At 37.1% G+C, this 122,195-nt stretch overlaps 2 protein-coding genes and 2 long non-coding RNA genes across 12 annotated transcripts; 2 read left to right on the forward strand and 2 right to left on the reverse strand.

Annotated features, from left to right (window-relative positions):
- Nucleotides 1-300: 300 nt before the first annotated feature.
- On the reverse strand, nt 301-88,238 carry LOC134531134 (probable ATP-dependent RNA helicase DDX52). 7 transcript variants are annotated; one of them, XM_063366730.1, is made up of 14 exons: nt 76,429-76,633; nt 75,277-75,367; nt 70,527-70,655; nt 57,697-57,882; nt 53,188-53,339; nt 48,896-48,999; nt 47,185-47,257; nt 41,507-41,710; nt 40,719-40,809; nt 40,523-40,645; nt 38,330-38,480; nt 29,667-29,742; nt 9,612-9,776; nt 301-462 (listed from the first exon to the last, which is right to left on the reverse strand). In XM_063366730.1, the coding sequence occupies exons 1-14, from the start codon at nt 76,473-76,475 to the stop codon at nt 390-392; spliced, it is 1,665 nt and encodes a 554-aa protein (XP_063222800.1). In that variant the 5' UTR covers nt 76,476-76,633; the 3' UTR covers nt 301-389. The 7 variants fall into 7 exon arrangements, with proteins under 7 accessions (XP_063222800.1, XP_063222802.1, XP_063222807.1 ...); XM_063366731.1 differs by lacking the exon at nt 301-462 and adding an exon at nt 28,721-28,835 and having other exon boundaries at nt 9,669-9,776; nt 76,429-76,634; XM_063366732.1 differs by lacking the exons at nt 75,277-75,367; nt 76,429-76,633 and adding an exon at nt 88,106-88,238.
- LOC134531138 (uncharacterized) lies at nt 7,569-9,465 on the forward strand. Its single transcript, XR_010074948.1, has 2 exons — nt 7,569-7,708; nt 8,001-9,465. It is a non-coding gene; the product is annotated as an uncharacterized LOC134531138 (long non-coding RNA).
- LOC134531136 (uncharacterized) lies at nt 41,746-46,481 on the reverse strand. The gene is made up of 3 exons (XR_010074946.1): nt 45,540-46,481; nt 45,329-45,420; nt 41,746-44,178 (listed from the first exon to the last, which is right to left on the reverse strand). It is a non-coding gene; the product is annotated as an uncharacterized LOC134531136 (long non-coding RNA).
- Nucleotides 79,517-108,855, forward strand: LOC134531135 (chloride channel CLIC-like protein 1). Of its 3 annotated transcripts, none has more exons than XM_063366739.1 (6): nt 79,517-79,789; nt 83,069-83,513; nt 88,191-88,337; nt 94,111-94,378; nt 105,080-105,243; nt 108,270-108,855. In XM_063366739.1, exons 1-6 carry the CDS (start codon nt 79,638-79,640, stop codon nt 108,558-108,560), a joined length of 1,467 nt encoding a protein of 488 aa, XP_063222809.1. In that variant the 5' UTR covers nt 79,517-79,637; the 3' UTR covers nt 108,561-108,855. The 3 variants fall into 3 exon arrangements, with proteins under 3 accessions (XP_063222809.1, XP_063222808.1, XP_063222810.1); XM_063366738.1 differs by lacking the exon at nt 79,517-79,789 and adding an exon at nt 80,271-80,502; XM_063366740.1 differs by lacking the exon at nt 79,517-79,789 and adding an exon at nt 81,295-81,865.
- The last annotated feature ends 13,340 nt before the right edge of the window (nt 108,856-122,195 follow it).

The raw sequence follows: 122,195 nt of genomic DNA on the forward strand, positions 1-122,195 counted from the left end.
AAAAAATCAGAAGCAAATCAAATAATTTATTCTTTTTTACATTAATCTTCTCAGTGCTTCATTAGATATGTAATAACAATAAGCTGTAGCAATATACCGTTCAAAATTGTAAATAATTTTGTGTTAACTTTTATGTAGGCCAACCATGTTTTTACTTAAGAGAATGCTCTTATGCAGGTTTGTAGTACATAGTACTATAAGAATGCACATATATTTTTTTTGTTTTGACATTAGGTATAAATTATGTATAAGCAATGTGGGGAAATATGGTTTTTACAAACCTCGTTATTACAAAGTAGGTAAATTTCTATCCCCTCAGGTGTGTATTAATGAGGTATCACATTACTTACAAAACTGAAATCATACAAACATTATTACAAATTAGTGCTCTATTTCTTCAATTTCTCTGGAGGCATAACTGTTGCAGTTTTAATTTTCCTCTTTCTGGCTTCCAATCGTTTCCTACAACACAAAAAAAAAATCATTAGCATGGTTGTTACAAACTTGGAATTCTGATTTTTTATTTCTTTTTAAATAAATGTGTCTATTTATCAAAAAACTCTGACACTAAACTGATTGAGCTCTGCTTGAAGTTCACATTTAATATTTATATTGCAACCTTCATCATTAGTTTAATAAACCTCTGATCTCTCTGCAAAATCCACTGAATGTGTATTGTACATATTCACTACAAGTTGCTTGTTATATGATGCATGCTCGAAGTATTAACTTTTCTTGACACTCACATGTGCACACACACACAAAACTACTGGGTGATGGCTGGCATGCATGTTATGAGTGAAACTACACTGACTGGTTTTAGTTCTAGTCAGCTCACTTACGGCAGTACTACTGCTACTGCCGCCATCCGTATTTACAGCCAGTAACTTCATAGCTAAAATAGATATAATAACAGGCACGTGATGTGGCACCACGGAATGCCTACCTTCCGCTTGTGAAACTGTTTTACACATCACACATTGACTGACCTACGTGAATAACTTAACTAGCAACACCAGAGTGCGTGAGTTTTAACTGCCTTAACGATGTTACAGCTACAGTTTCTACATATTCACTTCTTTACCTCTTTTTTCTACCATACCATGTTATTTAATCATGAAATAGCTTTATTAATAAAAGTTTAATTCAAATTACACATTTAAATCTTAAAAAGAAACAAAAAAAATTCATTTAGTCATTATAATTTGTGGCTTTGGGCTATAAAATTGTTTTAATGATTTTTGGGACAAACTCATATTGGTGAAGTTGCAGAAATAAATAACATATAGATTAAGGGAGCTGTGTATCTAAAAGGTTTGGGAACTCCTGGAGTGTATAAACTGTCGCCTTCTCTCAGTGTGTATGTGTGTATCTGTCACTCTCTGCGTGTGTGTCTCTCCACTTGCACACAGAAACCAAAACAAAATTTCTTAGAAAAACGCACAAAATTTCCTCCATACAGTGAAACTTGCTTGAAAAGTTCCCGCATAATAATTTTCCCGCCTATTATGTAGTTAACAAAATGATTCCCTTCCTCACTTATATACATCCCTAAGTTAATTCTTCCTGTTTAAAATGTTAGCGTATATAGATGCTTTCAGCATATAATGTTCAGCATTTGAGGGAAAAAAAGTTTGTCTTTAACTTTTACACTATATAAATCATTAAACTTATAAAAATTTACATATTTCCAAATAATAACAAAGAATTTTTATAACGACACACAACCGTCAAAACCTTTGCCACATGCCGCATGCTGTTAAAGTTGTATTTTTCAACCAATTATCTGCTTGCATTCATATAGACTTTGTGATGATGTTACCTCTGTACACCACATCGTTCATTTGAGGCATATCGTCTGACAAATACACAGCAAACCACCAGCCACTTGTTGACTTCTTGGTATGTCACATGACATAACCAACAGAGTAATTTGTAGAATCAAACACAGTTTTATTGTTTGTTGAGCAATGTAGTAAAAACTTTTATATGCTGGATATAAGAACATTTTAATTTATGTGTCCTTTTATGATTTACGTTTATTGCCACTAGTGATAGGTCAATTCCTGTTTTTTTCCCAGTTCTCGGTTCGGTACCGGTTCTTAAAAACCGGTTCTCGGTTCTAACTTAAAAAAATAAAATAAACATTATTCACACATTATTTATGAGGTGTTTCAAGTAATAAACTATGTATTGTTTTGGCTACAAATACAAGCACTAAAAAGCCTGTGTGCAGACTTACATCTTCAACAATTTACTTTTATAACACTAAAAATAATAACTTATTTGTATTGTTCTGTCCTCAATGTTTTTATTGTATGCTTGCAAAGAAATGCATTGGCATAATGTTTCAGTCTTTAAAAAGGCTATCAAAGCAAATAAAAGGTTTAGTATAGTTTTCAAGCTACAGCAAACACCCCAACCTATTACAAATGTAATATTTATTAGTGAAAAATAATTCTAAATAATATAAAGAACACTTAATAAAACTAAAATTTACTAGTATATTAATCTATAAATTACCTCAAGAAATCTACGTACACCCTCCTTTAAAACATAGGAATAAAAAGAAAATATTTCAATAATGGAAATAAATAAAATGATTGTGAACTTTCAAAGAATTAAATTAATAAATGGTCCATCAAACTTATTGTCTACATCAAATTCAGTTTGTTTGCAGTAAATTACTGCCACACTTCTGATGCTATTTGTTATACAATTTGCACTATTTTGTCAGAATAATTATACTTTACAAGTGTCAACAAGCATTTTGTTTGACCAGTCAACAGTAAAATACATCTAAACATCCATACACCACTTTGCTAAAATATAAACAACTTTAAAAACATTATTTTTTATCATGATGTGTCCGCGGGATCTTCGTCAATGCTATTAACACTAAAAACAAAGACGTGCCACTTTCGAAGCAATCCCGTTTGCCTAAAAGAGAAAGCTATTAGCCATTCTGCTAGATGGCTCCACAGCACTGCACAAAAAGAATAAAATTTTAGAATGCCGAAAATTGTTACGGAAATATTTAAAATCAATCATCAATTATATTAAACAAATATACCATAGAATTTGCACTTTTAATTGTTCTTTATACACCAGTCACCAATACTTACGTGTCAATGACTCAATGAACTGCCTATTTTAAAAACCAGTGAAACAATAATGGCGTCTTTCTGTTCTCATATCTGTGCTGAGGCACGTTATACAGTTGCACACATCGATGAACTACAGTACATCTATAGCACCTTCAACTGTTATGTTTTGATTGAAAAATGTACTTTGTTTACAGATGGACGAGAATATTAAATATTTTCACGTGTAATTTATTTTTAAGTTATAGATGAATATTATTCCACAGAAGTCCAAAAAAATAATTCATATGTGAATTGGACATGAAATGAGCTATTTCATGCTGCAGTTAAGTTGTAGTGAAGGACTATTTTTGTAAAGGGTTTTGCTATACTGCTGGTACCGGTACCGGCACCGACATTTTAGCTGCGGTTCTCGGTGCCGGTTAAAATGCTGAGAACCGTAGGAACCGAGAACTGAGAACCGAGAACCGAGAACCGATTCCGACCCATCCCTAATTTCCACATGTTTCTTCTATCTCTCTTTTATTTTACTAAGAAAAAGGTATAACTGTATTTAGGTTTGTGATCCATGTGGTACTTGTCACGGGTGAATTCAAAGTTATCCAGGGATTGAAAAACAGTGCATAATGACATCTAGAAGTAATGGTGGATCCATTAAACGGAAGGCGTTTTCTTTGAGGAAAAACTGAATATAATATCAGAAGTTTATGTGACTCTTTGGGTACCAAATTTGAAGTAAATATGGGGAAAAAGAAATCTTTAATGTAGACATCTAACTCGAACGGAATAATGACTACTAGTGTTTCGTCAAAACAATGAAAGTTAGTAAATACAAAGAAGATGAAAATTTACTCTTGGCATGGTTTAAGGAGCAGAGGGCACTTGGAATCCTCACAAATGGCTCAATTTTAAGATAGAAAGCTGAACAAATAGGTGTTGAATTTTAGGCTTCGAATGGCTTGCTCAACAGATTTAAGAACAGAGTGGAAATTGTCAATAGAACTCAATTATAAAGAACTTGGAACCAAAATACAGTAATGTATTCAACAACGATGAATGTGGTCTGTTTTTCAACATGCTTCCGGGCAAAACTATGTTTTAAAAGGTGAAACATGTTCTGGAAATAAACAAAGAAGGAAAAGGTGACAGTGTTATTAAGTGCCAACATGGATGGCACTGAAAAGTTATCATTACTGGTAATTGGGAAAATGAAAAAACCCATGACATTTTTACAACATAAAGACATCAACGTGCAAGTATAATTGCAAATAATTAGGCCTGTGCAAATACTGGAGTTTTTGAATGTGAATAAAAATAATAATCTGATCGCATTCAAATTAAAAATAACGAATATTCACTTGCTTACGAATACTTGACATATCATACCTAGAGCCACGATTATATGGTAATGCGCAATAAAACGAAATAACACTGAAAACCGCTTGAAAACACGAAATAAAACGAAATTGTGCGATATCCGCGATATGTCACGAAAGTTCGTCTATCCTGATTATTTACGTTTTTTTTTTCCCATTCTGTAAGGACAATTCACATCTTCAGCACAATCAAATATTTCTTACAGTAACTAGTAGCCATATATATTATATGCGACGGTGATTCATTATAGATTTTAAAATGAAGTCTTGGAATTAACGTAATATTTTCTTTAAACTGTAATCTTGTGTACCATAATAATTTAAGATGTTGATAACTATGATACAATGGCCACCGTTCACTTTCTGTAAATACCAAAATAACAAACGTCCAAAATATGTTTTTCTACGAATACGTTTTTAATCATTAAAATATTACACACTAAACCGCATTGCTTTTACTGTTTATTTAAAATAAAGTACGTAGGCTACGAAAATAAAATTAACCCTGCTTAACGTAACGATTGTAAATAATAAAGAGTACATGTTTATGTCGGTATTAATTTTCACGTACGTATGTTGGTATTCGGTATGCGTTTGTATTCACATCTATTCTCCATTGTTTTGATCTTTCCAGCACGGCAAGTTTTTGCGTATTGAGAGGTTAAATTCTTCCTATGTGAGTAAAATTTTTTTTGATAATGCCTAAAACGAAGGTTTCTGCCAGTAACCGATCGAAAGAATTTTCCAGCGAAGGATTTTATATCAGTGATAAAATTTTAATGTGCAAATTCTGTAACTGCAGGCTAAGACTACGAGAGACGCGATACGCTTGTGAAACATGTCGCGAGTGAGAAACATAAGCGTTTGAGGCAAAACTCATCTGTTAAACGACATCCTTGTCTAAGAGTCTTTAATGCCATTAATTTGCTGTTCAACCCAAGAAATGTGAGTAGGGTTAGCATAGAAGATGCAAACCTACAGATGTCTCTGCATAACTTGCCTTCTGTTTCCCATCTTCCCATTGATACATTCATACATGGCTATGTTGCTTTCAAAAAAATTATTGAGGATGAACTTTCATTGCCAGAAACAAGCCAAATTGATGTTGCAAAGGTACTTTGCTCCCCTAAAGGGGACTACAGTGAATTTGCTCAAGCCAGTTTAAGGGCAATCTGGTTCCCAACATCAAATGTTGATGCAGAACGTTCATTTTCCAGGTACTCACTGGTAGTTAGTGACAGAAGACAACGTCTCACTCCAGAAAATGCGGAAAATTTAACTATGATAGCATTTCAATAAAACCGTCTTAATAGTAACTTTGGAAGTGCTTAATTGTGTAATTTTGTAGTGTATGTGATTGTAATTAAGTCGTGAAATTTTTAGTAGTTATTTAAAAGTTTGAATTTATGAATTTGCAAATGAACTTAACTATCTATGAATTTGCAAATGAACTTAATTGTAATTAGATCATGAGGTTTTAGTGTTTATTAATATTTGTTTTAATAAATTTGCATGTCGTACAGAAAAGCAAGAAAATTTTGCCGTGGGTATTTTGAGCAAAAAAATAAAACCATATAACACCGAAATCTTTATTTCTTTACACCGAAATTTGTCTTAAAATAACACCACAAAATCTTGACTCTAATCATACCTCGTGAGTTGACATAAACCAACGTTCACTGGTAAGATTAAGTAATTTGTGATATATGTATATATGCATGCACACACCTACACACACGCACGCTCGCACACACCCACACACATGCACACTCGCACACACCCACATGCACACTTTTTTTTAATGTTTAATGGGAATAAGCAATGTTTTAAACATGCAACAAGTATTCGTAATTTTTTTTCCAGTACTGTCTCGCTAAACCGTAACAGAAAAAATCACGTAAACAATTCAAACCACGGCATATCCGTCATTTCAAACTTGAAAACAAAATATTATTTGTATTCTTTTCATCACTTGCACCAGAAGCGGGAACAAAATAAATAAATGTCAAAAACCATGGACTACTCCACCCTCCATTGATATGGGTATTGAAAGAAGTTAACATCATAGTTTCAACAGCGTATAAATCAAGTCACAATTGATCTAACACCATGTGATACAGTAGCAGTTTACTTGCTGTATTTATCTATGATGAAACAGATGTTAATAAGTAAATAATGGGTTAAGATTCCAGATTAAATTAGTAAAAATTATGTTTATAATATTGCAATATTACAATAATAAAATTTACCCGGCTGCTGTTAGCAACTAAAACTAGTGAATAACTATGTTATGACTCATTCCATCACTAATTTGGGAATAGAGAAATTTAAAAAAAAGTTTTTTTTTTTTTTGTAAAATAGTTTGCAATGGATTTCACGGTATTTTGTGGTTCTCCAAACTTTTCTGGATCAACTGGAAAATAAGGTGAATACAAATTAATTCTCATTTTTGTTATTCAAATTCAATATTTGTATTCGTGAATAATTTGATAATTGTATTTGATAATAACTAAAAAGGTTTACAAATAACAAGTCTGCGTTGAAGACTGAGAGAGCATTAATGCTAAGATGGGGAGTGGAAATCGAAAGATTGTGCTTTTCACCTAAGAAATGTTTCAGACTGAATTTTCCCCATCAAATTCAACATCCAAGCTACAACCAATGGATTAGGGCATCATAAAAATTCTAAAACAACATTTCCATAAGTGCCGTGTGTTACGACTAATAACAAGGAGGAAAAGTGTCAAAACTAGTGATTACAAGATCATGCATTTCCTAGCTGCTTCATAGGAAATGCTCAAATAAACCCCATTGGCAATACAGTAGAACCTCGATGATACGTTCCCGTTTCATACATTTTCCCGTGTCATACACCGATTAATTTCGGTCCCGCCGAAAGTACTATATTTACAATGGTTTACTTTCCCGGAACATACACTTATAAAACCATTAATTTCCCGTTTCATACGTTTTTACGAAGCGGAAAAATCCTAAAATTCACAAATTTTTTTTATATTCCTCCTTATAAACTCCGTTTTAATGCTTTTATTTTGAAAAACGATCATTGTTTACTTTTGCAAACGTAAGAAAATAACTTTATCTCACCATAGATATGGATAGTATCAGGAAGACTGTGCACTTCGCTAGTAGCATCTATGGCCAGCACCAAGCGAGACTAGTGGCGCAAACAAGAAATGATCATGAAAATGGTGCACGTGCTTTACCAAGGTACAGATCTCATATTTTGTGCAGTCATTTATCTTTGAACTGAATATCCCCGTTTGTTATTGTTTTTTTACGATTGGATTGTTTTGTGTATAATATAATTATGAATTCATATCTTTCAGTAATGTAATGCAATTATTTACACATATGTATTTATGTTTAATCTGGCATTGTGCTGGTATGCTAGATTGGAAAAAAATTTCATTATTACCATTCCCTTTTCATACACTTTCCCGCATCATACACCATTTTTGTGCCCTCCGTTGAAAAGTGTATGACAGGGGTTCTACTGTAGTTACAGAAAAGCAGGCTTTGGTGATCAGCAAGATGATGGTATTTCCGCTGAAAAATCTTTTGAGGACAGTGGATCTGATGCAGGAGCTTCTACATGCAGTAAAATCTGGAAGACTCTTCGAGAGCAACTGAAAATTTCATGACTTTATAAGATTATGTCTTAGTTGATGATGCGGTCCTGCCATGTTAGCCACAAACTGGAGAAGATTCATGTGCACAGTACAAGGCCTGTTTAGCAGAAGATGAGATTGATGATGAAGGTGACTCCCCTTTCATGGCAAAATACCCTGTTTTATCGCATAATCGTCGCACCTATAATTTAGGGTGTAAAAATTTAGATACTAAACCTCTCGCGTAAAAGTCGCATGATGTTTTTGGTCCCGCTATTAGAATCCGAGCGCTTTGTGTAGGTATCTTTTCCATATAAAACAATGTGTTTCAAAGTCAAAATAGAAATCTAATATTTATTTGGACATTACCACTTATTTAATTAACAAAAATACGAAGTTGTCTGATGTGTAAATTTTCTTTTAAAGACGTTTATAAAAGTTATAACCTGTATCTGTTTGTCTGCGTCGCTGCAGTGCACCACTTATAAAAATGTAGCCAGCGCTAGTTGACATCATTCACGTTTTGTTATATCTCTTCCCATATAGAGCGTGCGCACATAGTCGAATATCGATACTGATATCTCGTCGATTGCATGCAACGCACACTCCCTGTCGAGAGCTGAGTTGACATTTGTTGGCCCACACTCTTTCGTAGTGTGTACTACGACGATAGTTATGCGTTAGTTCAGGCTAGCATTCACATTTTGTTTTTCTATTTAAAGTTGAAGAAAGGTTTTCGTTGCATGACTTATTAAGTTAAATTGTTCTGCGTGCTTTTATATACTCCACTTTTTAAATAAACTTACTTTCCATGAATGGGTTTTGTTTTTGTGAATAACTTTACCTAACAAAAAAAAATTTTTTTTCCGTATAAACGCCACACCACTACTTTTCAAACATGATTTTAGTATAAAATGTGCAACAATTATGCGATAAAGCACGGGAAGACCTGAGAACTTGAAAATTTTGTGATGCATCAGATTGAAATAATCTTAAAACCAACTACTCTTACCCAATATTTTACAAAGCAATAAGAGTTTTTTTTTGCTATGATTGTTTAGTTTTGAATACTGATTTCATTTGTGCTTATTTAATTAAATTCAGTTTAAATAATTAGGTTTCCTGATATACATGTATAGATTTTCCAACATGCTGAACGTAATGAGAGAAATAAGTGTAATTTTGAGTTAATTCAGTGTGTCAGAGTGAAATTTGTTTTTATGTTCTAACTGATTTTGAACTATTTCCCTCAAAAATGTTTTTCCTGATAATTTTTTTGCATTTAGTCCCTTGAAAAACATCTTAACAAAGTTTTACAATATTAAATTTTAAAAAATTTTGCACTTAACCTATAAATATGGTTTATATAATTTTACACATTTATTAAGATTTCCCTGTTAATAAGTTTAAATTTCTGAGCACCTTGAGAAAATTCTTAACAGGGTTTTACTGTATCAGAAATGGAGGCAGGGTCAGCAAGTACATTGAACCATAGAACTCACTTCATGCGGCGAGTCTTTTCAAGTTCATACACCGGTGTCGTGGAGATGCTGTTCCGCTCAGGCGCGGTCTTTTCCAGCCTCCTCCGGACTCGCTTGCTGGCCTTCTTCATGTTCAGCAAGTAGTCTGGGACATCCCCCCCTGAATCCTTCACGATGCGGGCAATGCTGTAAAAGGGACCCTCACACTTGTTAACAGTGTAAAACAAAGATTGCTTTAATGAATTAAATGTAAGCATTTAAATTTCTTCTAATAAAAAAAATTTATTTCAACTATACCATAGTCCCGCTAATACAGACCCCCCTCGTCAGGGCATCCGCTAAATCTGGACAGGATTAAAAAAAAAATACATATTTACTAATTTTTAACGTTCTTAGTTCCTAAGTAAAACCTTACGTCTATGTGTACATTAGTATTAAAACTAAAAGTTTTATTTATAAAGAAAAAAATATTTTTATAATTTTACCCCAATCTAAAACTTGTATTACAAGCATTTTAAGTAAAATTTAATCATTTAATCCGCACTTTTGATGATGCGGGCAGGGTTCAGTCCCTACTAGTCCGGATTAGCGGGACTCTACTGAACTAGTTACGATCAGAATCTAGTTATTTAACTAGGTATACTTTTAACTCAATAGTGTGTGGCACATTCATAGTAGTTGTTACGTGAAACTTTTGCAATATTGTAGCCATATGCTATTCTAAACTCTCCAAGGGCTTATTTACCTGGAGCTACTTTGCACTCGAGGCCATGAGCTTAGGAGCACCATGAGCGACACTAGCTCGCATACCAAGTGCTGCATCACCTCTACACGGCTCTAGACTTTCATTGTGCTGTATTAAACAATAGGACTTGAGGTTTTATTGTAAGGGAGAATGGAAGGGCAGTCAACAGGTAAGCCAAAGTGTTGTCTGCTCAGGTATTCCATGATGAAATACAAAACAACCTTGTCTGATTTTGTTCTGCGCGTGATGGTCCTCATCAACTTCCCTTGGATTACCTGAGGGAGGGAGAGCATCACCTGTCGCTGGATACAAACTTACAAGAATAGTGTTAAATACTAAAATAAAATAAAAATTTTCTGAGCATTTTGGTTTGATGAGATAATTTGTAAGTGTTTTTCTGTATGTGCAACGCAAGGAACAGTCTTCTTTTTAGCCAGGCACGAACATGATTTGTCATAAGTGGCTGCCCCAAGCCCTGGGAATTAAAATATGCAAAATTGTAAAGTGAACTTTTAGTCAGAATCATTGAATTTTACTCATGTGCACTGCCTTTTGTCAAGTGCTGTTCACGAGTCAACGAGAATCTACGCTTCGAGAAACTGCTGTGAGATGTCCATTGGCAGTAAACATTGCCGGCAGCAGGTGTCAGAATCATCACGTCACCTACAAACTGAAAGTTGAAAATTTATTGTGCTGCAAATAGCAAAAATTAAAGTTGGTATCCTTCAGGTTAGATAATTTGCTGTATCAAAACTTGTAACTGACTGTGAAAGTATTTGGTGTATTTTATTTTGTGGACTACAGGAATGTAAACATGGCAGACATTAAGGTTGCTAAAATTCTAGTGAACTATGCTCAGAGTGGGGGGGGGGGGGGGGGGGGGGGAAGTTGAGTGACATACAAATTCTTCAAATTTTGAAGAAAATATTGGACGAATACAGACAGGAGTTAGGAATTAAATGGATAAAATAATACAGAGACAAGCTCGGCACCTTTTGTCATGCGCTCGTATCCTGTTCCAGCCCCATAAGCAGAGGCCACACAGAAAGCTGCACCAGGTGGCCAGACAGGATAGTCTAGTTCGCGATGTAGGAGAGATGCTGTTGGATTTGAGAGATGATTCAAATGATAATAATATTCTGCTGGCTCTCAAAGTATGTGAACGTAAAAAGAAATGGGTTCATGAATTAAATATAAAATATTTTTTGAAGAATTTCATATTATGAAGCAGTTTCTAGTGAGGATGAAAACAAATTTATCAATTTTTCAGGATAAATTCTACTAAGTTTGATAGCATCCCCTTATAATCAAATCCCAGGCACTGGCCTGCATATCTTGCCTTCTATATTCTTCAATAGATATTTCATAAAAATGGATATTTTCATAATCTTTCCATTAACTTTTCCCTCGACTTTACTATTTAAAGCACAATATTGAGAGAAATTAAACTTCATAAAAAGCAAATGCAGAAGTACAGCACAATTCCGTGCAAAAACATAATTTCTTTTATCTGCACATGCGCAAAGCCAGCGATGTTTTAGAAAAATAACTGAGAACCAAACAACTGGTGATGTTGCCAACATAGCGAATATAGAAAACACAGCTTTGTGTGGCCAGTAACACCCGAGATGCAGATGGCTATAATTTATTTGCCTAGTGAACATAGCGAGATTAGCGTCGTGTGTGACCGTAGCTTTAGATTACTTAAGGCGTAACGTTTCGAGCAGAGTCCATACCGCACTAGGAGTTTCCCAGACGCCCCATCCCCCCTTTATTGTTGCTGTTCTAAGAACATGGTGCTGTGCCAAGGCTGAGCTCTCCTTCCCTTGCCCTCCTGAAGATGTCCCAAAAGCCATGTTGCACCCATAGCACCGCCTCAGTGTACCATCTGTAGGATACGGAAGGAACTAAACTATACCTCCCCTTCTTGTAATCTTCAAATCTGCCTATTGGGAGCGCTACCTTTCAGACATGGCTGGCTTTGGCTACCTTCCCCTCTTTAGGCAGCTCTCGCGAAAAACAATGGCCCCTGCCAGTGGAGATTTCTGGATCCTTCCGCCACGCCTTCGGGCCAGGTTTAACTACACACTGCCCCTCCTGCTTTCAACATTTAGTCTCCAGTTGACCATAGCTCAACATTATCGGCTGTCTTCCATGTGATTTTGATAAATTGCAGTGACAGTGCGTAATTGGCATGTAGTCAGTTAGTGCGGAGATATCCCCCACTACTTTTCTTCTGAAACTATATAATTTAGTGAAGTGAATAAATTTTTCCTGGAGCCTCTTTACCCTATTTTGAATTACCATCTCATTAAACATGCTCGCGCGCCTTTTAACAACCACATCACTTGTAAGTGGAAATCAATAACTATTAGTATACCTTAAGTCCTCACTTAGTGGTTGACCTCACGGTTGGTTCTTTGGATTTATTATACTTTTAATGTGGCTATTATCTGTGTTGCAGTAGGTGTACGTACCCGAGTATTTAAGTCTCCGAAATTCCCACTTTGGTCTTCCCTGCATAGTCTTAGCAAGCCAATCGCCCATGCCTAGGCATTTCTCCACCTCTTAAGGACATTGCTGACCAGGAGCGAGCCAACCCTTTTATTCCTCAGCTTCACTGCTGGCCAGCTGGCATCGCAAATCTGCAGCTAAGACATCTACTCATTTATGTATTTATTAATAATTTATTAATAGTTCCAAAGCAAAATCTTTAAAGCTTATCATGCAAGTTAAAATACTAAACACTTCTTGTACCAGCCGAACATTTATTTACAGTACCGGTCAAAAGTTTAAGCCCACTGTGTAAAATAATAAAATAGCATCGATAGAACCTAACATTTTGCCGAGAAATATACGTATTCAAATTTTTTGCAATATTCTTATACATATAAGTAAAGAATACCTACAGCTGCGACGATAGGCTATGTTTAGTTTAGGTGTTATTAATTTTTAAAGATTTTCTTGTAACTACAAAATTACCACATTTTGTGACATACAAAAATTTTTGTGTCCTATACTGTTAAAGTTACATCTACGTGGAATTTTTTGTTGGCATAGAAAAGTGTGCTTGTCAGTTTGATTGAATAAAAAAAAATCCGAAAAAAATGTCCAAATAAAAGCCAGGCACATTTATTGAAAAAAAAAAAATATTTAAAAAAAGAGCACTCTTTTACATGATATTTAAAAATTCATAACTTAACTATCGAGTAAGCTACAGAAGCCTGCTTTCTTCCTGCGCGTAGTTTATCTTCTGCTCAACAGATAGCAATATAGTTCACATTTTGTGCATGTGCGGTGTTCAGAGAAATTTTCACCAGTTTGCAGCCTTGTCGCAATACGGAAATTACTTGACCAGTGTTTGTAAACAATGGGTAAGCAAAGTGTGTCAGACAGTGTTAAATGGAAAATAATCGGTATGAGCAAGTGCGACAAAACCCATAGACAGATTGCGAGGCTGTTAAATGTAAGTAAGACATGTGTGACGAACACTATTCGCAAATATCATGCGATCGTTGCCGTGAAAGACTTGCAGTGCAGCGGACGACCGCGAGTCACGTCGCCACGCCAAGACCGTACAATCGGCATGATTGCTAAAGCAAATCGCCGTGCCAGTGTTCCACAAGGTCTGCACTAGTATTACCCACTGCAAAAGCCATTGCTAACTGTAAAAACACGACGTGCTAGAATTTTGTGGTGTCGTGACAAGAAAAACTGGGGTATGGAGCACTGGGGTAAGGTTTTGTTTAGCGACGAGACTCGTTTCCAGCTTTTTCCGTCGCGCAAGGTCCGTGTTCGCCGCACACCCTTCAGAACAGTACCTCCCCGAGTGTTTGGCCCCTGTTGTGCAATGCGGAGGTGGTGCCGTCATGGTATGGGGATGCATGTCAGCTGCCGGGACTGGAATTCTACGTTTCCTTGAAGGGACTATGGATTCAAAAGAGTACATGTGCACACTCAGTGAGAACATGCTGCCCTCTGGACGCAGGCTCCACCAGGGTTATTTGCGTTTCAACAGGACAACGCACCTTGCCACAAGTCTCGTGCAACCATCGCCTGGCTCCAGGAAAATAAAATTGCTGTTCTGCCATGGCCTGCTCGAAGCCCAGACCTCAGCCCAATAGAGAATATGTGGAATATAATTGGACAGCGTCTTGCATCCTATCAACCGACATCGGTAGCAAAACTGCGCCAGAAAATCTCATTAGTGTTGAATGAGATCAGCCAGATGTGCCTGAAATTGGTCAGTAGCATGCAATCATGTGTTCGTGAATGCATACAACACAATGGTGGTTCTATAGACTACTAGGCACTTACAATAATGTTTTCCATACATTGTATAATTTCTGTATTGCACTGTATTCACATTTCGTGGATGTAAATTAAAGTTTTTCTAACTTAATGGGGTGGTCTTAAACTTTTGACCGGTACTGTATGTTACTTAACTTTTTTAAATTGAAGTTTCATAAATTTTTATATCAATAAAAGAAAACAACTATTGGCTAAATTATAATCAAAACACATTAATTATGGATTTAAAGTGGTCTACAAAAATAATGTATGCAGAACCCTGTTATAATGTTTTCAAGGGGGCAAAACAAAAGAAAAAAACACTATCCGCAGGAAATATCAATTTAACACTTGTTAGTGTTTCAACATTATACCAATGGACTCATCACCCTATAAAAATAAATATAATGTTAAAAAAAAAAACAAAAAAAAAAAAACACTGATGAGTACATTTAATACTCTAATTAGTCTAATTTGCTTAACTAAGCCAACAATTTTTCTTCAAATTTATCGTGCTTCCAGCTTCTATTTTAGTTGTCTCTAAAGACACGCTGCCACTTTAATGTAAAATTGTCTCACGATTAGTGACGATGATGTTTAGTGTGGAAATGTCCAATTCCTTTGCCACTTGAACAGGTGTTTTTTTGGGATTCCTATTAAACTCTATCAACAATAGACAACACCCCCCCCCCCTTTTTTTTTTTTGCCATAGTATCAAACTGAAAACACAACAGAATAGCAAGGAAAGAAAAGATTTTTTTCTCTCCCCAAGACAATGGTGCCAGCAGACGTGTAACTGCAAACGTTAAGTACCTTCGATGTATCAAATACACAGCATTAGCCAGCACTAACATGCAGCGCTAGTGTTCTGACACAGTTACATTTTGTTTCTGCATTACAATCCTATTTGAACAATCTACATATACGGTATAGCAATGATTGTAAACAAAAACTTATGTAAAATGTAAAGTAAATGGTTTCACATGTTTAACTTCACAGATGGGATTAAGTGTTAAAATAGTTAGGAAACTAATATTTTTTTTTGGAATTATTGTATTGAAGAAACCAAAAATTATAAGCAGAAATGCACCATTCATGAAATGCTATAAACAGGAAACAAACACATTGTTCTTATGGGAGAAATGTTGGGACTTATTAAGTCTTACAGGCTTGGTGGTTATTGTTTACAAGGAACCCTGTACTACAAATTAATACAATTCACTAAAGACCGCATAGACCCGAGATAAGTAGAATAATGCATTTAATCCATCATTTATTTATCTAAATTAAATGTACTCATACCTTTGTCCTACGTGGGATCTCCTGCAGTATGCAGTATCTTCAGAAGGATGAAAAACTGTAATTCATTGCAAGAATTTACAGAAGGCATGACATGACGTCATTAGCATGGAGTGTGCAGGTATAAATTCAGGCCTCTTGCCAACAGCTGACAGAGGGGGAAGGGAAACTAGGTGGCTGGCTGCGGTTGTTCCAAGATTGTGCAGCTACACCCCAGCAAAAGCAGATGAGAAACACGTGTGAAGAGGGGTGATGGAAAAATGTTCCAAATGTAAACATGGTATATAATGACACCCCCATGGTGATATTGACAGTGTGGGTGACAACCAAACAACCCTCTCTTGACTTCGAGGCAGTGGCCAAGAACAGAATGTAAACAATGTATGAATAATTTTTGATAAGTGTGCGCGAATGCTGATAGTTGTTTACATGTTTTTACAATTTGTGTTAACTAAGATATTTGAAAGTTTTATGTGTATATATTGCAAATAATGTTTGTGAACTTTAATAATGTCAGATCTTATATTGATATATAACCAGATGTAATCATAAATAATTTATCGATAAACACAGGAAAAAAAAACCTTTATTGAAATGTTTAGAAAATAAGTTGAAAATTTTACCATGAATCATTCTACAATACAGAATTCCCCAAACAAACAAATTTCACAATTATCGCTAGTTTTTGACGTGACAACGTCTAATAAATCAATGAACGCCGGCTGCACGCACGAAAAAGTGTCCCACTACGGATGTTCCTGTTTGCTCATTGTACGCATGCGTGGCATCTCTCTTCATGCTCATTGTACGCATGCATGGCATCTCTCTTCCACTCGATTGGAACGACCATCGATTTGACTTTTCAATCATATTTTCGTCGTTTGAATTATTAATATTATGTAATTTAACGATCGTACACCGATTTTCAGCACAATCGGTATGGTTATTTAAAAGTAATGTATGAATATTCAAATACGTTTTGAACCAACAATGGTGTTTTACAGTTACACATAATAATTCAAATTACAACCGGGATCTTTTGCACAATGTTTTAAAAAATATTGTAACACCTCATAAATAAGTTTGGTGTATTTGGGATGCGTATTTGTTATAAAATCGAGTTATTAAAACAAAATAATATTATTCCCCTACCGTGAACTAAATTTTTATAAAGATATATATATCATCTGAAACTATAAATTATCAAATATGGCCTCGTGGCTGAGCGGTCAGCAGCACTATTTTCTAATCGTAAGGTTGTCGGTTCGAATCCCGGCAGGTGCAAAATTTTTTTTTGAACTTGTTAAAATAAATACGGCGCACGTAACATTTCAAAAGTAATAAATATATTTGAATAATGAATGTAAATAAAAGTAAATTTATTAATTAAATTGTACATTTCATTTCACTCCTTTGTATCCGTACAAAATAGTGATAATTCCATAAAAATGATTGAATTTTATTCATAAAAGTATGCAGAGGTAGATTTTATCATACAAAAGATAGAAAAATTTAAAAAAATTCTTCCTCAAAGAATATAATATTTTTAATGCCTAAATGATTTGGTTGCAAAAACCTATTACGGCTCAGTCTCAGGCCGAATATGATATTTCCTTTTCCTCTGGATCAATCATTTCAATGTTTTGTTATGACGTTGTCACGTTAAACTATCGTCCGTAAACTGACTTAACAGACAACCAATTTTTAATCGGTTTCAGAGAATACTTGATTTGGATGAGAAAATAGCAAATATGGAATAAATAATTATTGTTCCAGTTTTGGTATTTTCCCAATAGAGTTCGTGCTCACAAAAAAAAATTCAGAAAATGATATTGATAAGGCTACTATTTGTCCTGAATAAAACACAAATATGTATTTTTAATGTTGCTAACCAAACCAACAATTAACACCAACTGACAGTGTTTTAAATTTAGCTAAGCTAAACTCGTAACAATCTAAGCCTCTATATTCCCCAGCCTTTCAGAGCCATTTTAAAACATAATATTTTTCAGTAATGCATTAATGTGTTTTATCGCATAATCATCGCACAATTTATACTAAAATCAAGTTTTAAAAGTAGGGGTGTGACTAGTATGGAAAAAAAAAAGTTAGGTAAAGTTATTCATAAAAACAAAAACCCATTCATGGAAAGTACATTTATTTAAAAAGTAGGGTATACAAAAGCACGCCAAACAATTAAAAATAATAAGTCAAGCAACAAAAACCTTTCTTAAAATTTTAAATAGAAAAACAAAATCTGTGACCCGAATGCGAGCCTGAACTAACTTATAACTATCGTCGTAGTACACACTTACCACGAAAGAGTGCAAGCCATCAAATGTAGTTAACTCGGTACTCAACAGAGAGTGCGCATTGCATGCAATCGGCGAGATATCAATATCCAACTACGTGTGCACGCTCTATACGGGAAGCAACATAACCTAACATGAATGATGCCAACTAGCGATGGCTACATTTTTATAAGCGGTACACCGAGGCAACGCAGACAAACAGATAAAGATTATAACGTTTAAAAACCTCTTTAGAAGAAAATTTACACATCAGACCACTTCGTATTTCCGTTAATTAAATAAGTAAGGAAGGGGTAATGTCCGAATAAATATTAGATTTCTACTTTAAAATACATTGTTTTATACAAAAAAAAATACCTACACAAAAAGCTCGGAATCTAATAACGGGACTAAAACATCATGTGACGTTTACGCAAGAGGTTTTTATCCAAATTTTGACACCCTAAAATATTGGTGTGACGATTATGCACGTGCAACGATTATGCGATAAAACAGGTATATTAGCTGCTTATAGTTCAAGGCCATACTGACCAAGTTTTGTATTTATATTATATCATTTGGAATATTCTTGTAATTAATTTTCATATTGGATTATTTTATTTAAAAAAAGTTTTAGCTACATTCTTTCTATTTTTCTCAAGATTCGCTAGGCTACTATTTATTTAAGTGTGATTTTCAATATCTTATTTCCCTTAAATGTTATGTTTAGAACTATATTCTTACCTATGTGTTTCATAGTGTGTTGGTGATGTTTTTAGAACTTAGGATAGTTGTTTCTGAGGGGCAAAAAAAAAAAAAAAAATGCACGACATAGAGGCGCCAAAAAGATAGACAACACTTCACTGCATCCTGTGTTAGAGTGAGACACAGACATTTGCCAGGACTGTGAGAGAGCTCTCTGAGTAGGAAATTACAGAATAGTAGTTTTAAGAACAATCTTTGTAGCCAATAGGAAGGCAGTGCTTCAGGGGAAGTCCCCATTTTGTACTGTTTTGTGTGTTCTGCATTGTGATGTGTCTCGTTAGCTGTTGTTCAAGAACTGTGCCGAAAGGACGTGTGGGGGGTGGTGGCTCACAGATAAAAGTGAGTTAATGAAAGCAGATGATTTTCCAGGTCGGGGCAGTGTCACAAATGTATTTCAACCATCGTTCTCATCATTTACTGGACTTTTAGCTCGAATTTAGGCTACAGACATACAGCATAGGACCGGGTGGTCTGCTGGCCCACAGGGATTTATTTCCAGTGCATCTTCGTACATAGACGATGGAGTCACTAGGGACATTATTTCGTGAAAGCACATGACTGTGAGTAGCGATCTTTTGGACAGATCGTGACACATGTAAATTTGGGACGTGAGAAAAATACATTGCAAAATTTATTTGAAACTCTCTTATTTCAATTCAACTAGTAACAGTCTTCACATATCATAATAATCAACATAACTTAACACCCAACTCCCTGAAATTTCATGAGATATTCTTCTAGTGTTTATGTTTGTGCAAGGAAAAATCGTCATCTTAGCCAGGCACGATTCTGACTTGTTACAAACTAACCAATAGTTCCTGCAGGTTAACAGTACGGCCTATTTTATATGCAGCTAACATAAACTAACCATACATTCAAATGTTAAAAATATAACAATTGGTTTTTCATATAAGGATTTTTTTAAAATAGTTGAGTGTTAAATGTTATTAAATAAAAATGAGGGTAAAGCGGTAGTTTTATTTTAAATGTGGAACACTATTACATAATTTATTAATAGGGGCGGTGAGTTCAGAATAAAAAACATTAATTAAAAGAAATTTTTTGCTTGTGAAAAGCAACTACATATTAACATTCGATTCAACTTCGCACAAATAGTTACTATTCGCTTCATATTTCAATTGGCAATGAAAATTTGACCATTCCCACAACACTAATAATAAAAAATAAATATCTATAGGGTGCAATCAATTATGAAAACATGTGCTTCAACTTGCTTTTATTTCAGACCTGAACAGTTAGAAGTAATAGAATAGAACACACCCCATGATTCATTCTCCAAATTCTTTTCTATGGTTATTCATAACCCTGACACGAAATATTCTGTTTACACTCATTTCCCCCATATTTATAGAAAAAAATATATTTAAACATAAATTACTTCTACCACAATGCATTAAGGGCGCTGGAAGGCTAATGCAGTCGCCCGAATTCCGCTAGGTAGCAGAGGCTGCTCTATCCGCGGTGGCGGCTGGAAGCGCGCCTTATCTCAGTTACAATCTGCGGTTGCCCTCTCTCTCGCACCCGGGCCGTGCCGAGCCGCGCTGGGCGACAGGGAGGGATCAGCTTACCAGTGTTGTCAGCTCCACTGACTTCATACCCGAGAGCTTTTATCAGCGAGTCCTGCCCTTGAAGGAACATATGGCTCTTGCCGATGAGTAGGGCCTACTCGGCTTTCTGAAGCGAGTGGTTGCCACCGTATCTTAGCATATGACCTACCCGAGTTAAATTTAGACAAATTTGTATGATAAAATATTCTATTATGTACATTCCTAAACTTATATACGTGCATATAACCTATAATGTATTTTGTGTTCCGTTGTTTTGTATACATTAGCTATATGTGAAATTGGAAATCTAAAAACTACAACGCCGAGAATTACGATTTATGTAATTATTATCTTTTAAATAAACACATATCCAACATAGCGTGTAATAAAAATCATATTCTAAAGGAATGGTGTCGCTTACGTATCACTATTGTGCCATGGGTCGTGGGTTCTATCCCAACACTTTTTGTCTTATTTTATCAAAACTGAGTTACCACAGTGATTGCATATGTAATTTTTGTAGTCTAATTTGCACATTATTACATCGTTTCTTATAAGATGTTACTAAATTATTGATGTTTTACTACATTTAAATAAGTTATTTAAAAGGAAATCAAAAAACGTGATTTTCAAGTTATATCTGAAACAGTTCTATTTAAAATTCTAAGTGATCTAAACTTCATACGTAACAGTTTACTTAGTACATAAGAAATGGCGCATGGCTTGAGCGTTGAATCTTGATAACTTAAGTAAGAAATGCGTACTCATTTTTAATGATAAAACAGCCCTAGCATTAAAACTCTCTGTAGACGGAAACACACAGTTTAAACTTTTAAAAACCGACAAAAAAAAAAAGGAATATACTTTATTACAAACCAAAAACTTTCATCAAGAAATATTCTGCTTACTAACAAATTGATTGGGATCCCAGTTTTTCTGTGTTTTTTTAATGAAGACATTTTTAGTGATTAACTACCTACCGTGTTTATTGCCCTACAAATCATTGTAGTTGTATTACAGATACATATTGTTTCGATATCGCCAAACATATCTAAATGCAAACTTGATTTATTTATAGTAGACCATAATATATTATTTTATATACATACATCAATTACCACTTTGGGATTGTGTCATTATTGAGTATTACAGTCTATGGAAGTCTCCAAACAGCGTTTTATATTTTTATATACTGTATACATATTTGCGTATAAAAACGTTACGGCGCGATATTTAGCGAGATGCTTTTGTTCAGGAATCATTAACATTATTTTAATTAAACATTTATAACTGGCAATCACCAACAGCAAGGCCCTTCCTCAATTAAATATTAATGTAACAATAAATTTGTAAAACTGTTTGTCCACTGCCTCAAAGAAAGCAACTGGAGGGAATTATTTTTATTTAAATATTAAATTCAAACAGCTAATATATTAACACGCACAACGTGATTGACCAAATATGGTCAATTGTTTGATTTATTTTTTGGCAAACCTTTTTGTACGAAAGCAAACAGGCAATGTAATAAGACATAATATCTCATTAATTAACTATTCAGCCAAATACTATTAGAATATTTTTACTGTAATTTTTGTTTTGATACTATAAACATATTTACAACACAAAAAGTAGAAACACATTAACAGTCATCTGAATATAAATTTAAACACAAGTTCTATTAGGCCAGTAAAATTAGACTAAAAAAAGACAGTGCTGACGAATAATTAGAGGAAACCTGGAAACTGTTTTAATGTATTCAGCATACCCCTAGTATGATCACATAAGGTTTTCCCCAATTTCCGAGTGAAGCTTCATCCGCCATTTTGAAAAAAACTGAATATTTTTGTTTGTTTTTGAGGTTTTTCTCAAATTTCTCCAAAACGAAGCGACCAATCAAAAAGTATTTAAAGAAGTTAAATTTAGATAGTTGAATTTCGCTTCAAATGAATACAATATATACGAAAAGGGGTATTGCGTTTTCTTTAGAAGACAATTTGAAAATTACTCATTTATTTAGATTTGTGGGAAATTCCAAATCTATCGGTTTTGCACGTTCAACATCTCTGAAGTGGCTCATCATTAAACAAAAAAAAATGGGGTACATCATTTATATGAAATTTATTTCAATATTTAGCAAAACCTAATTATTTTAATAATTTTTTACATTAACAGGTATATGCGATTTTACATGTTGAGGTGTGAATTATTTTGTTTTTTTCTCACTTATAGATAGTTCAGTAGAATGCTTGCATTTATTCATGGTAAATATGAAGTATATGAAACATTTTATTTTACTAGATATTCATTAAGTTATGAGTATGGAAACATGTACAAGTAATAGGTATTACAGACAGTACCTACTCTGGCAAAGTGGATCTCTTCAATGCCTGCCAAATTGAAACATTCTGTGGAGAGTCATTTGCGACAACTGAGCAGCATGTTGATGCCAGGGCATCACGTATATTAAGAGACGACATTGATGTACAGAAATTGTTGGACTGGTTTACCTCTCATGATCCATTCCCAGTTAAGGAAGTAAGTACTGGACTGACAGGAGAAGAGAAGATTAACTGCCACCTAGCTTATGAAGCCGGAAATTCCAGCATTTCGAGGATGATTGGCAGTAATTTTGGTATTGTCAAGTTTCAGCGAAAACAAAGAGTGATGCCTCTACGATGTGTTAATTCTGCTGTGAAAATTCACAAGGAAGAAGTTACAGTCAACCCTGATACGATTTTCCGCAGAATTTCATTACATAAAAAATCAAATGAACAACTGAAACAATACTTTCAATTTGAGCTGGCTCCGTATCCGTTGTCCTTATTTGACGAAGTTGGTGTGCGTAAAACACGCAAATCAGCATTCTACGAACTGTTTACTCCTGAAAAGGATTCAATGGATATGAGTAACTCTGCTTATGTCATAGATGGAGGCTACGTCTTACACCGTGTGTTGTGGCAGGCCCGAGAACCCTTTTCGTCAATATTAAATAAATATGTCGAGTATGTTAAACATTACTTTGAACAAGGTGCAACCATTGTTTTCGATGGATATCCAGATGAAACAAGTGCGAACGGTATAAAATCTGCGGAACGACTTCGAAGAGGCAATAAGCTGACAGCAGCAAATGTTATGTTTGATGAGACAATGTCGGTGACAATGCCACAATAATTATTTATATCAAATGAACATAACAAGAACCGTCTTATCTCCATGTTGAATGAGAAATTTAAAGCTGAGCAGTTTGTTGTAAAGTAGGCGAAGGAGGATGCTGACACTAATTGTGACCAGTGCAATTGTCATCGCCCAGCATGCTGATTGTGTGGTTATTGTGGGGGAAGACACTGACCTGTTGGTGATTTTGACTGCATTAGCTCCAGACTCCCCCAACATATATTTATTGAAGCCAGGAAAGGGTCAATATAGCAATGAACTTTACAGTCCACGCAATTTCAATTCATCCGAACCTGCTAAGGATAATATCCTATTCCTTCATGCATTCAGTGGTTGCGACACTACATCAGCTTTTTTCAGAAAAGGAAAACTGAATTTCTGTAAGGTGCTGGAGAAAGAGAGTCAGTTGCAAGAAGCTGTAAGGATGTTTAACAAAGCCGAAACTACTGCAGATGAGGTTGATGTGGCAGGACAGAAATTAATTGCGGCAATCTACTCTGGACGTAGTGATATGCCACTAGATGAAATACGCTACGAGATGTTTCAGAAATCGCTACAAAGAAATGAATTTAACCTCGCTTCTTTGCCTCCAACTCCAGCAGCTGCTCGCCAGCATTCCTTGAGAACATATTTGCAAGTGCAAATGTGGAGCAACAACCACACCGATCCACTGCTATGGGGCTGGAAGACATCCAAACATGGTCTAGTCCATGTTACAACAAATAGAGTTGCAGCACCCGAAGAGCTCCTCAAAACTGTGTCTTGCAGGTGTGCCAAAGGCTGTCATCGAGTCTGCTCTTGCTGATAAAGTAATTTGAAATGTACAACGATCTGCAAGAATTGCAAAGCTCAATCGTGTGCCAATTCCCCAGTAGACGACATTGTTCAACCAAACTTCGTCTGCAACGAAGAGCATATAGTCCTCCAAGAAGACAAGTGTTTATCAGACTATGAGAATGAGATCTTAGAGCAGCCACCTGAATTACCTTGTTCTAAAATAAAGAAAACATAAGTGTGTGTATTATGTACTTAAAAAGTGATTTATTAGCTCACATGTTATGTACTGTTTTGTTTGTAAAAATTGTTTGTTATAACTGTACAATATAAATGATAATGAAATGTCTCTTGATTATCATAGATGCACTGCTGAATGATTTGATTTAAGATGAGAAGGGAGATTGGTAAATTTACTTACTCTGTAGATTTACCAATCTTTAAATCATTATCATATGTGTTTATTGTATTCTCTGTGTTATGAATATTTTATTTTGAATCGTTATTATTATTAGAGAAACTGTTTAATTCTCCACGAATGCACAGTGCTAATTGATATTAACAAGTTTCTGATAATGTTGTCATGCGACTGATAAAGCCATAGTACATTATATTGAATATATTTGATATAACCAGTTTCTAGATTTTTGTTTTATTATAATGTTATATTTGATAATCACTATTTTGTATTTATTTATAAAGTTACTGGTAAAACATTTAAATGCTGTTTTTAATCACTGTATTGCTATATTTTCGGTAGTAGGTATGTTAAGAGTATCCAATAAATCCATCATATATGATAATTCTTAAGTGCTAAAACTTTCAATGGATTGTATGTATAGTGTGTAAACGAATAAGTATGTATATTATTCCTTCAATTTCAGTAACAATAGAACTTTTTCGATTGTCAAAATTATTTCGGATTAGGAAACATTTATTTAATTTTTTACCTTTGTCGGCACCCAGCCTTCCATTGATTTTGATTACCTTATTTTCAATATATTTATTAAGTCACAAAACCATTTCTTATTCTCAATACAACAGATGAAGTAAAAGAAAAGTTTATATCACTTAAGTGGTTTAGCATGTGTGATCATTTTTAAAGTGTTTTTAATCCTATGTTGTATAAAGTTTGCGTTTCCTACCAAATCAAATTAGATGGTAAATGTTATGTTTGACCAAATAAATATCTGCTTATCAAAAAAAAATTAATCGAAGAAAGATTTCTCACAACATAACAGTTTTACAATGGTGGCTCAAATTATTAATTTATATATACAAATGTATGTGTACTAAATAAAACTCGTTGTTCGTAAAAAGCATAATAAAATGTTCTTCAACTTTTATTTCATTACTTTTTCGGTTAGGATGGGCTATTTCGGATATATTGCTAGTAATTAAACTAAAACATTAAATATTTAGAAAATATTTTTTAAAATGTGGTTTTCAAAAAGTGTTAATTAAGTTAAAAAATAACCCATTTCAATGTATTTTGTACTCTTTCGAATCGTAATTTAATAAGCTACATTTATCTTCGGAACAATATTTTTGATTGGAAAATTCGTTTTCGGATATTGAGAAAAATCAGGAAAAAAAATGAAAGAATCTACAGTTTTTTAAAAATGGCGGCCAACGCTCCACTCGTAAATCGGGGAAAACTTAGGATACTCTTACTACGAATGAACTTCGTCGATTAAATATATTCCAGCTTTCCTCTAATTATTCGTCACCAAAACCTTTATTTTACTGGCCTATATTGTCTACCAACAAAACACCAAATTACAAAAGCATTAACCCACAGAACGAATAGGTGGATGATAAGTCAATTTAATACAATGTACACAAAACTCTGAAGTTAATATTCTATACAATTTACATAAAACAACCCGAATATCAAGTCAAATAATTAGAAGGGAAAATGTTTACAAAGAAGTGACTATTCAAGGTATCAGAATTAATCCCGGTAACATTTATATACATTTTATATTGGCTACTAATAAAACTAATAATAAAAAAACATATTAACTCACAAAAAATTGCAAATACCTAACAGATAAAACAAATGCCGATAGTAAAAATATTTTTAAAATGTTATCACGTTATTTAGCATTTACAATGTAGCTATAGTGATTATTTAAGCTTCATAATAATTTTTGATGACATACATATCTTGTATTGCCTACCAATAAAACTTGTTATTGCAAAAAACATGACAACATACAGAATTACACGGCAGATGCTTAGAAAAACATTTCACTACACTATTCATAAAATAAATGTAATCATTTGTTTGGCGTAAATATATCAATTATAGCATATACAAAATAGATTATATTATTTAAATGGATACATTCGTTACTAACAAACGTGTGTTTGTGTGTGTGTGTGTATATATATATATAATGCGTGTGAGTGTGTGTATTTACTGCTGCCACAATTTTTTATAATACACATACATAAAACAAAACATGGAAAAACGCATCAATATTTTTTATCTTACATTAAACAATGGATGGCTGGCACCTAAAATAAACTTGTGTTCTTAACAGTCATACAAAATTAAAAACGAGTGGGAAATATACACACATATATGACAACTTAAGACATAACAGAGAAGATTATTTAAATAAAAATATCAATATACAACGTTTTTAAAACGGACTAAAAATTATAAAATAATTTATCCTAGTCTCATACAGATTTATAACCCCATACAGATTCCTAACTCCACACATTGTCCTGTAATATTGTATTTATGAAATTTTAAAATCTATGAAAATATTTGTAAGTCATGCCTGTCCACATAAAAATGAAAACAAATTAACATTAATTTAATTAGTTAAAACAACTTAACACGTACTTCTAATGTAAAAATGCTTCTGGGCTCATGAATAAACCTAGTCATTTTTAATATGACCCACTACCATGGGCGCACTTAGCGAGGGGCAGAAATTGCCCCCCCCCCCCCCCTAATATTTTAAAAATTGTGCCCCCGGACCCTCCTGTGCGCAGTATTCCATATTCTCCCACTCCCCAGATTAGGTTCGTCCCCCTAATTAATTTTTCCTAACGACGCTGGTGCCCACTACTATGGAGGCACAGTTTTTGTTGGTCTATATCATAGGCGGATTTATGGGGTGTACCCTAGAATGGTAAAATATGCACTGGATAATACGAATTATGTAGTAATACACAGGTATTATTACTAGATTAGATACAGACTACCCGTGCACCCCCCTCCCGGCCCCTAAGGTCATTCCGATTGGGCCCCCCCAAAGGTCATTCCGATGCCCGCCCCCCCCCCCCCCCCCCCCAAAAAAAAAAGAAGGAATTCCTGGTTCCGCCCCTGGTCTATAGTAAGGAACCATACCGGCGTTTGCCTGGAGTTATTTCAGAAAATATTGTGGAACGGGCCTTAAAAGAAACACCGTAGCACCATGTGCCTAGTAAAAGGCAATAGGATTTACACATCAAGGTAGTCTAATTGATTTCAAACTTCAACAGTGTGGACAAACTGGAAATTAGTGCTATGTAATTATTACATTAAGTCTATGGTATCTATTAAGTACATTCTAATTATCACACTAGCCAGGACCGAATATTACAAAAAGAGGAGGGGGGGGGGGGGGGGGGGGGGGCAAAATATTTGACTAGAGTAAGTTTGCATTGAAAGTCAATAGGTAAGAAAACTATGTTTATCCTTATTCCGTAATCGTTACAATTTCCTTATATTGCTGTCAGTATAAAATATGGTAATTACAACCAACTATTTTAAATGAAGCATAGGCCTATATTTTTTTAATTCACCCTAAGATAAAATTTAGAGAAAGTAACTGACAAACCATTTTACATTATTTTGTGTAATAACTTACCGCTCATCGGCACATTCTTGGTACATTTCACATTCACCGGAATTAGATGCTGTAGAAACAGTTAATTGCACGCATTCGGAAGTAGATGCGGTAGGTGCGCACAATTTTGATTCGGAACCTTCACATTGTTGTGAAATATAATATTTTAATTTTCGCTCTGCGTGAAATTTCTTTTTAATCCTCGCTTTCTTGTTGTTTTTTGTTTTCTTATAAGGCCACCCATCTACAAATTTTTGTGGGGCCATTTGGAAACAAAATAAATTAAAATCTACTCAAACGCGGAAAAAAAACCACTAGTTTGTGTTGTACACTGAGCGCCGCACGAGTGGAGCTACGGGTTGAGCTCGTATACCTGCTGCCCTGCTGGCAGCGCGGCAACAGCGCGCGCCACGAGGCCAGGCCGTGCCGAGCTGCGCTGGCTCCAGACGCGATAACACCAGACACCGCGGCGCCTCCAGTGCTGCGGGCTGCATCCGATATATTCTCAGAATGCCAGGTGCAAAAAATACATGCACTGCTTGCATGTTACAAATCTGCTGCAATTTTATTACAATCCAGCATTGTGAAACATGAATAATAAAATGAAATACAAACGCATTTCGCGCATGTTCTCATTTTCTTATAAGTATTACCATGACGTTTATATAGTCTAATGAAAAATGACTTATTTACATGCCTGCACACTTTTTTCGTAACAATTTATGAGTAATTTCATTTAATCCCTTCAATAGATTACTTAACATACTTCAGTTATACCAAATTTCATTGACATATCTTATCTTGTTTTCAAGATTTGTATAATGCAAAATTGAAAAAAACCAAACTTTGATAGCAATTTATTTTAAAACTATTTGTCTAAATAATATCAAATTTGGTACAATCGATGCTCTTCGCAGGATGAATAAATGTTACAAAGAAAAACAGAAAAATTATTTTGCGAGCAGCCCCCTTAAATACAGGTGACTTAGGGCAGATAGTAAATCAACATAAGAATTTTAATAATTTAATTAATTTTAAATAATGGGTAATCAAATATACTTACAAGATTTCACTTTTTTTTATGTTTAAGTTTATCAGAGTGTTGTTTTTGTACATGATTCCAGAATAACATATGTTTCTGTGTGCGGTTTTCAAGAATAAACTACTCGGCCTCTATTTGAGTATAAAAATAGTGGTTATTTTAGCTGTACTCACATGCACATATTCATTGTAAACCATTCTTGAATTTTTAGCTGCTGTCATTGGCAATATTTAATCAGTATGGAATGTCCTGCACTCGGTGACAGAAGCAAACAAACCTGCGGAGGTTGGTCGAGTCATCCTCGGTGAAGAAAGTGATGGCCCTGCCCGGCTGGCCGGCCCTTCCCGTGCGGCCTGAAGCGAGCACACAACACACAAGTCACTGGTCACCGTCAACTACTAGTGGAAACGGACAGTAAAAAGGAATGATACATAAATGTGAGTTCATATACAAATAGAATAATAAAACTCTGTTAAGAAGTTTCTAATGATACTAGGATATTTAAATTTATTTACAGGAAAAACATTTTAAAGGGTAAAATTGTATGTATTGATAGGGCAAGTTCCAAAAATTTCAAACATTTATAGTGGAATATTTCTTAAGTGGGATTATCTAAACTTGGTTTTACTGTAATAAAATATTTCATTTGAAAAGTAATGATCCTTCAAATTCCGAAACTCTCTAAGTCATTAGTTTAGAACCACATACCATAATTAGTGGGTCAGGTGGATCAGAAACAATTATTTGTATTTGCTGTGTGTTTCAACATTTTCCATTGCAAATGGATTTATTAGGGTCAGTTTCGATGCAAAAGCAAATAAAATAATTACATACTGCTATGCACGGGCAGAAATTCCGGGAAAGAGAGGGGGCAGAGGACCCACTTGCAAAATCGTAACTGTGAAACAGGAATGATAAACGTAATTCTATCCCCCTCCACCTCCAAGAATCCATAAGATTTTCACCCCTGCTGCAATTTATTCATGACTATTTCAGGGGGGATCACAAAAGAAGAAAAAATGTCTGTGGCTATCAAAGAACTGTTTAGACACACAGTAAATGCCTTCAAGATGCCATATTATTATCATTTTCAAACATTCTTAAAGTTCAAGTTCAAGTTCATGTTCAGTATTATCACGTCACAGAATTTTTTTTGGCAAGATGCAACTGGTACTCCTGTTGTTTTCATAATTGACTTCTCCTGTGAACTTTCCATCCGTCCAGACGGGTGAATCCAGGGTCTGCAGCATGATCATGGTGCTGCCCTGTCTGTTGAAGATCGGGTTTCACAATGACTTCTGGAACTTTTCAGGAAACAATCGGGTACAATTTTGGACAAAAGAAACCCATGTTTCGTCGACCTCAGCGTAGGTGTCACAAAGTAGAGGGAAGCTGGGTCTTGAGAGATAGAGAGACTTCCAAGAGAGCTCCAGAGCGGATTACTATTGGAGCTGGGCAGTTCGGGGAATTTGATGATCATGCAGATAACCAATACTGATCATCCTTTCAAAAAACATTTAAACACTATGCTATGAAACATGTTGGTTTCATGCAGTCACACTTTTTTTTGGCAATAACTTGACCCACGTAAACCAATATTAGATTAGATTAAGTTGTAAATAGTGATTACAGAAATACAATCAGCATAAAATAAAATAGGAACAAAATTTAAAAGTTTTAAATTCATTTTGCTATATAACTACTATATGGTTTGTTACTATTGACATACAAATCGGCAGAAGATGCATGTTCATTTGGAATTAAGTTGTTAACGACCCAGGCTACTGCCCTTCCCACTTGATACACAGTTTAATTAATGACTTATTATGGAGCCTCATCATGTTCAGTAGGTACCTTGGATAGGTTTCCTGGCATGATTCAAATAACAGCTTTTTATTCCTTTTAAGAAGTATTACTGTGTTTGCAATATGTTTTATCACTACAACTTACATTGTTTCATACTTTTTTTAAATTTCTTTTCTTTATAGACAATGAGCCTGTAAAGAGTAAAAAAAATACGCTTTCCAGTTTGTGACATTTTATTGAACTAAAGATGTAATTTAAAAGTCTCTGCAATCTTTCAATCATAATTCAAGTTTATTTTAATTCTCTATGTACAATGTTAATAGTTAATCTATGATCTAATTATGTGTTATTTTAGTCAACCAATGAAAAGTCTGTTTATTGATTATAAGAAAGTAAAATTTAATGTAAAATTTATTATTTGAAGTTGTAATATTAAAATAACGAAGAAAATCAATAATTGTGATGTCGGGAAGAACGATGAAAGTGAAATTGAGACACGTAAACATTATTTAGGACATATTTTACAGTAATACCGAGTATCATTGAAAATTATAAAGTGGATTGTGATTGGTCGGTAAGTGATCCAGACACAAGAAATTAGAGACCAGCGGAAGAACTATTTTCGGTCGTGAGAAGCAACGATGAATGTTTTATGAAAAACATCCGAAGAGAAAAAAAATTCCTCCATCATCGTCGGACGTGTTCTAACATAGCTCTTCGTAAAAGTCCATAAAACTTTATTTAGAAGTACTTCGTCGATTAATTATAGTTACAGAAGACAAGAATTTAAGAAGAAACGTTACAATATAAATTTTATAAAGATTGGAGAAGAAATATACGGCAGGTCAAGATATTGTCAAGTCTGAACTACAGACCAACTTCGAGACGTACGATCCCAAGCATTCCTGATACCTTCACGAGAAGAAAACTGTGTGAAACATCAATTACTTCAAGTATTCGAGCAACTCGGATTGACGGACCAACTACGAGACGTACGAGGAAGTGATCTAACTTCAGGGGCCCGGCTGAGTACATCATCATCAATTACGGTGCTGGTACGAGAAATTGTACTGCTAGCATCATTATAATTGCTATGTCTAGTGCAACAATTCCTGAAGAGTTCTAAAAAGGTACCTTCCCAATTCCCCAATAAACAATTGTCGAGTAAAAGTAAATCTTCCCAACAAACATTAATTTGTTTGTTAAATAGAAAGGGTTTTGTATTAGTATTTGATTTGCTAATGAATCCTTCAGTTACTAATTTTTTTTAACATCTCTATAAAGTTGCAATACTATTACTAACTATTAATATTTTGATCATACACCTAGAGGTATAGCCCATTCTACCAGAGCTAAAGTCGAGGCACAAATATAATTAAAGAAACATAATTAAATAAATATAATTAAAGAAATATAATTAAATAAAAATATAGAAAATCATTGTCATTTTGCAAATCAACATTTTTTTTTACAATAATTGAAATATTCTAATAAAATATTAAACATTATTTATTTTTCTTGAATAGAAGTATAAATAATAATTTAATAATGTAAATTGATTTTGGAAGTTATATTATTATAAGAAACCATTTTTTTATTGTTGTAATACACCGTGATTGCATGATTCATTCATGTGTTAAGGTAAAGAGTAATATCAAATCAAAATACATAATGAAGTCACTAAGATAATACGTGAAATAATGTTGTAATAAAATGTAATGTGTGACGTTCATGTAGATGCCCGTAAACGAAACAGGTTACATATTATAATCATATTTAGTACTTTAGTATTTCCAAAATAATTTTTTAAGGCGCCCAACTATTATAATAAATCTCTATCTACTAAAACAATTCAGTGATTGTAGTTAGATGATTTTAAATCAAAAATATTTTATGAATAAATTTGTCACGACAAGTGAAGCATATTAATAATAATTTACATCACTGAAAAGCTGACAAATATATCGATAGAAATTGTCAACAACGTGAGACGGTTTTCGATTCATAAGCCCTAGATGGTATTTTTATTGGTTTGTTTATCTGTGTGGTAGTTACATTTTTATGAGTTTTAACTTAATTTTCTTTTGTGTTTTTTGGCCCTGATTCTTTGTTTGAATGAGCAGGTGCAACAGTTTGCCGGTTGCGTAAGAATCAGAGTGAGAAAGAGTTCAGAGAGTGTAAGAAACAAAACTTTGAGAGTTCGTCAGGGTGCTCTTGCCATGCAGTAGTATTGGCTGATATTTCTTCCATATAATTTTTTGATTGGTTAAATTACTAAAAATGATGACACTAGACTTTGTGATTTTTTCTTCTAGTAATTTTTTGCCGGAAAAGCGTCGTTACGAGGGTTCGGAAATTTGTATTCTGCTATGTTTTTGTGAGGGATGTGCTGTGATTGGTTAGAGGGGTTGTGCACCTGTCACTTCCTATGGGTGGTAGGTACGCAGATGCACGTAGCCTTGTTAGTCATGTTTTGGTAATAGTACTGAATGTGTGCGGTCGGGGGATGGTTCGAAAAATAATATGATTACGTAGTTCAAGTAAATTTTGTGGCTGTGGTCTGGGCGGTGCCGTTTTAAAAACATTTATGGACTTTTTATCTAGAATTCGTTGACTGCAGTCGTTGATGTTATGCCCAGAACGAGGCAAACATGAGTCGTTTTGTCGTCGCCCAAGTATGGAAGTCCTTAACTTGTTCATGAGTTTGTGTGAAAACATTGTACTTAATATCAATAATAAATAACCTTCTTGTCAGACATTACAGTAACATTTGCAGTTTGAATGTTTTCTTGAAACAAGAACCTGTTTTTTTTTGGTGAGTTTTGTGAACAATTTGGAACAGTGTTGTGGTTGGAAGATGGCGAACATTGTGCTAATGTGAATTTTTGATCAAGTTTAATAAAAAGCAATAAAAATTTTAATTTTCTCAAAATACTTTTTTATCAGGAATTATTTAGAGCAAGGTTAGTATGATATTTGAACAGTATTTTATAACCCACCAAGTACTTCAAGTGTTTCTATGTATGTGCAATTCAGACCAATTTTAAGCTAGTCGTAGGTTTCAATTATTACAATGTTTACAAATGTGTGGATAACTATGTACTTAAATAAAAAGCTTCTGTTGGCTTTTAAGAAACATAGCATCGTAAGGTAACATTGCAAGATCCTGCCCTCCCCAGCTTTTGAAGGAATTTCTGAGGAATTAATAGGATGATTTAATCATGTAGATGGATCAGCTGATTATATCTTTCAAGGTTATAGTGAACTCGTTTTTATACTTGTATTTTATAATTTTTAACATTCTCATACATAATTTTCATGTTTTGATTAGAAATTCTGTTTAACTACAATTTTACTGGTTCTCATTTTTCTTATGAAGTTATTGTGTGTAAATACATTTTTTTCAGCAAGTTATTTACTTTCAATTTTTTTAATGCCTATATTTGGTTTGGAGTTATTTGTAAAAGCTTTCATAATGATTCTAGAACATTTGGCATTGTTTGAGAACGGGAGACAGGTGCACGACTTGGCGGCGCACATTTCTACTGGACTTTTTTCAGCTGCAGAAGCTTTTTGGCAAATTCTGTATGTATTCTTATGATGGGAAAGTTGAACTCGGGAATTTTCTACAGTGTTTATCTTATGACTAGAGGGAGAGAGAGAAGCTGGCACGGACTTCTGGAAGTTTTTCTGTAGTGATATATGTTGTGATTGGTTACTTTGTGAAAGCTGTGGTGTGATAGGGCAGTGAAGTCAAGTGACTCCCTCCTTCCTGTGTGGCTGGAGGCAGTGGCGTCATATCGCCAGTTCTATGCTCGAAGTCGTCTGAATAAGTCACATTCAGTAGTGGCTCCAGCCAAAATTAAACAACACGTGCTAAGTAACAAACTTCATGGCTGTGGTCTGAGCTGCACCAGTAATCAACCTTGTTTCGGACATTTATTTAGAATTTCAGTAACCACAGTTGACGGCCATCAGCCCAAGATAGGGCTTAAGTGATTTTTTGCCACCCCAAAAAAGGACACCTTTGTCCTTGGCTTGGACAGTCAACACCAAGCAACGTCGCGACTTATTTGCAAAATGTAAATTGCGTGTGAGTATTCACAAAGTTTTTGCATTATCAATATTAAGAAACATTTATGTTTTCGAGCAGAGAAATTTAATTTGTGTTGCTAAGAAAACTGCGAGGAACTGTTGTAAACATCGTGTAATGGTGGACAGTGTTTTGTACTTGTGTAGAAAAAAAAAAAAAGTCATTAAGGTTCTATTGAATCATTTTCTTCCGTAAAAACTGCCCAACTAAATTTGTATTCAACCTCGAAATTCCAAAAATCAACAAACATTTCGGCAAAAATACTCATTATTTAAATTTTTTGAAGTGTTTTGTGAATGTTGCAAGTCAGGTCATCTTTTAGCTGGGCCGATCCGAGCTGTAATACATCATGAGCAAGTATATATTGTTCAATAAAATATCTCAGAAGTGTGTGTTAAGTTTACTGAACTGTGCCCTGATGCTACGTCTGCTGCTGGCAGGACAATCAGGCTGGCGTCTGTTAGTGATGTGCTACCTACTGCGCTGGTGCCGAGCTGTAGAAGGGGAAGGATCTAAAAGTAAACCAGCCAGTCAGTGCATGTGCATTCTATGAGTGCGTGTGGTCATGTAAAGTCAGTGAACTGGCAATGCACATGTATCTATCTCTACATTTAATGATGTAATATTGCGCAAACATTACTGTTTTTGCAAGAGAAATCCCATGCTTCCAATTGTAACATGTCATGACAAAACTGCAGCCATCGTTGGTGTTTTGAAGGGGGGCTTTTATTTTCATTCAGCCCTGCAAAATGTTAGTAACGTGCATGCTAGTTTTTATGGAATCATCTGACAAAGAGTAGCCTACCTCCTTCTTTCCTTCGGGAAAGGGACGGGGAAAAAATACATACAATAGACGGGAAGAGAAATATAGGTATAAAAATAGTATTTTTTTCCTTTGTCTTTTGGTTAAATAGTGCAGGGAAAAATGTGGAGGGGGCACAGCAGTGGGCACAGGACTGTTGCCTCAACTCTTCCGGAGTAATGTGTTTTATTGCAAAATTATCACACATTTTATGCTAAAATTAAGTCTGAAAAGGAGAGGTGCGACTGTTATGTGAGAAAAGAATTTTTTTTGAGGTTTATTTTTTCACAAAAACAAAACATGTAGCATGGAAAGTAATGTTAATTAAAAAGCACAGTGTAAAAGAGTACACCAAATAATTTAAATTAATTAATCATGCAACAAAAACTTATTTTGTTCAACTTAAAACAGAAAAGTGAAAACCTTGACCCGAACGTGAGATGGAACTAACGCAGTGTACCCAAGGCCATTACTATCGTCGTAGTACATACTAACCACGAAATAGTGCGGACTATCAAATGTAAATTACAAGAGTGCGCACATTGTATACAATTGGTGACCTTGGTTATAACAAACATTACAATTGATACCCTCTGCAACTTTGTTGCACAAACTGTTGAGTATACACCTCTGCACTCACAACCGCGACCGGCGTTAGCCTGAGCTCTGCGACTTTTCAGGGGCATACAACTTGAGGTAAATTTGCTAAGGCTCCAATATGTTTCTGTTACTTAAACTCTACATGATTCAATCATTACTAAACAGATTACTTCCTCAATCACTAATAAACTTGCATGTCATAGTTAAGGCTTATACAAACCATGTCAACAACAGGACCAGGCAAGTACAGAGTAATAGTCATGCATTATTTACAAATCCGTACAGCTTACCCCAAAATTGGTCAAAGCTACAAAGCATGTTTCACACTTGACCCCTTGGTCATGAGCCCTGTCATTTTAATATGCAAAAACACTGACAATTAACCTGCATCAACATTTCTAAGGGTTTATCAAATGACAACAACTTAACTATAATTCAACAATCATCACAATCTCAACTTTCATTGCATGTTGCCCGCACAACAGGTGTTCCCGTGATCATAACCTACTCTTAAGCCTACAACATACTCAGTCAAGAGCTCACTCAAGAATAATAATTTACAAAACTGACCTTTTATATTACCACTCGATACAGCCATGTACGCATGCGTGGAAGGTAAGGGAATCACTTCAGCAAGAGAGGAAAGGAGAAGAAAACCAAAGGGAGGGGATACGCACAGTTCAAAATGAAAACATCATGCTGAAGCGGTCTTAATATGTAAGTATCCAAGATGCCCCCCTTATCTACCAGTTCAAATTTGGCAAGATTCTGGGGACTACTCCACTGGCTGATAGGACACATGAATGCAGCACAGTCAAGTGTATAATAGGTGTGGTAAGCGTATACAGTTGGCTTTGGGTGATTAGCGCAGTGTTGAATATTTATGAGTACCATGCTGCAATTACAGATTTGACAAACAGCAATAGCATGGCAGAATTATCATTCGCAAAGATGGTCAGCATGTTAATGGTGTACGGCCACCAGAAGTGCTCATTTACAAAGGGCAAATTATTCCCAGCAGATATGTACAGATAAGGAAGATCTTTGTACCGCTTAACCAGCAACTGCCTGAAACTGGTAGTTTCATAGGGAGATGTACACAAAAACTGAGTATGGATAACTCTGGTAAACGTCTGCCCCCTGTTCATCACCTGCTTCCAGTGGAACATTCGAACACCACTGCGTAGCCAGTGGAGTAGTCCCCTTGAGCCCGCCAATTTCAAATTAGCACACTACTGTTCACGCCTGTAACTTTGCGCGGTTTCATTTCCAAACATACGTTCCTAACAAAAGTTGCTAGTTTTGGCATTTCCTGCCACCCTTTAATTTATAGCCCACAATTTACAAACATTCTGTACATGAGTAAATTTGTCAAAACATCGCAAACTCCTTAATATAAATAATACAGTTTATATCACAAATAACAATACAATATTGCCAGGAATTCAAAATCAAGAAATATTGAACTGTTTTGTTTGCTGAATATGGCACTGTCTGGATAAAATAATATCAATAAAACTTATATCTTTCACTTTTTAAATATCGCTAAAAATATAACCATAAAATCTTGTTTACCGACCACACAACAAATAATGAAATCAAAATTGGAAACAAAATACGAACTGAAAAATGCACTAACCAATGCGGTGTATGTAGGATATGACACTGGTGGGGAAGTCGTAGTTGACAACCAGGTTGACTCCTTTGAAGTCCATGCCTCGACCCATGAGCTCCGTGCAAATGAGCACCCATATCTTGCCCTCGCGGAAACAACGCACCACGTTGTCTCTCTGCAACAGCAGTGCTACCATCAAGTACAAGAGTTCTGATTATGTTAGTAGAGATGCTAGATTTCTGGAAAAGTATTTTTCTTCTTTAATTTTTCAGGTAATTTAACAGAAAATTTTCCCAATGTATACTTTCACAGAAACACACAATGAAACTAATTAACTTTTTTGAACAGCAAAAAATAATATAGTGTAACATATAAACTTATTTTATATTACCTATGTAAATCTATATTGGCAATGTAAAAAGGAAACTTTCCCAGAAAAAAATATGTGTTATATTCATCCAGAAAATTTTCCAAATGGGAAATTTCTTCACTCATCTCTACATGTTAACACTATCATCTCAGAAGGCTGCATATAAGCAAATCATGAAATGTGAAATGAGTTTCAATGTATCTTGATCACAGTCACCGTGTTGCAGCTCTTTCTCATCTGCCTGGCGCCACCTTACCACTTTCCCAATATTCAAAATGCATACTTGCTGTAGCACAGCGTAAAAGAGCTTGAGGTTTGTAAAAGACTACCTCTAGCTTCAGCAACTTTTTTAAATACAGTATAATAAATGTGGCTTAAAGCCGCTTCGTAGACCAGTCACACGCTACAAGATTGACAGCTGGGTGATAGAGAAGCCCTGCAAAATATCCGACTTCTTCCTGTATAACTCCCATCTCCTTCTCATTCAGCCAATTAGATGGCCACATTCGGTTTGCAAGTAAGATACATGGCAACATGAAACTGTCTCACAAATTGAGAAACAAAATTAATTTTTAAGAAGATAAAAAAAAAATTGGATAATTTTATTTTGTATTATGTATATATTTATATGTATATAGTTATCTGAAAAAATAAGTATGGAACATTTACAATGGCCACCGCAGCACATAGCTCAACCAACATAAGGTTTTACATCCTCCTTATCCTCATTGTATCACCAGCCTGTGGCTGGTTCAGCAATAACGAAAGGTTTTTATTCTTTCAAATTAATTTTGTTTCATTTACAACTCTGCTACTTGTGTACAGTAGAAAAAAGCGTTCTGATGTGAAAGCTGCTCACATCTCACCTTGTCCTAAAGGTATTGGTGCTTCGTTCATGTTTTGTACCCAGGTATTGTGAATTTAGCTTACATCAGATTTCATTCGTATCTATAAAAATTTCATTTTATAATCAGAGGCATTTCCTGTTTCATTATTCTTTTAATCTGTGAATGCCTCCATATAACTCCGTCCAGTTTGCACCACAATGCCACGCCATGCAAAACACACAGGTTTTGCTTTAATGTGAAGCAATAACATGGTATTTCACTTGCTGAATGTTGTGTAGGTGTGCTTGAACTTACTCCAATTTCAATCACTTTCCAACATTTCGAAACATGTAAAATTAATTGTAAGATCCACATTCTCAAATCATTACACCCGAACTTAACCTTCTTAAGTCTTAGCAGAAAATATTAAAACGTTAAATCAAAATACATACTAAAGCACAGTAATATAAAAGCAAACAAAGCCGATGTTGGAGATTCATAAGTTAACCATAGATGCTGACCTAACGTAGATACTTCGATATTTTATAATGGTAATGAAAGTTACACGCGCATGCACACACTCACAAACACTCACACATACACATACACACACACTCGCTAAGAAATACTTCAAGTCTTTGTGATTGATTGATTGTTGGTTGTGCGTAAAACAACTACGTAATCAAAACAAAGTCAAATATTTTAATCACTAAAAAGGGGGAGGGAGTGTGTGAGAGAAGAAAATCATGTTGCGTCATGAGGGTAAGAGAGGTAGTGAAATACATTGACTTTCACAACCAAATTTAGAGTTGGCAGGTGAGAAAATGCCTACTCTATGCACTTGCAAAATTACCCACATGCACCATAAGCTTAAAGCATTCCAGTAAAATAATAATAAATAAAATTTAATTACTGTACGTCAATTTGGCTACAATTAAAGCAAAATAATGCAAATTGTAAGACAAGAAATACATCTAGTTTAACTAGAGGTAAATGAGTGTAAGACGGCTGCATACAAACCTGCAGCTGGGTTCTGTCAGCATGTATGACGTCAACGTTGATGCCCTCGTAGAGCAGCTCGGAGAACAGGTCCTTGGCACGCTCCTTGCTCTGCACGAAAACCAGCACGGGCGGCTTCAGCCCCTGCGAGAGACGCACAGGGTAGCACGGCATCGCGGAGAAACACGGCCAGCAGGACGCCAACTTGCGACCTTACCTCCTGCACCAGACTCCTGAACGCCACCAGCTTGCCTGCTTCACTGCCCACGAACACCAGCTCCTGCCGTACCTCCTCTGCTGCTGCGTTCCTAATGGGCAACCACTCGTTCATGCCTCCATAGCATCACTCACACTGTCACTAGTAGTATATCTGTCACGGGGGACTCCAGCAGAGCACACACACACGACAGTGGCTTGCGCTCCATACCAACAAAAGTGCTAATATCTTAAGCATAAAATACCGTTTCTGGTCACAGGAAAGAAAAAAACCCAGAATAATATCAACTTAATTACACATCTTAAAATTTTTACCTGATACCGTTGTAACCTCCCTTGCATGTATTGTACTAGTTAGAATCCCAGACAATACATGCCATTGATGTGCAGACTGCTAAACACCTAGAGTGAACGGTTCTTTGTTCATCACGTACTAGATAGTTGTGTGAATCTCGCCGATATGAAATTCTACTAAATAGGGTTCCAGAGTGTGTCTCACTGTAAATGATGGTTCTAACTGTAAATAAAGTATGTAAAAATAAGGTAATTATGCTGAAACACATGACTTGCGTTAAAGGATACATTAACCTTGCGTGAGTATTAGTGATCGGCAAATAATGGTACTTTTGGGATTATATTCGCAGTGCAATATAGAAATGTTGTGGTTTTCGCGAATGTACTTACTTTTCGCGTTTTCATGCAAATTTTTCGCAAAATTCGCGATCGGGAAAAATTCCAGGCCCTAGTTATCAGTTATGTTGTTAAAAAATGTATATTAAGTAATGGGACCTGACGCCAACGGAAAGCAGCGCCAGCTGCCGGAGGTTCTTGCGAGCCCAGCGGGCCACATCTGGCGTGCTAGTGGCGGAGAACATGGCGCGCTTCAGGGTGGCGGAGCTGCAGGCGTTGTAGACGACGGCCAGTTGGTCGCGGAAGCCCCTGGTGCCGGCCTCGAACAGCTTGTCCGACTCGTCCACCACCAGCCACTCCACACTGCCATCAGCCACCACCAGGTGGAGGAACTTCAACACTGACTTCACTCTTTTGAAACTAATCTGCGGGCCACAGACATATGAGTTTATACTTTATAATAAACTTAAACAAACATTGGCTTCACTCGCACAAATTCAGAGTACTGCTGATAGTTTACCACTATAAAAAAAGTATATGATTAATTCCAAAAATTTTTACTAAAGAAATAGACACTATTAGGTGTATAAAAGATTTAATTCATAACAAAACTATTTACAACTTTATAAAGTGGGTATCTGTAAGACTTTTTAATTTTTAGTATAGATCAAGTACACCAATCCCTCTCTCGCACAAATTCATTTAGCGCAATGTTAATTTTACTTCCCCAGTCTTGTATAGCATATAAATTTCAATTAGCACAAAATCGCCACAGGCAAAAAAGAAGTCGGGCATCACACCACGAAGTGTGCTTCAACTCGGTAAACAACAGAAATACAGTGGCACACAGTTAGCTATACGAGAGGGAAAGAGATGAGCACAGGTCTGACTATACTATCGAGTGTTGTACAAACATCAGCTATGGCAAGTTCAGTTGCGGCTATGGCGTATCGTATAAAGGACCAAATGTTTTTACGTCTGCGAATATGCCGCCATGCCGTACCGTTGTCTCGCCCGGCAGCAGATTGAGCTGTGATGAGCTTCAGTCTAGCCAGTGGCAGGGAACTCGCATGCACAAACAAAAGCAACATCTGCCAGTAGGTAACTTATGTGTGCAAGCACCTGCAGTTGGAATCATAGTGGAATCATAGCTTCCAGTAAGAGCATAATGCATCGTGTTTCAGTATTTGAGACAAAACTAGAAGTATTACGGCATGCAGAACGTCATGAAAGCAACACTTAATTTGGTGGCACTTTAGTTTTAAGCAAGTCAACTGTGTGCACAATAGTATGAAATAAGGACTCTATCAAACGTTTGTATAGGTCTGATGCTGTTTGTTGTACTAGCAGGAATATATTTGTCATTAGATTCCGGAAAAGAAATGAACAAATGATTCACATGAAAAAAATTGTCAAATGAATGGTGTAATGAAAAAAAATCATAGGCCTGACAGGATTGGTGTGAACCAAGCCGTGATACGCAAATAAACACTTTAATTTTTTGAAAAATTAAAATGTAAATATCCGGACAGTAATATCAGTTTCACTGCCTGTAAAGGATGGTTTGAAAATTTAGTGGAAAGGTATGCGACGTCAGTTGAAGGTCACGCCCAGGTGGGCAAGTCAACCAGCCGACTGACGATAACTACCTCCCATTAAGGCGGGTACAGACTAGAACATTTTAGCGAACAGAACAGCGAACAGTGTTCGACACATTTTACGAACAGTGTTCAGATTTCGAAAGAACATTGTTTGCGAACATTGTTCGAGGTGTGTTCCCTGTGACCCATTCCGTACTTAGCAGTGGCACGATGAGTACACAGGCGCAAGTAGCAGCAGCTGTATATATTTACATTCACTATGCGGTTAAAAAGCGAAGGAAATCTCGCCGTTGGTGGATTACAAAACTGTATGAAAGTAGGACAACATATAGTGGCTCGAACTTGTTGGCAGACTTAAGTTTTCAGTCAGTCAGTGGTCTTTACAAGAACTTTACAAGAATGCACCCATCAGATTTTGAGTGGTTGATCAATTTGATAGGAGCGAAAATTGGTAAGAGAGATACGTCGTTCAGAAAAGCAATTCCAATTACAGAAAGACTGGCATTGACATTACGTTTTTTAGCAACTGGTGATTCGTATACCAGCCTTCAGTATGTATTTAAAATTTCAAAACAGACTATCAGCACAGTTATTCCTGAAGTGTGTTCTGCTCTCATCGAAGGACTTGAGGATTACATTAAGGTAAGTATTGACTTATTCTGCGGTACTGTGTAATTGAAAGATTTATTAACGTAATTTTCTACATTTATTTATAAGAAATGCCAAAGTTGTTTACACTGTGTTACAAATCATTAGGAGCACTGTAATTAAAACAAAAATATTTTATAAGAGATCGTGAATAATGAAATCATCATCATCAGACGTCAAGGTAGGTGATCCTGCTGAAGGACACGGGGTTGTAGGGTTGGACAATACAGTGTTTGACTGCATGACAGAGTTGTCCGATGGAAAATGACATGGATAGTGTGGTTGTATAAAATTCTGAGTGTTATTGTAGAAACCCCTGTTAGCACGAAGGAAAATACCCATAATGTCATTTTCAATTGTACATCTAGTATCAACGTTGTACTGTCTCAACTTAGATGCGACCAAATTTCCAAAATGTTGGCACTCATCGTTAAGCTGACTCGCGGTGGACGACAATATATGAAAGGCTTTGTCCAGACGTGCATCTTCGACTCGCTGCTTCTTCTTTTTCGGTACAGTTTCCTGTGCTGATTCTCCAACTGCACCACATTCTACGTCTCTCTCTTCGCTTTCTACTCGCATCTGAAAAATGTCATAATAAGTAATTATAAATAAATTATAGTTTGAGCCAAATAATGTTTCACTGGTTTTATAGCTACATCGTTTAAATTGTTATTACACCACACAACAGTAATTCTTGCATTTTGCAAAATTTCAAGTCAAATATGTGTGTATAATAATGTTTCTGCGTCCCCTTCATTGGACTAGTTGCCACTGAGTTAGGCAGAAACATAAACATGTAAATGAAATAAATGGGATAAATGTCAAAGGAGAATTATAACAACCGGTCGTTACATGTGGTTCTGAATATATCTGTTACAGATTCCTACTACTGAAGAAGAATGGGCGGCAGTAGCAAGAGAATTTGAAAGCAAGTGGCATTTCCCACATTGTGTAGGCGCGCTCGACGGTAAACACGTATTACAGTCACCTATGAATAGTGGAAGCGAGTACATAAACTACAAAGGATTTTTCAGTATAGTACTTTTTGCTTTGGTAGATGCCAATTACAATTTCTTATTTGTAGATGTGGGATGCCAAGGCCGAATATCGGATGGTGGCGTATTTGCAAATTCTGAGCTGGGCAAAAGGATTGCATCGAACTCATTGCATCTTCCTCTCGCCGCCCCATTGAGGAACAGAAACACAGATATCCCATATTTTTTTATTGGGGATGAAGCATTTCCTTTGTCGGGCAACCTTATGAAGGTATATGCTGGATATCATCGTAAAGGGACAAAGGAACGGATTTTTAACTACAGGTTGTGCAGTACTCGCAGGGTTGTGGAAAACGTGTTCGGCATTGCATCTTCAGTTTTTCGCGTGCTGAGGAAACCTCTTCTCTTAGAACCACAAAATGCTGAGCGAGTTGTAATGACTGTTGCCTTGCTTCACAATTTCTTGAGAAAAAGACCAGAATCTGCTACAGTTTACACACCCCCGGGAACATTTGATAATGAAGAAGCGGGAGACGTAATACACGGGCGTTGGAGGGATGATGGTACAGATATGGGTTCGTTGTTGCCAGTTACAAGGGTTCCCCGCAGATCAAAGAATGCGGTACTTGACGTAAGGGAAGAGTTGGCGGAGTATTTTACACGAGAAGGGAAAGTAACGTGGCAAGATGAATATGCTTAGTATGAACGTTTGGTACCAAGCAACTTGTACTTACCGTCGAAATTGTCTTTCTTGGTTTATTTTTGTCCAGCAAGAAACGTAGACTTTCGAAAGCGAACCAGGAACTTCTGTACATTTCGTCAGTTCCTGTAACAAATTACTGTTTGTAGAACAATTTGTGCGACTTAAAATTTTGTTTACGTAATCAAAATGTACTAATGTTTTAAAAGAATCCACTTTACAAAATAAAACTGAAATGAACCCACCTTTTCCAGTTCCAGCAGTGTCTTTCATTTTCTTCCTCTCCCTTCTTAATGCTGATAGCAAACTCTCCATTTTCTTCTTACATTCGTCCACATCTCTGTCCATTTCGGCCCCGATTTCTTCCCACGCGTCTTGTTTTCTAATTTTGTTGAAATGATTAACATTGTTTGGGTCCCATATCACTGTTTGTTGTTTATACAAATCTATCAGTTTTATTTGATCTTCCTTGGACCACTCCATTCTCATATAACAAAGAGTCACGCACCGCTACTAACTCCGTGAAGACAACACCGCTCCACGTCGACAACTGAATGTTCGCAGGAAGTGTTCGCAGCGACGTCCAGACTGTTATCCGAGCCACGGCGAACATCCTTTGATGTGACGGGCAAAAACCGACAAATATCGGATCGCAACCGAACAAACAACCGAACATTTTTTGTTACGGGGAAATGTTCGTTTTCCCGTCCACATTGGTTGCAAACATGTTCGCGAACAATGTTCTGTCCGTTGAAATGTTCTAGTCTGTACCCGCCCTTATGTGGTGTCGTATTTGTTATACAAAGTATTTGATGGTAGATTATTATTATTTATTATTTATTGTTGAGTGTCATTTTTCTCATTTATATTATGTAAACAATATTTCCGTACACATTTTGGAAAAAATTAAGTAAATTAGTCTTGCTATTTCTGGAGACCAATGTACGCGATTTCAGATAACACAAACATTTTTAGGAATGCTATATTGGTATATCTGATTTTATAACTTTCGTTTTAGTTTTAGAGGATTTATTTTACCTTGATGAAATACATCTCTTTTTCATTTCATGAGGTAGTTAATTTAAATAAATGAAAAAATTGTGCTAGTTTCATTTTAATTAAGAATATGAAATTGTTTATTTTTACACTTTCTTTTATTTTGGATATATCTAAGCTTAAAATAATTAAAAAATTTCACAATATTACAGTATGTATCTTTAAAATCAAATAAATATTTTGAGGCAGAGGCAATATTAAAAACACAAACTGATATAATAAATTAGATTCGGAACTGCAGAAATTTTGATTACATTGCAAAACTAACACTGTCATATACATAAAAAAAAAAAGGCTTAAAATTCCAATGAACTTTTCAGTCTAGTTGTTAAAAGGCTGATTTAGTCGTTTTGCAGACTTACTGCTTTGTGCTTTTAAGTTATGAAAAATTAATTTCACAATGAACAAGCAAGCATATGAACTTTAGATGCACTTAGAAAGATTTAACTTGCAATAGTTTAGCATTAATACTCTACATTAAAATATGGCTAGGTTAGTAAATAAAAATAATTTTTGTCATCAATAAAAAAATATCCGATGTAACCACCCCCCCCCCCCCCCCTTTTCCCTTTTCAGGTCATGGAGGGTATATGTGTCTACAATTAGATAGAAAACTTGTTTTCCCACAATTTAAAAATGTTTTAAGTAAAAAAAAACAAACTTTTTTTTATCATTTACTATTTTGAAACCTGTAAGATTGCACTACTTTAACTTCATTTGGTGCAGTTTGCTGTAATTCTGCTTTCTATCATACTATACCCAGCCTCTTATAGATGAATACAACAACAACAACAACAACAACAAAAACAACAACACATGCGCAAAAGAAAATACCTGGAGAGTGAAATAAGAGGGGGCTCCTGCTGAATCATAAATACCAATCGATTGGGAGTTGTGATCAACACATCTGAAATAAAGCATACAATATATAAAATCAAAACATAGAGTTAGATCACAAATAGTTTTACATAAATGAAAACTGATCTGCGACACTGCAATTGAAACGTTAGAGGTTGTGTTGTTTGCTACTGTGAAGCAAGCATACAAAGACTTCATTGGCCATGACATGAGTGTTCACCTAGCCATCTGTTCACATCTGCAAGTTAAGAATGGATAGTGACTGAGTACTGAGTACTGAGTTTCTGGAATGGTGAGGTGATTGTATAGGGACGGTAAGGTGTTATTAAATAAAGGTGAACTTGAACTGTAAGGATGGGCTAGTTGTTTCAGGTAGCAGTTCACATGAGAAGAGTGAGCATGCAGGAATTGAGGTAGACAAAAGGAAGGAAGAACCACCACTTCGCAAGTTTGGCTCGAAAGCTAAATACAGTATGCATTAAGCCACACAGCATAGCTAGAGGCAAAACTTGTGGCATAGCAATAGTTCATCACTGCAAGTGAACTGGAGGCTACCAACATGGCCTGTTTCATTCGGTGCACAATACGATAACATCCCACAACTTCACGTGACTGACACACATTACAAGTACGTACAAACCACCAAGCCATGGCAGTGTTGTTATCGACATATGGTAGAAAAAGAAAGATATTATCAATGGGTACAATCGTAAAACAAAAGGGGGCTTGGAAACTATATTACATTAACAAATCATTAAGACGAGCCAAGAAAATAAATTGAATCAAGTTTGATTTTTCAATGTAGATAAAGTTCTCAATTTTTAAGGTTGAGTCTATACATTGTGAGGTTAAAAGTTAATAAACATGTACTACACCCAAACAACAGTTAGGTTAAAATAAATAAAAATTACAATTAATGCAGAAATAAATGCTCACATTTTATCATCCCACTGCAACAGTGATATTTTTTGATCCTCACAATGCCACATGATGTCTGAAAAGTTTGCATCAGCATTTGGCAGGTTTGACATATTTCTACATTCATTCCATACAAAGCACCAGTATTTGTAAAAATATATTTGCTGTGATGCCCTCAATTGACTTTCTCCCCTCTGAAGCATAAAATCTCTGACACTTTATAAATTGAAAAGAACAGTTTTTTTTTTTTTAAATCTAAGTTGCAATATTTAGCTATTTTCTGGTATTTTACAAGTACCAGTGGATTATCTACTTGGAAAAACTTCATGATCACGGTGATGTACATAAATAAAATAACATTTTGCATTAGGTACACTGTAAATATTACTGACAAACTACATATTTAATCTACTATTATCAGAAGCCATTAAAAGTAATTTTTACTTATTTTAGCTGGTTGTCCATATTTAGACGTGTTTTCATGTAGTTTCTAAATTTGTTCTGGAACATTTGGATAATGTAATAAAAATAATGTGAGAAGTGGGAATAAAGACATTACCGTGGAAGTAACCAATGTTTAAAATTACAGACAGAGACTGAGAAGTCTTTATGAGTATAGAGTATTTTTCTGTGTTGTGTTGAAGCTTGAAACCTATCTTAGTATTAATTCATAATCATACTGACTAAAATGTTTTAGCTAAGCAAATCAGTATACCAATTGGAAGTGGATGCTATATTTGGGGTGGAGTGACACAGAGACAGTCCTCACCACATCTGGGGATGGCCTTTGCCTTGGACCCAGGAAGCTGCATGTTGGCTTTGTTGATGACATGTGCTCTCAGCCCAGTGCCTTCGCCCAGCCTCTCGCACTCCCTGCAACACCCGCACTCACATCACTGTCCGACACTGAGCCGACAATACCTGCACACATTGTGAACACCAAGCTTAACTTTTTAGTATATTACTGACCATTAAGATTGCAACACCAAGAACAATGGGAGCAAGCAGAACCACGATCCATGACTCACTTGGGTATTTTCAATATAACACTTTTAAATATAAAAAAAATTAACATGTTTTATTATAATTTTACATAAATAACACAAAGACTGTACATACTTGACTGATTCCCACAAAAAGAACAAAAAAACAGGCTGATTTCAGTTAATTATAACCAACCCCTTAGCAATTCATACAAGAAAAACATAAATAATAATTAATTTAGAAAAATTAATAGTGTCGTCTTATAATCACCCCCATCTACCTTTCTCACCATTTAAAGTTTAGTACTGGTACAACTTGATCATTGATGTTGCACAATTGATGTTCAAAAGAGGAGGAAAATTACTGTCTACATCTGATTTTCATAAAAAAACTTATTGAATAAATTATATTTAAAAAAATATAATTTTTCATACTTGATATTAAAAATGAAAATAACTACCTGCATTTCACTACACTACCCCTTAAAGCAAATATCTGGCTCTCCTTGGTGAAATTTAGAACAGTTAACGCACAAGAAAGGGGAATTTATCAACAACCAATCAAAGAAAAAGAAATTCACTAAAGACATGAGATTACCCCCTTAAAAAAGTACTTTAGCCCTCCTACATGAAATTTTTCATATTTGATGTTAAAAATAAGAACAACACTACTATGTACATCTGATTAAAAAAAATTGATTTGAATACATGATACAGTGAAACCTCATTAATTAAAACCCCTGTTAATACAAAATTCTCATACAATCCCTAGAAGTTACATAGGAGTTGTAGTGCTTAGTAAGTTTTTTTAAAATAAAAATATGTTATTGAGTAATACAAAATTGTTTTTGTTCCAAGGGTAAAGGTTATATGTAGAAAAATATAGTTAATACAAATATATATATATGATTAATGTAAAGAAATAATGTGAAGTTTCAACCACAAAAATACCAATGCTATTACTTTGGTTCATTGAAGGTTGGGAAAAACCTCAGAAATTTTATTCTTCCAAAACGAAGGTAGTGCGTCTTTTTGTACATAATTTCAAAACGTTTGCCTTAATGTACTGCATTTAATCCTTTAAGTGTGAAACAGTAGTAAATATTGTAATGTATAAAGATAATAAACAATAAAGGTGATAGAATATCTCCTTGAGAGATACCAGTGGGAGCTTGATATAAAAAGGAGTTATGGTTGTTTATTGAAACAAAAAAGCATCTGGCTTTATTTAAGATGATTAGAGAGCCAACCTACATATTTATCACTCACACCAAATCTTACAAGCTTTTGAAGTAATAATGAGTGGTTCACAATATTCAATTCCTTGGTAAGGTCAAAGTAACAAGCATCAACTTGACCCACATTTGTAACTTCAGAAAAAATAGGGTTTAAAAAGCTAAGTAAATTTGTTATCGTTGATCCTGGATTTGAAGCCATGTTAATTATCAGATAATCAGTTTTTAAGGTTGAAATTAAGTTGCCTGAACACATTTTTATTTTATTTTTAATTTTAGCAAAACCATTAAGCAAGTATATGGGCCTATGATTGGTAACTTGTAGTTTACTACCTTTTTTATGAATTGGTATAACCTTAGCAATTTTCCATTTGTAGGGAAAAACATCAGTTTTTAAACTTGTATTGTATGAATGTTGTAACCGAGAGAACATCCTGTTAAAATGAAGTTACGTATACTGTCAGGTCCTGTTGATTTAGTCGGTTTTAAGGATTTAATGCCCCAGAGTACTAAGCTCTCAGAAAATAAAATAAAGGAATAGAATAAAGGATGGGATTCAGTATAACCCTGGGAGGCGTAGAGTTGCGCAATACATAAACACCAGAAAAATACTTGGCAAAATAATGTGAAATTATAACAGTATCTTCAGAAACAAACCAATTAACTTTAAAGGATGAATTTTGTTGATAAGCATTTTTCATTATTTTGACATAGTTCCAAACATTTTTAGGGGATTTCTAGATATTGTTTATCTTACGTGACCAATTTATTTTGTCTCTTTTGATAAGTTTTTAACTTATTGACAGTAAAAAGAAAAATCCATGTAATACAATAAGTTATTGTTTCCTTTAAATAGTTTATGAAAATGTATCTCTGACTTCAATGCTTGAATAAGGTATTTGGAGAACCAGTGAGGGAATTTGGAAGTTCGGGCAGTCGACATGGGAACAAAAGTATTTAAATTATCACAAATACACTTTGTTAATTCATCAACTAGGAGGTTCACATCTGTTGTCATGTAGAAATCGGACCATTCATGTTCCTTAATGGCATTATAAAAATCCTAAGTAATTACCTGTTTTATAATTTCTATAAGAGAAAGGTTCCTTATTTGAGGTAGAGTAAATTTCCATGATAATTTTAATACTGAGAGTAAGATCTTCTTTGACTAAAGCATCTTCAACTTTTGAAACAACACATACAGGTAAATTCGTGAAACAAAAGTCAAATATAGATTTAGTGGTTGAGTATTATTACAATGAGTTAGCTCAAACCCATGGCAAAATTAAGAAGGCATTCAGCCTTGGATTTGGTATAGCTATACAATATGTTGAGGGTATGGTTATTTAGCCAATCCACATCAGGCACATTAAAGTCACCAACAATTAAAATGTCATCTTGATAATTAGTGAATTTGTCTTCAAGTACTTCAAAATACGTAGCATGTGTTTGGGTTTGTTTGAGGAGGTAGATAGATTTTGCCTAGGATAAGATATGTATAAGGGAAGGTTTGAATTTTTATTCTAACTTCTTCAATTTCAGGCTGATAAAATTGATGGATTTGATGGATGCAATTTTCCATTAGTCCAAAAACCAAATTGTTTATTCTAGAGAAATCTTCTTATAAGACTGAAATATTGAAGGATGCATATGTGTCATACTTTGTGCATAGTTTAGTCACTTTCACTTGAGATAGATTCAGTTTGTTTGTGATATATTCAGTAATCTAGTTTTCTTGCACGGAAGGTTCAAAGCATGTAACGAAGAGAGCTTTCACTTTCTTAAATATTGGTTTTACTACAGTTTTGAGTGTAGATGAGTACCTAATTCCTGCTTTCATAGGTGTTTTCTTACTTTCATTCAGTAGTACATTTGACTCTTGGCTGATGTTGTATTTAGGTTTGTCTGAGTGTTGAACTAGAGTAAAGCCTTGGTCATCTACGTAATGTTTGTTCAGGAAACTGTCGACCTTGCACGAACTCCGCTGAGTTGTAAGTAGGTCAGCAGGCGAGCAGGTGTCGCCAGATGTTGATGTTGATGTTGATGCACGCTAAGATCTTAAAGTACCTGCGGTTTGTTTCAAAGCTTGACTGATGGTATTGAAGAGCAATTGTTTATTCGTAGATCCTGTTTTATTAGGGTGATTACCTGTTTCAACTCAGATATTTCAGTTCTAGCATCCAATAGCAAGTCTACTGAACTAGGTTTTCTGATTTCAAGGCATCAATTTTCATATCTAAGCATTTCACCAAACTAAATAAATCATCCAGTTTACATGTGTCCATCTTGAGTTCCTTTACACTGTCATATTCCAGTGGACTGGTTCTTTTCGGAGACAGGAACATGTTCTAGCAAGGGTCCTAAGCTAGCTTTAAGCATTTTCAAATTCAAGGGGCTTACAGAACCCCTGGAATTTGGGTTGTCTGAAAAGTGGAAGTGTCAATTATGGTTAACAATCAGAACTAGCAGTTACCCGGAAGAACAAGAAAGTAAATGCAGTCACAACACCATATGAGTTACAAGGATTTCATACTGACACGTCCATAATTAAAGAAATCATGGACTCTAAAGGAAATCACGGGCAATACTGACGAAATAGCGGCCGCTACTGTGCAAGATAATAATTTATTATACGTTAGCAATTGTGACTTTTGGATGTACTTTGTTTTTCTTCTTTAATTTTCTTAGAATAAATTATTTATTAATATGTTAAAACGTTAAAACATACCAATCAAAATTGGTTAAAAATGAAGACACTAAACTGATTTAAAAAGGTAGCGTAACTACAGCACTAGTGCCTTGCCAAAGCACCAGCAAAGAGCAGAACAGAGGACACAGCATACCTGAGCGTCTGCTTGGCCAGCTCGCGAGTGGGGCTGATGATGACTGCCCTTACGCCCACGCGGCTCGGCCGTCCTAGCTGCTGCAGCACTGGGACAAGGAACGCAGCCGTCTTGCCCGAGCCCGTTGGGGCACAGGCCAGTACCTGTCGACCCTGTAAACCCAGGCTATCCTAAGCTCCTATATCGCTCCTATATCAACCAATCATTTTGCATCAAGTTATATACCTTGCGCTCACTGCTTATCTGTCAGCATACCAGTGGCTGACCCACATTTTAATCCTGGTAGGGGCGGATGACTGCAGATTTGTAGGTAGTATGGAATCCTGGGAGGGGGGGGAGGGCATGATACAAGAACCATTTGAAACTCTACTGAGCACTATGTCACGCGGCATTCATAGTGGGCTACCATGCGCATGACGGCAAGGAAAAAATAATGCTGACATGCCCAGAAAATAACACAACTCAAATGGGTTACCATAACATTACATGTGCGAATTATGATTGAATGTATGTCTTTTTGTGAGCATTATACCAGGAACCTGCAAAACATATTTATTTAATAGTATTTTTCTGAGTTTGTGATACAATATTTGAACATCCAACTATGGTTTCGCACAAATCGTTTCTGTGTGTATTTTCATAAAAATAATGTTACACAGTCATTTTTAACATAAGTAATTTATCATGAATAATATGTTATTTATAATTACAAATATTAGTTACCATTTTAGTAAATTTAGTTGCTTAAATGCCATATTGTTTCATAAAGATCATGTAAAACTTTCAATAAAATGCATTCTTACAACTCGATTAACAAAAAAGAACACATGAAATGCATTTGTTTAACAGGAAAGTACACAATAATAAAGGCTGGAAATTTAACTAACCACAATTAAACTATTAAAAACTAAACTTAAATCACACCAGACAAGAAAGAACCTTGCAAATTATTTTAAGTAAATACATCATATTACATTCAAGGTATTTTTTAATAATTTGCATAGGTACTTTTAATCATAGTTGCATTATTTTTTCTGTATGGTCCACCACCTACAATTAGCGGGCCCATATAAGATATTCACTTTTGTGATCAACGTTATTTTTTTGACGCGTTACTCTCATTTCCTCGGTTATATATTAAAGGAAATAATCACCATAATTAAAAAGTTTGGAATATGTACTGGTGAATACAAAGTTTAAAGTTAAATAGTAAAGCAAGTGGTGATGCAAATTTAAGCAGACATTATAGACAAATGTGTCTAAAGGTGGATTGGTTTGGAAGGGAATAATAAAAAATTTAAAAAAAAAAAATTAAAAAAAAAAAACAAGTCTAGAGAATCTAGTAAACTTTTTTTTTATGTATTCTTTTTTAAATTGCTGGAGTTCAATATTTTGACACAAACTCAACATTTTTGTGTTATTTTGGCTCGTAACACAGTCCTTACACATTTTATAAATGGTGGGCAAATAAAATTTGTGAAGTTACACATCACAATTGATAACAAACTTCTATGAAACCGGCCTGTGAATGGTTAGTTATTTAATGATTATGAATAACTGTAGTAATCTGTTTACCTTATAACTTTGTAAATATACTTTGACGATAATCACAAAAATAAAAAAAATTAACATTTTTAAATTATTAGTTTTAGTGCCTTTTATCTTCATTTCATTCTGATAGTCTTTTAAACGAATTTAAGTCGCAAACTGTTGTTTTAATGCAGTCGTTAATTGAAACACAGATTTAATGAATAGAACATTCCTTCTTGCGAGGACTTATCTGACTGTGTGCCCGGCCAGACTAGGAAAACGGAGGTTAGACACTAGGCCATCCTAGCAGGGGGGCAAAGCCGAAAATGATGACAAGAGTCATCCAGAAGGGGTGACAGTGCATGGAGTAGGAAGTCCAGAAGAGAAAAAAACTCTGGACTCTTAAGTTGAACAGTAGTTTTCAAACCCCACTGCAAAACAAAAGGTAGCGCAATGATAAAAAAGCAAAAGAACAAAGGAACATTAGATATTGAAAGACATTAATAACATCTCTGAGAGAATGCCTTCCACTCACCAGTGTGGGGTGTAAATCCAGAACTGAATCATTGGAGCAAGTAGTCACACAGACAAATAAGCATACTCGTGTAATCAATCAGAAAAATAAAATAAAAACTAAACTTGCAACATATTAAAATGTTAAAAAATACAAAGGAAAGGAAAAAAACTTCCTAGGCACTGGGATTACATCCCTTAGGATAACGTGGCGCTTCGGCACAGAAAACTGGACTTGCCAAGTGCTGTGACGAGATTTGTGACCTTCACACACGAGATGGGGTAAAGGATGATGTACAATGCACTGGCCATGAGGCAAGAGGGAAGCGTGTAGATAAACCCTGGCCCAAAGACCAGGCGGAAGGATACCAGAAAAAGTCACCAACAGGGATTACTTTTTGTGCAGCAGAGGACAGCAGAGGGTGGGGAAGGTAGCCAAGGTGGAGGCATACCCCTGGGACAGTGGTGCTCCGGCATGGAAGACAGAGTAACTAAGAAGCCAACTAGTTAGTAAAGGGCCCACAAGATTGCGGGCAAGGAGCAGAATACTATGGGGGAGGATTTAGGATATCCGTGTGGTGGCTTGAAGGAACTGGGCGGTCGCTAAATATTGAAGATGCCTTAGATGGTGGCGAACCCAAACAGCAATTTTATGAACTACTGAAAGTGAAGCATAATTTAGTTCATGCAGTGCCCGATAGGTAGCATAAATAGGAGGTGCTTCAGGTGTGGACATGGATTTTGGGCTTGTCCCCCACCTAAAGGAGAGGGGGGGAAGGAAATTCGAAGGGGGGGAAGGAAATGCGAAGGGGAGGAAGGAAAAGTGGAAGGAATAACTTAGGCGCTAGGGTTCTAAGAAACACAGAAGAACCATGAAGTTTAAGGGGGGAGGGGGGCTGGATAAACTCCTGACGTGGAACGTACATGTGTTTAAAACCTATGCAGGGCATGTCAGAACGGGCGCAAATGTGAGACAGGCGTGATAAAAAGAGGGTGCATGACTGAAGGCGAGAGAAAATGGTGCTGCGAGGGAAGGAGACCTAGGCAGTTTGCACAGCCAACTGGCCACGCAGGAAGGCCTGAGGCCTGGCAAAAATGATCCCTAGGAAAAATGAAATATTCCCCGAAAAGTTATAATAAAATTTAGCTTAGATTTAAAACTAACGATAAAAAGGTGACATATGCCAATAAGTGGTACAGTCTGTTGTTTTAGCTGCAAGCTAGAGTAGTTTAATATAAATTATTGTACTCTCGGGACATTGTGAATCAAGCTCCATATTTATGAGTTAATCCAAAATACAATTATTTTGGGACAAAAAATAAATTTTTAATTAAAAATTAAATTCTTTCTTTGGATTTTATTTATATATTACACAAAACATTTAAAACACAAATGATTCATTAACATTTCATGATTTTTTCCTGATTTTTATTTCCAGATCTTTTTGTTGTAATAATACCAGTGGAATACTGACAAGAACATGTTTTTACTACTTACATCGCATATTGTAAGTAAAACAATTTAGTAATATATCCAGAAATATGTGTATTTTTTTTTTCATGTACCTCAACATGTGTTATTAAACACTTTAGTTAAATAAGTGTAAGTATATAAATTGTTTTACAACAGCAGCTTTGTACATTAGAGAGAGAGAGAAAAAAAAAGGTTCAGTTTATAGGTCGTATACACGTAATAAATTACAAAAATATGGCTGATTCTGCTTCCCTTTACAGTGATTTTTTTAAAGAAAGCAATTCTTCAGTGGGCATAGTGTACATGTCTGATAGTTCAATATAGTGTTATGGAGGGAAGTGCATCCCCTCCTCCCCCTAATTTATCTTAAGTGGACGGGCGCCGTATCGGCGATATGCAGCCCGGCATCTTTGAAGCCTGCAAGGTAGACTTCCGGCATTGCAGTTGATGCCTGATGTATAGGCCACCCAACGTACGGGAGCAAAAGAAGTGTTCCGCTGTATAAAAAAACCCTCCAGTGGCAGGAAGTGACGTCATGGGGAGTCGGCCATCTTGGCTGGGCGATCGTGAAAACATTCCAGATTTTTTTAGGTTTGCAGAACTTTAGTATATAAGAGGGTCTCCTGAGAGGTATTTGAGCAGTCGGCCTCCGAGGAGAAGCCCGGAGTCACTCTATTTGTGAGGCCGTCGCGATGCCACCCCGACGCTTCGACCATCAAGAACATCATGCTGTCTGTCATCGACACCATGTGATACTTGGTATGTCATCCTCATGGAAACTTATATATTATAAGTTATATGCAAAACCTCTTTTATTTTGGTTATCCCTCAATTTTCCTTGATTTGTATATATTTCATAGAGATTGTTTGGTTGTTTTGCATTTTATAACTCATATTTTTAGCTATTCCCTGTTTGTTTATTATCTTTAATATTATTATATAAATATGTCTTTATATATTCCTTATTATACGTGCTTTAATGTATAGCTTACCTGCAACATCAACGGGATGGCTTGTGCTTGTATGGGTGTAGGCGCGGTGTATCCAGAGCTTTTCAGGTTGCTAACCAAAATGCTGGACACTCCGTACTTCTCAGACAGCTCCGCAAAGTCCCGCAGGGGAGAGGTAATGTCCGAGCCAGACACAGAGATGCGTTGCTCATTTCGCAGTCGGTTCACCTGAGCAATAAAAAATAAACTAGCAGGCTTCACAATACACTAAACTAGCTTTTATAACGTGACTAAACACACTAGCAGTCTTTACAATGCATTACACTAGCCTTTACTACATGGCTAAATACAATAGCAGCCTTCATGATACACTACACTAGCCTTTACAATGTGGCTAAATACCTAGTAGGCTTCATGATACACTACATTAACTTTTACGACGTGGCTAAAATCTGACTTTTTACACTGTTTATGGCATTAACAAATTGTTTAGTAAAATATTTACACAATAGCACTGAAACTGTCAGTGGATTATATCAAATCTTTACAAAGGAATTTAGTTAATTTAAACAGCAGTTTCCTTAAGGAAAATTATAATAATGGTAAAATTAGTAGCTGGTTTTGCAACTGAAAAAAACTAAAGTATGATTTTCTATTTACTGTTTTCTGTTTACTATTTCTTTGTAACAAATTTCATATAGCCTACAATCTCATACACTCCAACATAGAGAGGGATAAATCATGTTTGATAACTTTTTTAAAAGTAAAACATCAAAATTGAGGTGGGAACAATATATAATAAAAGGAAATATGCTAACATACTTTGTGACTGAAAAACAAAACAAAATAAAAATTATTCCTGGTTAGCCATCTACAACAACAATGCAAAGATGGTTAAGGCTCTTGTACAAAAATCCTCCAGGTGGGCCTGTGTGCCACTCAAAACAATTTATCAAAATTTGATTTAGTTTATTTTAATTATAATTTTTTAGCGATTTTCAAGCCCTCCGTATTCCATGCAAAAATTAAATAAAAAGCAATGGTAAGAAGCTTTGCAGGTTTTAAGTTGCCATGTTTGTTACCATTGTGGAATTTTATTTGCAGCATACTTCAATCTTACAATTTATTACTTACTTTACTGCAGACTCTATAAAGGTAGAAACTCTCACCTTTAACATTTTGAGAGTAATGAACGACAATGTTTTAAATCATTACATTTGTTTTGGAATTATTTTTGTATGTATTTATTTTTTATGACTTTCTAGCAGTATGACATTTCACATTTAGCACATTTCTTTAGAATTTACGGTTGTTCTAATGAATTATTATTTACCTATCAAAATTTTTAGTGTAAAATAATTCATTTCCAGTAACGCAGTTGTACAAATAAGAACTTGTTAAATTAGGTAGGATTGGTTGCTGATGTTTTATTAGTTTGGTGCAGCTTAAAATTTATTTTGTTTTTATTTCAAATATATGAAAATTATTCCTAGACTGATCAACAAGAAGTTTCGAATTGGAAGCTTTTAGTTGGTTCCTGAACATTGCAGAAAGCAGTAATATATTTTTGACTCTATAAACTGAAATATAATTCGACCAAAGTCGACAATGACAAGTTTAAGTAATTGACGATTCTATGAGTGATTCTATGCCTTATGAAGATTTGTGAATATTCATACAAAAACAAGAATTTTATAGAAGAAAAGGATATAAAACTGGAAATTTCTTCGTTTGAAAATTTAATTTAACTAAGGAGAACTAACTACATCCTGAATTAATATTGGAAACGTTAGAATAACGAATTGTATCTACTGTGACAAGCCACTACATGACGACTTCTCTGATTTGAGTTTAACCAGTTTCTGAAATACATCAAAGTTATTCTTACCTAACTAATTGATAGTTACTGTGGAAATTGAAAGAACATAGTTTGAACTCCAGCTTTGACAAGAAGATTTATATCATTCTGATCAAGAGGAATATAGGCTACACTAAAATATATGTCTACAACATACTTCAAGAACTATGCAGTTAGTTAAAAACTGTAAAATACCAACTAAGACAGAGGAGTTCACAAACAAGAGTTACTGTAGATTTACCAGAGTCCATACTACTGACGGCGCCAATGTGTAAATACGACGGTGAAAGTCACTGATCCAGTTCCAGTACGACAAGGGGTCGCTAGTATACTCAATCCTGTCCACGGCCGATGTCATAGACGTTTCGTAAGGTGTCTCTGGATGAAGATGGTGATTCAGCTTTGCTTGCAACAGTTCTTAGTGTTGAGAACTAATTCAAGGTTGGTTCGTTCTGTAGCGATTTGTGTTTTTGTCTTTTGCGAGATCAGAATAATAATTCAGTTAGAGCGAAACTAATGATTTAAACTGACTGTTTGCATTATGGTCCTGGTCCAATACTAGTTCAGATTTATTTTATGTGAATATTTACATATCTAAATTTATATTTTATTTTTCTGTCTTTGATACGAAACTTACGTATGAAATCAGCTATTCACCTAAGTAAAATGTTAACTGATTTAAAGGTATCACAAGTTATCTAAAGTTCCTTTTTGCCCACAACTTGTAGTAAATATTTCCATCCCAGAGGTTTAGCTACACTTTCTAAGTTAGTTAAGCTTGGCAAAATAAATGAATTATATAATTTAATATTTCACCTATTTTCTTGTAATTTAGCCAAAAATCAGTAATTTCTTGGCTCAATTTTTCAACTTTTATTTATTAAAATATTTTTGCTCTCCCATAAGAAAGAGGACCTCATTAAAATTTATTTCCTCAGCTATACCACCCAGGACTAAACATATTAAAACTTTACTAGTGGGTCTTAGAGAGTCTCAACGTCTCAGCAGAGACATGCAGACGCTTACACGCAGCGTAGGCTAGCCAAGTCAATTTTATCTCGCCTGCATGCAGGAACAGGCATTATAACTCTCCCTGCCTAACGTGCCGTCCACCTTGTTTGTAATGCAGGGGTACCTGCCTCGTCAGGCGAGCCTAGCTCGCTTTCCCAGGCTCGAGGCCCTGGCGAGCAAAGCGGATGTGCTGGTCTCGGCATAAAACAAGCACTTCCCCGCCACCCCTGGCCCTCTTAGGTTTTCTGCTATGCTTCCAGGAACCATGACCAAGGCACGGACCATGCCCTTTACCTCGTCAACCCCTCCTCTTCTTTAGGAACAAGCCACACCTATGCTTGCGCGCAATCTCTCAAGCACAACCGAAACTAAGCTTGCAATATCAGTTTCTCCCGCCAGTGAGCACCACCTTCCAATCCCCCTTTGCCTAAGACGGCATACTGCAACACCACCGCTCGGTGTGCTATCTCATCGCGCCATTGCCAACTAAAGATGGCGCTGCCATAGAGAGTTTTAGATTTTTTCTTGAGGCACTATGACTCCCACAAGCCCTGACCAATCCCAAGACTCTTTACCCCCCATGGCCCACTTAGCTCCGCCCACTCTGTTTCTCTCTTCCCCCCTCCCCACTTTTCGGTTTCGAGCCCATGCAGGAACTAAGGGACTCTCTCAAGTAGAGAGAGTCGTCAATCAACTGTGGTACAGGGAGCATCCTACATCTGCCACGCTATTTCTAACGCGACCACGTCTCTCCTCCTGAGAAGTCGGACATCAAAGATTATAGGATGTAGTCGCTACGACCAGGGGAAAACTCCCTTACAATTTTAAAGTTTAGACTACATCATATAAAGTGTTAGTGTTTTTCTGTGAATTAAGTGCGTGCAACCGCGCTAGTGGTCATCAACCATCACATGGATAGATAGTACCACCGACCTACACTAGGCGCAATATAACTTCGAGCTTGAGCTACATCACACATGAGGAGTAGGAACTGCAACATGTGTGGGGGGTCGGGTGGATGAGGAGGGGGTGTAAGCAGATACGGCGAACTTTCACAGCAGGTAGAGAAAAGCAGAAAATATTGACCAGTTACCACTGACGTTCCAAGCACTACCTTAGTTCTTCAACGCTACTGATCGTTCCATCCAAAGAGTCTGATGTGTAAACATCACTGCTGTCACTGTTTGCATCACCTAACTGAACAATCACTTTATCAATTTCAATGTCATAATGCACATACTGTACTGCAACATGTTTGTTTTGACAGTTTAATTATTTATTATTATTATTTACGATTTATTTATTTTGTTTGCTCTATGTCCAATATTATTTATTTTCAGAAACGGCAAATTATTGTTATGTATGTCTATGGAAAAGTGATTCTTTGGATTTTTACCGGACTATTTGAACTAGGTATTGTTGATACCCCTCTAAGGATTAATGGACTTGGAAACTGTAAACGGTAAAATTAACGCCGTGATTTTATTATGTAAATTATTATTTTAATATTTGTTTATTTAAAATGTACGTGAAATTTTGTTATCCGCGCAATTGTTGCGTTCGGAGTTCACGTTTTTGTTAAGAAATTAAGTAACCGATATTGGTTTTTGGCCAATCACAGGCCACCATTTAAAAGTTGAGTTTACTGGCTTATTTGGAGAAGCTAGTAAGAAAGGGAGTTCTACAATGGCCAGCTGAATGAGCGGCAACTTCGTGACGTCGGCGATTATAAATCCTGAAAATTAGCTATTTAGCAACAGGCATCCCGGATAGAGGATGATAATTATGTATCATTAGGGAGTCCAGAATATTGGAATAGGATTTATCTAAAAAGATAAATAATATAGGAGTGAATAACGTGAGTAATAAAAGTGCCCAGATTTTGTGTCCTCATCTTATGCACAGATCACGCAACTCCCGTTTTTTACGTCACATCGTCGCCGGAAATTAATATAAACATTGATTTTCTGAAGTAAATTGATTTTACATATGATTTAAATAATACTTGAATATAAATTTTACGAATTTACACACTAATTAACAGACTCAGTGGTCCTATAGATGAGAGGCTCTGAGCTCTGCCGATGACATTTTGAACCTAACTAGCCGAGGTAAATTGATTTTAAGTTCCCTAAAACATTAATTAAAAACTGTGTAGTGTCAACGAACCCGAATAAAGACTTTTGTAACTATTTAAATGTGCGCAACATAACTCCTGGTAATTGAATTTTTATTGAATTTATATGATGTCAATTGTAAGTTAGGTTGTTGTTTTGGATATAAATAGTAATTAAATTAAATATATTAATAAGAGTAAAATTTTGGAAATCGTTTTTACATTGGAATAAAAATAATTATATTTTTATATTCGAAGTGTTGTGTCATATTATTTGTAGTTTCATCTACCACAGTGTATATTTATGTATGTTTATAACTAATTAAGTAACACCTAACTGTGACCTACCTGATGTCAAAAATTACCAGTAGAAAGCCACACAAGTAAAATAAAATTTGATACACAGCTTTAAACACAGCCCAACGTTTTAGTGTGTGGGGCCTACTAAGTAGAAGTTCCCCCACAATACTTATCCCAGTATTCATTCTCGAGTGTCTTGACGTGATTGCAAATCGGTATCCAATCTTCTGGACCCATTCGGTTAAATATCTCCTCGCAAAGTTTTTTTACATTTTCCAAATTGCAAGTTACATTTCTTGAAGCGACTTCTCCTTTAACTTTAGCCCATATGCTTTCTATCGGCTTCAAATCCGGATGATAAGGGGGCAGACGAAGTAATGTGTGGCCACTATTTACCAATAGTCTGTCTGCCGAGTACTGCACTTGCGAAGGTTTGTGCTTCTTTATGAGGTTATACAAGTTTAGTTTGAGCATGTCGCTAGTAAAGGAAATATTCTCCTTACTTAACCACGGCTGCATTTCCAATTTTGTCGAGCTGGAGGTAAGCGTTTTATTTAATTTTAAATTGTGATAGGGAGAATTATCTATCACAACAACACTGTTTGGTGGAAGATTTGGTATTAATTGTTCGGGGAGCCATTTTTCATAATTATCTTTATTCATGTTTTTGTGATAATCCCCTGTTGCCTGGTGCGACTTCCACATTGCAAGAGCATTTGGGATAAAACCTTTTTCGCCACCTGCGTGAATCATTATTAATCTTTGACCCTTTGCGACAGGCACTAGTAAACCATTTGAGGACATGTCACTCCACATTTTATTTTTTACATGAGATGACAATATGTACGACTCATCCATGTATATAATTGTGCGTTCATTGTTTCTATATTGACGCATACTCTTGAAATATTCTATACCTTTTTGCAGAATATCTGATTTTTCTATTAAAAGTAAGCGCTGCGATTTGGTTTTCTGCCACCTGAATCCTAGCTTCTTCAAAGTCGTCCTTAATGTTGTATTGCTACCTTGGTAATTTATGTCATTCTTTAGTTTACGTCGTACAGTTTCGACAGTCAGCACATGTTTTTCAAGCAAGTAAAAATTGTACACAGTACGTCAAACCACAACTTCATCAAAGGTGTCAAGTTCGTGTTTACATGTTTTCTTTCGCTTCTTGTTGGGCATCTCGAAAGATGTTCCTTCACCAGCTTCATTCCTCTTAGCCTCCCTTTTAATTGTTTGTACAGTCGAGCGAGACACACTCGTCGCCTTAGCTGTTCTCAGCTGTGCTTTCTCTAGTGAAATGGAGGGTTCCTGCAATCACGCTTCATTTTCCATAAACTGCAGAACGTTATAGACGATTTTCCGCGCCTGCGAGTGCAGTTTTTTACTCTTAACTTTTGACAACACTGGAGGCATTTTATGTATAAAGTTGTACTTTACTGAAGTACTGCACTACATATGTGTCACTGGCTCTGAACAAAAGTGATACACTGCATGCACAAACCTCAGATCCAAACTGTAAACGAAAACGTTTAGTAAGTACCACGGATGTGTCAACGAACGTATTCATCGGATTTCACAGAAGGACTAAATTTTCACTCTGTGCAGTAGCGTGTAGCCCCTGTTATCAAGTTACGCATTATCGCTCGTTGTCGCGCCACGTCTGCCTTCCCCAATGTCGTGACTCACATACACACTTCAATTTTCTAACCGTCACCCAGGCTCGGAGTTATGTTGCGTCTACTGTACCCCACAATTTGTGTGGTTTTCCATCCCCAGTGATGGGTAGACAACCACATCTACCCGCACTGAGTTCATGATTTCGGCCATTTAAATTCCCCGCATCATGCTGTCAACATTAGTCCGATATCCGCCCCGTCATGCCTCGCCGTTCGGATGTCAGCACTTTGCATGCAGCTAAGTCTATGTTTGGAAGACACAATGTAAGAAATCTTAAAGTTTTAATTCCTCTACGAACAATTTGCGAACTATTCAACTACCATTTAAAGAAAAAAGTATAAAATATAGTAATGAAAAGTACTTGTCAATCCAAAATAATGGAAAGTTGTTTATTTTTTATTTTATTACTCTGAAACCTTGTTTGTGCAACTTGCTTTAAAATAAATGTAACCTGTAAAGTAATTATCAAAGTATCTGCGGCCGGCCTTCGTGTAGTAAAATTCAATTCAATTATAATTTAATGTACTAAATTTTGAGTTTACTGAACCTGTGAATTTTCATAAAAATGTTTATTGTTTAGTTTGTAAGTCATCAAAGTGGTGACCAAAAGTATTAACTACATCCCTATGATAAATCTGGTTTGTCCAAAATAATATAAGTTAACCATTAAAATAATCTAGAAGTAACCAGATTTCAGTGTTTTATTTATATTTTCATATATTACGATCCACCTTAACACCCACCAACCTTTTGGGGTGTTAACACCTAAATTCTTTGTATATTACCTGTGTTCCGCCTCTGTTCACTGTTAAAATGTCTTCTTGACGTATGTCATAGCCCGTACGTTTCTAGCCTTTTTTTTTTTTTAAGTACCTACTAAGTCTACAGGAACACAGGTACATTACATAATGAAGTACTCTCGTTACTACTAAGCTGAATATAAAGTAAGATACTGTAATTAATAGTCCATGATTGCTAACTTCATACTAACAGTCATAAATAAATATACTTGTGGTTTATTAATGTCATTAAGGTGTAACTTCTATAAAATCAGAAGTTAATATCAAATAATTATACCTAATGCATGTACAATCCACACCAAATATAAACATCATATTAAAAAAACACTGTCTCACAAATTCAGTTTTGGAGTACTTTAGTTTTTGAAATTAGTGTAGGTTCATAGCGCTCAACACAATTACTTTTTCATTGCACGAGTTGGAGATTTAATTGTTCTTAAAAATTTAAGTTTGACTAAGTATCCGCTAACTGGTGATATTGGTTTATACAAAATTAAAATAGTATTTAACTGTTTCGATCTACCAGTTTTAATAAAAAACCAGGTTAGAACCGATATTGTGACTGTCCGTTGACATTGTTTGAGTTGCAAGAGGATTCTGCCTGTAGACGTTTGTAGTAAAGCATGTTAATGTTGCACAACAGATGTAAAATGCATGTTAGACAAGTATTATTTTGTTGCAAATTTTGAAATAGGTATTCCCTTTCAAATCAGCATGCAAAAAAGGTTTTCTTTGAAGCAAAGTGTAGTACAACTACTGTTTATTTAAACAATGTTATACATTGACTGAAAGGAAACAATAAGACAGTCAAACTCCTTGTCTTTAACTTGTTTTCAGTGTCCCACCTAACCTTTTTTCCCCGCCTCATTGGTTTATATGGCTACACTATAAAACAAACATACGATACACATCATCATAAGTTACACACCATCACACATTTTAACATATATATACACACACACACACACACATATACACACACATATATATACATATATATATATATATACACATATATATAGTACAGAAATTACTTATAAAATGTGTTGTAGTACTACATTATACAGTTTATAGTTTTTATTTCCATGAACTCGGTAAACATGGAAAATATATATATATATATATATATATATATATATATATATATATATATATATAATAACATTACACTTTAAAACAATACACCTTTCAGTTTTTTTTAAAAATGTTGGTATATGGCAAAAAAAAATATTTTGCTGGTAGCATTGAATTTAAAATATTTATATTCTGGTTTATATTTTAGTTTATGTTACACTATGTATTTTAGTCTGTAACTGGTTATATTTTAAGTGTTAATATTTATTTATGGCAGCTCAAATAAGTATGTACATGTAAGCTATTATATGTATGCAGCAGTTCATAAGTTTGTAGATATTAAAAAAATTATTTTGTTTGTTACTTTTAGTGGTCAGTTACTTGCGAGCAATCGAACTGCTATGGCGAGTGCATGAGAAACTAATTAGTGTGAGCGTGGGACAGCATCGATAGTGCTGCGCTAGTTTCGGACTGTTAACAACTGCAACAGAGGTCCAACAGATGGTGATAGTGTGGCAGAAAAAAAATTGGCATGTGACGTGGATGAAGTGTCTGCTCAGAGCCGCGAGGAAGTTGAGTTCAGGCTGGGCGGCTGGGGAGGTGTGAACATGCGGGCGATAAGGCCTGCACATGTGAGCAAGTATCGCGGGTGAATTGAGTGACGGTCGCCGGGAGTGTGCGGTGATGTCTTCAGCCATGGCCATAGCAAGGACAGTTATGGTGTTAGTTGCCTTTTAACATCTTGGCAATGCATGTGGGGCATATGCATTTTAGAAGAGAAACTGTGATTTAAAATATTTCAATTTTATTTTGCGCGCCTCAACTTTATACCGGAACCGATGGACAGCAGTGCAAAGGTGAGACGTCGAACTTTGCCCGATTTAAATTCATGGCTAAAGAGGAGAAACCTACGATGGGAATTATGCCAACATTTTAATTTAAAAGTGCTGTGCAATTTTAGGCAATTATGATTTATAACACACTTGTGTCATTTTGCTGCCTGCATGAGCCCCTTGTGAACTGAGAACTTTTAGCTCCCATTTTCTGCACGTTTACAAGTTTCAAAATACATTAAGCACACTGAAGATTTATTATTTAACAACAAAAAAAAAAATGGAAACAATGCAATACAGAACTTTACCAGATTTGCTAGGAAGGCAATATAGTTTTAATATTTAAATGATTTATACTGATAAGATTTCTGGCTGATGTTTAGGGAATACATTTTATATACGCAAAATATTTATCAACTTTTTTTGGAGATACCACCTTTGTTGCCTTTTAAAATAATGAAAGAAAGTTTTGTAATATATATTTGTATTTTAGTGATGTATATTTTAGGAAATATTATAAAGCATCATTTCAATGGCCTTGTTAATGACTTAATTGAAATGTGGATGGCTTATGGTGGCATCCATTCGAAGTTTAAGTATTTGTATGATATGACAAGTTATTTTTAATAAACCTGTACATGATATTATAGAACTTAAAATTGGTGTTGTAATTGGTAAAAGTTTAGTGTATATTTTCTTCTGGTTCCAAACAGTTCTCCTTAACATTAGCTCTGCTAATTCTTTTTATTTAGGACCGTCATTCAGGGGAGTTGCTGTGTTTTGGAATCGTACTTAGTTCGCAAGTTTAGCAAATTTTATGTACGCACAACTCCTGACAGAGAACAACGAAGTTGTGTTTCACTGTGGGTCAAAGTATTTCATACCTACTGGTTGTGATCAGGTGAAAGACTAGGTATGGACATTTGGTTGGGTGTCAGATTACACACTAGTTTCCTTCCCTAACATTAAATTAATTTAATTGATAATTAAGATATATATTTTTAGCAATACAAGAATTTATAGTTGAAATACATTGATGGTTTAAGACTTACTAAATGTGATGAAAAATTACTGACAATGGTTTAATACTAGGATACTGTCAGAATCACTTTTTTTTTTCTCGAGGTTTTAAACACACCTCCTCAATTCCCTGGATCTTCCCTGTGTTCCACATTTTCCCTGTCTGCGGGAACCCTGCCTGATGTGTAAATGAATTTTACTTACAATAATAAAATTATTTGATAGCATTCTTTAGAAATTAATTTAAAGTGGCTAAGTGGAGCGGATTTTCTTTCAAAGAATGTCCAATGTAGCTCTCTGGTGAGAAGAGAAGTACCTAACTGTTTGGAGACAGTTAAGACACAGTGTACATCACACTTCCACCGCCCACAATGTGTTGGTCACCGGGCTTAAAGATGTATAATTACTTCTCAAAAGGGGTATGGCATGGTACCACGTTCATACTTCTTTTGTACCATTGGCAGTTTATTAATTTAAATAATTATTTTAAATGGGCACTTTAACATATTTTTTTGAGAGTTTTATCTTTAATCTTAAAATTAGGCTTAAAAACTTTTTTTTTAAACTTACTTTTAAGGCATGCAAAATTTTTCTTAACATTTATTTTAATGATTATGAAATACTAGTTAACCTTTACTTCACAACAAACGTCGGAATGTTGGAGCTGCTGGGAGCAGTAGGCCACTAGGTTGGACGGACTGAAACCTTACAGCCAGTTGAAATCATCAGCTAAACTTGCTCTCATTTATACAGGGTGTGTAATATTCTTAAATGTGTGCAGAAGCAGTAATATTAAATTCTTTCATCAGAGGGGAAGGAACTATGTGTCAATAAAAATTTATACATCATTCATAATTCTTATATGGGAACCCCTTCGTGATTCAGGTTGCTATTGAGTTATTTCATTACAAAATAGCAAACAAAACCGATTTTGGAAAAAAATATCTACTGGCTTTTAAAAGTTTCAACATGGAATGGTAATTGAAAAGACACATGAAAGACAATAAATCTTGGATATTAAAGCAGACATGTTATGATTAGGTACTCTAAAATAAATTATTTTCAACTAAACAAGAGGGCGACCTTGAGGGAGTGCCTCCCATTTCAGGTCATGATTTTATATTTATATTAATCACTGATCAACTTTTAGGCTTTTTCAATTGTTTAACTTTCACAAAATGAAAAATTTATACAGCGCATAATTTTTGCATAATTAGCTGCCAGAGCTACATTTTTAACGTTTTTGGGTTGTACAAATAAGGAAAATTAAATTTATTGCAGAACTGAAACTTTTTAGGTTTAAGTGCAATGCCACTGGCTACTTCATGATATGGTTTGCATTTATTTCACAAAAACTCATTTCATTTTTCTTGGCTGTCTAAATCATAACAAATTTGAGAATTTTGAAATTCCAGGTAAAATTAATTAATATTAGCTGAAAGAAATTCAAACCATTTCTTGAAGTAGCCAGTGGCATTGCAGTTAAACCTAAAAAGTTCCATTTTTTCAATTAATTAAATTCTCCTTATTTGTACAACCCAAAAACGTTAAAAATGTAACTTTGGAGGCTAATTATGCAAAACGTATGTGCTGTATATTTCTCATTTCGTGAAAGTTAAACAATTGAAAAAGTCTACAAGTTTATCTGTAATTACTGTAGATATAAAATCTGGACCTGAAATGGAAGGCACCCCCTTAACAAAAGGTTGTTAGGATTATTATGTTGCCATGAACATGAATCATTTTGTCATGGTGCTTGCTTAGAAAAATATACCTAGAAGATTAATAAATTTCAGTGGTTGTTTACGATACAGAAAACGTGCAACACAGCAAATGGGCACAGAAGCAGCTTAGAATACAGACAATAATATTTTGTGTAAAAAAAATCATTAGTGTGCATACAAACAATTCACATATGTACCTACACTGACAAATTTTATCTGCCAATCTTATTCATGTATATCAAAATAGGTTACTGTTAGCCTGTAAAGTAAAAGAATGAATGTTGTCCTTAGATTGAACGTTAAAATAACACTCTATTTTAACGTTAGGCCTTCAGGCTGCTACTTTCATACTTACCGGTTATCAATCCACAAGAATCTCACTTGATAACACTGTATTTGACATTGCAACTATAGATTTAAAATGCCAATATTATAATGGGAAAGATGACATACCTCTTCTTGCGCCAGAGCAGCTAGCTTCGCTTTCGATAGCTTTTTCTTATTTCTGTTTTCCTCTTCCTTGATGTGTGGCTCTGCGCCAGCTGTGCCCGGTGGCTCTGGTTTCACACCTTCAGGCAGCGGCTGCAAGAGTAACACACCGCCACAACTCACCGGTCATGCCATGGCTAGATGCTAGTAAACCTGTGATCAGACTCATTCATGTCTCAGTCAGACACTTTCCAGCCAACCAGCAGCCACACGTTGGAGAGGCGGTGCAGGGCGTACAACAAGAAAAACAAAGGTTCCCCTTCAGTCCTGTTTTTCAGCTTTAGACAGTTTTGTGAATAAATGGCATAAGCGTAAGGAGAGCTGATTCGGAGGAGGAGGAGGTGAGTGAGTATTATCAGAGGTATTTTGGGTGGTAAGTATGGAGTACCTCCCAGTTAAATGGTCACTCAGAAATTTCATAAAGTAATATTTTTATGCGATGTTAACACGTTTCTGACATCTCAGAAAAGTAACATATTTATGTCTCCTGCTATTTTTAGCTATGGGGATTATAGGATGGCCTAATGGCCCCTCCCAGAGGATCACCACTGTGTAAGAACACACCACCAGTCATCAGCACAGGTATGTCAGGAATGCTAGTCACTTCAGGCATATGTTCAGTCTCCATCAAAGCAGTGAGATAATTTTCATTAATAATATTTGCTCCAGGACTTTTACATTTAACATAAGGCTTTTTAGCATGTGTTTGTGCAATTTTCGTTTTAGTTTACAATGTCATTGGTTGTGTAAATAATCAATAAATGGTAGGTTTTGTTGTGTGGTGTTTCACAGTAGCAAGGTTTTTGCAGGTCTACGTAGTCTTAATCACAGTGAAAAGTTGCTCAAGTTAGTTATTAATAATGGGCCTACTGAAAAATCAATTAACTGTTTCAATTCTTGCAAAATCTAGTTTTTTATTCCCACTGTAACCTGGAAAACTTTATACTTTTTTAAAGACTTTTAAATCAAGGAATATTGTGTTTTCTTATACCTTAAAATATAATAAATAATATTGAGGAAATAATTGGAACCAAAAATTAAATTGTTATAGGAATTTTTATTTTATTTCCATTAATATTTCCCCACATTTTTCATGAGATAATCACACCAAATTAGAAGTATCCAGATTTATTATTTTCTTATTTTTTCAGAATATTTTTTTGAGGGTGGTTAGGTTTTTCCAAATTTAGATGACTGGAGCGTAAGTTAAAGGTGGCTAAGATTCGGTGAGCCACATAAACAATACTTTAAAACTAATTAAAATTTAAATATTTGCTAAATTGAGTTTTTTTTAATTTAGTAGTTGTGAAGAGCTTGAATTCTGGAGAAGTTGTGTAGTTCAAGAATAAAAACAAGTTAATATTGAAAAAAAAAATATTACCATCAATGTTATTAAATTCTCGTAGTAGGTACCTAATTTTAAGAACTCTGTGAGTTAAATTTTCTTGTTGTTATTAATTTTCACATCTCAATTTCTCAGGACTTTGTCGCCCTCCCCACTATACAGTTTTTTACAAATACACAAATCCCTCACTTAACACGACTTAAGCGTTCCTAAAAATGTTTTGTGTTATTCTAAATAACGTATTCTGAAACAATAGTCTCCATAAATAAAAAGGCTAATTTACTTAATGTGTTCCAAAAAGAGTAGGGAAATATAAATGCGTAGAATAACACTCAACAATAAATATCTCACACAATTTATCTTTATAAGCCTAAGATCGAATACTTTGTATGAACAATACGACATTGCATAACGGATGATAGGTACGTGGTTATGTACTTATCGTTAGTTATGACCAACACATGTTGCATACCTTTCCACGAACTTTCCAAGCCATCCTTTACTGGCAGTGAAACCGGTATTTCTGTCCGGATATTTAGATTTTAATTTTTTAAAAATTAAATTGCTTATTCGGGTATCACCACTTGGTTCACACCAATCCTGTCAGGCCCGTGATTTTTTTTATCGCACCATTCATTTAACAACCTTTTCCATGTGAATCATTTGTTCACTTCTGTAACTGGTATCTATTATCAAATATATTCCCGCTAGTACAACCAACAGACATCAATGCTTTATAGAGTTCTTATTTCGTACTATTGTGCGCACAGTTGACTTGTTTAAAACTAAAATGTGATCAACATAAGTGCAGCCTTCATGACATTCTGCATGCCGTAATACTTATAGTTTTACTTTAACACGTTGCATTATGCTCTCACTAGGAAGCCAAGATTACATTATGATTCCAACTGAGGGTGCTTGCACACATACACTTACCGGCAAACGAATAGGCAGACGTTGCTTTGTGTTTGTGCGTGCAAGTTCCCTGCCACTGAGTGGTTTGAAATTCATCAAAGTCCGGTCTGTGGCCGGGGGACAACGGTACAGCACAGCGGCATACGCCCAGGCGTAAAAACATTTGGTCATTTACACTCAATAGCACAGCTGATGTTTGTACAACTGATAACATAGTCAGACCTGCGCACACATCTCTTCCCCCCTCGTACAGCTAACTGTATGCCACCTTACATCTGTTGTTTACCGAGTTGAAACTTTGTGGTGTCATGCTCAACTTTTTTTTGTCTGTGGCAATTTAATGCCAACCGAAATTTACAGACATGCTATTCAAGACTGGGGAATTAAATTAACATCGTGCTGAATGAATTAACGCAATTTGAAGGCGTGCTAAGTGAGGGATTGGTGTACAGTATAAATAAAAAATACTGAATGTTTATAAATACCTCCTCAAATGAACCGTTTGTCTAAAAGGATCCTCAATAAATGCATTGTAAAGGTTGTCAGCACTTTTGTTGACCTTTGAATTAAAAGCAAGGATAATTATAGAATCGCTGCTGCAGCATTTGTAAAAGTAACAGTTTCTCAAATATTTTAATGAAGCATTGTGACTTTTGAGGACTGATAGCAAATAAGTTTGTTACTAGCCAACTTACCCTGCAGTTTACAACCTTTTATGTTATGTATGATTGTGAAATGATGAGGTTGAATGTGTGAAGATTACTTAAAAATATACTCAAAAACTTGTAAAAAATAATTGACTGATGCAAAAGTATTAACTTAGTTTATGCTGATACCATTAAATAATTCAGATATATTGTCACGTCTACTTTCTCACTGGATGCAGGCTTGAGTAGGAGCTTGCCTGAAAAAATAAGTGTAAAAAATTGTATTGTGTAACACTTGTCCAAAAACAATGCTGTAAAGCATTTAAAATGCTGTTAACCTAACCAAATGTTCACACCAAATAAAGATATTATAATGCAGCTAATTTACCCTACTAAACATTTCTCATAATTAGGTAATACTCGGATATCAAGGCTTTTTATAACTGAAGGGGAAAAATTTGGAAAACATGATTTTCAGACTACACACGTCCCTAAATTTACTCCAAAAGGATGGTTTTTGTAACTCCTAAAAGTTTGTTAAATAACTGAAATTTTATATACCGTATTACATTAAAAGACAGGTGCTTTTACGCTGCCGCCGACATTCATTGTTTACCTGTATGGGTTTGTTTCTATTTTATTTTTTGAGAACATACGTCAATGTAGGTGTTGTAATAATGAAATTTGTTTAAATTATGACTTTACAGCAATTGGATTTTTAATGTTTATATTTCATGTTTTGTTATTTTATCAGAATAAGTAATTGTATTACGAAATGTTTAAATTGTTAAATTGCATTTAAAGTAGCCTACATACTAATTTAAGTCACGTTGTAACAAACAAGTCTAATGGGAGCCAAAAATTTGAATTGACTTGTTAAATACCTACATTCTTTTTCTGTGAGGAATACATGCTGTGCAGTGAAGTATCTGACACACTCAATTTTGCAGTCTTTCCAGGTAATTCTTTGATTACAGCCATCATATATTCTGTGTTTGGTATGACTGGTGTTTCGGAGAGCAAGTGTGGTGTGAACAGGCTACGCGGCAGGTGTTCCCTGGACATATTAAATTTTTTTTTCATTTAACAGAAGTGCGACAAATGTTGGGCGGTCACTGAGTTGGCCGAGGACAGCAAATTCTTTCATTGTTAATGAGCGGCAGTTACACATGTCAGTAACAAAATTATGAGGGTAAAATATAATTTCAAAAAATCGTTAAGAAACAGCACGTGGTTTTCAAAAAGGAAACTTTCAGTTCTAACGATAGTTAAGATCAATTATTTCTTTTTAACTATTAATCACCCACGCACTGAATATATTAGGAGACATTGTCATGTTGCGATAAAAACAGTCACACATTGGTCGTCCTATTGTCGAGAGGTGATAATTAAATGGAGTATGGATGTGTCAGTAGGACCGGGGTAAGTTGTTGAAATAGATGAGGCCCAAATTGGTAAACATAAAAATTATAAGGGTAGAATTGTTCAGGGTCAGTAGGTTCTCGGCAGAATCGAGAGAAATAGTAATAATATTATTATCATTCCTGTCAAATATCGCAACAGCAGAACTCTCCTGCACACGATTGAGATATTCATATTGCCTGAACGACAATTATTAGAGACTGTTGGCGTTCTTATAATTGTCCTGCAGAACCCCATTATGTTCACAAATAGGTGAATCATAGTATGAATGAATTTTGTTGATCCCGACACAAGAACGAACACCCAAAGAATAGAAAGACTTTGGCACAATGTAAGGCAGAAAGTACCTCGGTATGGTCTGCGAATTCTGCACTACGTTGGGTACCTTGCGGAATTCATGTTCCATGGAAGGTATCCTGATGATAGGGAACGGCTGCATCATTTCTTGCTGGCGGCGAAGAGTATGTACCTGCCTCCTGCATAGATGAATGTAATTTTTTAATGTTTTCGTTTCATACATTGAAGTTTATCCCAGGATCCTGAAGACTTGATCCTGATGGCATGATTCTATTGGTTTGATCCTCCTATGGTACATGATACTGTTATAGTTCAGTATGTTGAAAGATTCTATACATAAAAACTATTGTCATATAATAATGTATTATAGTTGTAAGTCAAAACAGGACTTTATTTCAACCTACAATCAATTCTTTTTTATTTTACAATTTCTTTTGTATGCAAGATCTCCTGACACACTGAACTAAAGTAGCAAGCATCATGTACCAGAGGATCAAGCCTTCAGGATCTTTCAACGTACTGAACTAAAACAACAAGCATTATGTATGACAGGATCAAGCCAATAGAATCAAGCCATTGTGATCGAGCCTTCACGATCCAGAGATAAACTTCAATGTATGAAACGGAAGAATTAACGTATTTTTTATTCTACATAGTTGGCTTCAGTTGTGCTAAACTAAGAGATATATGATCATGGGTAAACAAAGAATGACAGCGATAGTGTGAAAACACAGGTATAGTAAATGTAAGCTAAAAACGGTTATTTTTCACGAACCAGTAAGAATCATGAAAACATCCTTTCGAAGTAAATTTAAGGACATGTGTAGTTTGTAAAAACCATGTTTTCCAATTTTAATTTCTTCGGTTCTAAAAAGCCCCTTTATTTGAGTATTATCCACAATTTTTTAGCATTGTAAATGTAGTTCCTGACAAGTTATTCTCACAATTTCAAAGTATTTCCGAAATTGCTAACCTAACCACTTGTAAAATATTTAACTACTTTAAGTATAGCAACATTACTTTACATTAAGAATGAAAAACAGTAAGGAAAAAATGACAATAAAATTCTAACGTCACGGCTTTTCTGTATATGTCAAATTTAGTTTCTAATTTCTACTAATTTCTGGGAAATTAGTCTATATGTATCCTAACATAATAACTTGTAAACGGTAAAGGATAAAATCCTTATTAATGTTTTTCACTATGCACTGAACATAACCTACAAATTCACATGTATTACCTTCGTACTGCATGCGTTATGAGACTTGAAATGAAGATTTGTACCATACGTTAACTTTTTAAAAATGTCATGTATATCCATTTCGAACAACAACAGACAGGAAAACTAACAAAGCTTTAACCAAATACACTGTGTATTTACTTTAAAGTCCCGCCACGCCACATGATTGTTTAATGTGATTCCCGAATAGGAAAGCCTAAGATTCACTCATCCTTCTGAACATACCCGAATCCTCACGTTGGCAAGCCTTCTTTCAACAAACGAGAGAGCCAAACACACGATCGTGCATCTTCGGGGTTATTTTTTTTTTCATTATAAATAAATATACAACTCATGATAAGGGCTGTATCCGAATACTGGCCTAATGGATCCCTTAGCTAAGGGATCCACTAAGGGCCGATATTATGACCTCCGGCTAAATCCTCAGGTTAGCTAGCCTCCAGGTAAGGCTAGCCTCCAGTTAACGAACGAGGGGTGTATTATGACCCAAACTTAGCCTGCGGTTGGCTAACCGGAACCTGACCAAGCGTGTGGTGTAATAATGGTTGTGTTGGTAATGAAATAAAACAGAATTTGGTAACTTTTGTTGCAAGACAGTTATTTTTTCTGGTAGAATGTTAGTCAGCTGTTTGTTTGTATTGTGATTCGGAATGTTTACAGCTGCAGTAAAGAAATATGCCGCGAACTTTATCTTGCAACAGATATAATTAAATTAACCAAAAATTACTTTGACGTCAAACCTGCTTTGTATTAAACCATAAAATTACAATTTACGATTCAAAACCGTGTGTTTTCAACTTTACTCTTGTATTGAAACACATGATTTTGTTAGGTTATATATTAAGCCAAAACTAACGAAGTAATTCTATACCAACAAATAAATAGGGATGACATTTTTGCTAGAGAACACTTATTTCTTTAATAAATTTATTTCATAATCAAATAATATAGACCCCGTTTCGGGAAAATACTTGTCGATTTTCATTTCACTGGTGTAGGTTTCATTTTTGTACTAATAGTTTCGTATCACATATCCAAATTAATCCGATCCTGATGGAATTAGTTTGTGGTATAGGATGCTTGCTGTTTTAATTTAGTAGGTCAAGAGATCCTAGATATATTCACTGGGGAAATAATTATTGTAAAATGTATACGAATGAAATATATTTTTACAAGACCTGACATAATTTGTTTGCATCGTGATATGTTAGGTATGTTGTGTTATGTACAGGATTTTTCAACATTCTAAATTAAAACAGCAAGTATAATGTAAAACAAGACCAACATATACAGGGTCATGCCGATAGGATCAAGGGATAAACTTGGATACGGTAAACAGAATAATTCCAGTGCTGTTTTCGTTTTGCACTTGCGTGGCAGGTAGATAATAAGTACCTAATGGTTTGTAAGATAGGGAAGGGATAATTGGGTAACATTTATTTTCACATTCAATTGTATTCATTGAATTAGAACCACGTCTGAAGTCGTATGAAGTGCATTTCATTCCCGGCATATGTCCACTGTATTACGAATAAAAATTCACAGATACAACTTCCACGAAAACACGCATTTTATAGGTAATAATAACCCTCGTTTTGCAATTTTAAAATTCACTTATTTACACACATATTCTTAAGCAGGAACATTTAAGTTTATATACATAGCATACGTTTATGTACTTCGTGATCAATTAAAGTCAAATAATAATACACGACTCGACGAAAATAGAAAAGCGTTACTACACTTTCATGCCATGTAATTTTTAATAAAACTTTGACGAATACGGCGAAGCATTTTACATTTAGTAATAAATTATTCCATCGCATCCTGTAAATATTCAATAGAATTCCTCAAATAGTCATCATCACTATCAACAACTAACCTCGCCTGATACATCGCCATTTTATTTTCTGTTGCTTTTAGCCTCCGGTTAAGCAGCTAGCGGCCGGTTCATCCACCCGCTAGGTTAGCCGGAACTTTAGCTGGAAGGTAGACGTTAACAGGGAGTCATAAAACCGAAATAAGAGCTAGCCTGCGGTTAAATTTTAGCCGGAACTTTAGCCGGAGGTCATAAAACCGGCCCTAAAAGTGCATCGTAGTGGACGCGGCCATCTTTGTGTTGAATCCGAATTCTCACAAGGGATGCCGATGCATACCTTCACGCATCCACTAATTCGAGATTTCTAGGGATGCGACACTCGCATCCACTAACGCGTCCCTACATCCATTAGCTTCGGAATTGGGTTTTATTTTGTTTGTGTATAATATTACTTCAGATTTTCTGCAAAATATTTGTTTAAAACATTATAAGCGAAAGTGATAACTTAAACAGAGACAAATTAAGACGTTAATAAATATAATAAAAATACGAATTTAAACTTAAAGGATAATTCAAAACTCATAAGTATTTTTAAAGTTTACAATTTATAAAATGTATTTTATTTGGATCGCTAACATATATAACATACACGTTACATTATTTTTTAATTGGTAGGTATTTATTATTTACGTTTTGCTGAATATTCGTAGATATCCCTACACAAAATGGCTGCGTGAACATTAGTACGACTGACAGTCAACAGGTGGTGCTAGTAGTAAAAGTATTCGGATACTATCCATCCATTAGAAATGCGTCCTCTACATTGTGGCTGCATTTGCTAAGGGATGTAGGGATGTAGGGATGTGTGTGCTAAGGACGCATCCCTATGTATTCGGATACAGCCCATGAAGTCATGTAAACGGTGTCCTAGCGCTGGATAGGTACATATTAAAAAGTTATTATAGCGAAGCAACCATAAAATGATTTTACAGTATTTTTAATGTAACTATACTTACCTAATGGCTAATATAACCAACCATCCACAATGTGTTAAAGTATTTATAATTACTTCTTGCTAATTTTAAGAATGACATCTAATAAGTTAAACCCGCGCATTTGGAGAATAAATGCCCGCGATTTTTTTTTCCCCCCAAATAATTACACCTTTGTGGTACGAAAAAAAAAGCGAGCATGAACTTCGGGGAACTTCGGGTTTGGCTCTCTCGTCTGTGAAAAGAAGGCTTGCCAACGTGAGTATTCGGGTATGTCCAGAAGGATGAGTGAATCGTAGGCTTCCCCCACCCGAACAGAATGTCGTCCCATTTCAGTGAATTTTAGGTTACCTTTTGGCCAAGGCTGTATCCCATTTGTAATTGTTTATTATTGAGCAATGTTGCGTTCAAAATTTTATTTTTTGCGTGTAGTGTTATTTTATTCACTTTTGGAATCATTTGTTTCTTCTACCACGGATACTGAAGATTGGGTTGACCCTTTCGATTTGTTGAATTATGATAGATATTCTAAAACAATGGTGTACGATAGGTGAGTTTAGGTTTTTATTTTTGTTTTTATGTTTTTCTTAAAAAGCAATAGAGGTGTAAAAGTAACGAAAAAATGTGTACCCGTATGTATTCGTTACTATAACAATTAGTACTCGTTACTTTCGTATCGTTACTCGTTACTTCTGATACCGCATGACATGGCACATGCTATGTTATGTAACAGCATCGAATCGAGTCGTATTTCGTACGCGTACAGTATGACGTCGCGTAAATAAAAATAAATCGAATATAAACAATCAAAAATATTTGTTAATTAACAGCTTTTGTTAACCAAGAAACAATTAACTCTCATTAGAGCGGCTTTATTACAATATATATTTTAAGATAAGAACATAAAACGTGAAAATACGCTATTATAAAAAACAAAAACATACATATTTATAATTTGTAAAAAATACTTTCTTACGTTGTTTCTGTTCGAATCTAAAACTTTGTCTACGCACACAATACCTTTAATAAACAGTAAAAAACTTGGACGACGAATTTCCAAATCATACTTTTATTAATAAACAAACATCGTTCTTTGTAACGAATACGCGCGCGCATGCGTGAAACATACGAAAGATGCGAGTAACGAAATGCATTCGTGTGTAACGTTTCGTTACTCGTTACTAGATGCCGCTCCCGTTACTCAGTAACGAATACATACGGTTTGCTACAGCTCTAAAAAGCAATGGACTTTGCATTTCACAGGTACGTACCTACTTGGTACCTACCGAGTGATTACTGAGTAGAAGTTAGCTCTATCCGCCGGCTATATCCGGTCGCTCGGGACAGAGAGCTTTGGGACAACAGCAGCTAAGTCATTCCATGCAAATACTGCGATTTCCAACCAAGTTTCAATATTTTTACAAGAAAATGTGCAGACATAACGATAGAGTAGTTACATTGTGACCTTCATACATGTGTTTACTATCAACAAAAATTAAATTTAGAGTGTGAACCATCGTTCGGCTTGCACCAAAGCCTCTGGAGGCCTCCAATGTGTTGTTTTCATGGAGTATATCACAAACACAATTTATTTCGACCACTCTGGCCGTTGGTACCGATAGAGCTCTGATACATAGGTACCTTCCTACAGGTATAGACTATCAAATTAAAAAAAAAAATAACAAGCTAACTATTACACAGGTGTTCCAGAAGTCCTGAAGGCCTCCAATGTGTTGTTTTCATGGAGTATGCCACAAACATTATTCAGGACTTCTGGGACACCTGTGTAATAGTTTGCTTGCTAATTATTTTTTATTTGATAGTCTGTACCTACCTGTAGGAAGGTACCTACGTAAGAGCTCAATCGGTACCAATGGCAAAAGTGGTCGAAATAAATTGTGTTTGTGATATACTCCATGAAAACAACACATTGGAGGCCTCCAGAGGCTTTGGTGCAAGCTGAACGATGGTTCACACTCTAAATTTAATTTTCGTTGATAGTAAACACGTATGAAGCTCTCCATGTAACTGCTCTATCGTTATGTCTGCACATTTTCTTGTAAAGATATTGAAACTTGGTTGGAAATTGCAGTACATATTTGCATGGATTGACTTAGGCTGTTGTTGTTCCAAGCTCTCTGTCCCGGGCGGCCGGATAGAGCTGGCGGATAAAGCTAACTTCTGCTCAGTCTTTAATATACTGCCATTAAGTTAGCTTTGATTAGAAAAAAAAATCCATATTATCATACCAACTAACACGATGAAATTTCAATTTGGTGCAAAAATAGCCCTTGTTTGTAACTGGTATATCTTTTGAAATAAATAGTTTTTCATGCGTTCAACACTTGAATCACTCAAGATTGTGATAAACAAAATGTTGCAACTTCAAGTATGACTACTACAGGATCATCATTACTTAACCTCACTTCATACGAAACAAACAACTAATTGAATCCTTGTAAAAATTAAAAGAAACATATTTGTTCTGCATAACTAAACCATTTACACCTGTACCAGCAACAGCATGTGAAGTTTAAGAACCTACAAAAACTATAAATTAATTTGTACTCTTGTGTTATGCAGGATATCAGCTTCCTGACAATTTACTCTTGTTATTTTGTGGGAGGTAATTATTCCATATGTATCCAAGTTTATCTCTGTAATTATTGGACCTTGCGGCTCTTTAGAACGGGAAGAAATTGGAAAACATGGTTTTCACACCCATAAATTACTCCGAATGGATGGTTTCGTAATTTCTACTAGTTTGTGAAAAAATTAAAATTTTGTATCTAATATTACATTACCTGTGCTTTAATGCTGCCGCCGTCATTCATTGTTTACCCACCATAAATAGGAATAAATGTTTTTCATATACTAGAGATGTGTTCTGAATTAACCCTGAAAGGATGGTTTTTTAATTCCTACTGGATTTGAAAAAATAACAGTTTACAGTCTACAATACCCATGTATTGATGCAATTGTCGGCATTCATTGTTTAACTGTGTGTTTTATTTAAAAAAATTTTTGAGAACTTTAGTCAATGTAGGTGTTGTATTAATGAAATTTGTTTAAATAATGACTATATTGCAATTGTAAGGAATTTTTAATGTTTATATTTCATGTTTGTGATTTTATTATTAAATAAGTACATAATTGTATTACAAAATGTTGGTTTTGTTACATTGCATTTAAAGTTCCTGTATACTATTTTTAGTCATGTAATGTATGAGTCTAATAGGAGGCAAAAATTTTAATATAATTGTTTACATTGTTCATTTTCTGTGAGGAATACAAGCTGTACATTGAAGATGCTGACACATTGAATTTTGCAGTCTTTCCAGGGAATTCTTTGATACAGCCCTCGTATGTTCCGTGTTTTTTATTGTTGGTGTTTCACGTATCCAAGTTTATTCCTTGATCCTGATGGCATGATCCTGTTGGTTTGTTCCTGTGATACATGATGCTTGCTGTTTAATTCAGTACGTCAAAAGATCCTGATGGTATGATCCTGTTAGCTTGATCCTGTGGTACACGATGCTTGCTGTTTTATTTCAGTATGTCGGAAGATTCTGCACATAAAAGAAATTGCTAAATAAGAAAGAATTATGATTTTATGTTGAAAAAAATCCTTTTTATTCAATTTAGATCATAATTCATTATTATATGACAATATTTTTTTTAAAGTACTTACTGTGTGTGGTGATTTTGGTATTGGTTTTTATGCTGAGTTGTTTGTAGTGTGTCTGCCTGTCATCAGTATCTGTGAGTGTTTTTGTATATGACATATGTGTATGTATAAAAAATAATTAAATTACATATTAATTTGCAGACGCCCAGAAGAAATGGAAACAAACCAACGCAATGGGAACACATGCGAAGATGCCCTACGCAAGTGTGAGGAAGCGCTCGGGGAAATACACGGGAACAGGTCAGGCATCAAGACGTCAGATGCAGAGCTGAAAGTAGCAGAGCACAGGGACTCTGAGGCGGAGGCTAGGCTGTACTTGCGGAGGTTTGTCAACATACTGATGGACGCAGCGAACATGAAGCAGGAGCCGATGTTTCAGTTCTCGTCCAAGCAGTTTGACGTGCAGATATTGATCACACCCGAGCAGCTGTCTCTGCTCATGAAGTTTGCCAACAACGAGGGCAGTGTTCCTCTGAGAACTCTCGACGAAATCTTTACCTCTGGTCTTCACCAGAAATCTGCCTGGGCGTTGGACAATGTGCTCCAGTGGCTGGATTACTTTTGTGGTTGCCTTTCATTCGTGCAGGTATGTGTCGCAGGTTCGTTGCAGTACCTACTTTATTGTAATTTGTATGCAAGCTTTTTTGTTTCAGCCTGATCCAAGTTATCTCACTTTTATTATGTCAAGATATATTTTTTGATGTTTTTACTTATATAATTTTATAATTTTTGACCTGACAACGTCTAATAAATCGATGAACGCTGGCTGCACGCACGAAAAAGTGTTCCTTTACACACATTGTCCCGTTACGCTATGTCCTGTTACACTCATTGTACGCTTGTGCCACATCTATCTCTCTTCCACTCAATTGGAACAACCATCGATTTGACTTTTTCGAGGCACATTAAACTTGAAACACTCCCATCCGTTTCCTACTTTTCCTATCATCGTCCTATCCTTAACAGAATAACACAGATTAGAAGAAGTTAAATAGCAAACATGTATAAAAGTTATAGTTAAAATAATCTGTTAGTTAAAGTAATAAACATATTTGAATTAATGAGTGCAAATAAAAGTAAATTTATCAATTAAATTGTAAATTTCATTTCACTCCTTCTTTGTATCCATACAAAATGGTGATAGTTCAATAAAAATGATTCAATTTTATTCATAAAAGTGTGCAATCATTTCATCAGTGTTTTGTTATGACGTTGTCACGTTAAACTATCGTCCGTAAACCAACTTTACAGACAACCAATTTTTTAAAATTTATTTTACTGATTGGAGACATTTTAATTTTTATAATACATAAGTCATAATTTTTAGTCAAACCTTTTCTGTTTATTTACTCCGTGGGCAATAACAGACTTTTTAAACCTATGTTTTGACATGTCACTTTGCCAAACCACTTTTTTACTATAGACACAGCTGTTTTTCACCTAACTTCTTCTTTCTGTAGGTTTCTATAGGTTCTTCTCCGCGAGCGTCCGGTAGCCTATGTTCCATGATCTAGTTGCTATGTTTAGCTGCTCCTTATGAGTTTTTGCTCTGTTATTGAGGCATGTCTGCCATCTGCTGGCAACTTCAGGAACTGTGAGCTCCAGGCTGCAGGCTCATCAGCCGTGCAGTTTATCATCGACCACCGTGTGCACGTCACCGAATGTAGCCTACTCATGAGTGAACTGTCAGGCGCCACATCCTGCAGCGTGTGGCTCTATCCTATAGCTTGTGTAGGTATTTCCTAATGAAAATGAAATACCAGGATTTATATGCCTCCTTAATATCTTTATAAAGTCCTTAATTTGTTTTTAAAATGATTAAGGGTACTTAAAGGTACTTAAATTTCACTAAGAATCCTTAAAAACTGCTTAATAAAGACTGATAGATTGCAAGCTATGGATAAATGCGGGTATTTTAATGTGCTTATGTTTCAGACTTGGTAGCAAACAATGCTTTGTGAATGCCCATTGCAATTGGTGAATTTCAGTCCACGTGATTAGATTTTATGTATAAAAACATTTTGAATTTTTTTTTCCATAGTTTGTATCTCACCTTTAAGCTAAAAAGGTGTATTTTATTTTCTTACTGTAAACTTAAAAGTAAATATAATTAGTGATTTAAGCCTGTGCGAATATCAGTTTTTTAGTTCGAATACGAATACCAAATTATTCTCGAATACGAATATTGAGTTCGAATAATTGGAATGAGAATTGAAATCCCATAAAACATGTTACGTATATCACATCACATTACAATATGATAACAGGTACATATTTACTGATACAATGTATGTAGAATCAAAAAACTGACAGTACTTAAAATTTTAAGGTTCTCCAATTTTATAATTAGTTCATATTAAAAAGAGTCTTGTCACATCACTACATATTAGCTAATTAAAATTTTTGTGGAGAGACACAAGCTGCTCTACATTTTCGGGGAGTAGACTCTCTCTTCTACACGTCACAATGTTGCCAGCTTTGAGAAAAGTCTCTCACTGCACACTTGTGTGGCAGGTATAGGCAAGTACTTTCTTGCTACCACAGCTATGTTTCGGAAACAAGTGCGCCCCTTCTCTTACCAGAAACTGAAAGGATTTTCATTCTTTGGGATTAAGGGTGCTGCCAGATATTCGTTTACTTCTACTTGGATAGTTTCTTCGTAGCTTGCAAGCGTAGACTGAGCTGCTGTTGGTTTCACGTAGGCCCATAGAGATGACTTCTTAATAGGCATTTCACTTGTAGCCTCACTTGTCTCAGTTATAGTTTTACCTACTGTGTTCAGCTTACACAGCTTACATACCTCCCTGCACAAATTTTCAACCCATATTTTTTTTAAAGATTCATCCTTAATAAGTGAATCTTTGAACCGTGGATCTACCATCATAGAAAACACATTTACTTCACAATCTTGGTACACCATGTAACGTGATCGCAAGCTTTTAAGTAAGTTCTTGGCAAGAGTTTTTTTTTTTGACGCACGGGACAGGATAATTGCCTGAGCTGTCACTACGCGAGGAATTTCGGAAGGGTGGGAAGGGTATAAAGTGGGGGGGGGGGGGGGGGTAGCCGCCAGCATCCAGTCGTTTACTGTGTATTATCCTATTGAAAAACATTGACGTAGCATGTTAGGCTTTTGGAGTCTTTGCTGTGAGTATGCGGCCAGATGTTTTCCACGTGGTCTGTACAATTTTCTTTCTCTTCGCCGTCACATTCGGAACGAAATTACAGTGCCGACAAACCATGTTTCACCCTCTAATCTGAAAACTGTCACCTATAACGCCCCAGTTGTATGGATTTTACAGACACGTATTTGTCTTTATCAGTATGCTGACAGTTCAGAATTATTTTAAACGACCTGACGACTTTCTTCTACATAAAATACGTTAGTTATCGCTCCGAATTACTGTGTTCAAACGGGCTTTATTTGGCCATATGTAGTGATCCCGCTCAGCCTTTTTCGTAAATGACTGAATATTCGTTTTTTCGAAGTGTTAGTATTCGAAATCGAATCGAATACGAATAATAAACTATTCGTTTTGATATTCGAAAATTCTAATATTCGCACAGGCCTCTGATAATAGTAAATGGTAGGATTATAAAATTCATACAACCACTGCTTGGTTTAGATAAAATTCTGAACAATAGGGGCTTATCTGTAAGAATTTACAGAACAAACTTAATTAATTTTTGTGTATTAATTATTTAATATTGTTATTTTCTTAATGTACTTTTGTGATATTACAAATGGTTTTCTGCCTCTTGATAGTGATGAAGGTGATTAAGTAAAAGGGTCTGTAAAAATTCCTTAATTTTTGATTGCTGAAAAGGGTACGAACCATGAATACACAGAAATACAAACACTTCTGGGCACGTCCATTCTTGGTAAAAGGGGGAAAGCACTCAACCTACTCCTGTCAGTTAACTGGGCATGTCTGTTGGAACGTGTCAGTCTTAAAAGCATTCTTTGCATTCAACAGCTGGGCAAAAACAAATGAAGTCAAAGCTGAGGTTGCTTATTTTCGTAATGGTCCTATAGTTTGCAAACAAAATATTGAGGGAGTGATTTGTGTTCTTGTGCTTTGAAATATGTATTGTGTTTTGCCATATCATAACAAGATAGCTATTCCACCAAGACCAAAGATTGGCACATTGGCCCAGTTAAGCTGAGCTGATACATCCAATAACTTCATTAAATAGTTTCTGTAAATCACTGACAATCAGTCACCAGCCTCACACTTTCACTGTAATTTCAAAAATCTTGCCATATTAAATATCACACATGACTACATTGATGTAGTTGGCGAAACAAGTTATTTATGGTACAACATATAGGGCACGACATTGTAACTCTATACATATTTTGTTCTGTTTGTTATAAACAGAACAAAATATGTATAGAGTTACAATGTCGTGCCCTATATGTTGTACCTTAAATAACTTGTTTCGCCAAATACATCACTGTAGTCATGTGTGATATTTAATACGGCAAGATTTTTGAAATTACAGTGAAAGTGTGAGGCTGGTGACTGATTGTCAGTGATTTACAGAAACTATTTAATGAAGTTATTGGATGTATCAGCTCTGCTTAACTGGGCCAATCTGCCAATCTTTGGTCTTGGTGGAATAGCTATCTTTAATTTGAAACTAATACTTACTAAATCCTTTAACCTATGGTTATTTTACTGAACTCATATAAAATCATAATTTAGGATTCTAATGAATCTGCACTGAAAATTTCAAATGTTCATGAAAGTTGTCTCTAAAGACTAATAATTTACTTGTGGACAACAACAAAAATTAATGAGAAGAAGCTTTATTTATCTTTTTACTAACATTTTTAAAATCATAATAACTGAGTTAAAAATAAAAAACAAAAGTTTTTAATATAAGAAAAATAAATTAAATTTTTTTGCTTAAAAAATTGTTTCATATAGCCATATTACTTATACCAATTCTTCTTTTCTTTTGTCAAGAATCTCGCTTGAGGATTTGATTTCCTTTCCTTTTAACGAAACATCGGGTTTTTGTTTTCGTGTAAGAAAATTTGTGTTTTTCCAATGTTTTATTATTTTGTTTTTTAAATAACAAAAATTAAAGAGTTTGATTCCACTCAAATTGTCAAATTTTGATGGTCAGATTTTATTTTTTTTGCTGTCAGAGGTGAGGTTGTCTACTGACCTGGTGCCACAGACAGAAGACAGATCGTGTTTTACAGGTGTCAGTTTGAGCTGAGTTCAACCGGTGGTTGGCTTGCCTGTTGCAGGTGCAGAGGGTTGGCCTCATACTGCTTGTGCCACTCACCGCAGTCTTCCTGATGCTTAAGGGCTACAGCTTTGGCGCGATAGTGCGCCGAGTTCTTGTCATGGTGTTTGTGGCAGGGTTTGTCCTCACCTACAAAAGAATGCATAAGGTATTGTCATCAAGCTTAAATTCCTTTTCCTACTTGGGAATTTTGACCGTTGTAGTTTAGTAGCTGTTTGTTTTGTATTGTTTGCTTTTAGTTTTGTTAGCAGTTTTTTTTCGGACATTTATCAGTACTGGCAACAAACCACGCGTGGCATGGTTAGTTTGTTCTTACGAGGGCTGGCTACCCTCATTTCTTCCGTAGTTGTATGTGCTAACCAAATATACTGCTAACTAACACCGTACAACTTCATACATAAGCAGAGGCTGAGAGGTGTCAGTGTTGTCAACTTACGGTACATATTATTGCGAAAAGATTTTCAAGAGACTGCCAGTTTACTTGGCGCGTGAAAAGCACGATGCCCCAGCATGATATTCACGAAGCGACGGAGTTCCCTTTGTTGCACGCCGTACTGCTCCGGCTGTCTCGGAGACACTTCATCCGTAGCTATAACTTCACTTCTGGCATGCCAGCTCACATTTTTGTTGATGCTGCCATGTCTTGCCCTCGCATCTCAAGAGTTCTGGCCATTCCAACCTTGTTGCATTCTCTGGCAGTTTCTAGGCGGCAGATATGTGACGTTTGTTTTAGCTGTCTGGGAGTATTCAAAAATATTCTTTATTCCTGAAGAATTTTATGTTTGATTCAAAATTTGATTAGAATAAAATAAACCATATTCATTTACATACAGCACAGTCTGAAAACTAAGAGTCCTTTTTTCAGTCAATTCTACATGTATGTATGTATGTAAGTGCATGGGCAGACCAAATGAGACAGAGTTTGGAATTTAGCAAAACATAGTAGTGAATGTTGGCGATGATTGCGATCCTACGACAAAGGTAAATGCCCCAATTGCCCTCCTCACTCGAAAGCCGGGCAGCAGTAGGCTGAGCAGTATTGTTAGTAACAACCTTGAATGAGCCAGCGTGGTGCAGATAAAACAAATGTCATACTGCTCAATCTACAGCTGCAATGCAGTGGACTTACTGTGTGGTTATTAGTTTTGCTATAAATGCAATTATAAATATATACCTAATCTGTTGTGATAATAAAATTGATTTGAGTTTTATTTTTTAATGAATGCAAATTGGTGTATAGAAATACAAACTCTTGTTCCTGCATTTACTGTTTCTATCATCTGCATGTGTGAACTGAATTTAAAGTGAAAGCAATGATTCGATACAATTATTACGTATTTTTTAAGCCTTGAATTATGTGACCATGAGACTGTTCAGTAAAGTAAACTGCAACTAAAATAATTCCTTATTTTGGGAGATAAAAAAAAAGTCCTAATTTCAAAATTTGAAAATTTGTTGGCAGTATGAATATTATATTAAAATAAAAATACACTTGGTAAGAATATGCAAAATAATAGCTGAATTTTACTAATATCTTTAAAAAATTATAGAAAAATAATATCAAAGGTTTTTTTATGTTCCTTTTTCATACATACGTGCTTGCACATAAGTCTATGGAACACTTTCTGAGTTGTCTTGGTTTCTGCATGTTAATAGTATTTCACTGAGTGATATAATTAAATATAAAAACTTAGTAATAGTGTTGGTATTTATAGGCCTTTCCTATGGTAATAAAACATCAACAAACTATTTCCAAAGGCTCGGGTTTGTAGTGTGCGGACAGTACTGAAAAACAGCAGCTGTTAGAATTACAAGTCATTAAGAGAGGTTCAGTCAAACCTCAATACTAGATACAAACCTAAGCATAATTTTGTCATTTTGCTATAATGAGGTTTGTTTTAACCAAATTATTATAAAATTTATTACAATTTTAATATAATTTCCTAATCAAATAAAAATAAAATTAAAACTTGTACATTTTATACCTCACCAAATGTACTTTATTTTAGGAATTTTAATATATAATTTTAGAATAGCTTAAACTGCGGCTTAAAAAAGTTTTCCTACTTTTACACAGTTAAAAGGATTTTAGACAAAAGAATAAAGCATAGGTTTTGAAATTATCTATGAAAAGTCTACTGCCATCATTTTGGAAGAGTAAAATTTCTAAGAATTTTTCCCCAACCTACAATGTAGTAATTGTTTACTACCTGCAATTGTTTACCTTTTCACCACTCACCACCTCCGGCTAGCTCATATTAGGTGATGAGTGGAACATACAGGTTAGAAGGTCATGAAGAAAGAAGAAATTTATACACAATGTTCTATGTATACCTGTTTTTTTAATTAATGGAAAAATCACACTATATTTCGTACAACCGAGCACACAAAAAACAATTAAACTGTACCTCCCTAAAGGAGAAAAAACACGTAGACTCTTCTTATGAATTACATTATATTGCCCGGATCCATGGGCGTAGATCCCGGGGGGGCCCGGGCCCCCCCTGGAATTAATGGGCCCCCCCCCTTGGGGGGGCCCACTTCGTGATTTTAAAGTTAATGGTGTACACAACATATATATCAGATTATTATTTACAACGACGACAGACACTTTGACATGCTTTACATTCATACCTTCGAGTTCCGTAGTTATTTTCCCTTACCCCTTCTGCGAAAGCCATGGTATGGAGTTTTCCAGTGAGAACTTTGAAACCCTTAATTCCTAGAAACCGTTCATTCCAAAGGACGAAGCTAGGGTAAGGTTCCGTTAGCATTTCCTCCCCATTGTTACCCACACTACCTTGTGCTCTGAATCGACAGTATTATAGGTTTCAGGTAGTCTGTTTTTAAAGTGGTTTTGCTCTCGTGTGCGCCAGTCTTCTGCTTTCTTGCCAAACATCAACATGGATAAGTTCGTGACGCGGAAGACACGGAAAACAGAATCTCACCTGGTAAGCTTGATTGTTTTATAAGTAGTGACTATTATTTAGGTAATATATTTTATTTAAGTGATTATGTAATATTTTTTCCAGTAAATAAACAACTTAATACTTTAACAGTAATTATAGCAGAATTTAGTTTATTTACGAACTGAAACTTATATACCATTTTCTGGAATTTTTTAGCTCATCTTCATTCTGTAAGGCTAGCTGCTCTGTACGTTACATGTGAATATACAGGGAATAATTTTTTTCCTCGTCAATATGGAATTTAAAATCACTCCCCTTTTATTATCAATCGATAATTTTCACAATTCATGGCCGATAATCACTTTATAACATTTGTTATTTGATAACTGCAACACTGCACGAGTAAACAGAAGTAAGAGTGAGAAAGAAGTATTTAAACGTTACACATACGTATTTAAGTTAATAAGGAAGCAAACGCGTCTCTTTAATAACTAATCAAGCGGCATATTTTAACTAAATAATTCACTTCCAAAACACTGATTATACTAAATACAAGCCGAGAAATGTATGTAGTTTAATTAGCTGAAGGATAAATTTCATAGTTCTATCTCCGAGATTTTTCATTTGTATCATTAAGTTTTTTTTCTTTTTTACCTGGTTGATGCCTTTACAAAATAAAATATTCTTTAAGGGTTTTAATATGATTCGATCGTTCATTTGATGTTGATCCGTTTATTAGCTTTGGCGCTTTGGGTTTTTAGGGCGCATCAAAAACTGTGAACAAAGAATTTCACGAACAGCATTTGAATCGCAGTAATTATGTGATGTGGCATAAAAAAAACCGACAAAGTGCGAGTCTAACTCGCGCACGAAGGGTTCCGTACCATTATCTATAAAAACGGCAAAAAAAAAATCATGTCTGTTGTATGGGAGCCCCACTTAAATATTTATTTTATTCTGTTTTAGTATTCTTGTTATAGCGGCAACAGAAATACATCATTTGTGAATTTTTTTCTGTTTTCACGTTTGTTGTATGGGAGCCCCCCTTAAATATTTGTTTTATTTTAATTTAATCATTTATTTTTAAATTGAAATTAGAATAAACACTTTTGGAAAATGGTAATGTATCGGTGGGGTGTTATATATTTGCATTATATTCACGTATATTATTATTATATATTTTTTCATGGATATTTTATGTACTTAGGTTAACAAATTATTCAAACATGTTTGAGAGATCACTGCTTATAGTCATGAATTAATAATTACTAAAACATTTTGCTCTGCTTTATTGTTAATATCACTTACGTAAAAATAAAGTGTATAACATACGAGCTTATCATCCAGAGAAGACTTGTTTCGGTTGACCTCTAGCGTAAAATTCTTAAACCACAGAATTCACGGGCCCCCCCTGGAAATCCTACAGATTTGCGCCCATGCCCGGATCAGTTCCGGGCTGCGACGGTTGGACAAAACCCTTTGTCGCCTCGCTGTGGGCTTTCCCCACGACTACGGTCATAAAATTTCTAATTAATTAAAATGTCAGAGGGAAAAAAGAAAAATGTTGTTAGGTGTTGCCCAGACCATAGCCGCAAAGTTGTACCGTAACAAAACAGTACAATGTTATGCGAGCCATCGCCCGACCACGACCGCTCGGCCCGGTGTTCGGACAATTACTGAATTACAGCCTTCCTTCCCTTTGTGCGGGCTGTATTCTGGGCTCGCTGACGTGCAGCGAGCCAATCACGGCGCATGGCAACAAAAGCTTCCACGAAATGTTTACTTCTGTTCCCACGACGCAGCAATCTTCTCTCTCACACACACTCCCGTGACCGTGACTCACACGCCTAGCGTGTGAAAAAAAGCCTCGGTTGTGAAAATAACGAAGGAGAATTACGTGGAAGCTTTGGTTGCCATGCGCCGTGATTGGTTAAAATTACGTCAGCGAGCCCAGGACACTGCCCGCACAAAGGGAAGGAAGGCTGTAATTAAGTCATTGTTCGAGCACCGTGACGACAGGTCGTGGTCGGGCGATGGCTCGCATAACATTGTAATGTTTTGTTACGGTACAACTTTGCTGGTACGGTCCGGGCGACGATATGCAAGAAAAACATTTCAATTAATAGCTGGATGTTCTAATATTTTAAAAAAATACATAGAAATACATTTCAAGTTCTTTTACAGGTTGCTGTTACACATACATGCAAACACCAACGAATGCACGCTCTTGCTTGTGCATGCCCACGCACGCGCACATGCACAAATGTTGTGTTGTGTTTGTGCATGCGAGTTCCCTGCCACCGGCATATAACACACACACCACATCTTTCACAAAATAACCAATCACAACATATTTCCCTACAGAAAAACTTACAGAAGCCCATGCCTTCTTTACTGTCTCTCTCTTTCTTTAGTCAGATAATAATACTGTGGGATCTGCATGAGTTCAACTTTCCCATCCTAAGAATACACACAGAAAGCACCAAAAGCCTCGTTACTGAAAAAAACATCACAACAACCATGGTGCCACCAAGTCGCGCACCTATCCCTCGTCCTTTCTTTCACTCGAACCATAGCAACTGTTCTAGAATTATTATTATTAAAGCTTCTGAATCACTGTAAACATATCATATAGGCATTAAAACTAAATTTAAAGTAAATAACATACTGAAAAAATACATTTAAACATATAATAACTTAGTAAGAAAAATAAGAACCAGTAAAAATATAGTTAAACAGCTTTTCTAAGTAAAACATTTCAGCACAAAATTATTTACAAGAATATTAATTATGTTAAAATAAAAGTATAAAAAAACTAATTCATTATAACCTAGAACCATATAATCTGCTGATTCCTCTGAATGATTAAAGCATCATATTAATTCTTCAGAAATTATTTTAAAAGCTGGGAAAGGCAGGGTCTTGCAAAGTTACAAGTTTGAGGACAGCCCGTCATGAAGGAGCATGGTGCATAGTGCATAGTGCCAGAATGTGCGTGTGTGATGTTGCCAGGCGGCTGAGATCCGAAGCTACGTGTACGAGAAGCACGGCAAGATACCGGAACACTGCGGCTTGTCAGAGAACAGCTGGTACCACTGGCTGTTCTCCGACTCTGGCCAGACTCTGAAGGAATGTCAGCAGTACTACGAGGCGGTCTGGATGGATCCAGGCCTGCAGGTGTCTGCAGAGGTTGTGCTATCTGAGATGTTGGCTGTGTTCGTGCTGCACCCGTGCGACGTGGCAGCCAGCACGGTCGTCAAGTTCTCTAGCACCATCCTAGGTGAGCTGTTTTAACTCGGTGCTCATTAACTGTAATGCTGGCATTACATCACATTTAAGTTTCCACATATTATTTGCCTGATGAGTCAGGTAAGTTCAAATGTAAGAAAAAGCTTTGCAGTTTAATCAAATGGAGAAATACTTTTCCTCGAGTGACGACTCTGCAAGCCGTGTTTTAGTCAGTTTTATTGGCTTTCCAGATTTAATCATTTCAAGTTCAAATAAAAATCATATAATTTTATTGTTAACTTGTTAGATCTTTATGTGGTATTTAGTTAATATTGATTCTGTGCTACTTATTACATGTAACATATGCATGACTGTAAAATTATTGAAACTCTAGTTTAATTGGGAATTTTCTGAAATTTGTTTTTCATTCGAAAAAATGTCTTTGTTTGGTAAACAACACCATTTTTTATTTTTTTTTATTTTGGAATCAAAACCAATATATATGTTACATTTGGGTGGAATTGATATATCTTAATTTACCTATCATGCAGCACAAAATGAAATTATATATTCATACTAGATTATCGATACTTGTATACCTCGATACCTTCGATACTTGACGGTATCGCAAAGTATCGAGTATCGAAACTGTAAGTTCGATACATTTTTTTGATACCGGAATGCTTGTTCATTTTTATTGAATTAAGTTTTGAGTCGCCATCGTACAAAATACAACTACAGTAGAACCTCGATGATACATTCCAGTTTCATACATTTTCCCGTGTCATACGCCGATTAATTTTGGTCCCACCGAAAGTACTATATTTACAATGGTTTACTTTCCCGGAGCATACACTTATAAAATCATTAATTTCCCGTTTCATACGTTTTTACGAAGCGGAAAAGTCCTAAAATTCACAAATGTTTTTGTTATATTCCTCCTGATAAACTACGTTTCAATGCTTTTATTTTGAAAAACGTTCATTGTTTACCTTTGTAAACGTAAGAAAATAACTATATCTCACCAACCATAGATATGGATAGTATCAGGAAGACTGTGCACTTCGGTAGTAGCATCTATGGCCAGCACCATGCGAGACTAGTGGCGTAAACTAGCAATGATTATGGAAATGGTGCACGCGCTTAACCAAGGCACAGATCTCATATTTTGTGCATTTATTAATCTTTGAACTGAATATACCCGATTGTTATTGTTTTCTTACGATCGGATTGTTTTGTATTTTACGTTTCTCAAGTTAATATTTTATTGAAAATTGTTCTGTTGCATAAAGTTGTTTGTAAAATGAAACAAAAAGCAAAAATTTCTGATTTTCTTTTTACAAGAGCCTAATTTTTTTTTCTAATTTAGGCTTGGTGACTTTTCCCCCCTCCAAGAAAGGACTTCATAACATTTTGTAAGGCCACTGTTTCTCATGTCAGCTTTACTTGATTATGGACTGTATTTTACATTTATGGTGGTTTTATTATATGTATATATAATGATGAATTCATATCTTTCATTAATATAATGTAATTATTCACACATTATGTATTTAAGTTTAATCTGACATTGTGCTGGTATGCTAGATTGAAAAAAAAAATTATTATTGCCATTCCCTTTTCATACACTTTCCCGCTTCATACACAATTTTTGTGCCCTCTGTTGAAAAGTGTATGACAGGGGTTCTACTGTACTAGAACAGCTTATTAGCCGTAATTTTGATAACCAATAGGCTTACATCAGAATAAATTATAATTATATAAGTCGTTACTGCAACTTGCCAATAGTAAACAAACGGTAAAGTAAGGTTAAGTTGTTTTGTTTCGTGTTCAAGAAGTTACGTTTTTCGTACATAACACTTCTGACATTGAATTCACAGGAAATTTGAAAGAAAAAAAATTGTAGAAATATAGAGCACTTAAAATTCACATTAATTGATTCCACTCGCAATCCGTCGAAATAGTAACAATAACACGCCTAGTAATAACAGTCAACATCATAGAGTAAGTACGTGTCTGGTCCTCGTGTATGGGAAGTACCAGAGATTTGTATCAATATTATGAATGTTTTCAATTGCCGCAGTCGTATAGTGACGTAAATTGGCACCACCAGCGCGAACTATCATTGTTTGCGGAAATTTTATTTAAGAGAGCGCTATCTTTATTTAAATTTGTTCGTGGTAAAAAAAAAAGTGTACTGGAAAATAAAGGGCTAACTCTCTAGAAGATAGTTTGTATTTCACTTCTATTTTTTATATTGATTTTTATACTCAAGTCTTTAAAGTTGTTTGCAGTTTGTATTTTTGTAATAAAGAGGGAATTTCTATAGTTTAAAACTAATTTATGTTATTTGTAATAATTGTAACTTAATGGGAAAATATTTTTCCCTGGAGTATCAAAAGTATCGAAAGTATCGAACTGAAAAAACAATACAGAATCGAGTATCGAAAGTGTGGTATCGTCCCACCTCTAATTCATACATTAGCTTCTAACAACAAAATGCTGAGAGTTGGTGTTTTAACAAACTACATAACTTGATGTTTCTTTGATGTGAATTTGATTTATTTTGCTAGCATACCTGCCCATTTGGCCCATTATTTATTTATATGTGAAGAAAATTAATATGGAATTTATTATAAGGAGGCTCATGCACTTTTCATGTAAATGAAAAAATGATGAGAATCACAAAATTCACACCTTATTTTGTTTCAATGCAATATGAGTTACATCAAATATAGTGCCAGTTTTTTTTTAGTTTTTTACCAACACAATGTTTGTGACTGCATAATGAATGATATCACAGAAAATGAAAATATTCTAAACCAAAATGATACCGTATAAACCTAAATAAAATAAAGTTCCTTATACACATTTTATTTTCCTCCATCAGCTAACTGCAAAAAAAATGTAAATGGAATATTTGGTTGCAGGATAACCAACCTACAAAAATAATATGGTGACTGATTCAGGGCGTGTCCCAGTACTTCTGTCTACAAATCTGAAAGAAAGAAAGAAAAAAAAAGCGAAGAACATGTCTTAGCTAAAGGAAAACACCCTAAAAATATTTATTTCTCATTTTAGTGTGCTTTTTTGTGCTTCAAAATACTTTCCTTCCTAGATTTAATGTTTAACCTTAATTGAATGGTAGACACATTGTGCAAAATGGAAATTTATGTTTTAATTTTTCGTAAGATCTGCATCTACATCTCAGGTTTCAAAACAAAAAATAAATTATTCTTATAGTAATTACAAACTAAAGTTGTACTCTCTGTCAAACTGACACTGTGCAGCACACCAATATAGGTTGTATGAGTATAATATGCACTGGCGAAGGATGTAGAAAAACAAGCGGATCTGTAAAAAATAATCCTGATGTTGAATAAAAATAAAGTTATTATTTTTTATTGGAGAAGATACCCAAAAGTAGGTGTTGGTCAAATATTGAGCTCGGCCCCTATTCAGGTTAATACTTGATGTCCCTTGTTTTTTTCCTTGGGCTCCAGGCATTTCAGTAGCAAATTGGCCTAACTGTTACTGTTTCATGGTAAAATAATTTCATAAACTGAGGTATCAAATAATACTACACTTTAACATTATACTAACATGTTTTAATTACATTTTTGAACGAAATTTTGTATTACTTTGATCACTAAATATATATATTTTATCGTAAATTTATGTCCCTAATTATAAGGTAGCCTTGTACCGTTGTGAGTGTGTGGGTTTGCATCAGCTCTTGAGTTCGTCACTTCCTGGACAGTCACAGTCATGCTCTATGCATATTTAGTCATTCAGCAGTTTGTTGCTATTGCCTGAGAAATCACTGACTTGCAGCATGTGAGGGACTCGGATGAAGGGGGTAGGACCAGAGGTCATCGTGCAGGAGCGGACAGAGAGAGAACATGATGAACCAAGGACGAGAGCACAGTGTGTTTTAGCGAGAGTAGAGTAACAATGTGCATTTAAGACAGACTTTAATAGTACTTGGGTAGAGTTTACATTTTCGTCACACATTTTATGCTAAAATCAAGTTTTAAAATGAGGGGTGCGATTTTTATGTGAGAAAAGTATTCTTGTTGGGTATAAGTTTTTTCATAAAAACAAAGCCTGTTGCATGAAAAGTTCGTTAAATTAAAAAGCAGAGAATATGATAGAATGCCAAACCATTTAAATAATGTCATGCAACACAAAAACATATTTCTTTCATCTTAAAATAGAAAACCGAAAGCCGTGACCCAGACTTGAGCCGGAACTAATGTAGTGTACTTTAGACATAACTATTGTTATGGTACACACTAACAATGAAAGAGTGCGAGCTACCCATTATAGTTTACGCGGCATAAGACAGATAGCGGTGTTGCATGGAATCTGTGAGCTATGGAATCAATATTCAACTACGTGGGCACGCTATACTGGCATCAATGTAACCAAACATGAATGATGTTAACTAGTAATGGCTACACTTTTAAATGAGCTGCACGGTGTTAATAAAATAATTAAGCGGTTATATCCTTACGAATAATGGATTTGAACTTTAAAAATACATTGTTTTATACTGGAAAGAAGTTTACGGACACCATCTTACATGGAAAAAAATAATGTACATTTTATGAAAAAAATTGTGGTACCGAAACATTTGATTGTATGGGAAATCATATTGTTCGGTACATTTTAAATGATTTGTAATTACTGTATTTTCCCACACTGCCTGACATCAACTTGAAACCTTATTGCTGTTGCACAGTGCTTTGTCCTGTGATCTTTGGCAAGGTCATATTTACTACAATACACTTAAGTGCTTGGAATCTTAACAGTGGAACCAGAAATATCATGCAATTTTTATGCGAGAAATTTTTTTCCCCCCAATATTTGATGTCTTAAAGTAACAGTGTGATAATTATGTGATAATGTGTAAAATAGCTTGCATGCATGATAGTGAGGTTGTACTACACTCTGGTTCCAAACGCTGGGGTCTCTGGTTCGAAGCTAGAGAGAGTAGGAGCACCCAATGACCAAATCTGTCAGTTACATATCCATGTCAAAAGGAATAAATAGAATTATCAATGAACCGAACAAGCATGGAGTAGTACATTAGAACTCTGTTATAATGTTTCTGACTATATTGTTTTCCAGCTTATCTATATACTAATATTATAAAGCTGAAGAGTTTGTTTGTTTGTTTGTTTGAACGTGTTAATTTCAGTAACCACTGGTCCGATTTGAAAAATTCTTTCAGTGTTGGATAGTACATTTATCGAGGAAGGCTATAGGCTATATTATATTATCAATAACATTAGGGATCCTTACTAAAAGTCTAATTTAGAATCAAATGCGTTGGAGGGGGTTAGATACAACATGCAGTACACGTACGAAGTGTGTGTTGACAATGCCGCAGGCGCTAGAAGTTTATTTCCTATTGCCTATTAACATTGTTGCCACGCACTAGATGCCTTATCATTCTTAATTTTCCCATACAAGTAAAAAACACCAGTGTGATATTAACACTGAAGCAATCAGTACCCTCATAAGAGTTCATTAGTATTTAAATACTTTTTATCACTTTAAATCGCAAACCTAAACTATTGTTTTTTTCCTCTCTCTGTTTAATTAATTTTTTTATTGCCCTTTTTTTCAAGTATATATATTTTACAGACTTGAAACTTCACAGTAATGTTCCTTATGTTACGCAGGAAGACATTTTCCGAAAATTAGATCCCATGGGTGGTTAAAACCAGGCAACAGTGGGTACTTTATCTGCATGAGAACATGATTTTGCATTGTTCATGCCTTCTGCGTCTCCATGGCAATGGGCATCGCGGGGCAGTGGCGTACCCACAAGGAGGGGCATGTATAATGAGCGGCGCAAGAGTGATCTGCCTGTAGACTGCCGTAGCGAAGTACGGGTACATCAGTTGTACATTGCGTGCACGAGTCTGGAAATCACCGGTGCTATTCATTTTCTGTCCGGTACATTATACAGCATTTTAATAAATTTTCACTGAATTTTTTTTATTTACCATTACTGTAAATGGGAGATGTGGCTTAATTTTTTTCCATTAGTATAGCCGTACAAAGCCGGGTCAGGCAGCTAGTAATGTCATAATTTCAAAGTCCCAACATTTTTTCCCATAAAGACAGTGTATTTACTTCCTGTTACACAAATAATGCATTTTCTGCTTATAATGTGCATAAAATTAAAAAATGTAAAAAAAAAATTGAAAACTTCTGTGTATTCTATGTATCTGTTGGTGCCTTCATCTTGGAAAACCAGATAACTAATCCTTTCATTCCTTGCCATTCTGGTGTGTTTTAAACTTTTCAGATGTAAATACATAGTTCTACAATATTTTAGTTTGTCAACCGTTCTGCATGGCTAAGGTAAAAACTTAAACCTTTTTGTATTGCTTATAAAGTTGAATTTATTTCATTCGTAGATAGGAATCCACAGAACACCCATGTTTAAGTAAGGAAGGAATTGGACATAAGAATTTATACTGTAATGCTATCATTGTGAATTGTGAGACAATTTTACAGAAATGTGGCAGTTTGTCTGTAAAGACAGAGAAAATATAAGCAGGAAGCTTCATGAAGTTAAAAGAACATTGTTGGCTGGGTTTAAGCAAATTTGAGCATCGAGTGAACCCATCAGTGGTTTTAACACTGACAAGTTCTACATACCTAGATATTTCCTGCTTATCATTTTTTTTTTTAGCTCGCTTGAAAAACATTATAACAGGGTTCTATTATATTGAAATGCACATTGCAACTTTCCGGACTAAGGCAATACCTAATCAGTGAGTGCAAAGATACAGAATTCTACCCAATACGATCCTAGTCTTCCCTATATCTAATCCCCACTCCAGCCCCATCCCATTCCTTCCAGTTGACTACTGAGTTGGTGTCAGAAACAAAGGTCATATTCCCACCCAACTAAAAATGACACTCGCATACAAAAATCATATTTATAAATTGTAATGGATAGAGGTGGCACCTTGGTAAGTCACTGGACTCCCATTCCAGAGGGCCCTCTTTGGTTGCTAGGCTGGCCATCCCTGGTCACATTTGCAGGTTACATATTTATACTCTCACTATTTCCCCAAGCTAGGACATTTTCAAGGACTCTGGTACTCAGTGTGAGCATGCAAACAACCATAGTCTTACCATGCCCATTTCCTGGCGAGATCAGGCATTCAAAACCATCCACGTTAAATGTCTGATGAGGACAAACCTGGAATTTTCAAGAATGGAAAACATGGCAAATGTCTCGAGCTGATAGGTTTATCTCCAGCAAGTGCTCTCCCTCGCTCCCCATCTCGTCGTTCCACTTCTCTGCCACCGTAATGACAAGCTGCAGGATGTCCTCTGGTTACAAAAGTCATGAAAAAATAAGGAAACTGGATGACTAAAAAATCCTTACATAAGCAGTAATGGACCTGGAAGTCATGATACTTTAATTTACAGCAGCCTTTTGTTGTCCCCTGAGAGGGGTAACAAGGGTTTGTAAACAAATGAACACAAAAACTGGGTTGTGAGAACTGCGTTTATTCACAAAGAATCGTAACATTCAACATTCATAAGAAATGATCAATCGACAACATGTTCCCATAACTATAAACATAGAACAGCAAATATCAAATTATTCATCAACATCGATTTAGAAAAAGGAAACAACCTTGACAATCCTAATAAAAGTTTTATACGTTATGGGAGACACCAAAAATCAAAATGCCAAGAATGAATATATTATGGCTACAATAGTGTTACGAACATGGGCGGCAAGGGCACGACTCACGCCAGGTACCTGGGCACCTGGTGGACCCGTATGGCCACTCACATCACACACGCATACCTTCAGGGATTAGAGCGGCCCGGCCTCGCCACCCCTCTTCCCCCACGTACTTCCTTGGTGCCTGGGAATTCTGCGGGCTCACAGAGGCCACTGCCTAGAGTGGCGTGAATAATGTGCCACTATTCTGAATGCTTTAGACGTCGGGTCAACCCGGGATGGCATGACACGTCACAACTACTCCAGTTGATTCCAGAAAGAAAGCCAACGGGTATAAAAGAGTCGACGCTGGCGTCCCCGAGAGTTCCAAAAGTGCGAGTTCGGCTAGTGGCGCGACGGGGCCATGCTAGTGCAACTGAGTGGCGCGAGACTGTGTGTGCAGACAGGTGCGAGGTAAGGGGCAAACCACTGTTGAGCCTAGCTCCAGTGAGAAGTGTAAACTGTGGACTGGACAGATATTTAGTGATTTCTGAACAGATATTAAGTGCGGTGATTTTGTTAGTAGTGGAAATATTTATAGTTAGTAAAATTTTATAAAAATAATTGGGTTATCCTTACGAACCTATTTTCCTCACTCGTAACAATAGACTTTAATATCTTTAAGAATATAAATACTCCACGTAAGATTGAACACAAAACAAAAAAAAAACATTACAATATTTGTGCGGTAACTTGAGCAATTAAAATATCTTCTCATTAACTTTGTTAAAGAACTTTGCAACACAATTTAACTATGTAATTCATAACATTAAAAACGAGACAGGAAACATTCTGTTACGTCACTCTAATGTGTAACATCTCAATACACCCTACATCTATAATATATAAATAACATGTTAATGAAACAGTGTTCGCAATATCCAGCTATTCCTTTATATTAAAGACAGTTAAAATCCTCTTGGAAAGCAAGGCATTATGAAGGAACACACATAGTTTGGCAGATGGCATCCGGTCCAGAGGTCAATGATGAGTTGTCCCTCATCCTCCTTGCGCCTTCCGAGAAGCACTTTTCCAACTGCTGCAGCACTGATTTCAGTTGGGAAGCAGGAACCACCCTAGTAAGTCCCAGCAACGACTCTGACACTTAGGCGAAAGACTGGCTCTGTACCATTCCTCGGAACTTGTCTACGACACGTCCGAAACTGCACCTGGTACTCTCGATTCCAAACACGTCTAAGTCCAACTTCATTACATCACAGGAGCAAACTTTTCCTTGCTTCTCTATTTAAACAACCAGCCATTCTGTCCGGGTGATATTCACAATGTCATTGTCAATGGTTTGTAGTTGTGATCTGGTAATTCAGCCTCAGCCTGCTCTGCCAAAGTCCGCCACAAATGTTGTGTATGCCCCCTTCATCTTACTCACTCGCTTCTTCACTAGACCAGCGACTAAAAATTCTGTTATGTTGCCGGCGAGACTTTTAAAACATCAGGTTCTATTCTATGCATCTAATGTTACCCAATTCCAAGAGCGAGTTTTGCGTTCAACTTGCTCCGCGAGTTCCAACTTGTTGGGCGAGTTCCCTTTACCAGTGGTCTGCCGGTTTACCTTGCTGGGCTGCTCCACTAAGTTAAGTTCCTTATTGCTGGAGCTGCTTTGTCCTTGATCGAGCTAAGTCCAAAGCGAAGAATATAAGTGTTCAACTTCTTACCTAGTGCAGAGGCTAAGTGCAATTTCTTCGGGCAGCGCGTGGTTAGGCAGCGTGACAGGGTAGTGGCACTGCAACACTGTCTTGACTGTGTCCTCTCTGCTATTTGTTGCTTTGCCTATAGTCCGCCTGAAGCAGGTTATATATACTGCTCAGCTCGAGCCTCTCTGCTTTTCCAGAACTATGCCGAAAGGTGTGCAGAAGGAAACACGGCTGAACTGTGCAGAAGGAAACACGGCTGAACTATTTCCAAGACATGTGACCTGTCACGTGGTCACTTCCACTCCCGTCCCAGTAACATGACTGCTTTTGATCACATGACAAGAGCCGCCCATCCTGCCAAGGAGTTAGGCCACCTTCAATGTTTAGGTGTCTTATGGTTCGTCTGCCTTCAGGGGAACAAAATCGGGAGGGAATGAAGTATGATGCGGTGAACCAACAACAGCAACACTTTTGCTTTTATTTTTTTTTTTTTTTTTATGCCTCACTCAACAGACCATGGCTTATTCACTGTATTAAGATGTTATTCTCCAAAATAAATTAAATCCAAATGGTTACTATTAAAATACACAAATGTGCCACAATTAAGGACAACTAGCGCCATACACAGTTGTGTAACAAACTGGTTGTCAATACATTGCCCATTAGAGATAACACACAAGCCATAGAATAATCAAGTGACACGAAACATGGTGCTGTAGTTTGTCAATTAATATTTGTAAATTATGGTTCTTTGGAAGAGGGATATAATTTCTATTGAGTAATTTGTTTTTAGTTTTGTGCTGTTGAATTTATCTTTGGTGTATGTTTTGTAATAAATTGGTTGCCTGAAGGGTTTATCTGTGTAGTATGCTATTTAATTTAAATGTGTATCGGAAACTGATAAATGCATAACAGAATTAAAATAAATTGTAAGAAGTTCAGTAACTACCAGACTTATGAAAGGGATAGATTTTTGGGCTATTTTTTTATATGAGGATCACCTAAAGTATTTGTGTACCTCTTTTTCTTATCTTTTATTAAATCATTCTGTTCTCCATTTCAGTGCCACTCTAATGATAACTAAAACTTAACAGTAACTGAAGTGGGTTAACTGCCGCTATGGGTAATGGGAATCCCAGCTGCATCTGTGAAAAGCCTGTTGAAGATACTTCAGCAGATGCAGACATATTGATTTGTGCTGGCTGCAGCTGTCACCTCTAAGACTTGCATTCGCTCCAGGCCACCAGAGGGCAATTTTTGTAAGTGCTGTTTTCCACGAGTTGCATCTCTTGTGCGTTGGGGAGTCACTGTAAAGCTGTGTGTTTGTTGATGGCAGGCGGCCTGCCGTGGGGCACCAACTGGCTGGTGCTGCTGCTGTGTCTGGTGGCGCTGGTGGCGCTGGCAGTGCTGGCCTGTGGAGCGCTCGCGGGCGGGCGGGCCAGCTTCCTCGGGCTGCAAGTACACTTCCACGGGAAGCAGTCGCCCGTCCTGCCCCCTCAGGTCTCGTGTGATACTTGTGCCTGTTGCCATCCCCACTCGGGGCTCTAGTCTCCATGCCATGCCCTTGACGCCTTGAGTTATCATGTTAGTACAACTGGGTGGTCTTTGACTTGAATTAACCTCATGAAATGGGCAACATTCAAATAAGTGTAGTTAGTTGATGTGTAATTAATTTAAGCAATTTTTAATATGTATGTATTTGAAAGTATTCGTGAATCTTAGATTGCATACAAACTGGTTATATTTTTTTAAATATTCAAGAATAGATATTTTATTTCATTCACTTGTCTCTGAAATGAAAGGAAATCAGTAAGTAGTTAAGAAACATAAATAGTGGTATTTAGTAGCACACAGTTGTACATTTGTTGTCCGTGTGTAATTCATGTAAATAATATAATTCCTAACTGGTTTGCCATTGCAAGAGAAATTTTACGTATGTGTAAATATGACCTGTTGCTAAGAAATCGGCTAAAAATAAGTGTGCTACTATTCAAAGTGACGAAGATGGTTAGTAATACAAGTTGGCAAAGAACAAGTAACAAAATAAACAAAGCAAAAAATAATTAATTTAGTGAAATGCATCACTTTACAAATTCTACCAATATTTCGTGGTTACTCTACAAAACAATTTGGGAGGTTAAACTTTAACAATAACATTTGGAAAATCTAAATTACAAAAATATTTTGCTTGAGGATAAAGAAGAAGAAAAAACTGACAGTTTTCTTTTGTTTGCATTGTTCTTAGTTATTTCATACCTGGAATGTATATCAAGTTGGTTTAATGATAATCTATAAACTATAATTTAAAAAAAGTGTGTTTGTTTGTCTAGCCATCTGAAAATTGTAGTGACAAAAAACCCTAGAAACCGTGAAATTTTATACATAAGATTCTCTGGGGAGGTCTGTGTGCACCTCAAAGGCATTTTTTTTAATTTAATAATTTAGCATAATTAGACTACATTTTCTTGCTGATTTCAGCTTCCCATAATCTTAAAATAACAATATATGTAGACCTCACCAGTGTGAGTCAAATAATGTTTAGTGAATTTTTAAAAATTTTTTTTCTCCTTCTTACTGATTTCTTCTGTATAAAGGACACTCAGAAATCTTACTAACAAGTTATCTTGAAACTTTCGTAGAGTATAGAAATGACATGTGGCCTTTTGAAACAAGAATTGTAAAAAAATACTAATAACACTTTTTATTGAATGAAAAACTGAGTTATGTCAGTGTAGTTTAAGTACATTTGATTTGCTTTTGAATTGTGCTAGTGTTTTCTACCTGTAGACTTCTGAAGCGAAGTACGTGTACATCAAATAGTTTCAAATTTGTTGTGAATTAAAATTTTCAGTTGGTTTTTTTAGGTTTTCGTATGAACACTGACCCTTTTATGCTTTGGTGTAGAGAAACTTTTCAGTAATTATATTTTTTAAATTTTAATTAATTGCAAACATCACTAATATATAAATTTTCATGTTTTTTTTGGTTAAATTATCTTTGTAACAAATTTATTTGTGAAAATAATTTCTCTATGAGCGATTGTCGTGTCCACAAAATTATTATGTTTAAAAATTGCATTTTATTAAAAAAAAAAAAAAAAAAAGACTGTAGACTGTAAAAATTCTGAATTAAGAATGTTTGTTGGAAGTTTTAGCTCGATCTGAAAAGATTGATTGGCGAGCAGTGTAGTAAAGAGTACGTCTTTTAAAGCTCAAATACATCTAAATCCACTAGACTAGACTGTTACAAGGTTATGGTATGAAATTAGGAGACTTGAGTTTATTGTCAAGAAGATATTATATTTTTATATGTGGGAGAAGAATGTGAAGGATATCATGTTCGTCGAGATATATGAATTTACGCATAGAATCATTGCTAGTTTTCAGGCTACATTTTGGAATGTATAATTGGAAGAAATTTATTGTCCTAGATTCGACTGTGTCTTGACTTTGGAGTAGAAAGAGTATATTTTCAAAACACTTCCCAATGTAATCTCATGTATTGTACGGTTAATTTTACATCATTACACAGCCCAAAAAATGTAAAACGTTTCTTCAGCTATTTGTTTCAAAACAATGGAAAAATGCCATTTTGTGCATCAAAGATTTGTTAGACGGCAGACAAACTATTAAAAGAAAACATTTTAATGTATCAAAATCTTTTTTTCTACTTCAACAGCACAAACACGAAGTGTTACACTTTGGTTATCTAGTTTGACTTTATAGTAAAATGGCGGATGCCTAATTTTAAAAATTGGCTGAAATTATTATTTTTGTCAACGATAAAACCATTACATATTTCTCATGTAGTTTAATGCCATTTTTAAAAGAAATTTTTTGACATGACGTTTGAAAATGCCTAGGTAAAGTCATTTTTGAAGTCTGGATGTACGTTTCTAACTGGAAATGGCAGTAGAAAATGAAAATAATGCTGAGCTAGTTTCTTCTATGTTTACACTTTTTTTTTTGCGGAAGGTTATGCGCATAATTTCCGTAAGGTCATTTAATGACATTAAAAAATACTTTAAATTTTTTTTAGAAAAAGTAAAGAAAATTCTGAAATAATGTATATTTGGGTACAAATTTTAGATGATGCTTCAATTGACAGTTGTTTTTAAATTGACAAATTTATTTAAAAAAACTTCATAGTCAAAATATAACTCTGAAGTTATTTGTAGCTGCTCCTGATTATAAAAGTTGGTTTCACGAAACTGTGTATGCATATAAAACAATATTTTATTAGGTATTATATTTTCAATGAAGTTATATTCTTATCACTTCATAGAATTTATTATCATCCAATTTTTAAAAAAATTCCAATATCAGTCTAATGATTGTGCTGCTTAAGAAAAATAACAACTTAATTTTTTCTCGTTAAATTATTGTTTTGTATCTAGCTAAGGATCATTTAAATAATGTAGGGGGTTGATTTTAAGCTTTAATTGCTAGGCCAAGGGATACATAAATTTAGGGATGGTTGGTGAACCTGACCATAAGAGTGTTGAATGTTGGTGACTCTGGTTGCAGCAAGCTATCGTGGCGAACTCACCCCCTGAGAGTGGACTTCAGCAGTCGGCTGTTCCTCCTGTGTTCAATATCCACATCAACCTGAGCAGGCGGCAGTCGCTGGGGCGGCAGCCAGGCAGCGCCATCTCCGGGGATCAGCTGAGCAGTGCAGAGACTGGCAGTAAGGACTATGTGGCCGAGGTCAAGGCAATGGAGGAACCAGAAGAGAACGCACAGGCGACATTACAAACATGTAGTAATGACAAACTCTGTTCCAACCAAGAAACGAGTGATCAGCTACGGGAAACATGATTAAATTATCCTCCAGTCTGTGCACTGAAAAACTTGCATGCATAATATCATCCTCATTACAAATCCATGCGCTTACTAATTCAGTATTTTTAATTCAAAGATTATACCATATTTACCCGCGCATGGATCGCACATTTTATGTTGATTTTTTGTTAATATGTTGTACTGCGATACATATGCGAGTTTTTCATTTTGGGTAAAAAAAAATTAACATTTTTTCATTGTGGTTGACGACTGTGCTTAAGTAACTAGCCTATGATGGTTTTTAATAAATATGTCATGAGTAAGTACAAAATGTGTTGTTAAAATATCTCTGCAGTGTGTGTAAAACATGAACTGTGCCTTTGCACCGAGTCTGCCGCCTGTTGAAAGGCTACCCAGCCACCGGTAAGTGGCGTGGCTCGCTGGCACCCAGCAAGAGGGGAGAATCTAAAAATAAACCAGCCAGAAAGTGAGAAGGATGTGTGTGAGTGAGTTCGTGTTTATGCTCCCTCCCTCTCTCATCAACTGGCACCGTATACAATCATCACATTTCTATCTCAACATTTTTTTGTGACTCAACTATGCCCAAACATTGTTTAATTTGTAACAAAACTGCTGTGAGAGTGCTTGTTTTTATTGAAGGAACTAACAAAAAAAATTGACAAGGAAATAGTGTGCCATCTTTTCTCTTTTGGGGAAGGGGATGGGTAAAACTTTGTTTTCCCCTGTATTTTTTGTTAGATAGTGCTGGGGGTGGGGAGGGTGTTGGAAGGAAGAGTCATAAAGGGGGAGAGGGGAAAGACGAAGGACCGAGGTCAACATCAGTGTTATGTTTCTTACAGTGGCAATAAGCTGAGACACAGACAATAAAGACTTCACTTTTATTTTACTGCAATCCATATTCCAGAGCGGCCCTTATGATGAGAATGTTTTATTTTTATGCCCAAAATTAAAGGTGCGATACATACGCAGAAGCGAGTAAATATGGTAGGTACCCATTACAAAATAATTTGTGATACTTTTATAGTTTATGAGGAGTATGTGTGATTTCCTTAAAAATTTGTTGAAATTATTTTGTTTGGACAAAATTAGTTTAGAACAATTTTTAGTATTTGTAAACTCAATGGTTAATGAGACCTAATGTATGAGTACAATATAGTTAAAATTTATTCATATTGAATTGATACAAAGGGACGTTATTTTTAAATTAAGTAATTGATCAGATATTGTTTACATCTAACTGAAGGTCACAATTGCTTATTTTTTTAAAATAATGATAAAACAATTAGTTAAGACTCAATTACATTATATGAGTTAACTAGCTACTTGCCTACAGATTCATTCATTATGAACGATTTTCTTCATGTAATCATACCGCCTTATTAACTTGATCAATTTTCTCCAGTAAGTCAAGTTTTAACTGTTTTAGCTACTTGCTTGCCATTGCTATGGTTTGATTGATTGCCGTAGTCTCTGAAAACGATTGAAATACAAATTGTTGAATAATAAAGATAAAAAGAGCATTTGAAAAGTAAAATTGAAAAAATAAAAATTCAACTTGAATAATTTACAAGTTTGTTCACTCTGTAATTGAAACTTGCTGAACTAAGTAATATGCTCACACATGCGTAGATTATTAGCCAACTAGCAACTAGGAAACTTGTCCAGTGTAATTAAGGTAAAAGTTATGATTGAAATCAATTCCCTTTCCTAAAAACCAACCCCCTCAAATGCAATGCTTAATAATTATTAATGTCATTCAAAAGAAAATAAGTAATGTAATTTTGAGCTTAGTGTCCTTTTACATTTAGTCTATGTGATATCTGGTAAATTATTTTAGAGAAAAATGATTCAATCAATCATTTTCTGCTTGCCCACCTGACTTTAAACTGTTGTAGTTATTAATAAAAATATGAGTATTTTGACCCCTATGTCTTGATGCATAAAGTTTATGTGTGATTTCGTACACTTAATAAATGTGAAAAGATTATGATGCTTGTTTTCTTGGGCATAAAATCTGTAAATCTTTATTTTAGAGTAAACAATTTTTTTTTTTGTTTCCTTATTAAAATTAGAGTAGTTGTGCTGATACGAATCGGCAGAAGCAGATTTAGCTGATATTTAGTTGAATCTGCGTTTCTGCAGATTCACAATATCATACCTGCAATTTTTTGAAACTCCCATCAGTATAACTTTTAGAATTTATAAAATTTGGTGTAAATCATGTGCGGCAATTACTAAGTACTGGTAACCAATATCAATTTCTCGGCTTTCCCATAACTTTATATTCAACCAAAAAAATCTTATGTAAAACTACTCTAAAACTATATTTTCTAGTGCTGCTGTAATAATATTTTAAAAAAAAAAATTAGCACAACAATGTTAACAACTACACAAAAAACTTACACTGAGAACAATAAATCAAACATGAAGGTGGTCTTACCTTAAAATAAATGTTGGACTGATGGATGGATGATTCATGAATTATGTGTAAAAAAATTAATATGTAGTGATGTACTTAATTTTTCATGATGATAAAGTGGCCTTCTTTGCTGCTTGCAGGAAAACACTGCTCAAGTTTCGTTGATAACATGGTCCAGACCTCTTGCATTTGAGAACAAAGATTGACTGGAGTGTTTCTCTTGACATAGATGACCTAAATTCTGTTTTTTTTTTTATCAAGCTAAAGATACGTTCACATTCCGCATTACTGTGTGGTATACTTAAAATGGAAAGCATTACATTTGATATTCTGTCAAATTTACAAACCCCTTCAATTCCTTGTGTATGTGATAAATCTGCCCATTTCATAAATAAATAAAAATAAATAGATGGAAAACACCGCGAAACTAGTGAAATATATTTAATTACTCGTCCAATTTCGTATTGGTGTAAGCTATATAGGAAATATAAAAGAACAGAACAAATAAAACTTTTCGGAATACTTCTAAGCAATTTATTACTGCTTGCTATGTTCCACCATGTTTGGAATCTAGAGCTGAGTGGCGTTTGTTTTACAAACGGACAAGTAACTTAATTTTTGATTCGTCGGAAAGAGCGAATGAGAACGACGATGTCAAGAACAAAGATGTTTCTTTGTTTAGCATCCATGTCATGCTTGTCTCATACAGACCTCATCGTTACAAACTCAAACACATTTACCCACGTCCCGCGAGACTGCCGCGGTAACCATTTCAGTGTCGCGTAGTGTAGTGTTTTTTTTTATCGTTTTGTGACTGTAATTGTGTAATCGCTAGACGCTGCCCAGTGTTGGTGGGAGTTTTGTAGCGGGACTGAACCGCGGAGCGAACGTGTAGAGCGTACCGTGTAGAGCGTACCGCGGACCCCCGGTGAAGCTCTTAAATTAAACGTAATTCTCACAAACTTGTGTATCATTTCCGTAGTCTTCTGTCCTCCACACGGCCGAGCGGCCTTTACAGCCAAGAGAAAACCGTTCAGGTTAGCTTTCAAGCCGTGTACTTGGCGGGGCACTCGGGGGGCAGAGTGCCCACAACCCGACATCAACGGCCTAGCAGCCCGCTAGCCTGGCGCCCCTCCGGACAACAACAGCATCGCGACGCCCGTAGCACCCGTCAGGTACCACCTGGGCCTTTCACAGAGGTCGGGTGACTGCAAATGGCGTCCTTGCGTTGGGCATAATTACAGCCAAAAATTACGAAAAACGCACCAAGATCAGAGAAAGGGGACAAGACGGCCATTTTAGACGTGCGCTGTGGAATTTGGCGTACAGAGGAGCAGCGACAAAGGGACCACCCGGAAGAGCGCGTCACCGCCCGCGCCGACCCTCCGCCAACTTTCACTTTCACCCCCACCCCTCCCCTTCGGTCCTTCAGCGAACATCCTCGCCCGCGCACCACCCCCACCTCCCCATCACATCACTCTCTCCGCTTTGTGCGGCAGTCCGGGCGCTCTCGGCCGCAGCTACACACGGCTATCCGCATCCCTCCTTCGCAGTGGCCAGTCTCGGCCCTCCCTTTTGTGCGGCTGTCCGGGTGCCTCACAGCCAGCGGCCTGAATCAGCGCGCGCGTCAACCCCCCCCCCCCCCCCTCCCTACGTCATCTGCCGGGAGTCTGTTTGTAAACAGAGTCACGTGCACGCACGAAGCGGCTGTCAACGCCGACGCGCCGCGCGACGCAATGGCAGACAGACTCAAGATTAACACCTGTCGAGTCTGCTACTGGCCACAGGGCAGAGACCTGGTGACTGAGAAAGCGAACCCTCGACAAACCTGTAAATGCGCACCGGATAACGACTTGCCGGCAATCACGGTCGAAGCGCTCATAGAACTGTGGCACGACAGCACGGAGACGGAATTACAGGCGTGAACACCACCGGTGGACAACACACCCTTACTGAGCCTTACCACCCCAGCCATCACCGCCCCTCCAACCACCCACGCCAGCGACTGGAGCTCGCACACTGGCCGCGCGACGCACGCGCTGGACATCACCGAGGCCAAGTGCGTGTGGCCCGGCCTGGAAGACCTGGCACGAGCCCTGCCGCCCCGCAGAGTGACTCTGCCAGAGTTTGCTGGAGCCCCGCACGAGGACCCAGGAGAATACCTGACGCTGTGCGAGGCGCGCCTAACCGGTTGCCGGACGCACCAATTGGAGTGGACGGAGCGGGTCAGCGAGCAGCTGCGAGGGACCGATCATAGCTGGTGGGGCATGTGGAGCCGGTTTGCCATGCCATGGGGCCAGTTCCCCGACACTTTCCGACACCGGTTCGACACAGGATCTCCCCGCGTCGAGTGTTCCGCCAATTTCTATGGGGCTCGGCAGAAGGACAGCGTGGCAGTGGAGGCGTTCATCGCCACGAAACTCCAATTGTTTCGCCGCATCTCGCCCGGCACCACACTGTCCAGGGCACTGCCCTTCATCGCGGGCTTAGTGAGGGACGAGCTGCAGCCTTTTCTGTGTCGCTGCCACACCGGCGGTGTAGCTGAATATGTTCAGGAAGCACGCGAGATGGAACACAACTTCCAGCAAGCTTGCAAGCGCAGCCCGACCACGAGCACCCGAGGGGGTGACAGCCCACCTGAAGCCCGGAGGAACACCGCACTACGGGACTCACCCTCACAACAACACAGAGGACTATGAGCCATCGAGGCACCGCCGGCTTAGCGAGCGGAGCGACCACCGCGGGACGCCGGAGCACGAGAGCAAGTCCCCCTGTGTCGCTTGGGATGCCCGCATGGTGAACGCCACTGGCACAACGAGTGCCCGCGGGGATTCCGGGCGGCGCGACCCGCCACAACGCGCCAGCCCAGCCCAGTCGAGAAACGCCCCCCGGGGGGACCGGGATTAAGGCTCCCCCCTACCGCACAGACCATCAACCCCGCACCAGGCGAGGTGCGCGCCCTCCCGACCTTGGGACAGCTGGGCCGCCCGCGCGACAACCTGTTCCGCATCCCCATGGAGGTCAACGGCCGGCCAGCTGCTGCGCTCGTCGACACGGGAGTGAGGGATGTGTTCGTACGCCCTGCGTTCGTGCCCGCCGGTGTGTTGTGTCCGGGCAGCAGTGAGCTACGCCTGGCTACCACCACACACACCGGGCGGATGCTGGGGCATGCTGAGATCGTAGTGAGTACACAAGAATTAAATAGTAGTGTGTCAGCAGTAGTAGTGCAAGATTTGTGTGAGGAGGTGGTGCTAGGACTCCCCTGGTTGGTCCAGCAAGATGCGTTCTTGGAGCTAGGACCCCCCCGCCTCAACCTGGGAAGAGCCGAGAGGTACGTGGTGTACGCCCTAGGACAGACGCACCCTCGTCAGGACACGGTGCTGACTGCCGGACGTGCGCCATGACGCCCCCCCCCCCCCCTTCTCCCACGCTGAGGTAAACAAGGTCTTCGCCGCCCGACCCGAAGTGTGAGCCGTGGACGGAACCTTGAGGCGGACCACCGTCACCGAACATTGCATCCCCACCCTGACTGATGACCCAGTGTTCGACCCGCCTCGCGGCTACGGGTTTCGCGAGCAGCGAACCATCCGGGAGCAGGTGGACGAGATGCTGCACAATGGAGTTATCGAGCCGTCCCACAGCCGGTACAATGCGTGCATTGTACTGGCCACTAAGAAAGACGGGGCAAGCCGATTCTGTGTAAACTTCCGGCCGTTAAACGCAGTGACCGTCAGCGACCCGCCCCCCCCAGATTACTGTCGAGGCCGCCGTAGCCGGCTTGGGAAGGGCCCAGGTCTTCAGCTCCTTGGACCTGAAGTCCGGATACTGGCAAGTGCCCATACGACGCGGGGACCGGGAGAAGACAGCGTTCACGGTGCCCAATGGACGGAGGTTCCAGTTCAGAGCCATGCCGTTTGGCCTAAAGTGCGCCCCGTCCACCTTCCAGTGCATGATGACCCTTGTGCTGGAGGGATACATCGGGCAGTTCGCCCTAGCATACCTGGACGACGTCATAGTGTATTCAGACACCTGGGAGGACCACTGCCGCCATCTGGCATTGGTGATGGAGTGGTTGGCTACAAACCACCTGATGGCCAACCCAGCCAAATGCCACATCGGAGCCAGCGAGGTTGACTTCCTGGGCCACGTGGTCAACGTGGAGGGAAACCGCCCCCAACTAGGTCACCTCCAGCAGATCGCGATGGCAGAAGTCCCACGCACCCGGAAGCAACTGCAGCACTTCATCGGACTATTGAACTGGCTCCGGAACTATATTCCGAATTTCTCACAAGTGATCGCGCCTCTGACGGACCTGTTGTCACTTCAAGTCTACTACCATTGGGGCTCGGTCGCCCAGGCGGCGTTCGAGGCCGTCAAGAGCGCGTTCACCCGGTGCCACACACTGGCCCGCATCGAACCCGAGCGCCCACTCGTCCTCCAGACGGACGCAAGCGCCCTGGGAACCGGAGCCGTGCTGTACCAGGTGAACGACCGCGGAGAACGGCTGGTGGTGGACTACGCCAGCGCGAAGATAGGTGCAGCGGAGAAGCGGTACCATAGCAATGAACAGGAGTGCTTGGCGGTGGTGTGGGCAGTGAAGAAATACCGTCCACACCTGGAGGGTAGGCATTTCACCCTCCGCACTGACAACCGCTGCCTCACCTGGCTCCACACCATGCAGGGGAGGAAGGGGAAGCTTATCCGCTGGGCGCTGCTCCTACAGTCGTTCGACTTTATGGTCGAGCACGTGCCAGGCGCGGAAAATCAGCTCCCCGACCTGCTCTTGTGCGAGCCAGACGGCAGACGGGAGGTGCTGGACGAGGCGGAGTGGGACGAAATCCTGCCCCCCCCCCCTCTCCCACACCAGCACGACTGCCGAAGGACACCCGCCTCACGCTCGGCGTAGAAGAGACCGAAGACCCTCCCAGTACCGAGGCCGACCTGGAGCGGCCCATCCTCACGGCCCAGCGCCGCTCGCTGGATGCCGACCATTGCCGCGAGACAACGCGCGGAGGAGACCACCCCTTCTGACAGCTCCGGGACGACCGGGTCATGAACAGACCGCCGGGGGAAGAGGACGAATGGTGGACCTACGTCCCACCCGAAGCGTGTTAAGCAACGCTGCAGTTCTATCATGATAATGACCTCGCCAGACATCAGGGCCCGGACCAAACCTGGAGAGCCGTCTGCTGGTACTACCACTGGCCGGGGGTGAACCGGGATGTCCGGGTCTACGTCCGGGAGTGCGAGATCTGCCAGCGCCGCAAAGCCTACTGAAGCGACAGCATGTAGCAACAGCAGCCCCGCCAGCCGTCAACACTATTCCAGATGCTCGCGCTGGACGTGATGGGGCCGTACTCCTGCTCGCCGCGGGGTAAGCGCTTCCTAGTGGTCGTGACCGACATGTTCACCCGCTGGACCGAAGCCTACCCCTGCGGCAACGCACGGGCAGCTACCATCATCGAGATCCTGACGCGCTAGTTCCTCACTCGGTTCGGCTACCCGGAGTCCGTCCTGACGGACAACAGCAGCCAGTTTCTGGGGGCCCGGTGAAGAGGGTGGTGCCAAGAGGCACACATCATCCACCACACCACACCCTCCTACCACCCCAGGGCCAACCCGACTGAGTGCAGGAACCAGGATCTGAAAGTTCAACTGCGGCTGCGCCTAGGGGAAGACCACACCCAGTGGGACAGCCACGTCGCCGACGCACTGTTCTGCGTCAGGCGGCATGTGAACGCGCGCAACTGGGATGACCCCCGCCGAGATGATCCAGGGGCGTAACCAAGGAGCATGTAAGAAGATCTGGAGTGGACATGTGTAGGGCGAGAGCGAAGCCAGCCGGTTGCGAAGAAGGGTTGAAAAGAAAGAGGAAGAGAGCGTATTTCTACTGCAAACGCAGCCCCAGCCCACTTGTCCTTGAGGTTTGAGTGGCGTAGGTGTGCGGCTACAATGGTGGTTTCCTGTAGCGCATATGGCTGTACAAATCGATGGAATTCCAAGCCGGATGGCGTTGCTTTTCACATGTATTAAAGATTTTTTTTTTCATTTGTTAACTAAATTAATTCCCAAAACTTTTGAAGCATCAGAAAAAAGTGGCAAATTTTTTAAACGGAAGTAACTAATCTTCGAACTTTTCGAAAAACCTAAGAAAACTATTTAACAACGAGAAGTTGTTTCAGTTGTAAGTATAATTCTTACTTTTTTCATAGATTTCCAAAACGTGACGATCAACGACAGATCTGGGAAAAGCGACAAAGCGGAAAAATTGGACTGCGTCTCCGAACCATGCATTGTGTACAGTGCATTTTGAAAACAAATGGGTCTTAAGAAGCGAAAATCTAACTCGATTAAAGGATGATATGGTGTTCGGTATATTAAGGTTTCCCTCAAAGGAACGGTTTCACAATGCTTTTAAGATATTAGATAAATCCCAACATAAGTTTAAAACATTTATCTTAAAAGTGTGCTTCGTAGCATTAAAAGACGTGCCTTAATTATTTTGCAAATTTATCATTGTTATGGTGACGATGTCAGGGGTTTTCGTATTTTTTTAAGAAATATAGTACAGTATGTATTAGCAACTACGTTAAGAACTGTTATTTTATTCACACAGAGAAAAGAAATACAAAATGCTAAAATTTGGCGTCTGTCTTTTTATATCCTATATAGGCTTGTTATTATATGTGTGTTGTAACATGTATAAAAATGTTAAATATATTCAACAATATTTGGTAATTATATATATTTAAAAACTTTTATGTACGCTACTTGAAACTACGTGAAAGGTTTTCAGTCTATAAAGGCCTATTCTATGATTTTTTAAAATTATTAATTCTTATGCAAACAATTAATAAAATTGAAAGTTTCTTACATTGTCAGTATATGCATAGCTTTACAGTTATTACAAACAATTCTCTACCAGTGTTTAGCTAAGGTTTGCATGTTACGTTGGTTGAGTAAGTAGACTGGAACATGAACATGATATTGAAAAGACTTCTAACTTCTACTAATACACGTATATTACAAGAGATTTGTAATAGATTAAATGAAGTAAGTAAGAATTAGTTTTTTATAAACGTTGTGTATGAAATTATAAAATTTGAGAGTATAATAACAAAAAGAAGTGCGTTACGAAGACATATGTCGGTAGTGTTACCCACTGAAACATTATTCCCACTTCAACTCTCTGTAAAAATAAAAGTATGGGGTTGAATGCGTCAAGAGTGGTATATAAATAAAATTTGAAGCTTCTTCCTAATTTCATACGCAGGTGTCCCCCACCTATAGTTGCAAACAAAAATTTTTCTTCGATGTTGAAATTTACTCTGCGTATTCACAAAAAAATTTGGCAGTAAATAGGTATTTAATTTTTAAAAATGAAAGTATTCATGTTTCGAAAAAAAGATTAAAGCGGTGTGGGGAAGAATGTTTACAGATAATCCAGTAAAATTTTCAGTTTGATTGTTTTGATAGTTTCAGAGCTGTTGCGAGTTTAGTTTGGAGGATTTTACGGCCGCGCGAGACAAGTTTGGCTCGTTTTCGTTTTCTTCCAGCGTAGGAAGCAGGGAACAAACGCCGATACCCGGCTTCACCTCGCATCCTCTGCTAGCCTTCCCTTGTCCTCTCCCGATGTATTACTGTATATTAGCTCCATGGGCGTAACCTGCCGCTGCCAAGCGAGCTTGCCACACACTGCGTTCTGCACCCCGCAGAACAACCGGCAGAGCGCGACGAGCGACGAACCCAGGAGCACGATGCTCCACACGCAAGACAAGCCCGCTACAGCCAGGGAAATACGCTGCAGACAGCGCGAGCACCGGCACAACTGCGGGCTGGCGACCGGATGTATGCCCGAGCGTACCCCCTGTCGGCAGCGCTGCGCAACTACTGCGCCAGACTCGCCCCCTGCAGGGAGGGGCCCTATACTGTGACACGGCGCCTAGGGGCGAAGTCCTACAATGTGGACTTGAGCGGCCGCTGCATGCAGAAGATCCACCGGGACCACCAGCGAATGGCGGCGACCCCCAAGTAAACCACTCCCGACCGAACCCGAACATGGGGACCCGGCAGACGGACTAGACCCCCCCCCCCCCCCTGACGGACACCCTCCCGGAGGATTCGAGCGACAGTTAGAGACAGCCGAGGACACTGCTCCAGAAGAGCCCGAGCACCTCACCGACGGGGAACTGGAAGCGGATGCACCTCACAACCCCGGTGAGGCACCCTGTCATGCAGAAACCACGCCACGAGGGTAGGCCCCTGAGAGCGAGGCACCCCCCCCCCCCCACCCAAGGCATGAGGAACCTACGGAGACTTACACGACTCCGCGCTGGCGGAGAAGGGGCTGGCCCCGCCATGCCCGGTGCCGGGTGACGGAATTCGCGGGGGACTACTTCGAAGACTCCGCCAGATGCGACCTCTGACCCCGAACTTATTATATCCGACCCAGACGAGGCCGAAGAGGAATCTCCCCCGAGCCCGACCAAAGGTGGTTGGGGACACACGGCCTCACTTGCCGATTCTACTTTCCACGTCACCGTCACGCAACCGCGTGAGGAGAGGGCTGGACACGGCGCAGGCCAGCGAGGCTGCGGGAGTTCGTCCTGAACACCACCCCAGGGCGGCGCTCACCCAGCCCGGCGCTGATACCAGAGCGGGAATGCTAGCCCTACGGACGGCAAGGCCCAACAAGCCCGGAAGAAGGTAGCCAACGAGAGCGCCCCCGACGGGAGCGTTGGCCTCCGATCCGCCTGGCCGAGTACGTCTTGAGCGGGCTCGTGGCACCGCCTCCCACGCCAAGCCCCAGGTGCCGCCTCCTGGCCCAGCTGCCCACGCAGCGACCGAGACGGCTTCTTCCTGCGCCACCACTCCACATTCCACGTGAAGCCTCCCGGCCCAGCTGCGACCGGGGCAGCGTCCGCCTGCGGAAGCACCTCAAGCGCCGCGGTGCCACCTCCCGGCCCAGTTGCCCACGCAGCGACCGGTGCGGTGACAGGCTTCCTTGGGGGGGGGGGGTGTTGATGTCGTACTGACCATGGCCATTAAGCCCGTGCTCCGCACCCCCAGTAACGTATCCTGTTTTCGGAGTGCGCCCCTTGCTTTGCCGGATTGAGTCAAGCGAGTGCCCCGGGCGTGAACTCAATTAACTGAATTAAAAATCAGGACACGAAACCCCGGGGGCTCGACTATGGAAAAAAATTCCCAAATGAGGCATTAAGACAAAGTTAATTAATCACAAGCAGTGAGCAAGTGCGTCGTAGGGGCTCCGTGCGTGCGCGACACGCACGGAACAGAAAGCATACCTCGTTACTAGCCACATAGGCTACTGGCCTTGATTAATTGGCCTGTGATAGTGGTCTAGCCAGACTAAGGGAATTCAAACCCAAACAGTGCACATTGAGACAATTTATGGTTAAATTTACAGTCGCCAACTTGGTGCCCTTTTTTTAAAATAGTAAATCAATTAAAACAACGTTTAAGCCTTAGGCAACTATTTACCATGTGCAAAGTTTTAATCAAACACCTGGAGTATGTTTTTTACTTATCATATAACAAATTAAGTTGTTATAAGTTTTTGGCACCGAATCACAAAGGAGGTGAAAGTTGCCTCCTTTGCGAAGCGGCCATCTTTCGGCAGTCTCCAACCACTCTGCGCAGAGAACAGACGTGTGTCCATGGGCAGCATTCAAGTTAGTTTCATTGATCATTTTTATTCTGCACTATATTTTCATAACAAATCCTTTTATTAATTCAATGCTGCCCACGTCGACTCGGCGCGCATTTTGCGGAACCAGGCCTATCCCAACCGTCTTCATTGTGATACTGCGCTGCGTATCGTATCACAGAACTTACGGTACTGGCCGTCTTCAGCGAGAGATTTTTATGTAAGGACGCCGTGCATATGCCTGCCGGCTGCACTCATGTAAGTGTTTCTTTCGAACTTAGTAGCCCGCTCATCGAGCCCCCCCACCCCCCTGCACTCGTTAACTTTCGGCGCTGGCCGTCTTCAGCGAGCATCGACCCACGTCCCACAAGACTGCAGCGGTAACCATTTCAGTGTTGCATAGTGTAGTGTTTTTTTAATCGTTTTGTGACTGTAATTTTGTAATCGCTAGACGCCACCAAGTGCTGGTGGGAGTTTTGTTCGGGACTGAACCGCGGAGCGAACGTGTAGAGCGTACCGTGTACCCCCGCGGACCCTCGGTGAAGCTCTTAAATTAAACGTAATTCTCACAAACTTGTGTATCATTTTCGTAGTCTTCCATCCTCCACACAGCCGAGCGGCCTTCACAGCCAAGAGAAAACCGTTGAGGTTAGCCTTCAAGCCGTGTACCTCGTGGGGCACGCGGGGGCAGAGTACCCACGATCCGACATCAACGGCCTAGCAGCCCGCTAGCCTGGCGCCCCTCCGGACAACAACAGCATCGCGACGCCAGTAGTGCCCGTCAGATATTCCCCGGGCCTTTCACAAAGGTCGGGTGATGGCAAATGGATCCCTTGCGTTGGGCCTTACTGCAGCCAAAAATCACGAAAAATGCACCAAGATCAGACAAAGGGGACAGAAGACTGCCATTTTGGATGCGCGCTGTGGAATTTGGTGCACAGAGAAGCAGCGACAAAGGGACCACCCGGAAGAGCGCTTCACCGCCCTAGCCGACCCTCGCCAACTTTCACTTTCACCCCCACCCCTCCTCTTTGGTCCTTCAGCGAACATCCTCGCCCGCGCACCACCACACCCCCGGAGAAGTTCCAGCTGCACTGCGAAGGTGGACGGACGTGTCCCAGAGCAGCTCCTGCAGTCTTGCTTGTTTAGTTGTTGATAGCACTTCTCAGTGCTATCACAGCCGACAGCAGACCATCTTAAAAGATGCCTGTGTGCCTAGCGCGCACAGGCGATTACAGTTATCGCTGCACAGGTAAAGGTATTGACGACCGACGAACTCAGCGACACCTGGAGTGTTAGAACCCCTGTAGCCTAGCCACGAACCTGGCTAACTAGCCCCGGGGGATTGGTCAGTGGGTGCAACTGAGCGTTAGGACTGAGTGACCATTGACATCAGCGACATGGACGAAGGCCTTTCAGGCAGTGGAGAGCAGCCAGGCTGGACCACAGTGTCCAACAAGAGGGCAAAGCATGCCCACAGCGACAGATGTGCAGACTGCAGCGACAAGGAGGGCCCTGCCCTTACTCCCGCCCCCCAAACGCCTCCAGCGCCAGCGACCAAGGC

This window comes from Bacillus rossius, chromosome 3, assembly GCF_032445375.1.
Source record: "Bacillus rossius redtenbacheri isolate Brsri chromosome 3, Brsri_v3, whole genome shotgun sequence".
Lineage (NCBI taxonomy): Eukaryota > Metazoa > Arthropoda > Insecta > Phasmatodea > Bacillidae > Bacillus > Bacillus rossius.

Bases quoted from the DNA above. Each gene is read 5' to 3' on its own strand.
- LOC134531135 (XM_063366739.1), top strand. From the start codon at position 79,638: ATGTTGCGTTCAAAATTTTATTTTTTGCGTGTAGTGTTATTTTATTCA. The intron at 83,514-88,190 runs GTATGTGTCGCA...TGCCTGTTGCAG, and splicing joins GTTGCCTTTCATTCGTGCAG to GTGCAGAGGGTTGGCCTCAT. The intron at 88,338-94,110 runs GTATTGTCATCA...TGATGTTGCCAG, and splicing joins CCTACAAAAGAATGCATAAG to GCGGCTGAGATCCGAAGCTA.
- LOC134531134 (XM_063366730.1), bottom strand. From the start codon at position 76,475: ATGGTACAAATCTTCATTTCAAGTCTCATAACGCATGCAGTACGAAG. The intron at 57,883-70,526 runs GTATGTCATCTT...TTTATTGCTCAG, and splicing joins CTGCTCTGGCGCAAGAAGAG to GTGAACCGACTGCGAAATGA. The intron at 41,711-47,184 runs GTATTTTCTTTT...GGCTGATGGCAG, and splicing joins CCTCTTATTTCACTCTCCAG to TGTGGAGTGGCTGGTGGTGG.